Source organism: Leptosomus discolor, chromosome 1 (genome assembly GCF_034619465.1).
Source record: "Leptosomus discolor isolate bLepDis1 chromosome 1, bLepDis1.hap2, whole genome shotgun sequence".
Lineage (NCBI taxonomy): Eukaryota > Metazoa > Chordata > Aves > Leptosomiformes > Leptosomidae > Leptosomus > Leptosomus discolor.
In genome coordinates, this window is record NC_141391.1 from 196,280,002 (window position 1) to 196,424,180 (window position 144,179).

The window sequence follows — 144,179 nt, forward strand, 5'->3', positions numbered from 1 at the left end:
GCAGTCTTGCCCAAGACCTCACAACTGTCACCCACTGTGGTATGAAAGGAGCACCATACACTTGGATGTTTCATCGCTGGATGGCGTGCAGTGCAAAACTCTTGAAAGCTTCCAGTCATTAAACTTTGCTGCACAACATAAAGCTTTTTTCAAAGAATGGTACTACGCTTCAGTGAGCTGGCCACCATCCAGCCCTAATAATTACCTTCTGCCTATCTAAATTGCTCTGTTTATTTAATTGGACAAGGTCATATGTCAAAAGGTGTTGTTGGGTAGGGTTGGTGACGCTAGGACAATAGGTACTGTGTCACCCAACTCATTCAGGGTTGGGTAGAGGAATTCCTATGTGCAGATCATAGTGATTTTGTGCAAATCACTCTGAAGCTTGCAAAGGGCTTCATAAATCAAATAGCAGTTCCAGTAAGTTTAAATAAAGTGTTATTAATAAAAGTGCTGATCCCTGTCAGGCTACCTAGACCACTGTGGGAGTTGTATATGAATATTGTTATAGTACTGCAGAATGTATAAAAGAGAGGCCTGGCATGTACTGGAAATGAAGAAGTTTGTCTGTATGCATCTACCACAGGTTTATGACCATCCCATACTGATGCAGTGCTGGAGGGGATAAGAGCCATTGATTGTTCTAGGTAAAGGTGGTTGTCTTTTTTCCTGTCACACTGCTGCTTACAGACTAATACAAACCTTAGTAAAAGGTAAGATACCTGATGCACTTCCTCAAGCTCTGTTAACTGTGCTTGCTGTGCAGGATGCGGCTCTGGGATTGAGGCCCTGGTGTTTCAGGTGCCTGGTACAGTGGAATCAGCCGTCTAACATGAAGTATGGCTGGCTGCTTTGTCAGCGGTTCTTAGACTTCCTAGACTGGAAGGATATGAGAAAGACATTACAAGTTGAGGAACTTTTTCAAATAAGCAAACAACGGTCCTGCTGAGCAGAGCTATTTTTGAGGGGGAGATGTTTGTTTAATCGCCTAATGGAGCTGATGTGTTTTTTCCAGATGTACTCAGATCGTGCAGTGGCCTCTGAAATCAGTGGTGCAGTTGGCTTGTTGACTTTTTTTTTTTCTTTTGTGTGTGGAAGTAGAGATCTGTCCCCCTCCCCTAGCTCTTCCTGTGGCAGTGAGCATGCTTTACATACCGGTGAGACTGAGCAAGGTGACCTTGCTTTGCTCTTTGAATTATAACCTTCCTCAGTTTGAATGCTTGCAGTGCTTTAATATTAAACCACTGCCTGTCTTGCTGAAGGCACTGTGCAGTGGGAGTAGAGACAGTTTAAATCCATTGCCAGAAAGCAAGAGAGACTTCATTAATGTCCAGAGTATTTGAATCCCACTAGTGTTACGATCTTCAGCATCAGGGATCAATTATTTCAATGAAATAACAAATGTGCCTAACACAGGCAATTCTTATCCCCATTCCACTTCATAGGCAGCTTCCCTATCTCTGTGTCTTCTGGGTGGTTGTACTGAGGGGAGGAATGTCTCAGAGGTTGGCCAGTTTCTCAGGAGAGTTTAAAAAGTAAATTACTTCTTGTCACTATATTCTTGTTTCATTCTTTTCTGCAAGTCTTTGTGCACTATTAATGCTTTTACTTCTAAAAGGCTTGACTGAATTCCCAAGTTGGTTCAATGTTACTGAATGATTATATCAATTTAGCTGAATACTCTTATTTGACATAAGCCTAACTATGTCTAAATAAATATTTATACTCAGTCTAAACAAATCTAAATGTTAAGTATTGACTTAAAAGTATTTAAGTGCCTTATTTCAAAACCTTATTTGAAAACCTAATGAGACAAATAAGTACAGGTAAAGTTGAAACCTAAACAAGCATGCTTATCTGTGTACTTTTACAGCCGGCTAGATACCATGCCATAGGAAGAGCAGTGCAAATGTATGAATGCTGGGGCCAGAAATGTGTTGTCTTTTTTTCTAAAAGCAGTTTAGTGCTTTCACTAAAATAAGTAGGTGAGACCGTATAAGAATTTTTTGGCTTTTTTGTGACAGAGGGTGCTCTCAAACATCAAGTTAGCAGGGAGAGTAGGGTGGCTGGGGTTAGTAGAGAGAGTAGGGTGGCTGGGCATATACTGGGCAACATGGACTAATTTGCAAGATAGTTTCCCTACTGCACAACCATAGTTCTTTCTAAATGCATGGAAGTAGTGCTTTTGCTTACCATTTTTAATGACCGTGTATGGTTAGACCTGAGACCAAAAGGTTATTGTTAAAAACCCTTGTTTTGCCTACATAGGAATCCTGCCCACCATGTTACTGTGAAGCAGACGTGGTGGCGATGGAGACCGGAGTGAGCAGCAGAGTCCTGGCTCCATCATTCTCCCCATGAGGTAGCAGAGCTGGAAACACGATGGTGAACTTCAGGCCTTCCCTTAGTCACTGTGAGCAGGGACCAGCCAAAGGGCAGTGTCTGTCCTTTATAGACACTCCAGTTTGAAAAATAAGTAGAGAGACAAATTTCTATCTGAAATGCATCTGAATTTTCTGCCTGAAGATATTTACCCAAAACTTTAAGGAAAGTTGAATACTGTCACTAATTTTAGCAATGTACCAGAGCTGTCTGGGTGCTTGTTTTGGGTTTTTGAATCTTGCCATGAAATAAGTTCTCATTTTATGCAATGTTTTTCATCCATCCTTTGCAAAGGGTGTACAGCATTGAGGCTTCAACTTGCTCAGCTTTGTGGTGGAGTAGCCTCCTTGCTTGAGCCCCTTGTCAAGTGTGGTTCCATCTTTTGGCACCAACCGTTTTCTGTGCCGTCTTTGAATCAATACTAGGAGCTCACTTGCCAGTCACGTTGAGTATATCAAATTGCAGTGTACTCAGCTGGAATGAACTCCAGTCCAGAGACAAAGCTTTGGTGAGTTGCTGTTACCTGAATTCTCAGAGCAAGCAAACACGGATTTCAAAGATACTCAAAGAATGATCTTCATCATCTCAGACATCCTCACATTTCATTACTTTAATAACTGATTTTTGAATACCTCTATCAGTTACAATTCGTGCCTGCTCCTCTCCCATCAAACAAACAGAGAATAGTAAGTTTGAGTAGTTTGAGTTTCCTACTGACTTTTCTTTGTCATCATTTAAGTCCCATAGAAAGCTAGTGAGGGGAATCTGTGCTCAAGATACACATGTGCAACTCTCACTGTTTTCTGTGGGAGATGGTGCAGTTATTTGATGATAGATTGTAGTAACAAAGTCATTTACAAAGCATTATAGGATGTACAAGTCATTTATGTCTTGGAGTCAAGCTTCCTCTGATATGACTCCACAGGCTCTGTACACATGCAGCAAAAACCTGTTGGAAATTTGTCTCTTGTTGAGGACGCAGTCACACTGCAATGTCCAGCTGTTGAGATGGGATTTGTGGCCTCTGGAACTGTTTTCCAGCTTTGTTTCGAAGGGCAGACTTTTCCACAGGGGAGTTTCCAATGCTTCAAAGCCTTCCTGTGCCCAGCAGGTTCTAGCCTCGCACATTTAACAAACCTCCATGGTTATCCTACCATCATGAGCTCGATTGTAGGCACATTTAAAGCTCAGAGATAGCGTATTTCTGATTATAGTCATAAATGCACAAAATATTAGCATCTGAATGTCTTTAGAAATTCACGTTGAAAAGACCAGGCCAAGGGGTAGGAATTTTTAGTCTTGTGCTAGCACTCTGTCATGGCTACAGATTGCTGGTGCATCACATCCAGGGCATGCAGCATGAATGGGCAAATATCTCTCTACTATGATGTGACTGATAATACTTTGCAAGAATCATACACTTCCGCTAATTGGATGCTATTAGTACCTGATGCGAGGGTCATAGCTTCTAATTAATTAAGGGCCAAGAAGGTACTTAGTACTTTACAAGAGGCAGATGAAGACAGATGTCTGCTTGGGAAATTAAAATGTACCAGTTTCAGGGTTTTATATAAAACCAGATCAACTATATAAATCTGATATCTAGACAGATCCTAATAAACCTGATGAAAATTAGAGGAATTAGATCAGCTTAAAGTGAATAAAATGTGATAGAAATGTTCAAAGTTGTCTGCAAAAATGCTTTCAGGCAGAAGCATATTTTTACAAGGATTAGGGAGAACATTTTACAGGGTAAACTAGCCCATAAAATTTTTCCTTTTTACTTGAGTCTATAGAAGGACTTCTCTCATGAAATACGCAGCCTGAACGAAAACTCACAGTCTTCGGCTATTGCAATAATAGTTTGGGTTTTTTCCTTATGCACCATATGTAAAATCAGAAGTGGTCCTGAAACAACTGATCTGTGCATTGTGGTTACTTGGAAATAAGACTCACCAAATAAATGCTCCAGGATATCTATATTTAATACCATAATTGTGACTGTCCTTCAGTTTTTTGCAGGGGAATGCAGGTTCTGGTTTCAATGACGTCATGCTTTGAGGCTTATTTCCTATTATCCATATACATCAGAGCTATAAACTTTATGTCTTAGTGTACCCCTATAAATTTTCAGCTTATGTGCTTTCAAACAGTTAAAGAAAAGTGTTTATGCATGGCGATCATGTTTGAAGACTTTCCTAGATATATGTTCTCCTGTAGAAAGTGTGCAGGCTGTGTTTGAATTTAGAGTTTATCTACTGTACAAAAATTCTAAATACATTGAGCAGCCACTGTAAATTCAAATTTGAAATACATCTATATACACCGAAGTACCCCATGTACAAAGCAAACATTGTAAAATATACTTGGATTAGACCTTTCAACTGCATCAGTGGGTGCCATAAAAGAAACATTTAGCCCTAAGAGCTCAGAAGATGCATGATGAAAGCTGCCCAGCAGAAGTCTTCGGAGGCTGCCTGAACAATTAGGGTTGTGGGATGAAACTGGTTGTGCAAGGGGGAGGATTTACACTGCTCTCTATTCGCCTCGTATAATGTAGTCAGCCATTATTGGCTCTACTAACTCATGTGTCCAAATGTGCTTACCAGTAAGAAGAAAAATGTTCCTACCAGCTGCCGAGCAGTAGCCTTTCTGTCCTACTACAGAAGAAACCCGTCTTGTTAGAACAGGAATTCAACCGTGCTTTGCAGCAGCAGAGGCTACAACACTGGGGAGCAGGTGGCCTCGGTGTTGCCACTGGGACCACACCTGGCATTTTATGTCAGGTCTGTGGGAAGCCAGTAGTTTCGGTGGAGGCATCTTTTCCATTTGTTAGAATTGGCTGTTTCACAGGACATACTTTTGCATTTATTCAAACATCAAAACGAAATGGGGTCAGGAAGTGGGGCCGCCATAGGCAGGACTATGTGTGAGGCAAGTGCTGTGCCCAGCTTGTCCTGCGGCTCCTCTGGTAAGAAAATAGTAAGAGTTTGCATGGCTTTACTCGTGGGTTTGCATTTTTTGTTGTGTGTTTTTTCATAGGGATGCCTTAGCAGCACTTATTTAAGCAGTAGATTAAAGACACACTGTGCTGCCAGAAGCATGAAAAATGCCACTCCTTTATTTGAGAGTGGTTAGCCCAGCTCATCAATCAAGGTTAGAGGGAGTTTAGAGTTACCAACTCTTAGGAAGAGTCAACTCTGAGTGTTAGGAAACCGAAACCAGATGCTCTACTTAGAGCGCAAACAGTGCTTTCCTCCACCCACCCCCCCTCCTTTTTTTTTCTCTTCTTTAAAGATACATTTCTGAGTCTTGTGGTTGTTTTAGGTTAAAATACTATTTGAGAATGGTTTGATTGCGAAATCAGCAGGCAGATAAATAAATCTGCCAAACTGTGGATTGTTATGGCTAGGAGTGGAAGGGCTGATCTGTTTGTCTGTTGCTATTTACTTCCATGCATCTCAAATTGCGTCCTCTGATCTTTCAGAGCACGCCTTGTGGTGCTTGAAAGCCTTGGAGGAGGCAAGAGAAAATTGTAAATCTGGGACCAGTAATTATAGGGACAATTATAGGGACTTAGGCCTATGGATTTTTTCAGGGCAGAGAGGAAGAGACCATACATGTATGTGTACTTACTGGACAGCAGCATTTCCAAGTGAAAATTGCACCCTGCATGAGGTAGCCTTGTTCAGTACTTAACAGGGGCTTATAAGAAAGATTGAGAGAGGCTTATTAACCAAGGCCTGTAGTGACAGGACAAGGGACAACAGTTTTAAACTGAAAGAGGGTAGGTTTAGATAGGATACAAGGAAGAAATTCTTTATGATGAGGGTGGTGAGACACTGGAACAGGTTGCCCGGAGCAGCTGTGGCTGCCCCATCGCAGGAAGCTTTCAAGGTCAGGTTGGATGGGGCTTTGAGCAACCTGAAGTAGGGAAAAAAGTTCCTGTCCATGGCCGGGGGGGGGGGGGGGGGGGGCGCAGCAGTGTTTAGATTAGGTGGTCTTCAAAAGTCCGGTCCCTTGCAACCCAAACCATTCTATGATTCTCTGCAAGTTTATGCATCACCTAAATCCTGTTGGAGACCTCAGTGCAGGCTATAAGCAGTTCCTGGCCTGGTTGGGAGGTTCAGCTGGAGCAGGTCCTGAGCCCACCTATGCAAATTGGCTGGTTCTATTCATGTCTCTCCCACGTGTTTTATAGCAGCTCTGCGGAGATTGTGGCATTGTGTTCAGCGTGGCTAAAGACTTGTGATTTTAAAGGAAGGACCTCTGTTTTGGAGGGGTTAAGCAATGTATTTTCATCATGCATTGTATCATCCTCCTTTTTTGAAATAAAGTGCTTCTGGAGATTAAATCGTGTTGGACAGTTCTGAAGCTAGGAAAACACATTCATGACTGTGTTATGCATCCATAAAAAGAGGATTTTATAATGTTTTTGCTGACAGACCTTTGAATACTCATGCACAGGTAGGTGCTGCTGTCAGGTCTGTGCAAATTACTGGTTAACTGGCTATATAAATTTGGAGTGAAATATAATTAATAAAAACACAGAAGTGCACGTAGTCTCTGTCCAGGCAGATTGGATCAGTGCAAGCCAGCACTGTTCTGTTAGAGCCAGGGACACTCAACTTATTTAAATGAGCTTCACATGTTTATTAAAAAAAAAAACAAAAAAACAAACAAAACAATACAAAACAACAACAAAAAAAAAAAGCCAGGAAAAGGTGAACACAAGTCAAAATGCTGCAATTCTGTTTTGTCTTTTCTCGCCTGCAGCAGCCAAAAGCCATGATGGATAAATGAATAAGTGCAATCAAAACCGACTTGATAACACACAGCCTGTTCTGTATTCATTTGTATCTCCAATGTTTAACCCTTTATCTTGTGTATGGTATTTATTTTAGCACATTCAATTTCCTGCAAGCCCTCTTTCTTGTGGATTCTATTTCACTCATCTCTCCATTACCTTAAAAGCCTCTCCAAATATTTACCACGTGCTCTTTCGTGCTCCACTTCTCTTCTGCTTCTCCAAGCTGTTTCTGCCCTGTTGTCAGATATCTCACCATCTTCTCCCAGCTCCCTTTTCAGCTGCAGGAGTTACCTGTCTATAAGTAGAAGCAGCCCCCCCCCCCCAGTTTGTTGTTTCTGCTGTGCTGCTTCACCTGCACCATGTACTGATGTACTGCTACCTTTTCTTGGCTCCCTGCAGCAGGATGCCAGTTCGCCCAGTACTGTCCCTTCTGTGCATGCATTCCCTCCTGCTCCCCAGACTGCAGTGAACATTGAGTATGTAGAATCAGCAGGTGCCGTGAAGTTAAGCATGTCTCGCTGTATTTTTCTTTTCTCTGAAAAAGCATGAGGGAACAAAGGAGGAGGAAAAAGCAGTCAAGAAACAAAAGCGGTGTTTCCAGATAGGGTTTGAAAAGAGATAGGAAGTCAATGAGGCAATGAGTATGTCTGAGCCTCCCCACTGAGGTCTGAAAATCACCTGAGGTGCTTGTTCTTTTTTTCCCTCCTTTTTTCTTCTTCTACCTCCTGCTTTGTCATCAGGGACTTTCCACAAGAGTATTCAAGCTGTAGTAGCAGTAGCCATAGGAGAGGAAAACTTGGAGGCTGTGCCTGAGAAGAAAAGAAAAGAAGAAGGTGGGGGGAGGAGGAGCTGTAAGAAGATGTGAAAAGATGTGTAAGGGAGGAAAAATAAAAGGGCTTTTTAAAAACTGTCGTGAACATTAATTTGAAAGGCAGAGACTAAAAAAACACACTTTAATCTCAGAGCAATCAAAATGAGCAACACCACCATGGACATACAAATAGTCCAAATGAAAGTTTAAAGAATTTCAAGAAAGACACCCCAGACAAATCCCTGCGATTAATCTCCAGCAGCAGAAGCCAGGAAAATTCTCCATTCCTCAGCTATGTGTTTTTTGGCTCCCGACATTCAATAAACTTTCCATTTCAAGAATGTTCCCCATCCTCCTCTGCCTCTCTCTCTTTGTGGCTTGCATTATCAGCTGCCTAAGTGCAATATATATCGTGGTTCTCCCATTTAGTGCAGTTGACAGTGTCCCATTTTCATAGAGCTTCTGTCCGACCTCTCAGAAGTTCTGGATAAATCACTGGCACAGCCAGATAACTACAATAAAATGAAGAACACAGGAATCTGTTAAGCCCAAATGGGAAAACAAAATCAGGAAAAACAGAATACTAAGAAGACAGCATGATGATGAGAGAGGGAATCACACAGTAAACACCACCAAGTGAGAGGCAGAATTAGAGGGAAAGCATTTTGTTGCATGGGGCTTTATAAATTACTCACCGTATTTGTGTTTCATTGATTTATGGGTTAAAATTGATTTAACCCACTGATTTATGGAATAAATTTCATACAGCCTTATCATGGCAGCTTATACTTGATTCTTCTGTTAAGTCCTATAACATTATAATGTAAAAGGAAGAAAAAAATTATGGCTCTGCCTCATGCCAAAATGCTGCTCCAGCTTTGAAAGCCTGTATGCCGTCCTGTACAGCCATATCGGAGCGAGGAAATTCCTGACTGTTTCCAGCTCTCCTCTCGCTGTGCTCAAGCCAGCAAGGGGTACATGCAGGTTCGAGCGGCTGCCAAAGCAGGCTGGTGCTGCTGCAAAAGGCTGTGGCTGTGTTGGACATCCAGAGTGTGATTTGGTGCTTCTGTTCTGAGGAGGAGGGCGAGACGAATCTCCTGCCTGTGACCGCTCAAGTCCCGTTTGTGCAATTTGTAGGGAAAGTAAAGCTTCACACATGCTGGAAATGTTGTCCTTTTGTTCAGATTATTTTTTGTGCATGTGATTAATGGTAAATTACAAGGGAGAAAGGGTTCTGGCAAGGAAGGAGCCAGAATAGTTTGTGTTTGTTTCCACATAGTCATGCTCAGATTTCCACCCCCCAGTGGAAAAAAATCCGCTCCTTTCTTGTTCTTCCAGGGGAAGTCCAAAACCAGTCCTTGAAGATGACCTTAGGACTGAAAACAAGCAATTCGTTGTTGTAGTGGAGCTGGTGACACAGAGTCCTTTTACTATCAGTACAAATGCATTTTTTTCCTTGTGCCGTAATACCCTTATTAGTGCAGGGAAAGCCAGCAAATTAAAGCTATCTGCACTTCAGGCTCTCTCTCATTTTCTGCTGGTCCCTCAGATATAAGCAAACAAAAAAATTTTCCCAAGTTACAGAAGGAGTAAAATTACTCAGGGCTTGCACAGGGCTGGGTTAGCTCTGTGGTTCCCAGCTTCTGACGGGCTTCTGTGGCCACCTTGCACAGAGGTTGCTGGAGAGAGCCACCCCCCCTCAAAGCTTGAGCAGCTCAGACGCTGCAGCAGGTATTTACACTTAGGGCCAAGTTAGATTTGGCTGTTTGCAGGATCAGGGAGCATAGAAGTGTCTCTAAGTGACTTTGGGAGAGTTTGGAAGGGCCCATGATCCTGTGCCAATTGCAGACTGATGCAGCTGGGTGTTGGTCCATATGGGATCACTGGGCTTAGCGCTCAATGAGGTTGTGGGAAAAAAAAAAAACAACCTAATTTTTTGTTAGTTGGGAGACCTCGTGGTTTTAACAAAACTGTGAAGCGGGTCAAAGAGGGTATTCTGTGGGTTTAGATTCCTGCTGAGTCAGCTGCTTGCTATTAAGCACATCACTTGGCTGCTTTTCTTGCAGATCAACTGCATCTTTATAACACTGAGAAATAAGGCCTCATTAGAATGGGTGCTTCCTTTCTACTGAGAGAATGCAGAAGAGGTGGAGGGATGAACATAGAAGACCAAACTGAAAGGGAGGTGAGGTCCAGGAGGGCAGGAACACGGGCCTTCTCATGCAGCATTTCTCTTCCTGCCTGCATCAGTGGGGCTGGATTGTGTATATGCAACCCTTTCATTTGAGGTGATGATATGAACAGTTGTCTTCATAATAAAAATTACAGTAATAAAAATGAGGATTTGAAGAGACCTTTCTGGCACAAACTACCTGTGTCTCAGACTGGTTTATACTTTATAACTTCTGGTAGCTAATGCTGCGGAATGAGGTCTTTCCACAGCAGCTATTTTTATTGACTTTTTTAAGCTACTTGACACTGTGAGCTCTTGAAGATACTTTCACTTAAGAGAATTTTTGTTTTGATTTCTAAAAGCAGCAAAATCCCACCCTTGGACTATGGCAGAATCCATAGTATAAAAGATTTCCAAAATCAAAACCCTGCCAGGGCTGGCTATAATAAACCAGGGAATTCATTAGAGTTCAGCTTTGTGTAGCATGGCTCTGCTTCTAAGAGTGCATATAAATCTGGAAAACACTACTCTTCTTTTTTGTTTACCTGCTGATGTTGCAGAGACAGTATATTATTGGAAATTCTTGAGTACAATCACAAAATACATAAGTATGCATTTTCTGAGTCTCATTACCTGTTGTTAATGCTCTTTTGAGTGACTCCTAGTTGAAAAATTAAGACTCGCATTGCTCCCTCTTGCTCTGCATTTGGATCTGGATCAGAATATTAAATACTTTGGGGTTCAGGTGTGCACAGATGAAAGGTTTTGATTCAGACTACTAATAGTGTTATTAATTTAGCTTGAAGCTAATGACATAATTATTAATGTGAACTCTGAATTTGCTAGCTATTTGCCTCGCTTAAACTTTTGACTCAACCCTGCCCATTTTTCACCAAATACATGAGAGTCCTTGGCATGGAGGTGCTGGGATGCTGGTGGATGCAGGACCTCCTGTGAAAAGGAGTTGGGCTCCTCAGCTGTTAATTCAATTACAATGCCCAGAGAAACCTTTTCCGTGTTGGGAGAGGAAAAATTTTCTGTTTGGGTTGCTGGCCTGTTTGTATGTGGCAATACTGTTTTACTGTAATTGCCAGAGATGCTAGAGCTGGATGAGATCCCTGGTTTAATCCCCTCCCTACCCCCTTGGAGATTGTGAGGCACAAGGAAGGTTTGGTCATATTTGGTACAGATTCTCAAAATTAATCTTCTGCCTTTGCAGGAAGCTTGATGAGGATTACCTTGTAAGTAAAGGTCAAGAAAAGTCCTTAAAATTCTCTTTGGGTGGCCTTGCTCATGCAACACTGCTTCCTCCTTTCAAATGCATCCCTTTGCCCTTGAGCTCCCAGTTAGGCAGGCTGCGAGATGCCTCAGTGTCCACTTGGGTTAATGGGCTCTCCCAGAGGGTGAGTTATCCAAGCTCTTTTTGCTACTGATACCTCAGATCTTCTGAAAGATGACAGTCTCCAGAGTGATGTAAGGATCTTCTTGCCCATGCCCCTTTCCCAGGGGAACCATCCAGTGCATGCTCTCCTCTCCCAGCCGTCACTGGCCTCTGCTGATCCTGCAGGTGCGAGAGAGAGATTTACTGCTCTTTAGGCCCCGGAGTACAGCTCATTCTTCCCAAATGAAACCATGGTATAAGTGTATTGGGTTTGTGTGGCAAGGTTTTGGTAGCAGGGGGGCTACAGGGATGGCTTCTGTGAGAAGCTGCTAGAAGCTTCCCCTATGTCTGATAGAGCCAATGCCAGCTAGCTGCAAGGTGGACCTGCTGCTGGCCAAGGGCAAGCCCATTGTCAGCAGTGGTAGCACCTCTGGGATCACATATTTAAAAAGGGGGGAAAACTGCTGTGTGACAGCAACTGCATCCAGAGAGAGGAGTGAGAAGATTTGAGAGAAAGAACTGTGCCCAACACCAAGTTCAGTGAAGAAGGAGGGGGAGGAGGTACTCCAGGCACCCGAGCAGATTCCCCTGCAGCCCATGGCGAAGACCATGTTGAGGCAGGTTTTCCTCCTGAAGCCCATAGAGGTTAATGGTGGAGCAGATTCCTGCCTGCAGCTGCAGAGCAGGTGGATGCGTCCAAAGGAGGCTGTGGCCCTGTGGGAAGTCTGTGCTGGAGCAGGCTCCTGCCAGGACCTGTGGAGAGAGGAGCCCACGCTGGAACCGCTTTGCTGACAGGACTTGTGACCCTGTAGGGGACCCACACTGGAACAATCTGTTCCTGAAGGACTGCACCCCATGGAAGGGACCTACACTGGAGCCCGCGCTGGAGCAGGGGAAGAGTGTGAGGTGGAAGGAGTGGCAGAGACAATGTGTGATGAACTGACTGCAACCCCCATTCCCTGTCCCCCAGCGCCACTTGCGGGGAGGAGGTGGAGAATTTGAGAGTGAAGTTGAGCCCAGAAAGAATGGAGGGGTGGAGGGAAGGCATTTTAAGATTTGGGGCTTTTTCTCATTACCCTACTCTGATTTGATTTGCAATAAATTAAGTTAATTTTCCCAAGTCAAGTCTGTTTTGGCCATGCCAGTAATTGCTGAGTGATCTCCCTGTCCTTATCTGAACCCACAAGCCTTTCGCTGTATTTTTCTCTCCCCTGTCCAGCTGAGGACAGGAATGATAGAGCGGCTTTGGGGGCACCTGCTGTCCAGCCAGGGTCAACTCACCACAGCTCATTCTTGCTAGGTGAAACCATTGGTATAGGAAAACCTGGTTTTCAGTAACCTGTTTGTGGTTCCACGTTTCTTCCATTTGTTTTGCTCAGGGATTGCAGAAAAACACCCACAGAATGCATGGGGAGTAAGGATGTAACTTTCATTATTTCCTTGGCAAATCCATAATTTCCAGCCAGTCCTTGTAAAAGAAGATCCATATCAATGTAACTATTACACATAAGAAAACAAGCAGCCTTATATTATTGAAAATTACTCCAAAAAATTAAGAAAAACAACTGAGAATTTGTGAAAGCAAGCAAAACTTCGGTCATCCAAGGAGTAGAATCAGTATTACAAGTATTTGTCTATTTTTTGCCACTTTTCCAGCAGTTTGACTAGATATGTTGGCTTGTCCCAAATGAAGACACCGTATATCTTAGCAAATTGTGTTCTGAGGAGCAGTGAAAGAGAAGGAAAATTACTCCTTTTATGTTTGAGCAGTAGAGGCTATCACAGCTTCTAATGAAATGGGTATTGTTTTTTCATTCTCTGCAAAGTGACCTCCCACGGCTCACTGACCCACGGGTCCCATCTGCTAACAGCAAACTGTCACAACTAAAGGGATGGACACCCATCACGGCGATCGCTGCTCTCAGTGGTTCTCCTAAACCAATTTTGGACCTCTGCCATACTCTACAAAAGAAGTATTTCTCCTCCACAGCCTCTCCAGCATGTTGCTGTGCTCTTAGGAAATGGGTTTGAATCCCATACAGTGTTTTTCCAGGTGATTCCTTCTCTGAACCAGTGAGCTCCATTGTTCGTTGGTTTTCAAAAATTGTAACAAAAGTTGTAGCTGAGGAGGAGAGTGTTCAAGTTTACCAACAGTTCTCACAGAAGTAGAAGCTTTGAAATCCAAACTGAAAATGTGCTCATCCTCTGCCTCGCACACATTATCCAGTTTCTGTTCTGAATTCCTTTGAGCTTAAAAATGAAAAAAAAATTCTTTTTGACTTGTGAAAAACCTATCAGAAGCTAAAAGCAAAGTTACTCAAAATGAGGGAGAAGAGGAATTTCTTTTCATTCCTCTTTCCCCAAATGTCTATGCCATTTCCGTACATTCTTTGGATTTTTACCATTTTTATGTTGCAATTTTTGCAGCGTTACCAATTTTTTTCCAGTTTTAGGATCTTTTAGGTCTTTTGGGATCTCCCTGATCAGAGGAAAGTTTGCAGGGAGAACCACAGTTCTCTGCATTGCTTACTGTTAAAACTTTTCAGTATCTGCCTCTCTTGGCAGAAACATTTGTCTCTAGACCCAGAATTTCAAGTAACAAGACTTTGGATGAGATGAGGTAACAGAGTTTAATTCATTATATACGTATGGTTAGAGAGCAACTCTGCAAAAACACTACAGAAACTAAACTGGTGAGATTATTCCTTCAGTGAAGACTTTCTTGTCCATCATTTTTAAGAGTAACACTTGTTTTTGTTCTCAGTTATTCTGATTTCAAGCAAAATATGGTATTCTTTCACTTCAGCTGAAATGAATGTAAGGAATTAAGTGACATAAAACTGAAGTTGTATTGCAGGATAAAGAAAAGTGACTGCAGATGGCTGAAAAATTGAAGGTTCCCATATACAGGTACAGCAGAGGATTATGCAGTGAAGGAAGAAAACAGCTGCCACATCCGTGTCAGCATGATGCTAGTGCTAATTCTTAAGGATATTTGTAATAGTGTGAATCAATTTGAAACTCACTTTGAGCTTGTAGATTATAGATGCTCTTTTTTTTTTCTGCGTGCCTTTTGAAGAATTGACTGTTACTTAAGGTTATTGGTCTTGCTGGAGTAGAAAGACAAAGATATGGGTACTTAAATTAAAATTGATCTAGCAGCGGGGCAGAGCTCTGGTAGCTGTGTCATTCCAACACGGTGTCACTTTATGGCAGTTCCCCTGTATGAAATGTTCTCCTGGGTGCTCTGCATTTCCTGCACGTAACTTCTAGATTTTCGTATTTCTTGTAAGCAGCAAGACACCATTTTTTTAGTGGGTTTCTTTCAAAGTGGTTGCTTGCTGCCATCCTGCTTTTCTTGTCACGTGTCAAGTCTCTGAGAGACTGGGGAGGGCCTGTATGTTATCCACACTTTGTTTTTAATTAACACCACCTCTTTATAATAATATTTTTCTGCTTTGGTAGTGTGCCTATTACTACTGCCATCCTTCTAGGATACTCACTGAAATCACGTGCAGTTGTCTGTGAGGTATATGAATCAGGAGTGTGTTTTGAGATGGGGGAAGGCAATGATGAAAAAGGGAGAAGTCCAGAAAGGAAATGACTTTGCAGTTCAGGTAATCTTGATGGGAGAGTGATAAAGATGATTGTAATGATATTGTGGGGCTCAGGGAGCAAGAGGCAGGATGGAGACAAGACTTTGAGAGAGAGAATAAAATGATGTAGTCAACTCTCCCTTGTGCTCCTTTTATCCTTAGTCTGACAGGGGCTTAAAACTAAGTGCAAGCTGAGGTCAGAGGGTGTATGTCAACTCTCAGGACCAGGGCATGACTTTTGAGTAAGCCAAACAGGCCCACGTGTAATTAAAGTATGTGATTAAGCCATTGGAAATAATTTGCCATACTGAACATCTCAGGTTCCATGATCCAGACTGGGTTTCTCACTCATTTTCTCTGGTGTTTCTGTGACTTTTTTGTTTAAAACAAAAGTTTTTCACAGCAGGAAACTGTTCCTTGATACATTTCCATAGCACCTAACTCAGTAGGGCATCTGTGTTAATAGCAGCCCTGTCATACCTACCACATCAGCTGGTCATAGCAGGATTCCTCCAACTGCTACTTCCCGATTAAGTTAAGATGAGGTGAGAATGAGCTGTGGTTGTAGTGCATCTCTTTTCATTTTGTTTGCTTTTTTCTTTCCTTAAGCCTGGTATTTGAGAAGTGCATGGGAATTTAGTTCTGGATGTTGTCCGTAGCATATTTAGTTTTTGTTTACTGATTGCTTTGAAGGGGAGGCAGGGAATGAAACTAACAGGTATGGAGAATGAAGAATTGTTACCTTGCATGGAGGTCTGAGATAATCTGACAGTGTTTGGCATGAGACCAAGGTGGCAGGGAGTAAATACCAAAAAAAAAAAAAGGAAAAAGAAAAAAAGGAAGAATTAACGGAGAATGCATGTAGTCCTGAATAATTTAAGTAACAAATTTTCTAAGTAAACAAGGCAGAAAATAGTAGGGAGGAAGCATTACCCATTTTTGTACAGAGAGATTAATTACTCCTGTAAGAGTCTGATTTAGAGGTGGGAAATGTACATTTCCTTAAATCCAGGCTCTGGTATGAACCAGCAAGACTCTTCATTCTGCCCGTGGGACGAAGGCAGGTATATTGCAAGTGCAGCCTCGGTGTCCTGGGTGCCACGAGTGGACAAAACATTTTTTTAACCCACTAAAATAAATGGACATGGAGGTGAACAAAGTACAGAAATTAAGGTACAATAAATTACTTTCCATTCATTTGAGACATATTTTGTAAGTAGAGCTATTTATGGTGGGGTTTTTTTTGACTGAGAGCAGAGACTATATTAATCTAACAATAATTACCTTGTGGGAAAAACAGGAACAGATGAATCGGAATTCTTTGGCGTTTGATCCTTGTGCAATAGATAGTAGAATGATAAAACTGTTATGAAACAACATTGCAATAGTCTGTCAAGCTGGTTTTTTATTTCACTGCAGATAACTGTAAGGGAAAATATTTGAAACTAGATTACATGCATTATGACATACCGTTTAGCCACGGAGATGTAAGCTGGGATCAAAGCTTGTTTGGAAAATTGAGGTCCTTGGGAGCAGGAAGAAGAGAGGAGTTTCTGACAAATAATACCAGAATTCTGGGTTCCTTAGAGCGAGTCCAAGGTTGTTGTAGAGAGGTCCAACACTTCATTACATTGCAAGGTGTGTGTTGAAGTCCATGTGTCTGAAGAATGGTTGATAATTCTTAGCCTTTTCTTGGTCACTATCATATGAGGTCAGCCTGTCATTAGTCAGGCATGTGCTATTGGTAACACACTGTCTCTGAGCTCATTTTACAGTTAGCTACTCAGTTTGGTACATGATGAGAGCTTTAGCAGAACAAGATTGAAGGTAGCCTTTTATTTTGTCTATTATCCTGAGTTACACTTAGTACTTTTTTGGTTTTTTAGAAGTTAGAATCACTCTGCTTTTAGAAAAGGTGTTCTCGCGGTTGCACATGTGTTTTCTCTGTAGAGGAGCAAAGTGCAGTCAATACTGGAGGGCAGGAGTTGTCTTTCTGCATTGCTGATGATGCTGAGGTGGTTTGGGGAGGTGGCAGATGGCTTACGCTCACAACAAGAGTCCTTCCCTTCCTGCTCAAACTTTTGCAGCCTGGTTGTTGGTGTTTAACCTTAGTTATCCAGTATAAATGATGATTCGGGCAATTCTCTTTCACATCACACCAGTGTCTATTGCTGCTGCCAAAACAGAAGTTATAGTTGACACAGGAGCATGGTTCCTTTACTATTATTTGTATTATTTTTCTTTTATTTTTTCAGTTCCTTGTTTTGGCATTCTATGCTATTTTCCTCCTCCTACAAGGCTTTCACCTGTTAGATTACTTTGTAAAATGTTTCTCCTGTCTTTTCTGGGGTTTTATTTTTTTCTTTCTGTTCACACTTCCAGATATTTTCAGATTTAACTTGAGATTCCCTGTAAGTTTACAGGTTCTGTCCTCGTCGGACTATGGAGTCACATGGCTAACTTTGAAAATGAAAATACTGTGGATCATATTTGGTTTTCAGTGTTTCCTCCAAACAGTATTTATCTTTTCCCCCTAACATCAGTGTGTCCAAGCATGCCACCTTCTGTTTTCTGCTCTCAGAGCTAAACACTTGCAGGAAACATTGAGAAAGTGTTCTGTGTTTAGGAAGCTAGTTGGGACTTGCCTCCTCATTTAACCCTTCAGGTTAAAATTCGAACCCTTCTTACAAGTGTCAGAAGGTCTTTGTCTAATTCCAAACAGCCAGGTGATCTGCTTGGGAAGTAAAAATTCTAAAAAAACCCACCCAGTAACAGAATCTTAATCCCATAAAACTCTTAAGTGGTGTCGTTAAGACAGATTTGAAACTATTAAGTTGCAGTGCTCTAGCGAATTGAAGTGTTGGACTGTAATGCATACCAGCAGTCAAAGGGAATGTTGCGTGTTTATAAGGGCTCTTCCATCTTCCAGTTTCACATTGATGAAGGATTAGTGCAACGCCTTCTCAAAGAGCATCAGCAACCAGATCCAGACTTACTTGTAGTCAGTGGAATGGTTTTGTCCTTTCTGGGGAAAGTCCTGCAACACCGACTGTCTCAAACACTTTCATGTAAATTGTCCCCCTCACTTAAGGAGGAGCCACCCAAAACACTTGGATCCTTCAGCTTATTTCTAGAATCTCAACAATAAATTACTCGCACAATATGAAGCTGTCTTGAAAAGCACTACAACTTCTTGGCAGTCTCTGTTGTTTCAAATTGTCTGTTGTTCTCATTGTGCTTTAGCACAGGATTGATTATCTAGTTGGTTATATGATAATCATTTAGACGTATAAACTTGTTTAATCTTCCCCAACGTATTAAATTGCTAGGCAATTAGGACTTGAGGCTTTCCATAATCTTCATGATGTCTACACATGCATAAGGATAAGTGTGTTTGTGTCTGAAATCATGAAAGACGAAAACCTTCATGCTGCTGAATTTTGTGTAAATTTCATTTTTCAATATGTTTCATGTTTTTCTTTTCTTTCCCTTTTCAGGTATTACATGGAAATGGCTTTATGGATCTGGACACTGAGCATTTTGAGCTGTTTTTGCATCACCTTATGCAGAAATGAGGAACTGAAATTTTTTCAGAGTGCTACAGAGCTAAATCATCTAACAGTGGATAATGACACTGGGATAATCTATTTGGGAGTGGTAAATGCTCTGTATCAGCTCACAGAAAACCTGGATGTAATAAGATCTGTAGAAACAGGTCCAAGAAAGGACAACAAAAAGTGCACACCTCCCATTGATGAAAATCAATGTAAAGAGGCAGTACTGACTGACAATTACAACAAATTATTGTTGCTGAACAAGGTGGATAAAACAATTGTGGTGTGTGGAAGCCTTTTTAAGGGAATCTGTGCCATCAGAGATCTAGCGGACATTAGCAATGAGAAGTATTATGTAGACAGTAGCGGAGAAAAGTCCTTTGTAGCAAGCAATGATGAGAATGTATCAACTGTGGGATTGATTACTTCCTTGAATAACGACCGAGTGCTGTTTGTTGGGAAAGGGAATGGACCAAATGATAACGGGATAATAATCAGCACTCGGCAGCTCTACGAAAGGGATGGGAAAGACATTTTTGAAATGTATACAGACTCAGCAGCCGTTAAGTCAGCTTATCACTCATCAAGCACACAACAATTTGTAGCAGTCTTTGAGGATAAAAATTATGTTTATTTTATTTTTAATCAGCAAGAGAAACAGCCTGTCAATAACCGCACACTTATTGCACGTCTGTGCAAAGATGATGCCCATTATTATTCCTACTTTGAAATGGACTTGGGTTGCAAAGATGATGATGGTGCCTATGACCACTGTCATTCTGCTTACGTCACTACCCCAGGAGAAGAGCTGGCTGAGAGCATGGCTCAGCAGCAACAAACTACGGATGCTCTCTCAGATGATAAAGTTCTTCTTGCTCTCTTCAGCAAAGTAAACAAAGATGACGGCTCTCTAAAATCTGCCATGTGTGTGTTTTCCTTGCGGCACATCAATGAAAAGATGGAAAAAAACCGGAACGATTGCTACACTAAAAAGAATACCAGCTCGTTTTACAAACTTTTTGCAGCAGAAAACCCGTGTGCATCACATGGACTGGTAATATCAGTATCAGTTTTAGAATCTGTGTTAGAATTAGTGAAAAATATACAACTGCATGTTTTGGAGTGGCTTTGAGCTAAACTATAGTGAGATCAGATGACTGAAAACTCAAAAGCTGGATTCACTATAGAAATGGAATGTGGTTGGGGGTTGTGGAACAGGTCAAGCAAGAAGTGGGAAGATAGTCATAATTTTGAGTCTTTAAAAAAAAAAAAGACATCACATTCACAAATGCATTTCTTTTAAAGGTTTCCTTCTGGTATGGAAATTACTGAGTCAAATGCAGTGATTTGTTACACCCGTGATCAGCTTCTGGATGATGGCTATAGGCATTTCTGGTCTCAGCCAACATATTTATAATGTTTTTAAATGGTATTAAGAATCTTGTAGGTGATATCTGGAGTTCGGTGGTTTTTCTCACTTGGGTTTGAATTTTCAGAAAACTGGAAATATGCATCTTTCTTATATTCAGGTGGTGTTAGTACTTTGCTCTGTCTCAAAATACTTCCATAGCATGATGGCCATGTTCTTTTTATGGCTTGTCATTACTTTGGCTATAAGATTTTTGGTGGGCCCTGTTACACCCCTCCAGATACTGTTCTTCAATTTGTGACTATGTCTGAGAAGCAGTTTTCAGCATCTGTGGACTTTGCCCACACCACCCTATTCCCAGGCCCTACTTGTGCATGCCATTCGTTACTGCAGCCAACCCTAAACCAGGTTGAGGTGTTAATCACCTTAAAAATAACTCAGGCAGCTTTTAGGAGGATGTCTTAATTCCCCAACCTGAGCAAGGTACATGCTTGCATCAGCAGCTGTTTGAGCACAGCTTGAGAAGTGGTGTGCTACAGTCCAGGGGTAGGAGTGAGCACCTGAAGAGATGGGGTATGGGAATACTTTATGTTGGTGTTGACCCATAATCCTTCATCTCATGAAACCACAGCCCCCTCCCACACAATAGCTCACTAGCACTGATAAGAAGCCAAAAGAACACTTTTTGCTTCCAAACACTAGTGTTACTGCAGTATCCTGCATCTGACGTGAGCATAAAACATAGAAATCCTGCATGTGACAAGTGGAGCAGCCGTGGCTTCCGGCAAAAAGGAGGTGTGGATTTCAGATCAGAAAGATAGTCTCATTACCAAATATAGCAGGAAAAGCAAGGTGTGAATGAACTTCCTTCTGGTAGCACTCCCCAAAGCTCAGAATTAAAGCGCAGTGAAGAGGGAATGTGTTGAAGTTCACTAAACAGTTGCCAGTGGGTTGCTTTTCTATGGATAGCAGCAAATTAAGAAAAAAAACAGGATTAAAAAACAATCTTCAACACAAAATTGGTCAACCGAATTTATAGGACATGTTCATTTTAATTAAACAAACTGGTTACTTTTTAAAATGTGGTACTACTATGAAAAAGAAACAAAAAAAATTCTCTCCCCATGTCTCCTGGAAAGTGAAAGCGTTGAAGCAGTTTGCAATTAGCAGACTGTTTTCTGATTGCTGCCTGTTGGCTGGGGGAAAATGGCCAGACAATCCATTTCTCTCTTTCTACTCTTCTATGTCTGAGGGGTATTATACTGTCTGGTAATAGGGTTGCACTTCATTCTTAGCTAGGAATTAGTGATCTGAATGTTTAACGTTGCTCTGTATTGCTATTCCTTATTAGAATGCAAGCAAAAATTTCCCCTGTGGCTCCGAACACTTGCCGTACCTTTTGGGAAGTAAAAATGGTGTTATAGAGAAGCCAGTACTGCAAAAAGAAGGGATGAATCTCACGGCTGTCACTGTGGCTGTGGAGAACGGGCATACCGTGGCCTTTCTGGGAACGTCGGATGGTAAAATTCTTAAGGTAACAACCTGGACTTAAAAGACTGGAAGGTGTTTAAAAGGTCGTGAACTGTAGTGATAGCATACTTCTCCTCTAGAAGTAAATGGGATTTTTAAGATCACATACCAAGAGCAAATTCTCTTGGAGCTTGGTTTTTTTAATTTCAAAGAAAAAACGCATTATTTCTGACGTACCTCAGCTATCCAATACACAGATTGAATTAGCATCGCCTGAATGACACTTTTCCCGAAGGATTAGGTACCTACTGAGAGCCCTATATAAACAGCCTTAGGTAATCTAACAGCTGCTGTAGCCTTATCTCTATTCAAGCCCATACTAGTTTAAGAGCAACTTTTCATTTTGTAATTATTCTGATCGTTCAGTGAATAGAGATGGCAATACAAAGCCCAAGCTGTAGCTCTGCTAAATGCTGACTGTGTGGTGTGGGGCTCAAGGGTTGATGTGTTTGTGGTGTCAAAATGTCAAGACTGCAACACCAAACACATTTTGCTTGAAGGGGAGTGATGGCCATGTACCACTACGTGATTTGAGTTTTTAAGCTGAAACTGTTGGTTACCATAAAGGAAGACAACAAATTTGAACACCTTCAAATGCAAAGGCTCTGAGTTGAGAATTTTAATTTTACAGTGATAAAATAAATTAGTATTTACAAAAAAAACAAAAACAAATATTAGTTATCATGAGCAGTGAGCAATTTCTTTTCATGACTTTTATGCTTTGCTCACTGCTTTTGATGCCATATACTTCAAATTGAAATGTTTTCCCTAATGTGAATCTGTGAACTTGACTAAACACAGAATTTTCATTAATCATAGAATCATCTAGGTTGGAAAAAACCTTCAAGATCATTGAGTCCAACCATAAACCTAACAGTGCCAAGTCTCACCAAACCATGTCCCTAAGTGCTACATCAGCACCTCTTCTAAATACCTCCAGGGATGGTGACTCCACCACTTCCCTGGGCAGCCTGTTGCAATGCTTGATAACCCTTTCAAGTGAATAAATTTTTCCTAATGTCCAATCTAAACCTCCCCTGGTGCAACTTGGGGCCATTTCCTCTCATCCTATCACTTGTTTACTTGGGAAAAGAGACCAACACCCACCTCACTACAACCTGCTTTCACATGATTATAGAAAGTGATAAGGTCTCCCCTCAGCCTTCTTTTTTTCAAGGCTAAACAGCTCCAGTTCCCCCAGCCACTTCTCATAAGATTTCTTGTCTAGACTCTTCACCAGCTTCGTTGCCCTTCTCTGGACACACTCCAGCACCTCAATGCCTTTCTTGTAGTGAGAAGCCCAAAACCGCACACAGTGTTCGAGGTGCGACCTCACCAGTGCCGAGTACAGGGGCACGATCACCTCCCTACTCCTGCTGGCCACACTATTGCTGATACAGGCCAGGATGCTGTTGGCCTTCTTGGCCACCTGGGCACTCTGCTGGCTCATGTTCAACCAACATCCCCACGTCCTTTTCCACCAAGGAGCTTTCCAGCCACTCATCCGCAAGCCTGTAGCGCTGCATGAGGTTGTGGTGACCCAAGCACAGGACCCAGCACTTGGCCCTGTTAAACCTCATGTAATTGACCTTGGCCCATCAATCCCCCTGTAGAGCCTTCCTACCCTCAAGCAGATCCACACTCCTGCTCAACTTGGTGTTGCCTACAAACTGACTGAGGGTGCACTCAATCCGGTCATCCAGACAGTTGGTAAAGATACTAAACAGAACTGGCCCCAGTACTGAGCCCTGGGGAGCACCACTTGTGACTGGCCACCAACGGGATTGAACTCCATTCACCACCACTCTTTGGGCCTGGCCATCCAGCTGGTTTTTTACCCAGTGAAACATATGCCTGTCCAAGCCATGGGCAGCCAGTTTCCTCAGGAGAATGCTGTGGGAAAAGTGTCAAAGGCTTTACTAAAGTCTAGGTAGACAACATCCACAGCCTCTCCCTTGTCCACCAAGCAGGTCACCTTGCCGTAGAAGGAAGTCAGGTTAGGCAAGCAGGACATGCCTTTTGTAAACCCATGCTGACTGGGCCTGATCACCTCCTAGTCCTATGCTTGCCACATGATGGCACTCAAGATGATCTGCTCCACAACCTTCCCTGGCACTGGGGTCAGACTGACAGGCCTGTAGTCCCCTGGATCCTCCTTCTGACCCTTCTTGTAGATTTGCTAACCTCCAGTCAACTGGGACCTCCACGGTTAGCCGGGACTGCTGGTAAATGATGGAAAGTGGCTCGGTGAGCACTTCCGCCAGCTCCTTCAGTACCCTTGGATGGATCCCACCTGGCCCCATAGACTTGTGTGTGTCTAAATGGTTCACCAGCTCGCTAACCATTTCTCCTTCAATTATGGGGGCTGCATTCTGCTCCCTGTCCCTGTTTTCTAGCTCAGGGGGCTGGGTACCTTGAAAACAACTGGTGTTACTATTAAAGACTGAGGCAAAGAGGGCATTAAGTACCTCAGCCTTTTCCTCATCCTTTGTCCTTATGTTTTCCCCCACATCCAATAAAGGACGGAGAGTCTCCTTAGCCCTCCTTTTGTTCTTGATGCATTTAGAAAAACTGTTTTTATTGTCTTTTACAACAGTAGCCAGATATAATGATATTTGGAGGGAAAAAGCAACATTAACAACCTTTCTTTCTTCCATGAAATAGGTGTTCCTGTCATCCACTGCAACTGAGTACAGCTCTCTTACTATTGAACTAAACAAACCTATAAAGAATGACCTGGTCCTTGACCAGACCCAAGAAAATCTGTACGTGATGACCACACACAAGGTAACAAACATGTCTTGTTTGCATTAAGGACCAGGTTCATTTTCACTTTTTCTGCAACTTTACCTGAGATTTATACATTTCTCAGGTGTTCCTGGAATTCACCCCATTTGGTGGGGCTCCCCCCGCTGTGTGTGTATGAAGACCTTTCTCAAGTCTAAGCTTGGTTGTTGTGACTTGAGAACTTTTATATCCTTGATCCTTAGCAATTGGGAATGGGAAGTAAGTTCACCTCTAAAGCTCTCTTATGGGGTCTATGAGAAGGATGAAGCTGAGATGTTTGGCACCAGCATGCCATGGAGTCGGGCAGCCCTAGCACATGCAGCAGGAACAGTTAGACTTTGCTATGAAAGGTACAGGCAGTCTTTTCTAGGTTCCCCTTCTCTATGCTGGCAGGTGAGGCACAATGGAGGTTTGTAACAAAAGAAAGAAAAAAAAGCGAGTAGGAGGTGAGAGGGATGCCAGGTTGCTCCTTCACCTCCAGCTGTAACCCTCTTCTGACACTTCTGTTTGTGGTGGCTGGAGCTGCCATCCTCAAACGCGTGGTTCAGCAGCTCTCCAGAACAGAGTGGGTGACAGGCTGTGGCCATCTGCACTGACAGTGACACACAGAATGGGACGTGGGAAATGCTCCAGCAGCAGAATGAGGGGGGCTGTGAAAGGAGAGTGTTTGGGAAAAACAGTGCAAGAAGAATGTTCTTTCTCTGTTTTATAAATGGTCTAATATAAATTCCTGCTGCAGGAATGTTATATTCTAGCTGAAGGTTTTCAGACTAGAAGCCTCATTGGAAAAAGTGCCAGATAAGCGACTGATAAAGCATTTAGTAATATGACAGTTTGGGTTTTTTTGAGTAGTTGATGCTTCTCATTTGGCTTCTGTTCGGATTTGGAACAGAACTCCAAACTTCAACATTGTCCACAAAAGCCTAGGCAGCCTGGCACTCCATTTGACAAGCTGTCACATTGCTTAAAAGCACTGAGGTCTCCACCAGGCTATGGCGTGAGCTGCTGGGCAGTGTAAGGGATGGCAGCAACCTTGAAGGAAGACAAGTTTTCTAGTGGCAGTCTGCTTGAACTGGTAAAATTTAGGAAGGCACAGACAAATTTTTCAGAGAAAATATGCAAAAAAATTAATTCCATCACTACAAAATGTTTAAATTTAGAAAGCATCAGATTTTTGCCAAAGAAAGGATTTCAGTTTAATCTTTTCCAAGTAGCTCTCATAGACACTACATTTTCTGAATAATGTGAATAATAGTTTTCTTTTACAAAACCTGTTCAGCTTAAATATGAATAACTAAAGTTGGGAGCTCTGTAATGGCATTACATTACTGTCATCTCCAGGAGTTAATTACAATGAGCAGTCCCACCCACTTTTAGAAGCAGATAGACAGGAGGAGAATGGAAGCCTTCGGAGCTGGGAGAAATGAAGTACAGTAAGCCAGAGGAGAAGAATGAATGCTGAAATGTGCACTTGTGGGTTAAACACGGCTGGGAGTTGTGAGAACAGAGATATCAGAACCCTGCCCTGGGAGTTAAAATGGTTTACAGTTATTTAAAATGAGGTAAACAATAAAGGGCAGGCTAGCTGCGCTGATAGGTGTGCTTACTGCTAAGCTACCTGGCAGATGCAGCCTGCTCCAGCATTTGGAAACGAGTTGCTTGGGCTCTGTAAGCACTTGACCAAAGAGAAAGTGCTGATATGGTGGATGATAACTTGAAGCAGCCTATAAAAAGAAATCAGATCGAGAGAAATACAGGGAAGAACGATACAGAGGTTAAGAGCCATAGTGAGACATAAGCTCTTACTTTCCTCTTTCACTTCTCCTCCCCCTTCTCCCAGCTTCTGTGGCTGTGTCAATAGCAATGGGTGGGTTGGAGCAAATGCCTTCAAAAGGCAGCCCCCTCCTCCCTGCTCTGTTCACAGAGCTTGGGCAGAGAGCAGGAGAAACCCCTTGCAGCTTCTTGGGGGACTTGGAAAGGAATGTACCACACCTGCTGTGGTCACGCTGGTTTGTTACATCACTGGTAGAATCCCAAATTCCTTATGGTACATATCAAACTGGGAGGAAAGCAGAAGCCTGTGGCAGTCACTTACCACAATCACTTGCTTGTTTGCTTGTTTTAGCTTTTACCACTCTCTTCGATTACAAATGCCAATTAGAAAATCTCTAAAATTAGTTTCTCTGCATTTTGAAGCTGGCTGTAAACGGAGCTGCTATTTGTTTTTTTAAATCCTTTAAGTTTACATAAAACTTGCAGAGACGGCAATCTCTGGGGCTTGTTTCTGCCTGCCAGAATTATGAAATAAATACTTTGTCATAAAAAAGCCATTCACTGGATATTAAATTACTCATGGGTACCAGTTAGTGAAACAGAGTGCCAGTAACTGAGCTCCAGTTAGGTAAGAATCTGTGGAACAAGAAAATGCTGAAAGGGTAAACCTCTGTATTAACAAATGCAAGAAAACTACCCAATATTGACATTTTCCTTAAGTGAGTCAGACCGAACTCCAAATGTGAAAGAAAAAGGCCAAACTCAGACTTTCAAAGTAGCATTGGAATTGCCAGTTGTTTTAAATGAAAGGATAAGATAGAAAAAAGAAAACGCGTCTCAGAGTTACAGTTGCTAGACTTTTTGCACTCTGTGAAAGTGAAACATAGTCATTGACAGGAAGACGTATGTCCTGTTCTCCTCTTGCATCATTTCAGCAGCATAACTAAAAGGGATGGTTGTGTGCCGGCTCCTTTTTCTGTGCACCAAAGAAAGACAAAATTGTTTATTCTCAGCACCAAAGGAAATCAAAACGAGAAGCCGTATATTTACTGGGAGACTGAGACATGAGAACTGATGATGCTCTTTTTTCCTGATGCTTCCTGTCATAATTATTTCCATTTTCTTTCATGAAAGTATTGCGTGGTGGAGGGTTATGCATGGAGAAGTGCAGTAACCCGAAGTGCCCTGGCTCTCTCATGCTTGCAGACTTTCTGAAATGCCTTGTGGCTAAAAGTGCCACTGACAATCACATTTCCAAACGATTTCGTCTCCATGCCAGTGATATGGAGAGGAGAAAGCTGTGTTTAAAAAATTATCTAGCCAGTCCCAAGTTAGCCTTTTGAAAGTATCCATCCTGCAGTAGCTGTTTCTTAAATTCAGAGTTGTTGATGCAGTTTCTGTCCTGCGGTGGCTGCTGTAACGTGGATTTCCAGAAGTAATATAACTGGAGGAACTGAAAAGTGCAATTTTGTACAAGTTGCTCATGCTTCTTGATTATAACAATGATGTCCTATGTTACTTTGAAGAGACATCAGAGAATATTGGAGTGAAAAAAAGCAGGAAAAGTGTATGAATTTGGACTTTGTTAAGGTGCAAATAACCAGACTCTGGTTTTGCATGTATTTTCTTAAAATCAAGCTGAGCTCTGATCATAATAATACAAGGCCAGGTCTTCTGCCACAGGCAACAGTGCTGTACAACCCTTGTGCCTTCTTCAGATCTGTTACGGTTTGCCTTACTTTTGGTTCTCTAGGTGCATCGGCTACCTGTGCAGGACTGCAACAAATATTCAGACTGTGAGAAGTGTACTCAGGCGAGGGATCCATACTGCGGCTGGTGCGTGAGAGAGGGCAGGTGAGTGCTGCTGGTATTTTCTCCAGTGCAGGCAGTGGAATAGGTCAAATTTTGACACGTGCTGTGGGTTATTGCTCGGTGTAGCAATCCTAGCTCTTTGTACTCATCCTTACACTCCTGATAGTGATGTAATTTTATCACACAAACGTTGATATCAATCTTCCATGCACACAAATAAGTCCCCGTTGACTTCTGCAAATGTGGTTTGTTTGGGAAAAGATACACTTTTCTGCTGGTACTGAAAATCACTGTACTTCTTCTAACTGCATGCTTTATCGCTCTCTGAACTGTAAAGTCGAATGTTCTACCAGAAATTAAGAGTGCTTCCTATTTAAAATTCAGAAAATATAGCATATATTTTAAGTAGAGCAGGAAAGTATGAAAAAAGAACGTAAAAGAAAAAACTGTTCATGTCTGAAATAAAGTATATAGCTCAAATGCTGGTTTTATATAAATGTCATCTATCAAGATGTGTAGCTACACTGAACCTTCACCTAACTGTAGGAGAGCATTTGGCTGACTATCTGCAGAGGTTAACTGAATTAATATTCAAACAGATGTAAACTAGGACAGCACTGAACAGCTCTGGAATGTCTCTTTTTTGCACTCTGCATTGATTGGAGTGGGGAGAGGGAAGAGCTGTCCTGCAGCTCTCTTTTTGACTACTAAGTTAATTAACCCCTTGGCATGAGTGGTTGGGAATTCGTGATTCTAAGTACTTGGTGTTGGAACAAAGGGGCTATTTAATTATAGTATGCAGATGAATTTCAGGCTTCTAGCTTCCTGTCTGAAAATGTGAACTATCACATTAAGTTACCTATCAGCCTGATGTGTAGCGTAATATGGAGCACTGCAGAGAAACTCATGCAGTACATGTGGGTTTATGTAATATACTGTAACTCTTCCAGCCTGGGTTTCGTTTGCTGTGGATGAAACCTGGGGATTTGGAATGTACACCTCAAACTCCTCCTGGGCTGCTGGGAGTTGAAGGCCGTGTCATATATCATACAAAAGGCAATTTTCTCTAGATTTCCCTTCAGGTTTCTGATATGACCACTGACCTCAATATCTCAAAATATTAATGGTCTTTGAGAACAGGCAAACACAAATTTTTGCATTTGCTAGTATTTATTTCCAATGGGGAGAAAAAAAAGTGTTTAATTTCTAATATTTTTCTCATCTGCAGCAAGTTCTGTCTCATGGTCACGTGCAGCACTTAATAGTGTGTTTAGGGGTATATTTTATGAATGCAGACTTTGAATGTAAATGATTTATTTAAGGGTAGGGTTGACAGAACTGTGCAGCAACTGCACTGTGTTGAAGCCCCTGATGAGTTAATAATCTTCTGCTACAGCAGCCAGAGATCCTACAGCATTTTCTCCTAAACTTTGCACTGAATGGAAAGAATACGCGTGAGACTGTCCCCACACACACTTCAACAAGCTTTTGTAGCCACATATGCAGCTTCTGCACTGCAGCATCTCTTATTTCTGTCCTTCCTGTGCTTGAGCTGGGAAAATCTCCCAGTTTTTTTGTTGAGGCTGCACAACCGCTATTGTCTTCCCGTAATGGTAGCAGTGCCCTCGCAGAGAGAGGTCTTAAATAGTGGCAGGAGTTAATGAAAACATTCACTATGAAAGTAACATTTCTAGTGATACCGTTTCACAAGAGCTCTCTGCAAGCCTGTGTCCCCAGCAATACTTCTCTATTGCATTTTACTCTCATAAGTGGAGTGTTATTACTGGCAACACATAGGTGTCTGCCACCTGACCTGCAGAAAAAACAGGCTGTGCCCACTCATTCAGGACTTTGTTATATATTACCATGAGGGTTAATCTGCCTGCTTTCAGATCTTCAGGCAGTGGCTCCATTACCTGGTGGCTCTAGTGCTAAATATTACTGCCTCTGTATAGATTTGGGTTGTCTAATCCAAAGTAGTGTCCAAAATAGTATAGGTATGTTGCCCAACTTGTTTTTGAGATCTCAAACCATCGATACTTATTCCACTACTTATTCTATTAAATATTCTCTAACAGCAACCTGAATAGTTAATATTAAAGCAAATTCCCAGTCATCTTGTGTTGTAATTTCAGGTTCTAATCCTGAAATTGTTGCATAGTTCAGAGAAAGCAGAGTCCAGCTATAATTTTGCTTTACTTTGTTTTTTTTCCTGTTTGTCAGGTGCACAAAGAAGACAGACTGTGGAACAGCTGATGAGGAGAACCACTGGCTGTGGAGTCCAAGTGGCACATGCATGACTATCATTAGTGCAGATCCTCTAAATATGAGTCGCAGGGCCCCTGCTAAGGTATGTCAAGAAAATACTTTCCCTACATGTTCTTGAAGCTCGTTGATGTGTCAACCAGGAAGATAAATATCTGCATTTCTTTATGCACAGCAGAGACTAGGGATAGGATAGTGTTTTGTGTATCTCGGTTGCTGGCATTTCTCACAGTACTCTTTCTTGCCTGCTGTTTTTGCAGGTTGCAGTTCATGTTTTCTTCTGAGAAATGCTCCTTTTGACCTTCTCTGTAAACTAAAATGGTGCACTAGTATGGATGATAAAGCACTTACATTTATATGAATATTATGAAAGTGTTGCACAATGCTGTATAACCCATAAAAAGTAATTGGTAGGGGAGATTTCATGCTGCCCTTTCAGCTTATTTGAGCATAAACTTAAGCAAGCAGTGAAGCCATAAGCTGTTGCTTTAAAATCAGCAGTGGATTTGCCTACACAGCGAAGTTTGCCTGGGTACATGGAGAAGGTAAATTCAGCATGCAAAACGACTCTGTGGCAACAAAACTGAGAATTCAGAGTGTGATCAGGGTGTCATAGCTTGCTCTAACTCCAAATGGAGCATGTCAGTGCAGACTGAGGGCTTCCTAGGGGCGCTTAACAAGCAGTCAGTAAAATGACTTTTAATCCCTCTAATCAGAAAGAAAGAGACTTTCATTCAAGTCACTTTAATCTCATTCCTAAATGATGTAAACAGCATTGTGTTAAGGCCATTTCTATGTTGAATAAAAATGTTAGTAGAGTGTAACCAGTCCACTTAAAATCCACACCTTTTCTGAGTTTGGATCTTGTCAACTTATATCAGCATCTGAGGCCAAAATACCTAAAACCCAAAACAAAACCCAGCTTCAAATGAGCATTTACATGCTGCCTGTAACATCACTAATGTCACTGTCTCCTCATGATTCCCTTAATCACCAAAAAAACTTGCATCTCATAACATAGTGGGCTGGTTTCAGTGAGAAAGGGATGATTGTCAATTCTACTGGCAATACAAAATGGAAAAAGTTAAACTGAATAATTAACATACCTGAAGCATTAAATCAAGGACAGCATCCAAAATGTCATTTAATTTTTCTCCTCTTTCCTTGCTAAGTTCTCCCATTTTATTTTGCTGTTTCCAACATGTACTGTGTATTGATAATTTCCTTGGGGTGGTTAAGATCTCACCATCACTCAGAAATCCTTTTTCAGCAGCAATGATAGATCTCAGTGGGTTTCTTGCGTGTACATTGAGTCTTGAGGAAGCCACTTCTTTGTTCAGCCCTTTTGAACTCCAGCTTTTCCAGCCCAGCCACCCTTGCTTTCATTATTCACTAGTAACACCTAAGGTTAATGTAATTTTAATTTTGTCAGGCATTAACCACTCTGTTTACTGGTGCTAAACTGGATGCTGAGAACAAGAATAAAAAGCTTTGGGTGTGTCTGTACAGACATTTTTGTTCTAATGTAATGCATTGACAGGACAAGAGGTTTTTATAAAAGTGTAGTTCAACATAGTCCCAGCCTGGAAAAATTGGTAGGGGTACAAAAAAAAAAGATTAGCAAACAGGAGAAATAAAAATTGAAAAGGAGAACCATCTTCTGTGATATCACAGAATATCACTGCTAGCCAAAAAAAAAAAAAAAAAGGAGCAGTTTAAATTCTATGACCATAAATCTTACTGGGTTTGGTTCATTTCTTTCAAATATTTTACCCTTTTTACATTTTATTTCCAGGTGGAACTGACTGTAAGTCCATTGCCAACTTTAACTGAGAGTGACAAGGTTTTTTGTACATTTGGTGAAACAACCCATGATGCTCAATTAAAGGAAGGGGTTATTATCTGTGATCCGCCTGATATAATTCCTCCAACACCAAAAGGTCAAGGTAAAAGCATATTGCTTCCCTCCATGTATAACAAGAGGACAGAACACAGCCTGCTGCTTCTAGTGGGATGCTCTTATATGAGCTGCATACAAGGTTTTTTTCCTCTTCCAATCGCTTTCCCCAAATAGTCTATTGCTGAACTTTGTCTATTCCAACATTTTTAAAAAAAAAGGTTTGCTTAAACTTTTTCCATTGCTATATATACAAGCTGTAGCATTCCCAATGTTTCTACCAAGAACCTGAAACTGGAGCTTGCCAGAGGCATAGACATGGAGTTAGAAAGCTTCTATTCTGTATCCCAAACAAAAAAAACCCAGCTACTGTAATCTTACCCTAATCAGTCTGAGTTTTGGGGCCAGAAGAGCCACATAGGCATTTCAGATGTGAAGTTTTTCATCTTTGATGTCTTAGTTTTACTCTAGTCAGCTGTAGTTCAGTGGCTTGTTTTCTGTCTGTGTCACAAGGCCATCCTTTCTCTCATAAGGCCTTCTGCCTCTTCTACTATGTGCCCTTCAGCTTCTGCAATAGTAAGTCCAGTGGAAAAATCATATAATTAAAGTCTGTATCATTGTTCTGAACCACTGATTATATGCTTAAGGTCTGTTGCAAACCATAATTCGTGTGCCATTTCCTAGATAGTGCTTTATTCATGCGTTCATGTTCATATATCTTGGTGCATAGACACATGGAATAAAACTGGTTACACAGCACTGCTGGTTATGTTTCAAGTTTAAAAAACAGAAACAAACAAACAAACAAAAAAACCCAAAACCAGGTGCTCTTGCAGCTTGCAGAGGTCCCCCTGAGGATAACCCTTCAATATGTATCAGAAAAGCTGTGAACTGTCAAACTGGTACTTGGTAGCACTTTTTAAGACAGCTTTCAATTCTCTTAAGGCCGAAACAGGTCAAAATGGGAAATGGTTCAAAAGGGAAACATGGCACCCATTTTTAAAAAGGGTAGAAAGAAAGACCCTGAGAACTATTGACCTCTCAGCATCACCTCTGTGCCTGGGAAGATCATGGAACAGATCCTCCTAGAAGCTATGCTAAGGCACATGGAGGACAGGGAGGTGATTCGAGGCAGCCAGCATGACTTCACCAAGGGCAAGTCCTGCCTGATCAACCTAGTGTTCTTCTATGACTGGAAGAGCTATGGATGTCATCTCTCTGGCCTTCTGTGAGGCCTTTCACACGGTCCCCCACAACATCCTTCTCTCTAAACTGGAGAGATATGCATTTGATGAGTGGACTGTTCCATGGGTAAGGAAGTGGTTGGATGGTCGCATCCAGAGGGTAGTGGTCAACGGCTCAATGTCCAAATGGAGATCAGTAACAGGTGGTGTCCCTGAGGGGTGTGTATTGGGACCAGTGCTGTTTAATGTCTTCATCAATGACATAGACGGAGGGATCAAGAGCACCCTCAGCAATTCTACAGACAACACCAAGCTGAGTGGTGCGGCTGACACGCCTGAGGGGTGGGATGCCATCCAGAGGGACCTGGACAAGCTTGACAAGTGGGCCTGTGTGGATTTCCTGAGGTTCAACAAGGCCAAGTGCAAGGTCCTGCACCTGGGTCAGGGCAATCCCCAGTATCAGTGTAGGGTGGGGGATGCAGGGATTGAGAGCAGCCCTGCTGAGGAGGACTTGGGGGTACTGGTGGACAAAAAGGTGGACATGAGCCAGGAATGTGCACTCACAGCCCAGAAAGCCAACCTTATCCTGGGCTGCATGAAAAGAAGGGTGGCCAGTCAGTCACAGGAAGTGATTCTGCCCCTTTACTCCACTCTGGTGAGACCCCACCTGGAGTCCTGTGTCCAGCTCTGGAGTCCTCAGTACAGGAAAGATATGGACCTGTTGGAACGAGTCCCGAGGAGGGCCACAAAAATGATCAGAGGGCTGGAGTACCTCTCCTGTGAGGACAGACTAGGAGGATTGGGTTTGTTAAGCCTGGAGAAGAGAAGGCTCCGAGGAGACCTTATTGCAGCCTTCCAGTACTTAAAGGAGGCTTATAAGAGAGATGGGGACAGACTTTTTAGTAGGGCCTGTTGCAATAGGACAAGGCTTAATGGTGTTAAACTAAAAGAGGGTAGATTTAGACTAGAGATAAGGAAACATTTTTTACGATGAGGGTGGTGAAACACTGGAACAGGTTGCTCAGAGAGGTGGTAGAAGCCCCATCCCTGGAAACATTCAAGGTCAGGTTGGATGGGGCTCTGAGCAACCTGATCTAGTTGAAGATGTCTCTGTTTACTGCAGGGGGGTTGGACTAGATGTGTTAAAAGTCCCTTCCAACCCAAACTATTTCATGTTTCTATGATTTTATGCAAATCCAGGTTTAGTTGCAGGAGATGTAATGACGTTGATATCTCACTCCTAATTTTTAAACTAGCTGGGGTGTTTCATGATATCAGAGTATGCTAAGTGTAAAACAGCACTCCATTATTTAGGGCCAATTCACATTCCCTAAATATTTCGTAAAGCAGGACCCAAAGCGACCAGGCTAATAAACATGACATCTTGATGTCTTCCAGCATAAAATGTGAGACTAGAAGCCTGTCAGGCATGGCATCGGAGTAATCAAGTCATCTAGAAATAATACGCCCGAGTTGGTTGCACAGGGATCCATCTGAAAGGATGCTCAGTAGTCGTATAAAGATGCTCAGAAGCTTGGCAGACACTTCAGGAGAAAGCAGATGGTTATGAACACAGGCAGTGGTTCCTGGCAGCATGCGACAAGAAGTCCTGAGCCATCCACTTACTGTTAAGAAACCCTATTGAGTTTGGAGGAGTCTGGGTTACTTTAGTTGTGGTTGGTTCCAAAGGGAACAGGACATTTCTAGCAAGGAAAGATGCTTTTTTGCAGTCTTGTTGTTAGGAAGTCCTTTGGAATTCCTGCCAGTCTGAAATATTCAAGAAGACCCAATGCAGGCAAAAGTGACTTCCAGCCAAGGAGTTGATGGTCTTCCAAGAACCTGTTCAAGGAAAGCAGAGTTTGAAATTGCTCAATAGCTTGTGAAATAGCTTGTCACAAGGGCTTGATGATTTCTGCAAAAGGTATTTCAAATAGCTTTGCTGAGGAAAGCACCAGTTTCTGAAGATAAATTTTCCACTCTTTGTTCAGTAATAATCCAGATAAGAAGTACATTTGTGGAGAAATCATTTACGGCAAACTGAAGATCACAAGTGCCTGTGGTAACCTAGCATTGCAGGCACTGTTGGACGTTAACCATGAAGATCACTTGCTTTAATTCACATGACGATGACAGTTTTAATCCACAAATTAAAGAAACATTTTACATGCAGACATATTCATATTTAAGAAAATGTTTTATTTAAAATTACTGTTCTCCTGCCAGTTTTCATCTGTGTTCAATTACCTTCTTACTCGTTTTTTCTTGTTCTTCTAGACTCTTTAAAATTCTAGCATGATGATAGAACTGCTGAGAAACACTTCCATAAAACAAAGCTGTTCTGTAATTTTGCTTGTTCCCTTTATCCCATCTCTGCTTTTCTTCTGACAACCATGTGCTGAAAATTTTGTGAAGCTTAAAAAGACAAAACAGAGCTTGTAGATCTAAGGTGTAACAGGTCATGAGATCCAGAGTGTCAACAGTATAGTTAAATATTTGCCTATGTCCTGTAAAATAATGAAAGTATTATCATTGTAGCATTCAGCTCAAGAACTAAAGAATTCAACAACCACTTAGATTTTTTTTTCTTTTGTGATAGATCATGTTTCAGTCCCACTTCAGTTAACCTTTGGAAAGAACAAGATATTTTTTGCATCACATACTTACCCTTTTTATGACTGTGAAGAAGCAATGAATCTTTTTGAAAATCGGCCGTAAGTACTTCATCTTCTTAACTTAGGTGTTTAGATCCTCTAGCATGGTGTTTCAGGTAACTGGCTGCTGAGTTACTTAATCATTTCATAATTAAGCCTTTGGCACTCTCAAAATTTGGCAGTGTCCAAATCCTTTTTTTCTTACATTTTAATGGAATTTAAAAATGGTTGAAAGGCACCAGGTGAGCCCATAACATAAACCACATGGAATAGGAATATCCATGGCACATATAATTAAAGACCAGTTCATTGGGTTGCCATTTCTGTAGCTGCTAATGTATCTGCAGGAGAGCTCTGTGGACATCTGCTTACTTACTTGTTCCCTCAAATGATAGATTGGTGCTTTGGGTTGCGGTGCATGTAAATGGAACAGTCAAAGCTGACTCTGCCCCATCATCTGCCCTGTTCGAGATGTTGATGCCCTAGGGCAGGCGCAGCCAACCCAAACCCCACTTAGTTCATCCTTAAGTGTGAAGGTTGATCAAGGTAGTTTCCAGTCCTCTCAGAGTTGATCTCAAAGTTTGTGTGAGATGCTGTGGTTTTCTGATCCTTCCTCAAATATTTAAGGGAGAAAATAGCTTTTTGGGGTTCTTGAACTGTTCTTACTATGAAGTTTTCAGCTTAATATAGTAGGGACACTATAACAGATTGATGTACCCTCCATGAATAAAGATGGAATTTCATTTACTTTTTTTGTCAGCGGGGGAAAAAGCCTGACAGTTTGTCATGACTATCATGTTATATTTGTAGATGCTATTCCTGTGCAAGCAATAGATGGAATTGCCAGTGGAACTGGAATAGACATATCTGTGAAGAGTCCTCTTCAATACAGGAAGTGATTAAACAAAATATGGTAATGTTTAAAAATAAGATTATTAGGTTTTTATTAGAACAATATTTTCTTTGCTTTTTCTCTCATATCAGTTGGTTGAAATAGGGATTTAAAAATTATTCTGAAGTTCACTCCACAAGTGTAAGGTGGGTTTTTTTTAGTGACAGTGTGGGGGTGGGAATTTAAGGGTGTGATTGAGGAGGGGCAGCGAGACTGAATAACTCCTGAAAGGATATTTTTGTTCCTTTTACTATTTTGCTTCAATGGGAGGAACACGATTTCAAGGCTGGGAAAGATAATCACCCACAGCTTTGACATATGCTGCAGTCATTTTTAGCATGTCTAATTTGAAAGGGTGTAATCAAATCTGTCACTGTATTTTAAGCATGAAGTCCTTCAGAACAATCATTCCATTGTCCGAAGGCCATTGGAGCTTGTTGTGATAAGACTTTTTATTTGGAATAATATATAAAATGTTTCTCTCCCCAGGAAGAAGAATGCCCGCAGTTTCTAAACCCTAACCCTCCAATAATACCTATGGAGTACCAAACAACAGTGTATTTTGAGGGAAGACATCTAGATTATTATCGGGTAAGCAGATTAATTCAAAGCTAGCTGTCATTTGAATTCCACTTAAACTGCAGCCACACCTCTAAACGAAAGTATTAGTTTGTATTCCTTGGAGATTGTGCTCGTAATTGTTTTTAAAGACGAAAAAGGCCTATGCATTCAAGTTTGGTATAATATTGGTTACTGTGGTAGAGTCATCACCAAGACAGAATCAGAGCTGGACAAAATATTTTAACTACTAGATGTGGGGTTTTTTTTAAAGAGTGTTAAGTTGGACCTACTGAAACACTTGACAATTATTTTTTGTCTAATGAAATGAGAGGAGATTTAGGAATTGAGAATGTTTCATATCTTTTTTCCAATTAAATACTCGCTTTTTTTTGGTGTTTAGAATGACATCGCTCAGTATGCTTAATTCAGTTTTCACCTTTCAAACAAAAAAAAATGCACTCAGAAATTAAATATTTTCTTAGTTTGGATAAGAAAATCTTTTCCTTTTTTATTGTGTGTGTGTGTGACCATCAGACCAGAGGATAAGGTTTTTTCTCAGCTGCAGCAAAGGCTTCTCTTTCTCAGTACTTGCTTCCAGAAAGTAAATTACGGAGCTTCTAAGAAGCCAGAGTTTGGCTCCAGCTTTTAATTGTTTTATAACCTAGACAATACTTAATTATATTTTTGTTTGATAAAAACAAAGCGTAAAAAACCACTTCTTTAGGAGATATCTTGCGTATTGTTCTTAGTTTCTATTGTTTGTTTCTGTGTTGTCTTTGTGTAAATGTGAATTGATGATAAATATGCTGGAGATTGCATCAATTGCTTTAACTACCAGCCATCTGTCAAGGGAAAGGCTCTTGGTTTTTGAGGTTGTTTTTTTTTTCCTTTGCCAAATTGAAGTACTGTATAGCTTACAAAGTCCTGTCACCTCTGCTACACTGCAAAGGGATGGAAAAGGGTAAACAGGTCTGAAGAGTAAGAATGTAAGAAGTGTATTCAGAGAAGGGTAAAAAGCAACACATAAGCTCTACAATCATATGAAGACCATGCTGTGTAACACTACACTATACGTATATCAAGACCATGCTATACAAACCTAAGTTCAAAAATAACATTTTTGCTTGAAGACCTTAAAATATATGTGAACAAAGAAAAGCAATTTGGTGAATTGAGTATGTTCTCCAAGATGCAAGGACTGGTCCCTGGTAGGATATCTGACTGTGTGCAAAATGTGGCACACAACACTTCTTTTAAAGGCCACAAGCTGTCTTTGCTAAAAATAGAAAAGTATTCCAGAGAATTTACTCACATTTCTTTTGTTTAACGTTGTGAAGAACTGTTTTTTGCACAAGAGCAAAATCTTTCCCTGCTCCCTTGATGTAAGTGGAAGAGCCCATTCTCTTGAGAACAAATTCAGGGCAGATGCATAATCTAGATATGCTGAATTTGACTTCTAGAGGGTTGAGGGGTTTTGTGTGGTTTTTTCCTCCAAGGAGGAGGAACAGCAGCAGGAACCCAAAAACTCCTTCATCTAGTTTATCATATAAGCACTTTAATCTTTCTGAACTACCGGTAGAGAAAAGGGAATGAAAAAGCTTCTGACAATGGTAGTTGGTTTGTTTTTTTTCTGTGAGGTATCAATTACATTTAACAAAGGCAGAGACATATTCTGTGGGTTGAATGCTTTGTCATGGGTAGCAGTGTTTAGCAGACCAGACATTTGTTTAGCGTGAAACTGGGAAGGCTTACGTGGAATTCAAGTCTCTGTAAGAAGTAAGATGAATGCATAGGCCCTAGGCTGGAAAGATGCTGGAGAGCAATGAGTGTCAAATGGTGTCAGAATAATATTTCCTAGGTGAGAGCCATGTGGGAACGTCATCCCTGTCATGGGAGCAGCTCCATATATCCTGGTACAGAGGTGCATTTTTAACCAAAATAATAATGCCTTCAATGCCAGGACTTAAATAGGCACACACAGTGACTACAGCTGTATACACAGACCTCTAAGTATATGTGAAAACAGACAAATAAGGCATGAAATAGTTGTAATCATACAGGCACTCATGCCTGTGGGGTTGTGCTATCTGAAGCAATAACTTCGGTTACTAAAAGTTCATTTGAGTAAGGGCATAACCTACACTCAGTCTTTGGTAAACATCTCATGGAGGGCAGGGTGGCTCAGGAGAAGCCATGGATGGCTATTTTGTAGGGGTTGGCCCACAGCTCAAATGCAAAATAGCGTGTGGCTTCTCATGTGGAACGATTTTGCCACAGGGTACGCTGGGCATTACAATGTGTTTGGAGTTAGCAGTCATGCAGCTATGAGCACATTTAAGGTCTTTATTGATTAGGACATTGGTATATATCCATTTTCCTCCCATTTTCCTTGCCCAAATTCTTGCTTAAAAAAGCAAAAATGAATGTTCTATTGTTGCTTTGAACTACTAGCTCTATTAACTTGGTTTAATCTGTGCTTTTCTTAAAAGGTCAATGCACAACCTGCTTTATCGGGGGTGACTAAGTACACTAGCCAACATTCTGCATATAAGCACCTCTAGTTCTAAGTGAAGATTAGCAGTGAAGGTTCTGGCTTACTCAATGAGTAGGAGAGGTGGATGGCTTCTAAAATGCTATCGCAAAACTCACACATTTTGTATGCACCTGTTAACTTGTGAACACTAACAGTACAATGGATCAATGTCCTTGTGAGGGTTTCCACTGGAGGGAAATAGACTTAAAGAGGAGGAGCCATTGACTGTTTTTCTGCCTCTCCTTCCTCTGAAAGAATTTCAGTAGGAAGGAGAAGTAAATCCAAAGTGTTGTCATTCTGTTGGGAATAGCCTTATCCAGGACAAGCGGTTGAGAGGAAAGTTTAGTCCTGATCAGTCATATTATATGCAACTTCTGAGAGGCCTTATCCAGCTGAGTCCTTGAAGACTGGCACAGTAGAAGAGACAGGTGTACCAGCATCAAGATAACCTTATTAGCCCTTCAAAGATTTTCATTAAAAGCAGTTTCCCATTTGGATTTCTCTTTGTCATGCATGTCTGATGTGTAACCCGCTTTCCAGTGTTTGCTACATGTGTCTTCTTGCACCCAGACTGCTGAATGTGAGCTCTGTGGCCTTCTGCTCAAGAGCCTGGTATAGCAACTCCCGGTTTCAATTCACTTCAGGTAGCAGCTGTCACACATGCTCCCTGTCTCTCCCAGCACCTTCTGTTAAGCATGTGGGAAAGACTTACGCAGCAGCAGCAGAATTTGAACACTTTTGAAAAATACATGGTGTATTGAAATACCTAGAGTAGGGAAAGCAAGGCAGCATTCCTCAAATGAGAGCTTTTTGAGGTGCTTTAAAACTTGGACTATGTAGATGTTTTCTGTAAAGCAGAATGGGCTGTAAAACTTTCAGAAAAGGCTTTTCAGAGCTCAGTCAGTAGCTTATTTTCTGTATGCAGCTTCTGAGAAGGAAGAAGTAAAAGGTCTGTTTCCCTCTATAACTTAAACCTCCCAGAAACTAGAGTCAGGGCCTTTACCTGGTTAAAGCATGTGCTCCTCCTTCTCCAAACCCAAACCCAATGTGCTCTTGCATCTGCTGCCCAGCCTGTCACAGTGAAGGTGCAGTAAGAAAGGTTTCCACTGCACTAATTAGATAAACCTAGTGGCCCGTGAGTTACTAGTGATTCCAGCATTGAAGAAGTAGCTACAAATAAAAAGGAAAAGATCCTCATGTATGAGGCTTAGATGACAGCAGGAGACAACTTACTAACCAGAGTAACCATTATTTTTTTGGCATGTACTTGAAGACTCATGGTTCTGGACAAAAGCAGGGAATAGTTCTTTATATCCACAGGAGGTGTCAAAGTGAAGTTCTCATGAAGTTCAACAAGGCCACCAGCAAGGTCCTGCACCTGGGCTGGGGCAGTCGCCAATATCGATACACACTGGGGGATAGTAGGATGAGAGTAGCCCTGTGGAGAAGGACTTGGGAGTACTGGTGGATGAAAAGCTGGGCATGAGCTGGCAATGTGCACTTGCAGCCCAGAAGGCCAGCCATATCCTGGGCTACATGAAAAGAAGCATGACCAGCAGGTCGAGGGAGGTGATTCTGCCCCTTTACTCGACTCTGATGAGACCCCACCTGGAGTGCTGTGTCCGGCTCTGGAGTCCTCAGCACAAGAAAGACATGGACCTGTTGGAGCAGGTCCAGAGGAGGGCCACAAAAATGATCAGCTGCCTTATGAAGGCAGGCTGAGAGAGCTAGGCTTGTTCAGGCTGGAGAAGAGAAGGCTCCAGGGAGACCTTTTAAGCCTTTCAGTACTTAAAGGGGGCTTAGGAGAAAGACAGAGACTTTTTACCAGGACCTATTGTGACAGGACAAGGGATAACAGCTTTAAACTGAAAGAGGGTGGGTTTAAATGGGATATAAGGAAGAAATCTTTTATGGTGAGGGTGGTGAGTCACTGGAACAGGTTGCCCAGAGAAGTTGTGGGTGCCCCATCATTGGAAGTGTTCAAGATCAGGTTGGATGGGGCTCTGAGCAACCTGATCTAGTGAAAGATGTACCTGCCCATGGCGGGGGGGGGGGGGGGGGGGGAACTAGATGATCTTTGAAGGTCCCTTCCAACTCAAGGCATTCTATGATTCTATAAAGGTGAGGGTGGTCTTGTCCCCCAATGGGTTCTGATTTCATAAGTCTTTACCAACAATACTTTCTGAAAATATCCTTGCTACTTCTTTCTTTCTCTGTTTCTTCTTGCAAAGCTGTTTGCACAGCTGTTCTGTGGGCCAGAGCAAGAGAATGACCCAGCATAGAAAAAGGGTCGTGGGGTGATGTGTTTGATTTTGAGCTAGCTCAGTTCTTCGATTGGATCAGAGAACAGCCAGGCTGAGAGCTTTCCCGGTACAGCACAGGTTGATATGTGCTGCAGCCTAAAGGCAGCAATGAATGGATTTAGGGCCTACGGAGAAGAGAGGGGAAAGAAGGTGTCTAGGAGGCAGAAATACCCTTAAGCTGGTGCTGCAGTCAAAGACTATCCTGTGAAAACACAGCTGGAGTCATAGTGAGGCAGGAGAAACAAAGCCAGCAATATCTGAGAGATGTTCATTCCAGTTTCCCATGCAATTCTTGCATTCCTGCTCTGCCCAGGATCCCTACAGGGAAAACTTTAAAGGGCAGAATTCACACAGCTGTGTTGATAACACATCTGATGTGTGAAGCCATCCAGTATTCACATCTCTTGGCTTTTTCTTATTGCTCCCTAAAACAGAGTGATAAATATGTTCTTTATTTATCTGTACCGCTTGGTGCTTCCACTTTTAACAATTGTTGGAGGGGTCCAGCAAAGTAGCAGTTTACACTGGCTTGTTTCACTAGCTTTGTTTTAAAAGATTACTTTAACTGGTTAGCCCTCTCCATTTGGTCTTACAACTTCCAGTGCTGAACAGGATATTGCCTGGTAATATTTTATTGTGCTTAGTAATGCTGTGTGAATTCTAAGCTGAACTTTCTTCTTCCATAGGGTAAAAAATTTGTGGTTGGAAACAGCCAGTTTGATTTCGAAGCTCCTGTTGATGAGTCAGATGAAGGAAAATTTTCATTCATGAGTAAAGAGGTAAATGCAAAAATATGATTCACCTACCCAAATATATTCACTTCTTGTAGTCTGTTCCAATGTCCACATGTGACCAGAAATACACAGATAATATTGGTTTCTGTCAGAGAAGAAAGTCACCTCTGATGGAGAGTCTTCTTTGGCAGTAGCAGTCAAAGGCAGCAACTTTGGCTCAGAGCTCCTGGGGTCTCCTCTCAAAGCCCTCGATCTTTCTCCTTGATTTCTCTATCTATGCAATCAACCGATTCATTGAACTCTTCCTGGAGGAATTAAAGACCATTGCTCTTTTATTCTTCACTTCTTATGCAACCTGGTGAAATTATTGAGGGTAAAAAATGAGAATTGCAGAGTTCTTCCTCTCCATACTCCAGTTCTTTATCTTTCCATTTTACATCTGCAAAAATGGGAATGGTAACAGTATGTTGTTGTTTGGCTACTTACTAGCTATGCTTCATTCACTCTGTTTTATTTTACAGAGAAAGGAAATAGTATTTTTTTTAAATAGTCTGTTTTCCAGGGTCAAAGTTGGACTTACAAATGTTATGCTGACTTTAACCTTTATGTTTTATAAGCTTACTAACAGAGTAGTTGTGAGAACTAGTTAGCATTTATGCAGCATTTGAGCCTAGCACAAAGCATTTGCTTTATAAAGCCATTGTATTTTTCTTTGCTCTTTTTCCTTCCCAGTGGTTGTTACTGCTGCTGTCTTTCAACATGAGCAGAAGCTCATGTCTTGGAGCATGTGAACCTTGTGCTTTGGCTATAATGAGGGGGTTGCACTGCAAAAGATGCAAGAAATTTCCCCTCCATGTGGTGCGAGTCTGCTGTGTCCACAGAATTAATGGGGCCAGATGGTGTGGGAAGGGAGAACTCAGCAGGGTCAGCAGCTATACTTACTGAATCTGAACAGTACCTTTGCTACTTGGATACTTATAAACAAATGTAAATTAAATTAATGAAAAGCGAGTGTTCAGATATTATTGTCCCTTGGTACTTGAAAATTCTGATTGTGAAGGATTAGGTTCATTAAAGCATTTTTCTATAAATGTATTTGGCTAAGATTAAAAAAAAGACCATAAGGTCTGAGATAGTTTCTAAAATCTTCATAGCTCTGGTTATTGAGAATCATAGGAAATGCATTAAATTAAGCTTGCCAAATGAAGGTATAAATATCTCTATTGTGTCATCTTTTCCAGTTCTCCTATAGTGCAAATGAGACCCTGCAACTTAACTTATCCATAAGAACAGATAAGGTCAAGATTGACAGCAAACTGATGGGTAAGTATGAAATACAGGATTAAAGGGAGGTTAATGACAGTAAAGAGAAATCTATTCCTTCATAATTTGGAGACATGTGAATAAGAAAAACCTTTGTAGGTTTTACTGCTTTGGATGAAACAATTAAATCTGACAGATCAAAAGTTGTAATACTAAACTCATTACTTAAACATCAGTGTTGTATATATTAAAGGCTGTTTTACATATGCTATCATTATTTTGCTACCATTAAATGAGGTCAGCCTCACCTCTGTGACTGGGAAGATCATGGAACAGATCCTCCTAGAAGCTATGCTAAGGCACATGGAGGACAGGGAGGTGATTCGAGGCAGCCAGCATGACTTCACCAAGGGCAAGTCCTGCCTGACAAACCTAGTGTTCTTCTATGACTGGAAGAGCTATGGATATCATCTCTCTGGCCTTCTGTAAGGCCTTTCACACGGTCCCCCACAACATCCTTCTCTCTAAACTGGAGAGATATGCATTTGATGAGTGGACTGTTCCATGGGTAAGGAAGTGGTTAGGTGGTCGCATCCAGAGGGTAGTGGTCAATGGCTCAATGTCCAAATGGAGATCAGTAACAGGTGGTGTCCCTCAGGGGTGTGTATTGGGACCAGTGCTGTTTAATATCTTCATCAATGACATAGACGGAGGGATCAAGAGCACCCTCAGCAATTCTGCAGACAACACCAAGCCGAGTGGTGCGGCTGACACGCCTGAGGGATGGGATGCCATCCAGAGGGACCTGGACAAGCTTGACAAGTGGGCCTGTGTGGATTTCCTGAGGTTCAACAAGGCCAAGTGCAAGGTCCTGCACCTGGGTCAGGGCAATCCCCAGTATCAGTGCAGGCTGGGGGATGCAGGGATTGAGAGCAGCCCTGCTGAGGAGGACTTGGGGGTACTGGTGGATGAAAAGCTGGACATGAGCCAGTAATGTGCACTCACAGCCCAGAAAGCCAACCTTATCCTGGGCTGCATGAAAAGAAAGGTGGTCAGCAGGTCGAGGGAGGTGATTCTGCCCCTTTACTCCACTCTGGTGAGACCCCACCTGGAGTCCTGTGTCCAGCTCTGGAGTCCTCAGTACAGGAAAGACATGGACCTGTTGGAACGAGTCCCGAGGAGGACCACAAAGATGATCAGAGGGCTGGAGTACCTCTCCTGTGAGGACAGACTAGGAGGATTGGGTTTGTTAAGCCTGGAGAAGAGAAGGCTCCGAGGAGACCTTATTGTAGCCTTCCAGTACTTAAAGGGTGTACTTATAAGAAAGTCCTTATAAGAAAGATGGGGACAGACTTTTTAGTAGGGCCTGTTGCGATAGGACAAGGCTTAATGGTTTTAAACTAAAAGAGGGTAGATTTGAACTAGAGATAAGGAAGAAATTTTTTATGTTGAGAGTGGTAAAACGCTCGAACAGGTTGCTCAGAGAGGTGGTAGAAGCCCCATCCCTGGAAACATTCAAGGTCAGGTTGGACGGGGCTCTGAGCAACCTGATCTAGTTGAAGATGTCCCTGCTCACTGCAGGGGGTTTGGACTAGATGAGTTTTAAAGGTTCCTTCCAACCCATAGAAGGGGTTATTCTATGATTCTATGATTTTCAAGTCTGCTTTCGCTCTGAAGGGCAATCCTAATAGCAAAGCTTCACAGTTCGAACATACTTAAGTAGTTTGATTTTTTTTTCAATACCATTTCCCTTCTCCAATGAACTTTAGCCCTCCAGCAGCAGAAAGGGGATCATTCTCACTGCTGCTCATATGGACTTCACTTGAAACCTCAACGTTCAGCTGTGTCTCAGCTCAGACAGGTTCTGCAGTCTTTACATCTGCTGGTGATCAGCAATACACAGAAACATTCAGTGTGCTTTCAGCTCATTACTTTATTCATTTATTTCTATGGAAAAAAAAAAAAAAAGTATGTGTTTTATAGCACAAAGGCTTGATCTCTAATATAAATTCCTTTATAAATATAAATGTATTTATTTATTTCAACATACAATGATGAAACAATTATGTCTGTGAGCTTAGTCCTGAGCTGAGCTGAGGAAGCTCCATCAAAATCAGTGGAGCAGTATCTGGGATCTGGGACCTACCTTACACTCCTTTGGACTGGAGTTTAAGGCATAATATTGCAAAACTGTGAGGCAACACATTTGTTACTTGTATGATCAGTCAACATCAGGAAAACTAATACTGCCCCCAAGTAATCTGCAGATTAAATCTTCAGACCATATTTTTCTGTCTGTACGATATTTAATTTTATTCCCTTTCTTATTGGCAGCATTGAAGTATGTTTTTAGAAGATTTTCCTTGTGGCTCTGTGTGCAGTGTTGAAAGCACTTAAAAGAGGATCTGGCATGAATGTTATAGGGAGGTCATATTACAATCTCACACTGTCTTAATTTCCATTCTAAAGGCTGTGGTGTTTAAAACTGCAGAATTTTGACCAAACATTCCCAGCATCTTTTTTCCAAGTCTGGGAAAAACATCTAAAAAAAGAAGTAGCTAATTAATTAAAGAAATTTTATCATTCAAATTGAAATACAGAACCCTTGCAAGAAGGGAATTGAAAAATTATCAACAAATGTCTCTGTTTATCATAAAGGGGATTTTTAAAATCCAAATTCTCTCCTGCTTTTAAATTTCCTTGCTATATGAAATCCAGAGCATAACGTTTTTTATGCATCTTGAAAGGAATTGGCTTTGGGTATACGGTTGCTGCTGAGAAGCACCTTTGAACCTGCCAGTGAAAGAACCCTTTCTGTGTATAACACTTAGCGAATACTAAGTTACGTTAGCGTTTTTACATCTCAAGCCATCAGGGGTTCTGAACAGTGTGAAATCCAATATATCCCTTTTATCCTTTGTCCTTTTTATCAATGATTTCACAGCTGGTATCTCAAGGTGATGGATAAGAGTCTGAATCTAATGAGTGGCTTGCTGCTGGTACATTTAATGAGCTGATCAGTGAACAGGGGGAGTGTTTAATGCTTTAAGGCCATAGCTTTGTCCGTTGCATTTGTGCAACTGGATGTGAGAGACGTCAAGATGTTGCAGCGCTGACATTGTTTACTGAGGGATGGGATGAAAATACGTGTCCAGCTGATGAAGGATAACAAAGTAATTTAGTAAGTGTATTCACATGCCACACCAGGTGGCCATGTGGCAGTGTGGGTGGGAAATGCAGGGTTTGGGAAGGCAAGAGGAAGATTCGTTTAACAATATTACCTGCTTAAGTCTCTGTGCAGTAGCAACCTTTCAGAGTGCTGGATTAAGAAAGCAATCTGGTTCCTGCAAATGCAATTCACAGTATAGACGTGAGGAAACTTTTCCTTGCTGCTGCCTGCACCGTTTCTTCTGCTTATAAAAGCAAACAGCAACATACCAGGGCTGTCAGTCTGGTGCTTTTACCCAGCACTACATTCACATCCAATATGCAGAATGAAGAGTTAACATGCAAACTGTTGAAAACATTGCTTGGGTTACATTTGTTGCTCCGTGACTTCCATATTGATGTGCTCAGTATATGAAGCAAATGATGCTACTCCTGCTTTGTCCTCATCGATTCCTTGAGAATTCAAGATAGGGGTTGAATCAAATGGATGCTCTTTCTCATTGATTCATTCTTACAAATGCTGAAGTCCCTCGTCTTTGCATAGACCTCCAATGATGTCTCAACTGAGTTTCTGCTGGTAAAGCTACTTGAAATCAAGTGTATATGCTGATTAGATGTAAGAAGGGTTAAAACCAGACTTCATCATTGCCTTAACTCTTCAGTGTAAGGGAAAGAATAAAAATGTGTTAGTCTATTAAAGACTAGCTGTGAAATGGAATGCTGATGTTTTTAAATATATAGCATTTAGAGAAAAACTGCCTGTCCTGGTTTCAGCAGTTAAACCACGACACAGCCCTTATGAGGTTATATGCTGTCATGCAAGTGGCAGAGAGATGTAGCCAAGTTTGGGCATCTGTAATATTGTTCATGCCTAGCAGGGGAATAAGGGCACTGCTGAAAAATAATGGAAAACCAGCATTCTCACTTTACTTGTTCATTTCAGTAGAAATCTGGCATGGTAGCGTCTTGAAATTAGATTTTAAAAGCTACTGCTGCTGCTGTTACCTAGGAAGATATCAAGTGCATTGAAACATTAGTGACTGAAGGGTGGTTTCACCAGTGTCCTTCCTAGAGTCCTGCTCCTCTGAGAATAAAAGCCTTCTCTAAACAGATATTTTTGAAGGCCTTTACCACATGCAATCACAAAGGGATTTATCCTAGTCTCTCTTGCCCACATCTGATCACCTCTGTTTACTTCGCTTTGCTTCCTGCATCTTTAAGGATGAACCTCCTTTGAAAAAAACCTAATGTCACTAAGGGTACTGTTTCTTGAGACTTAATGAGCGCATAAACCAGTTCATCACTACTGGAAAGGGGAGATGCTGAATCTCTGTCTTGTACTCCCCGCTCCCATCTGTGAGCACATTTAACTCTTGAAAGAGCACAGGAGGAAACCTGGATAGTTTTCTGCTGTTCTGGTAAGTCACATTGATTTACAAGAAGACTCAACAAGTGCCAGAGCCTTGGTGTCAGAGGATGAGAGACTGTGTGGCCAGAAAAAAAGAGCAGCAAAGAGTGGAGAGAAGCAGGGATGAATGGAAGGAGCAGAAAAGGAGGGAGCAAGAAGCTTCCCTCTTTACAATGATCAGCTCACATTCCCAGGGAAGCACAGCACTCACACGCTGGCTATCTGTGCAACTTGCCACTTCCCCTAGAGAAACATGTGGCATCTTTTCAGTCTGTTTTCTTCTGGGCTAGCTCTCAAGTGCATCTCCAAATGTTTTCTTGCAAGCCCAGGCTTTCCATATGGTGCTGAGCCACCCAGCTATGTCTCAAGGCTTTGCATCTATTTGAGAAAATTAACTTTGTTCAGTGACTGTGCATCATGCTAGAGATTGATGGGGGCCAAAACACGCTTAGTGTCTGGGACAATTGGTGCGTGGTTCATCAGTAAGAGAGGCATGACTGTCGGATCTGATTTCTTGGATCAGAAAAACTAGAATTAAACCTCACTACAGAAGGAATAAGGCATACATCAGGACAGCAATTCAAGACAAAAGGGAAAACAAAAGCAAGAAAATAGAGAAGAATGGAGAAATGAAGAGCTATTAACTTAAACAAAGGATAACACTTCGTTAAGTATTAACTTTCTATTCGGTTCAGGCTTTAGTGATGATTTTGGAAAGGCCCAAATGTCCTGGAAGTGGCCTACAAAGCCAGCTCTCTTCCTTTAAATATGCAGCTGGCAGAAGTCCCATGCCAGCTGATGTCTGTCCCTACCGACACCCATGCAGAGTTTATACCTTTCCACATCTGACTCCCGGTACGCCAAGAGGACCTGTTTGTTTGAACTAGTCTTTGAACAGGCAGGTTGTATAGGCAGGTTCATTAAGGATAGTCAAAGAAAGGACTTTGTACTTAAACATTTTGACAATGCCTGAGTGACAGAAATGTGTTGGGGTTCTACTTGATAGTTTATTCATACTCTGCACATAGATATATTTCAGGTTTTTCCATACAGGGACAAATACAGTTTTCTCTCAACATCATTCAGGGTTTAAGTACAGAGTGTGCATATTCTTCAAACAACTCAACTGACCTTTGTACATAGGATTAATTTTCCTTCCTATAGCACACTGAATATCCTTAAAACAGAGGGAAATGTCTAAGTGCGTTTACCATTCATATTTCAGTGACTCTGTACAACTGCTCTTATGGACGAAGCGACTGCAGCTTATGCCTTGCGGCCCATCGTGACTATAACTGTGTCTGGTGTGAAGAAGATGGCAAGCCCAGCAAGTGCGTTTATGAAAAACTCTGTCATGCTCCTCCCACTGACACGTGTCCTCATCCAGAAATCACTCGCGTAAGATTGCTTTTTTCTCTCCCTACCACTGTATTATTTTTCAGGAGAAAGCATCCAAGCAAGCTCATACTGAAAGGCAGTTTTTTTCCTAGGGTGTTAAGTAAGCCTCTGAAATAGCTGCAAGGAAATAATGCCAGTAGTGATGTGTGTGAGAGATTTGTAAAGACTCAAAATAAGAGACTGAATGGAGTCTTTGAGACTCGTTGTTTTTCAAGCCTTGTCCTTGCTGTGCCAGAAGCCAGGCTAGCACTGTATGCTTAAATGTAGCACTTGATTCTTGGGAATTAACATGGATTTTTTCTCTCCTGGAGTCCTTTCTACCTGAAATAAGTCTGTAAGAGAGGTTCACTGCTCCTGGAACTACAAGCACTTAGCAGGCTCATTAACAGCCTTCAAACTAGGCTATTAAGTAGTATTTAATACAGGAGCAGGTTGTTTCTGCATCATAATGAAAACATCCCAGGTGTCAGTGATAGTTTCCAGTCCACACCGGAATCAAACCCAAGGGTGTAGAAGTTGAATGTTAGTCAGAGAGCTCAAATGTGCACCCCTGACTTACTCCGCAGTGGGAGCATTCACCCAGGGCGAGGAAAGAGTGTTGTCCACCTTGGTGGACCAGTAGCCAAAGCAAGAAGTGATAAATCCTTGTCCTTTTTGGCAACAAACCAAATGCTGTTTTTCTGGGGATAACTGTCGAGAAAAGAGTGATAGGTACTTCCACTGGGCAAATCCCAAATTACTGCAACAGTGGTACCAGTACTTGGAAACTCAGACACCCCGTTTGATGAGAACATATCCCAAGCTATCAGAAAATGCAGTAACTGTATGACAGAGATTGAGAGTCATCACAGGGATGTTTCACTCAATAGGAACTGTTTAATTCTGAAGCCTGTGGCTCAAATGGTAGAGACACTGAATCTCCTGGGACGGCACAGTTAGAGGTGCAGTGTGGGTGCAGGCAGACCAGCAGCACTCTGGGTGAGGTTGGCCGTGATGGTGTATCTCAGAAGAAATGACAGGTAGATAGTTGAAGTCTGCCAAGGAAGGCAAATACCCTGAAATCCCCCTGGAAGATTTACTAAGGCACATGGAGGACAGGGAGGTGATTTGAGACAGTCAGCACGGCTTTACTAGGGGCAAGTCCTGCCTGACCAACCTGGTGACTTTCTGCAACAGAGTAACTGCATCAGTGGACAAGGGAAGAGCTGTGGGTGTTATCTGTCTGGACTTCTGCAAGGCCTTTGACACAGTCCCCCACAACATCCTTCTCTCTAAGTCAGAGAGATATTGATTTGATGGGTGGACTGTTCAGTGGATAAGGAATTGGCTGGATGGTCATATCCAGAGAGTAGTGGTCAATGGCTCAATGTCCAGATGGAAAACAGTGACAACTGGTGTCCCTCAGGGGTCTGTACTGGGACCAGTGTTGTTTAATATCTTCATTAATGGTATTGACAGTGGCATTGAGTACACCCTCAGCAAGTTTGCTGATGACACCAGGCTGGGTGGTGCAGTCGATATGCCAGAGGGACAGGATGCCATCCAGAGGGACCTGGACAGGCTGGTGGGCCCAGGTGAACCTCATGAGGTTCGACAAGGCCGAGTGCAGGGCCCTGCACCTGGGTCGGGGCAACTGACAGTATCCATACAGGCTGGGAGAAGACAGGCTAGAGAGCAGCCCTGTGGAAAAAGACTTGGGCGTACTAGTGGATGAAAAGCTGGACGTGAGCCACCAATGAGCAATTGCAGCCCAGAAGGCCAGTCACATCCTGGGCTGCATCAACAGAAGTGTGACCAGCAGATTGAGGTGATTCTGCCCCTCTACTCTGCCCTGGTGAGACCTCACCTGGAGTACTGTGTCCAGCTCTGGAGCCCCCAACACAAGAAGGACATGGACCTGTTAGAGCATGTCCCAAGAAGGGCCACAAAAATTATCAGGGGGCTGGAGAACCTCTCCTATGAAGACAGGCTGAGAGAGTTGGGGTTGTTCAGACTGGAGAAGACTCCAGGCAGATCTTACAGCAACCTTCCAATACCTGAAAGGAGCCTGTGAGAAGGCAGGGGAAGAACGGTTCACAAGGGTTTTAGCAATTGGATGAGGGGTAATGGTTTTAAGCTAAAAAAGGGTAGATTTGGGTTGGACATCAGGAAAAATGTCTTTAATATGGGGGTGGTGGATCACTGGAACAGGACCAACTCTTACAGTTGCCCAGAGAGGCAGTGGAAGCCCCATCCCTGGAGACATTCAAGGTCAGGTTTGATGGGACTCTGAGCAATCTGACCTAGTTAGAGATGTCCCTGCTTACTGCAGGGGGGTTGGACTAGATGACCTTTAGAGGTCCCTTCCAACCCAATACATTCTATGATTCTATGAGTCTAAATCTCGACAGACAGTGTCTGTCTAAGACAGAATGCTTGTGTGATAGCTGGGCCAAGATAAAGATGACTCAAGTGGGAAGTAAAAGGAAAATTAAGATTAAAAGGTGTTTTTACCTGGGATACTGTTCGTATGTGATTATGGATTAAATTCTAAATGCTAAAATATTTTTTTTCAAAGCTTTTGTTAGCTTCAGATTTGAACAAAGTATTTGGAAACATCTACACAAACTGTTGAGTCATTTTGCAACTAGTTTATTTATGGGTTGAGTGCAAAGGGATGGCCAGCGGGCAGAAGTTTTAGGAAGTTGAACCAGTGGGAAAACAGAGCGAGTGATTCTGGAGCTGGGCTGGGCAGGAGGCTGCCGCAGCTGCCATGTTTCTGTGCTCAGACTTGCTTAAATCTAAGAAAATATGATGTTGATGGAGCAGGCATTAAAATCCAAACTTTCAGAAGCTATATTTGTTTGGCTTCCAATTACTGAATTTGAGACTGTGCAGTGTCCCTCTCCTCGACGGTAAATTTGCAGGCCTCTAAACTGAAGACCTGAAAAGGTCTTGCTGGAGGTGCTCCAAATATTGCATAGGAAAGCCCGTTAGTCTCCCAACCAATATTCATAATTCAAATGCCTGTTCAGGCCATGTTTCAACCTGAGAAGTCCACTACAACTGCAGGATTTTCTCAGTCCTCATTTTAATTGCAAATTATTTAATTAGCGTCAGCCCATGTACTGCAGCATCCTACCATTTGATGCAGTAAGGAATCAGGGGACTAGAGGAACTTTTGAAGACTCTGTGTGGGGCAGCACTGTGTGTTAGGAAGGTGCATTGTTCTGATGTGAACCTAAAGGGAGAAAATCATGTCCAAAAAATGCTGGAAAAGCTCTGTGGAATGATTGTGAGAGCAGCCCAATCCATCTCCTTTCCAAAATCACAGTGCTTTAGTGGAGGAAGCAAACTTAAAACAGAGTAAACACCAGGCGAGAGTTTTGTACGTGACCGTCTGCCGCAGGAGACACAAAATCTGCAGCTGATGAATACTGGTTCTGAGCTAACAGATGATTAATTAAATTAAAAAGTTACATAGCATCTTTTTGTGTGAGTCCTACAGGAAACAACATTTGGTTTTCAAGTGTGGGTAAATCAAAGTAGCTTTAAATAATATGGAAGAGCAACATGGTCGCTGCAGTATTTAATTTTGCCTTTTTTTGCCTTTTTTTTTTTTTTTTTGCTTTCCCTCATGCAAACACAGATTGAGCCAAAAACTGGACCACTAAATGGTGGAATTCTTTTGACCATAACGGGATCTAATTTGGGAATAAAAGCAGAAGATGTAAAAAATATAATGGTGGCAGACAAGGAATGTCTTTTCAAAGAGGAATTCTACTCTGTTTCCACAAGGTAATTCACAAGATTTTAGAAGAAAAAAGGAATTTCTGTGCATTTTCAGGAGAAGATGATCTTCCTGTGGTTATAAAAAGTTATCAATAGAAGAAAGAACTAGTGCGATATACCTGCAATATTTCACAGTAACGTCTTGAGTCTTTATTTAAAATTGTTATAATTTCTAATTTACAAAATACTACCATCCTGCTTCTGATCAGTTGAATTTTTTTTCTTTGTTTGTTTGAAAAGCTTTCATAAACTATTATTGCAGCTATCTCAATACTATTTATTTGTTTTTAAATTAAAGGCATAGTAGGTGTGCATCTAGTCACTAAAATGTTTGCTAAATCTGAACCACAGTGCAGTCAAGCATACAAGATTTATGGGAAAGTAGGCAAAGCAAAAGGAAGCTTAAATCTTTTTGGTTTAGTCCAGCCACAAACTTTTTTTCCTGGGGGTAGGGAGGGAGCCCACAGTTTTGGTTTAGCTTTAGATGACTAAGTTTCATCACAGAGCCAGCAAGTCCATGGATGCTGAATTGCCTAAGCAGGTTGGTAGATGTTTTGCGGATTGCTTGTTACACTCTTAAGCAGTGCCAAAAATTAAAACAAAGTGCCTAAATTCTTCTAGGTATCTAGGTGTTTACTACAGATTATATCAAGCATCTAATTTCAAGAGGGAAATACCCTTTTGATATTAGCTGATAAAAAGCATAGCATGAAGGTTCAGTGGTAACATTAAGAGTAATGACTTATTTTAAGCAGTGTGATTTTTCTTTCATTCACTTTTGATATTTAAAGCTGCAATTGAAATTTTAGTTTTCTTTCCCTTCAGTTAATTTAAAGTGTAATACAGTAATTTTTTGCTATTTCTGTGGCATGTTTTGAAAAGGATGTTGGAGATACCTAAGTGATTTTTTTAGCTTTTGAAAAATGTTTGGCTGTAGTCAGTTTGTGGATCAGGCACTTAGAAGCTTCACAGGCCCCTAGGACTTAACAATGTATATATGGCTGTATATCTCTTACTGCTTCCCAAATCCATTGCAACCACTTGTGCATTTACATGTGCATCACCATCCATAAAATTCCCAACTCTTACCGTCATCTTTTCCCGTTCCCTATTTTCAGTGTTTGCAAAAGCTGCACTGAATTGCAGCATAGCCTTACAAGAATTTCCCCAGCCTCTTGGCTTTTTCTAAAGCCTTTTGGTATTTTTAAATACATGGAAAGGAGCCAGAACTGAGATGACTGGTTCCTTGTATCATAGCAACATTACTGGTTTCCTAAGCTCTGCCAGTGTGGTAATGGGTGAGAACAAATGCAACTTGCATAATGTCATTTATCAACAAATTAGGGGGTTTTGAAGGATGTTCCCCATTAGGGAAGCCATGAAAAAGAAGTTACTCAAATAGGTATCTATAATTTTCTGCCTTTTTCTTCCTCTATTCTTTTGTTTTATTATTACCTTCTTTTATTTAGTTTAATTAAAAAAAAAAAAAAATTGTCTAGTCTTGCTCTCCTATCTTTCTACAGTAAAAAGCTAGTAATTTTTAGGAGACAGTTGCTTCTATGGGCAGGAGACCAGCAAGATTTAAGGCACTTAAGGCTGCTTTATGGCTCTGCGGTGATTTAATTATTGGCCTTCAAGAAGTTGTGTTCTCATTCTTCGTAGCTTTCCATTTGTAACGTGGGGGAAGGCAGGCAATGCCAATGCTGGGGAGAAGAGGGAACTTTTCTCAATTAAAATCCCTGCTAACCATACTGTGGCATTTCCCACACACACACACCCGGCCCTGGCCCCTGACTGCTTTCCCTAGCTTCACATATGGTAGAAATTCCTACAAAGGCACTGTTTCCTGTTTCTGCCTGACAAGAAGATACAACTTCCAAGAATACAGTAGAGAGATGATGAGGAACAGACTCAGGCAGCCATACACATGCCAGGACATGCAGGAATTTAGAGAATTTTGTCCATTTGCCAGTACCCAGACAGAAAAGTCTGGAGTGATCTGCAGAGGGACTTGACAATCCTTTTATTATAAGTCCCGATTTAAGTACATTATACCCAGTAATTTGGGGTTGTGGGGTTTTGTTTTCTATTTGAGGGGGTTTTTTTAAGCAGTTGTGCACAGCTTAAGGAAGAATAGCAATAATCCCAAAGGGAAAGAGTGAAGGAAATGAGCAGTGATCCTCGGGGTGTGTCCTGCTTGAAACTGTCTGCCTGCACAGGCTGCAAACATTATATACCCCCTTATCTAACTGTATTATCATCTCTCCATTAAGCATTTGTCTCAGTTTTCAAGTGTGTCAAATCCTTATTGCGTTTTCATGCTTGTATTGTGTGGGTCACCTGTTTGAAATAAAAATTTAAACATCCAAGCTATCATGCAGCAGCAGTGATAGTTAAGGCAGTGTTTTCTCAGCCAGTGTTCCTTGACCTCTGATTTTGCGTGGGTTAGCTGAGGCTTTATTTTCAGAGAACAGTAATTCTAAAAGGATTTTGATCGTAGGTGTGAAAATACAGCGGTTTAAAGCTGAAAGATAGCAGGATGCACAACAAAAGTATCAGCAGCTAAAGCATACAAAGTTAGAAGACCACTGATGGTCTGATTCTTACATTGCGGGGAGGGGAGGTCCTTTAGTTTTTTAACAACACAAGGTCCAGTGAAACGTTGCATAGGGTTGGAGAGGTTCATCTCTGACTTCTGGGCTGAATTGGAGTCTTCTGTAGAAGGCAGCTCTACTAACAGACTGCTAAAGTAGCTGCTGTGTACAGCGCTCAGGTTTCAGTTTTACATATCTTTAGACAGAAGATTAAACTATTCTTGGGTGTTTTTGCTGGGAATCTGGGGCAGCATTCAAGTACCTTTTGTAGGATAAAGCAAAGTTAGTGCGCTGGCAGGGGGTGTGGTAGCTCACAGAGATTGCACTGGTATTACAGCTGTTACTTCTAACGGATAAACTTACATTCTTTCTTGCTAGGATTGTATGTCAAGTTGGACCAATGAATGAACCAAAACAAGGTCAAATTGAAGTTAACATCAACGGAAAATTAGGTAAATCACCAAGCGAAGTGCTGTTTACATACCAGGTAAGTGCATTTTTTTCAGATACCTGTTTGATACCTTGTGCATGACTTAAGTTAGTTTACCAGTTAAGCATAGAATCACTTGTGTTTGCCTTACAAACTTTGTTTCATCAATAGCACTGTCATTCAAGAATGTTAGAAAACACTTAACATGAGCATTTCTTTACATAAAGGGCGGACCAAAAATCTGTTCTGATCAATAGATCCAGAGTCTCAAAATAGGATGATGTTGTTTGCAATTCAAGTTGAAAAGATGAAGTAGAAAAGAAACTGTAATAAACGTATTTAGTAGTGACATAATCTCTCTCAAGTGTTGCTATTGAATAAAAAAAAATCAGCACTGCAAAAAATTAGGTATTCTTTAGACACACAGTTGGCACTATATTAATCACAGTGTTTAGTCTAGCCGATGTTCTTAATTACAAGAATGGATGCAGAGCAGCTGAAGAATAAGTAATGAGGTTACATTAATTTTTTAATAATTTATTTCATTCAAAAATATGGCATGCAGAGCCACAGACAGCGTGATGTGTGTTCAGGTTACACATGTGCTTTGTTTTCAATGTCACCATGAAGGAGAATTTCGTTTGTGTCTTGATTGCTTTACCCTAAATGTGGGCCTAGGTTATAGCTGGTCTAGTCTGTAATTTTAGCAGCAAGTAGCTTTATCTGTATTTGTGAAGTCTTCAAAATTTATAAGAGCCTGTGATAGTTGAGAGGTTTAAATAATCTCTGTCCTTATGTTGATACTTAAAATTACTCCTATAAACTGTAAGTGTATAAAGCATAAAGGGTGGGTTAGGCTTTTATCTTCTCCCTTATTTAAACTTCTGTCTCATTAATTCTTGATATCTTGTGAGAAGAAAGGAAAGGAGTCAGCAGTAAGTGGTGTAGTAAGTCAAGAATGACATTCAACTAAGAGAAGGATATTCTTGTTTTTGCAAAACAGGCTAGAAGTGTTTTTTCCATAATTTCCAAGAAAATATCTCCTCTCCCTGGTGCTATTTCTGCAAAGACCATCCTTTTTGCTTGAAAATGTCCTCTGTTCCTTTGTGGAAATGTAGGTTATAATTAAGTCTTTTGTCATTGATCTCATTCATCCTAACCAGAGAACAACAACATAATCTCCCATGTTTATTTGTTTGTGGTCACTAGGACCAAGGCTATGACAGTCAACCCTGCATGAGGTAAGAGTTTGACATGAACCTATTGTATTGGGTACATTTTATACCAGTTCTCCCGTGCTTCTTCTGTGTGTAAAGATTCTCCCACGGTTTGCATGAAAACCACATGAAGGTGTTATGGAGTGTGTGGAAATGTAATCTGAAGCCCCCGCGTAGGCTTCAAAGCCTGTCTGTGAACTTGTGCTGGTGTGATTCCCTGCTCAGCACATCTGGGAGGTGAGATAAGCAGCCACCGCTTTTAGCAACTTAAGGGAAAGATTCTTGATCACCCATCAGTGAGGCACTAGGAGAAGCCGCTGTGCACAGGAGTCATCAGGTGGAGGTTTTCCTGCAAGTCCAGGACTTCCTCTGTGCCAGTCCCTGCCCGCATTGAGGTTACTGAGATATTGGATACCTAAGCTAACTGCTAATAAAGAACATTTTTATTTACTGCAAAAATCTTTGCATGGGAACTCTATTTACAAAATGCAAAGCAATGACAAGTAATACAATTCATGCCTTAAAACTGGTGAAATTGGTTTCTGATTTCATTTTTCTTTGTTCCACAAGAAAATGAAGCCAACTGTGGACTGCAGTAGAATTAAAGTTGGTACAGGGGCATTGCATTCATGCACACCTCTACAAGTGTGACATAAGCACTTTTAGCGTCAGAACAGATGATCAGAGCAGACGATCTCATCAGTTGATGTGGTCTTAAAAGCTACAATCTTGATCCACTGCTGTTTTCAGGCAGTTCTTTGGTGACTTCTTTCAGCAGACATGTGAAATCTGTGCTTTGTTTAAAACCTCTTCTATTCAGTTTATACAAAGGAAAGAAAATACTCTTCTTTCCAAGAGACTTCCTAAAATAAATTTTCTGTTACGTATTTTTCCTCTTTCTTTGGCACATTGTCTGGCTACCCTCCTGCTGGTAATTATCACTGGTTTTACTGTGTGCTCTGATCACCCGAAGCACAATAGCTTCATCTTTAGTAGTGGCCACTCTAAATGTAACTTGTGGCTGTGCAGGGCAGAAGTGCACAAGCAGTGCACAAGGAAACAATGCAGCTGCTCAATCTGATGTGTCTGTGTACACTAGAGTTGCGTCCATACTCCCCTCAGTTTCAGCCTCATACATGTGACTGGTGTCTGCCACCAAAACCACATAGTTTTCAAGTAGAATGGATAGAAAGAAGACATTTTTTATGATGGGGGTGGTGAGACACTGGAACAGGTTGCTCATAGAAGCTGTTGGATGCCCCATCATTGGAAGTGTTCAATGCCAAGTTGGATGGGGCTTTGAGCAACCCAGTCTAGTGAAAGCTGTCCTGGCCCATGGCAGAGGAGGTGGACTAGATGATCTTTGAAAGTTCCTTCCAACCCAAACCATTCTAAGATTCTATGTTAAGTACGACTACATTTGGCTGTTGTTGATACCCGCCTGAATGATGAGATGCATTTTTAAAGCTGGATTGATGAGGAACAATAGTCAGCACAACTTGGGGTTTAAACTCATGCTTCCTGCCCCATTCTGCCAGCACCGCCCATTTCTGAGCTAAGGAACGCACAAGACCTCCATTAACTGGGTCAAAAATCCAGTTAAAAGGGAAGCCATGGTTTCAATTTAAAATTATTTCTGAACTAAAGTGCCCTGGTCCACAGACATCTGTGCTATGCAGTAAACGCTTCATCTATATTTGCTGCATAACAGGGGAAGAAAGCTCTATTTCTCCCTACCCATCACAATTTCTCTGCCCAACCTCAGTGCTGGTCAAGTCCAGCCATTCCAGTGCAATTAAATTCTGGTAACCCAGTCCTCCTCCACTGACATTTCTGTTGTTTCATTATAAGCAGGATCAGGCAATAACCAGTCTCCTGCTTAGTGAAATAGAAATGAAGTGATACTGAATTTTAATATTCAGCTGAGGAGTACATCTGGAGCACTGACAGCTTGGCTGGTCTCTAAGCAGGTAGAGCAGTGGCATGGCTAAAGGCCAGTCCTGCTTTTTTGTTTAACTTTATCTGATTTGCTTGTTACTATGGCAGTGGGAAGCAGTGTCAAAGGAAGGAGTTAATCTTTTCCTAGGTATAATGCCCAGATTTGCTGATCCCATACAAGCATGATTCCTTTCTCTGAATACCTCATCTGCAGATTTCAGCCACCAGAACAAGAGCTTGCAGCCAGGTCTGGGATCTCCAGTGTCTGTTTGCAAAAGCAATTCTGTGAGTTTTAGGCTGTGCAGATTAAAAAGACTATATGGTTTCAGAAAGCTCAAATAAATGTAAGATGGTGAATTAGAGGTAGAACCTTTCAAAATTGTAATGCATTTCTGAGGTGCTGAAGGTAGTTTAGGGACTTGCTTGGAAATAATGACTTTTAGTAAATCAGGAAGTCTATTTGCCTAGATGAGAGGAATAACCAAAAAGAGGAAGAAGGGGGATAAATTAGAGTCTGACCTGAAAACAAACATGAACATGACTATTCACCATACTGGAAGTTTGAATGTGAACCTGGACAGCACAGTTACATTTAACAAGGTGCAATCTTTCACCTTAATCTACTCGCAACTTGACAGTTTCCTCTCACCTCCATCCACTGCTTAACTTTTTGATGATTAAAGCAATTGCTCTGGGAGCTTTCACCAGTGCAGTGCCTTTAGTGCCACAGGGCTGTTGTGGAGAGTTTTAGCTCACTCCTTGATTTTTCTTCCAGAGTCTCGACCTCAACATATGCATTTTACACTGTCGTTGGGAGTTGGGGGGGCGCATATTACATGCTTCTTGCCATTACCATTGATACTGACAAACCGCACATCCACAGCAGTCTCGAATTGCTTCCAGAGGATGTTATTTTATTCTTGAGTCCTGGAGCACGTCTTGTTTGTGTGTCGACCTGCATAGGGGCCAGGAGAACTCCCGGGCAGCTGAGAGTTTTAGTGAAGTTGGCCCTTCATCATGTGGATATTATTAGAATTAATTCTCTGTCATCTGAGCTATACATGTCCCACCATCCAGTGCTCATGGTTCTGCTTGAAAGCTTCCAGTGAACACTAACTGTATGATAATGCAGACTTTCTCGTCATGGATGCTTCCATTTCTCCATCAAACCTGTCAGCAAGGCTCTGTTGTCTTTTCATAAAATCATGTGGTGTCTGCCTCACGATAAAAAGATGCTGCTTGCAGTCCAAAAAATTAGCAGTTTAAAGCACCAACTCTTTGCATAAGCATCCGATCCACAGCAGACAGCACACAACGTGCACTGCCAGGCAAATGCTCTGCCTGGACACCTGGAGTGGCTGGAAGCATTTGATCAGCTCACATGGTGTGAAGTTTGGACAAAGCAGCCGCAGAAAGGCAGGACTCAGATCACTTCTCTGCTGTTGCAGAAATAACCCAGGAACTGAAGCCTGGCTTGTGTTGTGGATACTGTGACGAGGCAAGCTGGTGGGTCGGGTCAGCCACTGCGGTGAACACCAGGCTGCCAAGAGCGCGCAATGGAAATTCTCTGGTTGAATATCCTGTGAGTGGGTGGCTTGTCTGAAGAAACAAGAAGCAGGCTCCCTTGAGTCTGAGAAAAGAGGGAAGTGGAGGGGGAAGGAGCAGTTCCTAATGACTTGCGTGCCTGGTTCAGAAGCTTAATATAGTTCCTGCGGTTACCTTTATAGTCCATGAAATGACATTTTGACCTCCAAGAAGGTGGCCAGTGTCTACAGCACTTCATGGGCTATGCCTTTAATGCCTTTAATTTTTGTGTGCATTATATGCAAGGGCTGGGAGAATAATTTGGCTTTCAGTGCGGGGCCCATAATTTTGGTAACAAATTAGTTGTTTTACAGACCTGCTTCAAGAGCCAGAGCATAGTGCAGCTGGGACGGGGATGAGAAAGGGAAAGGTTATTTGTGGAGGAGAGGATGGATGAGGTAAATCCAGATCAACAACATGCTCTGTACATTTGTGAAAATCTTATCCACGTATATTTGCACTGTCACCAGGTCCTTGACACAGCATCCCTCTGTTCTGCTTGTGTGGAACCACAAGAGCCCATTCCTACTTGTGAAGATGTGCACTTGCATCAAAGGCAAACTCTCAACCAGAGGTCACTGCCTATGGGAGCTGGCAGGAGGGAGCTTAGGTGGCTTTGCCGTTTGCTGCCCATCATGTGCATTTGAACACATCCATCTGTTGCTGGCATCCTCTTGTGCTGCAGCTGGCATCTCTCACGGCATCACTGGGATATACTCTGCCACCATCCTCTTTTCCCTCCCCAGTTGTCTCTCTGCTTGTGGTCTGGCACTGTTGTGTTTTCTTCAGCATCCCCCTCTGAAGCATAGACTTCATGCCAAGGTTTGTTTGCATCTCCATTAGGCTCCCCTCCTCTGTTGCCTTCCAACTGTTCTTGAGTTTCTGGCTCCTCTTGTGATCCACCAGTAGCCTCCTTGGTGGCCAGTTGTTTCTCTTTGGTTTTCTGCATTAGTGAAGGATAATGGGTAACCACTTTTACCTCAGTGGTGTAGTTCTTGGGCTAGAAACTGCCTGCCACAGGCTAATATTATACTAGATAGTATCCCTATTTACAGAATCATGCCCAGGAATACAAAAAGTTGAGGATGTGCTCAGTGACAGATGAGTGAGAAAGTAGAGAAATAGAAGACATGCAGAATCTAGGTGATGCTTCATAGGAGTTCACTTCTCTCGTTCTTGAATACTGTGCGAGGGACCAGAAGTGAGTTGGCTGGACATGACAGTGTAAACCAGGAGAGCTGCAAAGCAAACAAACAGAGTGAAAAAGAACATGAATCAGCCTGGCAGATCAGATCCCAAATGCAAGTCAGGTCAGTGAAAAACAGGCTGGAGAATGGTTCTCTTGCACCTGCGTGTCTTTAATGGGAAAATTGCAAATAAGCTGGATAAAAAAAGAAAAGGAGAATAGAAGTAACCCCACTGTTAGCCAGGTAAAAGCAGTGCTTTGATTTGATACCACAGAGATCTAAATGCTGGGAGCTCTCTGAAAGCATTCTCAGCCTGTAAAAGGTATCTTTTACTAAAATTGTAATCAGAAACCTGAAGAAATAAGAGATCACCTTCCTAACTGTGCAAAAAGACTAACTGCAAGTCATAAAATATTAAAGATGAAAAAGTTCATTCTAGATTCATAAACAGGATGAAAATTGTAGGAGCTGTAATGCGAACACTCAGAGGGTCTGCAATAGCTGTACAAGAGCAGCAGTCATGTACATTACTAATAAGTAAGTTCGCATCTAAATGCGATTATAAGTGGAACAGACATGGAGATAATTTACCCTCTAGCACGCAGAAAGCATGGAACTACAATGAAAAATATATCAGCATTTCTGAATAGATTTGTAAGCGGGAGGCAAAGGATACAAACAGAGCAAGCAAAAGAAGGACTTCTGGCTGTGATGGGGAAAATAGGACACTGGAAAATGGCCTGAGTGTGAAGTCATATACATACCTGGGCCAGTGCAAGCTGGTTTGCCAGTATTTTTCTGTATTTTTTTTTCCTTTTTTTTTTTTTCCCAGTATCTCTGTGCTGATGAAGCACACAGAGTGCCTCAGAGGACAGACTGTTGCAAGACTGTGACATTACTGTGAGGAGAAAACAAAAAACATAATTTGCAAAGCTCAGGTTAGTCCCTGATGCAAAGATAAGGCAGTGGCACACAGGAATGCAAATGCTACGTAAGGGAATTTATTGGTATTACAAAGAGAATAAATGAATTTGCTACCAGACAAACTAGCACTATTTGAGCATTATGTACCATAAGCAATGTACAAGGACTTAGAAATTGTCATTGTCTCACTGCTTCAAATTGGAGCAGGTAACCACTGCTTTCAGGTAAACCGTATAAACGGGACGGACACCGACCACAGTCACAAAACAGAAGAGGTAACCTATTCTTAGCATTATTGTCCTCACAGCAAAGCTGCCTAATAGTTATTAAAGGGCTGGGAAAACTGCTTATCAGTTCAGGAGTACTAACCCAGCAGTCTGGTACAACATGGAAAAGTTGGGTTGCAGGTGGACTTTGAGACCTTTACCTCAACATTATTACACTTAAGTAGGATTTAAGGAAAGTTTGTATGTAAGATACATAAAATGCTTGTGTTTCCCATGACTGACCAGCTACAATCTGTTTGGACCTACAAGCAAGAAATCCTGTCGAGAGGAAGTTATTTTTTCAGGATAAATCGTGCAGTAGGGAGCAAGCTACATGTGTTGACAAGTTGGACTAGATGATCGTTGTAGGTCCTTTCCAACTGAACTACACTACTCTACTCTGTTCTGTTCTGTTCTGTTCTGTTCTATTCTAAATAGCATAGCTGTGCATGTGTATATGTTTCACCAAAACTGCAAATCCACTTCCTGCAAATACAGGGCGTGATCGTGAGAGTGTAAGGCGGTGGGGAGTCCTGGCAGTGGGAATTCCTTCTGCTGGGAGGTGGCTTACTAAACTCAGTAAGAAACCAGCCACTGAACAACTGACAGACATTGGAACAGGCTTTTTTAAACTAGACTATGAAAAAAACAACATAACAAGGTAACATGTTATTGCAGAAAATATTTGTGTTCAAACATTAAACCGCCTGGAAGACATGAACAATATTTGCCCAGTGACAAAAGGAGAAATATAGAGGACTGAAACATGAAAGAACATTCCTCCATTTCAAGCAAAATAAGAAAAAGACTGAAATATATATGAATTATGGTTTTCTACACTTTAAGGAATTATAAAACAAGGATTAAATTAGTGTTTGCAGGGTTGTTTAAATTTTACTATGTCCATGAGAAATGAAGTGTTGCCAAGCCCTCACAAGGGCTGACAATGTTTTCCAGAAGAATTATTACAAGACTGCTACAAATTCCATATAGGACACATAATCAAGTGTTCTGCTTAACATCATAATTGCACCGAGCACTGTGGTGTGATGTTATAGCGGTGCACTGCGCTGAGATGTTATAGAAAGTGTGACTTCCCCCGGGCACCTTCTGACTGAGCGAACAAAGATCCCAAGGTGCAGAGGGCTGAAAATGAAAGCGAGGTATTATGACGGCAGGCATACTTCTGATTCAGAGACTGAAATGAGAAAAGGGCAGAAACAAGGAGAGAAAAAATCCTTGAGGGGATTTTGAAAAGGTGATGTCACTGATCTCGGACTGCTTGAAGTCCTACCTTTATCAGTGCTGTTTGTAATGGTCAAACATTCAGTTTTGCTTGGAGTGGAGTCCAAATTAAAGAGGGTTGCCTCTTGGTAAAAGCAGCATCTTTATTATCCCTCAAACAAGGTTTGCGGTGAAGGATTTACCCTTTGCCCCTCGTTTTCCTCTGCAAGGAGAAGGAATCTCATGCAATGTAGAGCCGTGTGTTAAGTGCAGCTTTACTAGACTGCATAAGAGAAGACTGTGTAAGATAAGACTAGACCTGGCAGCTTCCAAATGTCTAAACCTCACTGTCCCACTGGTGAGTGCCATGTCAGTTGTGGGAAGGGTCTACCTTCTCCTTAGGTGACGTGATTCTTGTTAAAGGCTTGTACCACCACTGAGGATAGTTCTACAAATTACCTTGGCATTCAGCAAAATATTGTTCTCCTGCTGTTCCTATCTACCTAATAGCACATTTGAAAAATGCTTTCTGGTTGAGCATTTGGATGAACCAATTTTTTTTTTCCTTATTGATACTCTTAAGAAGACCGCCAGGTGGGCCAGTGTAGCTTTGCTTTTTGAGCCATCCGTGAATATTTTAGAAGAGAACTAAAACTTGCTCGTAGCCCATTGGTTTTGCAATAAAACAATTTTTAAAATTCTTGATAATTTATTTTAACTACTTATTTTTTCCTGGCAGGTCCTTAAGAGGAAGGGAAAGGGAGAAAATGTGAAACAGAAAATAGCAAGTTAAAATTAATCAAATCATTTTCCTGACAAGTTTACTGTCAAAAAACTTACTATATGATGCTTTGTTTTAGCAGTTTTGCTGAAGAATTCCTCTGCACACAGAGCACAATTCAGCTTCTCCTTATTAGATCATCTTTATGAGGCGTCCACATTATTTAGTCTCTAGAGAGCTCTTGGTATTTTCAAAATTACTTTAAATACATTAAATATGAATACTTTGGATTAAGCTGTTTTAAAATAGTCCTTTGAGGAACTGCTGCAAGATGAGGGATTAAAAAGAAAATAAGGGTTAAACCATAACTATTCCACCTCCTCCTTGGCTACTACCTGTCTTTACTCCCAGAGTGGTTCTTGGCCTCAGTTTTCCATTCAGCCTGAAGTGCAGCTGAGACATTCTGACTCCGTGGTGTGGCTGTGCCATGGATGGGGTAAGGTGCGGGTGGCATGTTCTCCCGTCTGGCATAGCTGGGCATTAACTTCCAGCAGAGTTGGAGTCTTGCTAAGAAAAAAACAATTCCAATCTGGCCTTGAACGCTTCCAGGGATGCCCTGGAAGCGTTCAAGACCAGGTTGAATGGAGCCCTGAGCAACCTGGTCTAGTGGAAGGTGTTCCTGCTGTGGCAGGGGGGTTGGAACTAGGTGAGCTTTGACATCCCTTCCAACCCAAACCGTTCTGTGATTCTATGATACGATTCCCTTTGCTGCTGTGCTATTCAGAGAAAACTTTGCTATTTGGTTATCTATATATTCTTGTTCCTACGGAGGCAAACTCACACCCACCACTGAAAGGTCCCATACAGCAAGTGGTGCTCAATGATTCTGCTTCAAGTCTGTGGCTCGCTTGATATTTACTGGTTGTTAGCAACAGAGCCAGCTGACGCTACTTATCAGATAACCCAGCAGAGCTTTAACAGGGCAATTCTTTCACTTTTTTTGCAGGAAGAAAGGAGTACAGCTGTCTAGCAGAAATTCTTCACAAGCTTCCTTTCATTTTTTTATGCTGAGGTTATGGAGAACAGTGGTGTGTGATGCTTCAGAAACCTTTTCTTGTTCCTTTCTTCCTAAGTTTCTGCTTAAAGGCTTGGCTTTAAGTGGTTTCTTGCTCCTTTCCTTCCTAAGTCTGTCCTTAGGCTTTCAGTGGAAGTACTATTTAGAGAAAAGGCTATGAGTTTTAAACAGTTTTTCTGATGTTCAGGGATAATGAATTTGTCCATACTGATTCTTTGGTGGTTCCTGGGGTATACTTCCTTCTAAAAGCGATCCCAGGCATGTTTTGTAGCTAATCATTGCTGTGAATTTTTACTGCGGATGATACAGTGCTCCAACATCCTTAACAATCTATAGCAATTAAGATTTAATTTGAATTCAATAAAAGGTGTGATTTTCTGTCTATGTGCAAAGGTTATGCTTACAGTATTTAATACATTTTTACAAGCAATTTATTTACTGTGCATTTTATATACAATTTTGATTGTAAGTTTTTCAGCAACAAGTTTGTTACAAAGAAGCACAAATGAGCCTTTCTTTGAAGCACATGTCTAGACTTGTGTTAATTTGACTTCAAGTGTGATTTTTAAAACTGACCCCCTCAAACTTTTTATTTACCCTCACATGGCTTATTTCAATTTAGCTTAAATCAGCAAGCAATTAAATCCAAAGAAGAGTATGCACAGAGAGGGTTGTATAGACCTAAGTGAACAAGTTTTAGTCAACTCTCTTCTATTGAATCAAGGCTTCTTTTTGCTTAAAAATGACTTTGAGTCACTTCCCTACATAAAATCTTGTAACCCGAGTGATGTATTAAATTAAAATGAAATCAAAGGTTAGCACGTGAGAGCAGTCATATGCTGCAGCGACGTACATCTTGAGGAGTGAAGGGTTTACAAACAGATTTCTCTCAGGGAAGAAAAGCAATTGACACCCAATTAGTGTTAAAGCGTATTCCTAAAGCTCAATGACTTGAGAGCAAATTACAGTTGTCATTGTGGATTTGTGAAGTGTGCTGAACCATGATGCATTCCTTCAGAGGGAAGTTGCTTAGACATGAAAGTATAAAACAAGCACAGCAAGTACAAGTTCTCCGTGTTTCTATAATATCTGTGCTTCAATAAAACAAATTTGTAAAGTAACCACGAGGTCAATTGGATGCATTTTTACGGATCCCTGCTGCTTGTTAAAAACCTGCTGATGGCTCACCAAGCTTTGACCCAAACTGCAGCACATCAGTCTGCCTCCTCCCTGCCATTCGTAGGTCCTCGGTTTTGTAGCTGTAAGCTGTCACAGAGATGACAGTCTGTGCCTGAGCAAAACAACATGGGGGAAAGGCTTTTGCTGCATGACTAGTAAGGTGTGGGCTTGTTGCTCTCTGTTTCTGAGCAGGGCTTTTCCTCCTTAGAGTGGGAGATCAGTGCAGTGTGATGGTGATCATGGAAACCCTCATCAGCAAGGGAAATTTTCAAACTTCTTTGCTCTTCCTTTATTAGCATGTGCTTCATATAGAATAGCCCCAAGCCCGGACTTTATTATCAGTCAACCATTTTAGTAAGATTATGCAAGAGGAGGAGGAGAGCAGATGTCATTTACAAATATACATGAGATTGGGAAATAAGCTTTTTGTTTATTTGACTTAAGAAAAGCTTGTGTTTGAATACAGATGAAGCAGCACAGTTATACATCAGTAAAGGCATTACCTATTCACAGCCTCCCTAAGCTATTGCTCTAGTATGCTTTAGCAAATGCAGGGTCCCTCGTAGCTATGCCCCAATGGCATCCTATCTGCGTGCGTGGCGCACATGGCAGCTGGCTGCATGGGACCACCTTGCTGCCTGCCCGCACAACAGCTACCACCCAGGCACGAGGGCTGCGGCACGTCTGCAGGCATGGCCAGGCCATGGAGACAGCAGGCAGTGCTCGCCTGGAGCCGGCTGGTAACCCATCTCATGCGGCTTGCACAGCTTCAGTCATCCTTTCGATTCAGCAGCTTCAGTGTTGTCCTGATTAAGGATGCTTTTCTCAACTGGAAGCAGGGACTAGTGAGCGATGAAGTAATTAAATCACACTGTTCATGAAAAGCCCTCTCTGTTAATTTACAGTATTTGTCAGAGCTCCCAGAATACAATCAAGGAAACAAAGACTGAATTGAGAACAAAAGGAGCAAACTTATTTGAGAAATTTAAATTACCAACAAATATCATAACAATTGGAAGCATGTCTGCTTGTTTCAATTGATTTTAAGAAATCCTCTCCAAGGTTCTAGGTGCATAAAGAAAAATCTAGCATTTTCAGATTTTCTTTCTTTGCAAGCTCATTGCTGAAGAAAAGGATAACAATTTTACTGCAATTAAGAGCCTTATAGTTAAAGGGAATCCTAATATTCTTTCTGTTCAGTAACAGTTTTGAAAACATTTCTCTGTCTCTCCTGCAGCTGATGCAGAATGTAGGAAGGAGTAAAGAAAGGAAAAGGCAGACTCAGCCATAAGGAAGTGAGAAATCTTAAAATAAGTATGCAAACAGGAAATTCAACAGGAAAATCTCACAAACTTAATGGCAGTTAACTCAACATTTTGTAAACAGGGAATTTAAATTCATATAAAACCTCATAAAATACAGTATGGAAAAGACATAAGTACATTCACATCATCTGTTACTTCTTCCTTCAGCATGAATAATGAAAGATTTTGTTTTCTTTTAGAAGAACTGTCTGAAATTATTTTAATTTTATTATTTTTCACATAGTAATATTAAACTTCTATTAGCTATTACACTAATTAGTACTGGTGTAAATTTTATTTTCATTTTCTTAATTAGTTTGACCATCTCCTCTTTGCAGGAACCTCATCCTTCTGGAATGAGACCTGAAAGCGGTCCACAAGCAGGTGGAACCACACTTACCATCACTGGTATAAACCTGGCCACCGGTTCCAAGAAGGATGTTCAAGTTTCAGTTGGTAGCCAGCCTTGCAATGTGTACGTACTCTTGAGTAACAATACAGAGCTGTATCCTAACAAAGCACTAACCTTTTCTGGCCTTTAGAAATTACACAAATCCATTGTTGATCTCTTTGTGACTCATCCTATGCAATGGAGCTCTGCACGTAACGTTCAGACAGAAACACTCTCAGAGGCTCCAGCTGGAAGAAGCAGCTGTAAAAACACCAAAGTGGGAGAACTCAGATATCAAAAAAATTTTCCAGTTTGGGCTTTCTCTGCTTGACTGACTGCTCCAAATCCATCCATGCTTTCACTCAGCGTCTCCTCAGAGGTTCCATATAAAATCTTAATCTTCTAGTACCCCTTGGCTTGTTCCTCTCACTTCTTCCTTTTGTTAGTTGCTGCTCTTCACTTCTCCCAAAAACAGGAATGACACAAAGAGAGCTGGCATCACATTGTTCTTGTTTGTACACTAATCCTTTTCTTATCCTGTATCTTTTTTAAAGACCCTAAGTGATCTGAAGAAAGTGTTGTCTCCTCTCATAACTACTCAGTGCCTAGCAAAAATAGAGCCCTTTTTTTGTTGCTTCTAGGGTCTTACAGTAAAGAATACAAATCACCATAATGTTAGCAACTGAAGGTGTTTCCTCTTCTTTTTCTTCTCCTATCTAGCACTGAATTTGGAGATGAGATCGTTTGCATTACCGGACGTAATAGCAAGGTTGAAGCTGTGGAAGTCACGATGGACTATGGGGGCACGACAATTCGTGTACCAGGGCAGTTTTCATACAGTGAGAATCCTACTGTCACCAAGTTCCTGCCAGTAAATAGCTTCAGCAGGTAATGAACTGTTTGTCATAACTTATTTACAGTTGGGTTAAGATATGTGTAATTTGTAATAAACCTATTATATAGATCTGTTGAAATAAAAACTCCTGTACTGTAGCCATGCACACATTTAGATATGTAGAGTTCGTGATCTTTCTTAACTGCAGCTCATGTTTGAAAGTATTGTGTTTACCTCGAAACTTTAGTCCCCACTTCAGAGGTAAATCCTGAAACCAGAAAAGGTAATGAGCTTCTATTAAATGAAAGTGTCTCAAACAAAGAGATTTGAAGTATTTCAGCATGATGTCAGACAACATCATCCTTGCGTTGCTTACAAATCCTTACCCTATAAGGATAACGTATGTAAAAGGTTTCTGATGAAAAGGTTTTTAACAGTTCTTCTGTTCAGCTTTTAATAAGTAAGCTGGAAACAGAGGATGGTTATGGCTTGTCATCTCATTGTCCCATGCGTAAAAGAGGTATCTTTTTAGGAAATCCAGATCAGGGTTCAATAAGGCTTTTAAAAGGCATGCTCTCTTCTGTGGTGGTACTCACTAACATCCCATCTGGTAGCTGTTCCTTCTGGAAAAAAATCTCACCTAGTACTAATTGTGAAACCAAAGAAATGTATGCCACTCTTGTATTTGTGGCAAAATGGGAAATCATCTGTATACCTCTGGTTTTCAAAGTCATTCTGTGACTGATACAGGGACAAACCGTGACCTTGATTCACGCTGGTGTTTGCTGTTCCCTATATTCTGCTCTTTCTGCTTAGTGAGGTACAGTTGGCAGAGAGAGATCATGATATTTCCACTTTCTTTCAGTAAAAACAAGTGTAACATCATGACCTCACAAGTAGAACATTAAAAATAAAATTGGCCGTGACTTCTCTTGGAGAAATTGGTACCTGCCTCCTTGAAAATTGAGCAGTCAGTTATGTAAAATAGGATTTGGTTTTAATATTTGCATTTGATTTTTGGTTTGGGTGGTTTTGGGGCCTGGAGGATTTTTTTGGTAGATCAATAGTGATTTACCCCAAGGAATTTAAAAGACTTCTTTTTTTCCTCTATATAAACTGAAGATTACTTTAATGGATTGCCTTGAGGATTGCTATCCTTCTAAATCCATGTTACTTCGATGGCTTAATTCCCACTGGCAACTTGCATGCATTCCTCTTCTTATGCGAATGCATTATTTTTTAAACAATGTGTTGCAAATGAAAGGGAATAGAGAAGCCAGTTCCCTACAGACCTGTGGAAAAAGCACTCTTGTCTTTGTCTCTGTGTGTGTGGTAAGTGGAGTGATTTGAACAAAAACATTGGAGAAGTCAAGCACACAAAGATAGGCATCAATGAAAAGCCACAAATCCTGACAAAGCAATTTGTACTTTTTTTATTCTACTGTTTTAGAACGAGTTTGAAGTTGACATTGCTGCCTTTAAATGCTGTGGTCATCTCTAGCTTTAACAGAAGTCCCTTGTGTAGGCTATCTAACTGTCATATAGGCATTACATAGCTGTTTTCGGTGGAGGTAGTAGCAATGCAGCATAAAGCAGTCTATAGCTGTGGTAGTTTGCCAATGACTTGTCTTCTCTTTTAATTCTCCTTTCAGTGGAGGGAGAAATATTACAGTAACTGGAACCGGTTTTGAGCTCATCCAGAGTTTCTCATTGGTGGTACATGCAGAGCGTCCAGAAGCAGGAAAAATGAATCTCAAAAGGGTAATTTTCTTTCTTTCCCCGCAAAGGCATCACACTGGAAACATAACATATAATCTGTTCAAAAAATGCATTTAAGTTTGCCCACTGGACTTCACTGGACTTGAGTGGAATGAGGTTTGAACAGATTTCTGGGTCTATTCAGGGTTACTGTGGAAGAAGAGCCTACTGCTGCCATCTTGACTTACATTCACTCGTACCTTGCAATCTTCTGCTTTAAAGTTGTTTTCACTGAATATGAATAAAGATAGAAGAATTAAACTTCAAGTGGTAAGGTGGAGGTATTTCATAATTTGAGAGTATTTATTTTTTCTTTATCTTTCTCCTTCTCCGCCTGCAAGCTTTAGAGATTTGCCTGAAACAGGACCCAAATCCAGACAATGCTGAGTACTCAGCTTTGCCCAGTCAGTACCTTTTATTTTCTCAAACCTCAATGAACCGAGTCTTCTTTTCTTTCTTGCTTCGTGGATATTGCAGCTATAGCATGTTCACAAAAAGTTGTGAAAAATTACATTAAGGAGAAAAACAAATGCTTCTTGCATCTCATGTTAAGAAGAACTGACATTACCAAGAGTCTCAATTTCCCACTCTTCTAATGAAGATCACAATTTAGTGCAATGATTGAGGACTTAAAAGTAATCTGCCAGTTAAGAATGCTGTAAGACTTTTTCTAAGGCTGGCTCTTCAATTTAAGACCCTCTTGTGATTTGTATAGAGTTGGCAATGTGCATGTTCTGTATTATATGCGTGATTCAACTTTTAGAGTATGCCAAAGCTGGCTGGATTTGGGTCCATCAGCACCCTATCTTTAAAGAATTCTAAGAGGAAAACTGCCTACATTTCTTAGGCCATAAACTGTAAGACGTAATAAACTTGATAACCTTAACTCCCAGGATAATCTTAAAGTCTATTTAGCATTCTTGACGGTGTTTATCAAGGTTTCTTACCCCGCTCCTTATGTATGCTCAGCATCTTCTCAGTCCGTTAGCTTAAGTTGGCATTACGTACAGCGCACATTTTTTGGTTAAGACCAGAAACTATTCTAATCTTTTGTTTTGCTTCCACTTATATGGCAATATCAGAAATGTGTGAGAGAAGCTATCAAATTGCATTTCTCAAAGTGAGAAACTGAGGTGGTGATAGAAAAAATGTTGAGGGTTCCTATTAGTGTTGTCGGCTGTGGTTGATGTTACTGAATGACTGAAGGAGTTTCTAGGATAAAAACATTTGTGTAATTGCAGATGGAGGACAGGTTAACCGAGTTGTTACTTTGAGTAGTTGATTGACAATGGGTAAAATTTATTATGAAATTTCACTTAGTAATTGTATTGAATTTCAGCAAGGTATTTTACAGTGTCAATAGAAAGGAATCTACCTGAGATACTTAATGGTACAGAAGATGACCTAGATTAAAGCTGCCATGTTAACCTCTTAATCTTAGAGCAATTTAGTGATATCAGCCCAGTGTGGTCCAGAGCCACAGAATTTGGAGGCAATGGAAACTGATCTGTGGCCTAAGCTTTTTCTGCAGGCACCTGCTAGAACATAGTGAATCAACAATTTATTCCCATCAACAAATTTGTTTCTTTTCAGAAAATACCTCATATTGTGTTACTTCTGCTGCATGGAGAGGATATAAATCCAGTGGTTTTATTTCTACAGTCTAAAGTTATCAATAGCTAGTACAGGAACGAGTTAAACTAAAATATGCATGTTCTTGTCTTGGTTCTTACAGTTTGATGGAAAGCTTGTTACAAGACTCAATGAAACCACAGTGGTTTTTTCTTCCCCACCAATACTGGAAGACCCAGAAAACTATAACATTACCACTATTATTCTAATGGATCATTATCAATTGGTTGTAAAAAATGAGAGCCACTCCTTTGCCTATGTTGCAGACCCAACCTTTGAGAACTTCACAGATGGCATCAAAAAACAAGTCAACAAACTTATTAATGCAAAGGTAAACTTGCCAAGAGATGGTGGTTGCTCATTTTGTCCTTGAAGCATGTATGGATTTTTTCCTTCCTTTCTCAAACCCTTAACATCTGTTTGGTACTATACCCAAAATTCTTGGTAGAGTCCCTTACCTCTGCTAGATGATGAACATTGTCAGCTCCCCTTTCCTCCCCGCTCCCCTTCTCAGAGGTAGTTGCTATCTTTTTAGCCATACTTTGGGTTTCCTGGGGATGCCCCCTCCTGCTAAGCCTGGCATCTGGAAATGTCCTCTGCCATAGAGCTCACAAGCACTGGAGGGGGCATCTCTTCTTGCACGAGGAAGGGAGAGGAATTGCTTAATTCCCAACCACTCGGCTCTTCTGTACACTGCAGTGCAAATCACATCTGCTGCTAAAAAAGAACAAATGGAAAGCTGAAACTCAGGACTTCTTGGCTCTCAAGACTTTGCGATGATGACTTAGCCTTGTATTTTCTGTCTAGGGCAGTAACCTGAACAAAGCCATGACGATAGACGAGGCCCAGGCTTTTGTGGGTGACGAGCCTTGCAACATAAAAACACTAACTGAAACGGACTTATATTGTGAGCCACCAGAAGTACAGCCTCAACCAAAGAAAAGGCAGAAGAGAGATACCATCAATAACCTTCCTGAATTCATTGTAGGTTACCTTTTCAATAGAATTTAATATCATGTGTAAGTGACACTGATACAGTGCTTCTTAACTGAAGTAATTTCTTCTCCAAAGTTGGCATAGTACCATGAAGAAACTCCTTGCAGTTCTTTCTTCCTCCAACTTCTGTCTGCTGTCTAGAAGACATCACACATAAAATGCAGTCCCAAACTGCCAAAGGCCTTCTACCTTCATTATATAGGAATGTAAAATTGTAGCTGGACAGGCTGGGGATTTCTCTTCCTCTGCTGAGCAAAATAAAATTACTTAATGGAATAATGTGCTAGTGACCTAAATTCAGTATAAAATATTCAGAAATGTTTCCTTTGGCAGTTTGAGCTAGAAATTCACTTAGTGAGAATTACTAAGAATTTAGAGGGCAACTGAAAAGTGAACTACTGCCTGTTTGCACATTTTGAGACAAGTGTCTGTGCTTATCTACTTAGGTGAAATTTGGACTCCGGGAGTGGATCCTCGGAAGGGTTGAATATGATACACGTGTGAGTGACATCCCACTGAATCTTATTTTGCCACTGGTACTGATTCCTATGATAGCAATCATCGTCACCTCTATCATCTGTTACAGGTAAGGTCCTTTAATTAGTTTTTTTCTGTCCTAAAGCTTTCAAGGTACTTTCTGATTGTTTTCAGCTCAGTCCACAGAAATTATCTTCATCTTTTTTATGAGCTACAGAGTTAAGAAAGGCCGTTACAGCTGGAAATATGTATGAGCACCAATTTATTCCTCTCACGCACACCAAATTCCTTGGTGTCAGTCAGCCCAGTCCGTCCTTTATACATAAGCACAACAATTGGTCCCAGGCTTGCCAAATGCACAATTGCAGACTGAGTTGCGCACATACATTCTTCAAATCGTGGCTAAAGTGCCTCTTGTGAAGGAGGTAGCTTATTCTGTATACATGTCCATCAGCGTTTATGCTGCCTCAGTCAGCAGTGTCAGGCTGAACTGGATGGATTTGGCTAAGGGGTCGTTTTTGCCTTTCCAGCTGAGGTAAGTGTTACCCACAGACAAATTTCATGATTAATGGTGAAATTCATGCTTCACAAAGGGCCAGAACAATGTCTGTATTTCACTTAAGACCTACTTAGCCCAATTTTAAGGTTAGTAATGAGGCCCTTATACTGCCACTCAGGAGGGGGTGGATTTCACTCTTAGTGCATGTCAGTATAGCTGAAGCAATGCTGAAGTATGTGCTGTACAGCACGGATGTTCTCATGGACCTCCTGCAACCTTCTCGGTTCAGTCCCAGACACACTCCTGGGTGGCTCAGAGCCAGTGCAGGGTATGTTGCAAGTGATCTTTGTTCAGTACATACAATTTGAGTTTCTGAAAGCATTTGCAGCTACTGCTTCTTAGGTTTTAAATTGCTGGCCCAAGTGTGCTTTGAAGCAGCAGGCCCGTGATGGTGCCAGGTTGCTTTACACAGAATGAAGACTTGGTCCACTGTTGCTGTTCTCCTCCTCCATTCTCTTTCTGCTGCCAGTGTTTAAAAAGAAATCAAAACCCAGAAGATGTCCTCCAGTCCTTTTGGCTCAGAGCTGTTGCAAATTATTTACTTTTCGCAGTTTGTAACTTTTTAAAAATCTTATCTCTATTCCATAAAGACGCAAGAGCCAACAAGCAGAACGAGAATATGAAAAAATTAAATCACAACTTGAAGGCCTGGAGGAGAGTGTCAGAGACCGGTGCAAGAAGGAATTCACAGGTATGACAGATACTTGCACTCCTGTGGTCCTCTTGAGCAATCAGAAGATGGGCTGGAGCAATGGTGCTAGCTTGCTAAAACTGACTTCTGGGAACAAGTAATTAGTAGATCTTAGTAGTCTTGATTACTGACATTGGCATACAGCAGGTATTTTGCTATTATATATGAAAACTGTTAATAAAATAAAATAGGGAGCTGAGGTTATTAAAGGAAATGGATAGTTTTAGTCTAAAGGAAACACAGAGTTAGCAACTGGGAAATAGAAACTAGTTGAGGTTGGGGTTACTTGTAGCAATTGATGTAAGTGGCCGTTGATACAGAGGTAAGTATGTTTTATAGTGACTAACTGTGCACTTAGTATTTAGCTCAATGGCTGTATGTGCCAAGTATGCACATTAAAAACTGTTTTCAGAGCTACAAAATTTATTTGCAGCAATCAGCATACAAAGGGATAATTTGGCAAGCTCACAGGAAAGAAATAGTATTTTGCCCTGTTTATTGTGGGAAAACCTTAAGCTTGATTTGAGGAGCAAGCTAATTGTTCTGTGTAAACGTAGAGGCATTATCTCAGGGAAGGCAGCAGGAGGTGTGAAGGCTCAGCATTTCTACATGTTGAACTACTCATTGCCACGCTTAAATTAGGCATCTGAGTGCAAACATTGCAAATATCGGCCTAAGTGATTACCATGAAACGTCACCTCATTATCTGAATTATACTTGCTGTTGGGTCATGTTGAAATAATCTCTACTGAAAAAAAAAAACAAAACAACCCATATGTTTTCTTTCTAAAGAGAAATAGATTATTTTATACTGACAGGGGCTAAAAAGCAGGACTGAATTAAACAGCAATTTCAGGTTGGAGTTTGAAATTAATTTAAGAAGCTCAGGGTATCTCAAAGATTTCAGTCATGCTGGAAGCCTCTCCCAGTCTTGTTTTTCTGGCATTTCTGGGACAGGATGTTCTTTTTTTGTACCAGCTTGCTTCCTCTGGAAAACCAACTCCTTCCAGGTTCTGGACACCAACCAGAAGCACATGTTTGAATCAAGAACTATTCCCAAATGGGCTTCATTTCAAACTGCATTTTGAACTGTGAGAGGATCAATCAAGGTTAACAGGCTCCCTCTTGCCGCCTCTCCCATGGAACTTCATACCCGTTTCTGAAAGGAGAAGTTGCCTTTCTCTTGCTGACACTCCTAGCAGTGGGCTACAGACTCCTGCCACATGTTGGGTTGAAGGTTTCTCCTGGGGAAGTAGAATGCACAGCCAAGGAGTAATCCAGTTCCTAAACTGCATCCACCTTGGCTGACAGTAAAATGAAACACTGAAGTCAAAGCACATTCTGGATCCATACTGTGAAACTGTAATGTCAAAGCATGAAGTGCAGGCAGTCTAAAATGCGTGTGACCAAAGATAGCCAAGGAAAGGGACGTGAGGGAGGAAGTAGAAATACCACAGAGCTGGAAACCACTAAGTGCTTTCTCCCTCAGCTTTGCTGAATTCTATAAAACAAAGAGGTAAATTAATGAATAAAAGCAATAAAATTGCTGAGACAATAGGTCACTATATTAATTAACATGGTATTCTAGTCAATTGGCAATATTGGGTAATTGGAAATTACTTCAGCTAGAATAGCTCCAGATCCTCCAAAGGATGATTCCCTAATTGTTGTCTGTTTTAAGAACTTCAGAGCTTTTGAGTCCCGCAGAAATGTTTCCATTGATTTCAATGAATCATTTAACCTTCTTCATTCCTGCCATCCCCTTCCTATCAATTAAATTAGTGTGCTTTACAATTTAAACCTTTCTTTGCTTGATTATTATGTTTTTGGTAAGAACTTTTATTACTGCCTACACTCAGAGGGAATAGAATGTGCATTAAAAAAAAAAAAAAAAAATGATATGGTGGTGTCTTTTTTTTGGTTCTGTGCTACAATCCTACATTCATATATATGAACTCATCCAAACATCCATTAAGGCCTTTTTTCAGTTAGGCAGTGAGAAAACCGTCTGTGCTAAAGGGAGTTATCCTCGTGTCACCGTAGGATTAGCTGTGGTCGTAGTTAACAGGATAATTGGTAAAAATAGCAAGAGAAAATGGGAGATGAAATAGAGGTTTTGGTGTTGAGATGCTTTACTCCATAACAAAGCACCCAAAGAGATCATGTTGCCTAAAAAAGCTGCAGGCTTTTTTTAAATGTACCTTTAAACTGTATTGCATATTCCAGATCTAATGATAGAGATGGAGGATCAGACAAATGATATAAATGAAGCTGGAATTCCAGTACTGGACTACAAAACCTACACAGACAGAGTCTTCTTCTTGCCCTCCAAAGATGGAGAGAAAGATGTGATGATTACGGGGAAGCTGGATATTCCTGAGGCCAGGCGGCAGACTGTGGAGCAGGCTTTGAACCAGTTCTCCAACCTCCTCAACAGCAAATCATTTCTCATTAATGTGAGTACCGAAGTAGATTCACCTTGCCTCTTAGCTAGGCGTACCTGTATGTGCAAGACAGTGGGTTTGCAAGCACAACTGAACCAAAATTATTAAAAATAAGTGATTTTCGTACAGTTCTGGTTCCACAGTAACAACTGCAGATATGTGGCATCACAGCCAGAGCTTCCTGGTAGGGCGAAGAGGCAAGATCATATTTCTGTGGCAGGTCACGTAGTATGGAGTTAGTCAACATTGCAGTGGCTGTAGGAAAACAGATATTACCCAATCTGGCATAAAAACTGCTGTTACAAGTTTGTTTTAGCCATTTAAGAAACGGGATTGGAGAATGCTGATTCCACTCTGGTTCATCACCGGAGTCACCTGGGGGCAGCCATCTGCTGGATCTCTGTCCCAGGGAGGCGTAGGCTCCTCAAGTGGCCTATTCATCAAGATTGATGAGCGCTTACAGCAACTCTGAAGAGATTTCTAATTGCTCACTCTCAAAAACTGAGGCTGATTGTCAGACACCTAAATATAGATTTAGGCTTCTAACTTTTTCTCCTTTTTTAAATGAGGCTCCAATGCTGAGCTAGTTAATGGTAGCATTATAGTTTATGGCAGATGAGAGCACATTCCCAGGTGTACTTAGATTAGTGTCTTTGTAATTTGATGTGAAAGGACTGGGAATTTGGGAGAGAGGGGAGTTGATGTTCTCTTAAAAAAATTTCACAGAACACCTTTTTTCATTTTATTAAAGCGTCCTTTTTAGATAAAGCTTCAGTTAAAGGATATAAGAACACTCTGTGTGTATCTAAAAACAGATTATAGGCAACATTTTCTTATAAGTAGCTTTTTCAAACTTCTGAAAACTTTTCCATTCTGTGCTTAGGAGATTACTATTAAATAATATTGCTTGCCTTCTTAGTGCAGGCAAGTGTTGAGGTTCTTCAGAAACCTGTCATCTGACTTAATTTTACATTTATTTTCTTTTTCAGTTTATTCACACGCTGGAAAACCAAAGGGAGTTCTCTGCTCGAGCTAAAGTGTACTTTGCATCTTTACTGACAGTTGCTTTACATGGAAAACTAGAATACTATACTGACATCATGAGGACGCTGTTCTTAGAACTGATGGAGCAGTATGTTGTGGCTAAAAACCCAAAGCTCATGCTAAGAAGGTTTGAATGATTGTCATGTTTTCTGTAGTTCTTTGGTTTTCTGTAAATGTATTTCTTTTGCAATGTGACTGTATTTAAATGCCAGCTATCCGTGAAAGTCAGAAATAGCCTGGCCCACGCATATTAGGAAGACAAGCTCACCAGGAACAGCTGTGGAAGGCACAGGCAGAACAGCTGGCAACAGATTTTTCTTATTCAAATACTGTAGTCTGGAATCTGCATCGAGATTACTGAAACATCTACCTTACTTCAAAATACAATGCTGAGTATTTAATTTACTTTTTAATGTAATTTTAATCCAAATGGTCTAGCATTTATACCACACATCATCTCTGTAATGAGCACACATAATCAGCTTGCTTTGAGCATTCAGTGAGGGCCTGCTCTGCTGTTTTTAACCCTGTTGTTATCCCAAATAAATTACAAAAGACCTTGCTCTGTGTATGTTGTAGCTTTGTAATCTGTAGATTATTTCCCAATAACTGCACAACTGAGTTAATTTTTTAGCTCATACAGCATAGACCCAATTTAGGATTTTGCATAAAGGATGTGTGCTTTTCAGTAATGAGCTGAAGGTACCAGGGAATGATGAGCAATACAAAGCACTTATCCTAAAGCAAGTACATGCTCTCAAGACTCTACAGGGAAATCATTGCATTAGGAGAGTGCATGCAGTCAAGCGTGTAAAAATATAATATTTCAAGCAAGCAATGTTTTTCTGTGAAACTTTGTCATTAAGTACCCTTACCATACCTGCGGTTGGTTTTGTTTTTCAGATCTGAAACAGTTGTTGAAAGAATGTTGTCTAACTGGATGTCTATTTGTTTATATCAGTACCTCAAGGTAAGAGTTGAAGTCTGTTGCCTGTGGGGGTTTTTTTATCAATAATACTTAAACATGCTGCATTGAGTATATCTTTTGGTTTTGCTTTATTTAATTTCCTTTTCTTTAAACAGGACAATGCCGGGGAGCCTCTTTATAAATTGTTCAAGGCTATCAAACACCAGGTAGAAAAAGGCCCAGTGGATGCTGTGCTAAAGAAAGCCAAGTATACATTGAATGACACAGGTTTACTGGGAGATGATGTAGAGTATACACAGCTGGTAAGTGGAGCACGATTAATATAGTATAAAATCATTTTTCCTTTAAAATTAAGTCCTGTAATGTTATGTCTCTATATACTTTTCTGGACTACTGTGATCTGCATAGAAATAATGGTCATGGGCAGGAATATCGACAGTTTGACCAAAGCACGTCTTCAAGCAGGAAAATAGAATTATAAAGTATCTTCTAAGCATTAAATCCAAGTCCTCCCACTGTGAAATCCATTTCAGTAGATCCCTTTCATAATTTTCAAAGTCTGACTGAACAGTGGTCAGGGCATTTGGCTCCCTCCCTTTTCCCATCTAAATTAACTGGCAGTTGATTTTTGCAGAATTCTTGCACTAACGTTATGCTTGAACTTTGAGTTGTCTTTCTCCTTTGTGATTGCTGCTTGTCAGCATATCAAATGTCATTTTAGAGATCATTTTATTAGTATACCAGCATGAGCTTCTCTACAGTCCTGTGAGAAGGCTCTGCAATCTCCAAACCCCTTTATGAACCTATTTCTATACTTGTTCCTGTGTGAGTCAAACTCTCCTGAACATGGGCAGCCCAACTGGCACTGAGAGGGGTTTATTTCCACCTAAGGAGATAATTCCACACAGTCGTGAGGGGAAGCTGCCTCTACAGGCAGTTCTGGAGACCCACGTTAGATGGTTCAAGTGGGATGAAGTGGACATCCCTGCCCCAGGAATTCCCCAACTGAGCTCCACCACTCCCTGAATCTGATCACCGGTGCCATGGTCCAGTTCTCTTCTATTACAAATTCTGCTTTGACTTAATTCTGTTCACTGCCACAAATTTCCCCCACTTTTTCAACCAGACTCCAGCACGTGGATTCACTGCCTTTTTAAAAAAACTGAAGCAGCCCGCTCTTTAGCTGTTTGGGGAGCATAAATTCTAGCTTTACTCTTTCTGGCAGTCTTGCTGGTTTTCTTCAGCGTACAGTGTAATGAACATCAAAGAGGCACAGACTGTCCTTCAAAGACCAACATGGGATTTTTTTTACCTCTCTGATTTCTCTTTTATTGACATGTTAGGAGCCATTTGTGTTGTCTCCAACTGAGAAAGATGCAGTGACATATCTGCAGTGTAGAACGAGAAGCTTAATAAAAAGCTTTATTAAGTCCTGGGGAAAAAAAAAAAAAAACCCACACCATTTTGTGTATTCTGAAGGGATGCTGATAGGAGGGCTGTTGTGAGGAGATTGCTGTAGGACTTTCATTCACAGAATCACTAGACTGTGACCTAGACTGCCTGGAGGAAAAGGGTGTACTGGACAAGAAGAAATATTTTAAGTTCAATTGATATTTTGGGGATTAGTTGAGTTGTCATCTTCATATCTGAGCTGAAAGAGCTACCCATAGAAACCACACTGATTGGCAATGCTGATCCTATTTTCTCCTGTGTATGGAGAACAAAATTTGCTTGCACTGTACATCGTATAAGGCTTAATGGCAATAATTCTTTATTCAGTCTGTTTCTTTTCACAAAAAAAAAAGCCAATGCCAGCAATTAAGCTAAATGAATGCAGTGTGAAAGCAGAAAATTTGTGTATGCAATCAGATGTGGGCACAACAAGCATACTAGCTAAATATTAAACATTATAACATTGTACAGTAGCAGTATTTGGTCCAGATTTAGCGATTTCATGTCAAACAAGGATTTTATGTGTGTACATCCATGGAAGTTGACGAGATATATGAGTATATGTGTATGTATGATAAAAGATTATGAAGGGGGTTACTATTGCTATAAATTATTGGGATCTTTGGCATGATGTTGACATTGTTGTGGTAAATGTGAACAGTTAGGGAGCATTTGTACACCAAGGTAGGTTAAAGCGTGAGTTAATTAGTTCACTTCTGCCTTGAAAGTAAGACATGGTGGGAAAGTATGGTATAGAGCAGTTGTCTGCTCTCTAATTGTTCTTATTTAAAAGATGAATCTGTTTTGCATCGCTGGTTACACTGACATGCTGCATACTGAACCGGCAGCAAAATCATGTCTAATTACCATAAAGCTAATAGGAAAAGGAAGGTGAAATCTCATGATTAGCTTGAGAGTTTTGTCAGGGGACAGTGCAATCATGTTTCATTTGACTGCCGTATGGCATAGCTTTTCTTCACTGTTTAAAAATACCAGCCATTCAAGTTTATTTCTGAGGTCTGAGATGATAAAATTCAGGCATTATGGTTGGCAGGACCGTATGTGTCTGAGCGCTGCGATGCTTTGAATGTGCCTGGCCTCCAAAGCTACCTGACTGGTAAAAGATCCACAAGGGCTCTGAGTTGTTGTACTGATTCAGCTAGTGAAAGAAAGAGGCTTTTCATAACATCTGTTTGGTTTTGGTGGGGTTTTTCCTTCTGGGTAGGTCTCCTAGCCATTGTTTTCTCATTTGCTTTTGTCTGTATTAAAACTGACACTTACATAGCGAAGCTACTTTTAAAAAAATCACTCTAGATTTAGCAAATTACAGGCTTTCAAGAAATTCTCTTTAACATTAAAAAAAAACCATGTCAATACTAACAAGAAAACAGTAGGTATATTTCCTGGAGCTATTAAGAGTTATTGTGACAATAGTAAGCAGTAAATGAAATCTTCAAACACCAAAGGTGATATAAATGTCTTTTATGTATCTATATATATATGTGTGTGTGTGTGTGTCTGCACATATGTCTATTTGTATATATCTAATGAACAGCTGGTCATAGGAGGTAAAGTTAGAGGAGCTGAACAAGTCACTGCTCATCAGTTGAGCCATGTTAAATCACCGTATGTACAGACCTAGTCCACTCAGCTTGTGAAGTAAAACGACAACCATGAAGACAGCGTAAAGGAAGGCAAAAAAGCACACAATATTCTAGGAGTTCAGCAAAGTGCACCTCAAATGATGATTGAGAACTTCTTAAGTTTGGGCACTGCATTACTTGTGCTTTTCTGTGTTGCAGGTTATCAGGTTATATGAGAAGCATGTAACTAGTCAGTGGTCCAGCTGCTTTGTTCTTGTGTGTCCCTCCTTAATAAATTCCCAAGACTCAATAACAGTAGCACATTAGACATGAGTAAATCTATTCTGCATCTTTTCTGTTTTGTCATAGTGGGAGGAATTAGCTGGAATTTACAATAGCTGGTTGGCTGCGTAACAGCAAAGGATCCCTCAAATTATCCATGCTCCTATTGCAAATAAGTGCTGCTGTGCAATAATCATTGCACAGTGAATTGTAGATAGTGTCTGTGTTTAAATCACTCAGAAAAACAGAGATAAAGTTAATTCACGGCTGATTTGTCTTAATAACCATACGCATTCATTTTTTTTACAGACAGTAAATGTGTATGTACAAGATGGAGGAACCGATTCCATACCTGTGAAAGTGCTGAACTGTGATACTATATCACAAGTAAAGGAAAAGATAATAGACCAAGTCTATCGAAATCTGCCATGTTCTCAGTGGCCAAAAGCTGAGAGTGTAGTTCTTGGTAGGTAGCTACTTGTGATACTGTATTAAGCAGGTGAAATATGTTGTATGACTTTATATTTTCCAAAAAAAAAGCCTATAAAAGCAATTTATTGTTTTAAAGAAAAAAGTTGAATTCATGTTCAGCTGGATGCAAAAACCTTAATATGCATTAAAAATTGATGCTTTCTTACAGAGTTCTTTTTCCTGACTCTTAGAAAGTTTTCTGTACTGTCATTAGTGTGCAAAGAGCCTGTTAATTACTGTTAGCACAAATGTATTCATGTCTGACAGAGTCAGTATCTCAGGTACTAATTAATGTGATAATGACAGCATGGACAATTAACTGATGGAGAAGTAATGATGCAATTTCAGAAACTGGTACTGATTTTTACTTTCTTTTATGATGGTTATTCAAAAGAATTATAACTTATAGGAGCAGCACTTTCAGGAGATGATGAGCCACCCAGCCTCTGAAAATCATCCTTCTTGAAGGCTTTCAAAATTGCTGTTCTCTTCTTGAGAAAAAAAAATATTGACATAACTTAAAATCTAATAATCTCATAATGAAAGCTCCAATTAATAGTTTTGCACTATCTTCATTACTGCCTTAATCTGAAAGTAGAGAATGCAATTCTTGCTCTTCAGAAAATCCTAGTAAATTAAAAAAAAATGCCTTTTCTATTCCATACAAAGTCCTGCTCTGTTTTGGACTGATAGCAGTTCTTATTGTACATATTTGTAGTATTCGATGCAAAGAAATTTAACTTTATGTAGAAAATAATTGGAAGTCATGTTATGGTTAGGAATTGTTCATGCAGACTTCAGTAATAAAGTCCAAACTATTAAGCACTAAAACAACACACATCGTAGCATGTGCCAAATTACTTCTTTTAATGTTCCACAATGGGCCAGTGGGTCTCTAAACAGAAACATTCTTGAAATAGTTATTTTTGCACATGGTTAAAAACTTTTTTCTCTCATTTTAATTGCCCCTTAGAGTGGCGCCCAGGTTCTACTGCACAGATCCTCTCAGACTTGGATTTAACATCCCAAAGAGATGGCAGATGGAAACGTATCAACACACTAATGCATTATAATGTAAGGAGGTGTTTCAGAGCGGTTGTTCGCATCTGTTAACTGTTCTCTAGTAATAAATAAAATCTTTATTTGTTTTTAGAGAAACTTCTGTGCTACATAAAGAATAAAAAAAAACCAAACCCTAGCTCTGAGTCTAGGTAGTAAAAGCCTGGGAGTGTGAAAGGCTAGGACTAGTCATTGGCTAAACATCTTACCAAAAACACATCACCTGAATGCCAGCACTATGGTTTCCTCATCATTGCAGTGTCCAAATCCGAATTCCCCTTTGAACATTCAAAAGCTCCTTTTGCGAGATCTCTTATTCATCTCTTCTTTTCTCTACCACTTCCTACCCCTGAGAATTGCCTTTGTCCTTGCTCTGCTGCTAAATAGATTTTGGGTTGGTCTGTTTTTTTCAGCAGCCCGGGCAGGAGAGCAGATGCTGATGTTTTTGTACCGTCTGTTTTAGGTTTTATACTGTGCACTCTACCAAGCACTTGCAATCCACTTATCTTCCTTTGTATGCTACTTACTGCTTTCTAACAACAGATATCCTGATTAGGAAAGATAGAAGTTAGTTAGTTTTCCCTCAGAAAACAGATAGGTCTGATTCTTCATGATAAACCCCATTTTTGTACAAAGGGCACCCACACCAGACTGAGGTACCACTTAAGTTTTGGAGGTGCTTCTAGCATTTTCAGTAATCTCAGAGGACGTGTTGATGGGATGTCTTATTAAAGGAGGGGGAGGGAGTCTGTTCTGAGTTGCAGAACCAGTTGCCCAAGAAGCCTTTGAAAGGCAGCATTAATCATAGGTCTAGATTCGCTGCAAAAGATTACAGAAACTGCAGTTTAGGTTTTAAGAAAGAGGTTCAGTAGTGCATACTTCTTTTGAATAACATCCCTGTGTTTGTATTTTCAAAGGTCCGAGATGGTGCCACACTCATCTTATCGAAAATGGGAATTTCCCAACAGCCAGAGGATAATCAGCAAGATGTCCCAGGGGAGAGTAAGTTTCTTGTGGCTTCCCTACCTCCCAAAATGACTAGAAGTCAAAATCCACACAGAGAGAGTGACATTGCTGTCTTGATCTTCTTTATCAAGCTCATCTGTGGAGCTAGATATTCCCCACCAGCCTATACAGGGCTTATTTGTTGTGTGTTACCCACTGAACACTTGCAATGGTTTTCTTTGTCCTCATTATAAAAGCCTTAAATAATGGGGCTTTAACCATGAGTGCTGTGAGTCCATACCCCGGCTTAATAGAAAGCATGCTTAGCAAACATTTCCTTGCATATTTTGTTTCTTAATCCCACTACATCTACAGTCAAACCATGTGTTTCATCTTTCCAAAGCTTTATCTCTTTTACTCCTTCCTTCTTCCTTTACTTACTTTCCTCTCTGAATTTCTTCCATTTCTTGTTAGACTGAGAATTGATTGCATTCTAGATGAACCGCGGTAGAGACCAGCTCCCATCTCTGTGACATAATGGGTCTGATGTATTTTTTAATTGCATTTTTGCAACTATATTGACTTGCAAACTCATCTCTGTACGTTCATATTCTGTGTCTCACTCGCTTTGAGTGATGTTTCATGCTATGCTAGCTTGTTTCCAGGGTTTGTTGGTTGGCTTTGTTCGTTCCATACGTGTTATCTCTTTAGATGCAGTGTTTTCCACTTTTCTTTTTGAGGTTTTCAATCCACTGTAAGTTAGTGTCAGGAATTTCCTTATAATGTTTCCTCTCTTTCACATCATTAACACAGCTGTTGCATAATTCTTGTATTGCTGTCTGCTACAGTATGCTGGACTTCTTCACACGGAAGGTAACCTGTTAGCTTGCAACCTGTCTTTTAAAGCTTTTACTTCTACATGTTAGTATTCTGTCTAGACCAATTTCCTTTATCTCAAAACCTCTTGAGACAAAATATCCATTACAGCCTAAAATACACTCAGATTTTTATGGAAATATTTACTTGTATGTGTATGTTCTTTGTCACGTGTTTCCTTTACCTTTCAGATGTTCCATTTCTCTGTCTTTTTTAATCCTTATATTCAGTTATTTTACACAAGATAGAAGTTAGATTTATGGAACAATAATTGTTGAGATCATTCTTCCTTCTATGAGCTCATTTGATATGCTTTTCTATCTATCACTGATTGCAAAAGCCATTGTTTCACCTAATAGTTTCATTCCTTTAAACAGATTTACTGATCTTAGATTTAATATGTTTCAAGGGCTGGGCAGTCAAACAGATTGGAAATAATATGCCAGAAAAGTACATTTTTCAAGAAGATGAGTCTCAGCTGATAGCTCTGACTTATATTGCTATTTAACAAAACTGCACAGACTTCCATCCCATTTGTGTTGAGTATTGGCCAGGAAATTAGGACAGGCAGAATTACTTGCCATTTACTTTTCACTCTGTCCTCCTGGATACTTTCTATTGAGACTTTTTCCAACATCTTTGAAGGGTCTGCTAATGGTCGTGGCTACACCTCTGCTGCTATCCTCTCACCTTTTTACTGCAAGTGCCTGCCATAGTGGGCCAAGTGGTGACTGGTCTTTCACAGCAGGTGCCAATCGAGCATGTTAACTTAAAAACCCATCCAGTTTAATACGGAGGGCAGCGAAGTGCAGCCAGGTGAGGAGCTGAGTCTCTGTTCAGTTTGGTTGCACTGATTGCTGAGATAACTGCTGAGGCGGCAGTCACCTGCACTCAAGAGGTGGAGCGGACCATGATTTGGTGGTGTCCTTTGCTTGCTTTGCTTTCTTAACACAGAGAGGTGTTCAGTCTCCCGTTCTGGACTTCCAGGCCCTCCCCACCTTGCTACCCTTGTGGCAGGCAGTGGAGGACCAGACCATGTGGGTTTCTTTTTTTGTTTGTTTTTTTTTTCTTTCCTCCTTCACTATGATTATATCTTTACTTATGATTCAGTATGATGAAGCTCTTTGAACATACACAATCTGTACTCCAGGATGAACTCCTTAGTTATACATGTGGCATACTAAATTGTAAAGGAAGAGCAGATTTCTGCGGACAGTGCTGCCACACAAGGGCTCTCATACATGAGAGAATAATCTGCAGAGAGAATTCAGATCCCAAAGTATGGAGTGAAGATAACTTCCACCATGTTTCTTCTCCACACCCTGTCTTGCACCACGGCAGCGTACAAACTTGGAAAGAGAGCATTTCATGCCAGGCTAGCCCATTTTCTTTAGCACTGAAGGGTCCTGGTGACAACTTATTCTTTTGGAAATCTATAAAATGTTACAAAGCTAGTGCAAAGTGAGAGCCTGCAGTGACAGTGATTTGTGAGATGCTGCGCATATAAAAGGCAGAGGAGAGGATCAGAGGCTTCCCCTCCCACACATACACATTTATATGACACAGGGATTTACAGGGTTGGAAGAAATGGAAATCCTATCCCAGCTCTATGAATGAGGCTTGTGACAAAGTGGTTTTCCTTTTATTCAGAGTCTCTCATTAACTTACACCTTTTGCATTGAGAAGTGTCAGCTGAAGCCATTGACTGTCTGCCAAAGTACTAGGCTTTGCACAGAACGAAAATGTAAAACCATGTTCAGAGATGTTGCTCTAAAACCTGGCATTGCTTCCATGCTGCTTTTGATTCACAGCTTCTAACAGGAAGACACTAGAAGCTGGAGGTTGTGACAAATTAAAGGCAGCATCTTTTGCTTCTGGAGATAATAAATGCAATTACTAATTTGCATCAAGATGGAGAATGGTTTCAATGATTTCATGCTAGTATTTCTCTACTGAGCTATAAGCCAAAAGAACACTCTTATTCTAGGGTTTTTCTCTGGGGTTTCTTTTTTGTGGTTTTTTTTTTTTTTAATTCTGAATAAAAATAGACAGCAAGTTGCAGATCGGAAATACCAATTAGCAGATCTTTGTAGGGCAGCCCTTCCTTCACCTCCATGGAGCAGTGTATTCACAGGGCAGGAGGAGACTGGAAGGAAGCTAATTTGCTGCAGGCCACGCAAGGGGAAAGGGGCTCCATTGCCTGTTGCCATTTTGCTTGCCTCCATCATGTTTGCATCATGGTTCATACCACTATAATTAGTCAGCACAGTTAATATTTGGCACTAACCTCCCTCCCAGCATTATTTTTATATTGGCCAAAGAATGCCCAAGGGCCAAGGCAAAGAGTTCATGGGGAAGCATTTGACCCAGTGGGCAAAATCTTCACTCTGCTAATGGCTTGACACATAGTGTGGTACTGCACAAAAAAAGGAGGTGTTTTCCCCTGTCCTTCATTTTCTTCACCTCCTACATTTCCATTGAGGAAAATATTATCTCCCAGAAATATTATTTTCTCTTAGCAACCATAGTGCTGACATGTTTTGTTGCCCCATGTTCTGAATTTCTCTTCCTCTTTCGTCCTGCTATATTTAGCAATGAAGTGGGATCTTTGTGTTGTAGAAGTTCATCTGGTTGAGCTGTGGTCTCTTAACCCCTACTTTCCTGTGAGATGACTATTTCACTAGTAGCCAATTCTGTTGTTGCTAAACAAACACGGGCCAAATTAAGCTGCACAAAAGGGCCAGTAATCTCAGTGGAAACTCCTTTGATTGTTTCTCTTGTCTCCAAAGTTAAACTGGGAAATACACCATCAGGAGGGCAGAAAGAGGATAAATTCCTTTGAATCAAAGGAGGAAGCAGAAGTCTACGAAGTGACTGACATAAGACTAGAAAATAGTTTCTGCTCTAACAGCATGATTTGATCTATTCATTTACAACAGTAAATAACAGGCATTGCAAAAGAAATTCCAGACTTCAGGCCCAGCAGCGGTTCTTACTGTACTGGCAGATGATTGCTGTGAATGGTATCAATTGCGAAATCGCAGCTGCTTCAAAATAAAGTGATAGCTTTTATTTCTTTCTTGCTTCATTCACATGAACTTCCAAGTCAAATTAAGGACTCTCAAAGGACAATGTGATTTACTGTGGGATTTTTTTTTTTTCCCTACCTGGTTAGAAGAAGTAAAGGCCTCAGAAGACTGCAGAGCTAATGCTTTTCATGAGGATATATAAAGTAGAATCAAGCAGAAGTGTTGGCTTGGCAAGATTACACATGAATGTTATTTTCCCCTGTGATGTAAAATATTGAACATACATGCAAGCTGGTAAATTTAATGTAGCTGTTGAGGAACTTAGTTAATAAACTACTATGGCCAAAATGTGAAAGGACAAAATTCATGCAATTAGAAACTGACATTTTAGGCTGTAACAAGATTCAGTTACTTTAGATATGTATATTAAAGCATAAAACTTAGCAGTAATGCAAAATAATTTGCGCAATAGGCTGAATCACAATTTTATGGGAAAAATAACTTTCACATTTTTAAGACGTCAATGATTTTAAATGCACTGATTCAGTAACTTCCACTGGGAAAGCGCCATCAATTGTAGGGACTATGCCAAGTAGATATAAAAATTCAGAAATTAAAGGAAGAACAAGCAAAATTAGAAACAAAGTTTGTGACACACAATCTTTTTTCAAGGGACATGAATTGCAAGTTAAAACAGTTGTATAATCTATTTTAGAACTGTTCATAACAAAAGATTCTCAAGCATAGAGTTTGTGTGAACATTCGTGTTGATCCTGAAATGCAAGACTCCCTTTATTCCACTCTGTGATCACTGAACTAAGCTCAGGGACCAGATGCACAGCCAAGCCACAGATAATAGCATAGAGAGGCACTGTAAGCAGATGAGCTGCCATTAGCACCCAGGTGCTTACTCCTGTTTCTGCTATATCGCAACCTACTTGGTGTTTTAAGCTATGAATACTGACAAACAAATTTTTAAAAATCTTATTATAATGGATTATGAATTTGCTGCAGTCATTACCTCTGTCTGCTGGAGTTCATGCCCCCTCAGCAAAGGGATGCACGTTTCCTCCTTTCAGCTACAAAGTCAAGTGGTGCTGGTCAAATGCTGATAAAGGCAGGTTTGAACTGAGGTACCATACTTTGAACTCAGCAATTAGGGTAAAAATGTAAATTGTAATGGCAATACCTAGAAAAAAGGTTGAGATCACTACCATATTCAAAAAGGTTGAATTATCACTACCATATTCAGCAGAACTGCTACAACAATATCTAGTCTTGTACCTGGAGTAGGCTACGATTGCTCTTTCAGTGGTGGCTGTTGGGTCAAATCTAGCTGAGCTTCTGTAACTTGATCATATCTCCAAGAATTCACAGAGAGGCAGAATACTTCAGTGCATGGACCTTAAAAAATACGTATACTGTGCTTACATGACCAAACAGGAGTTTCCTTATTGCGCGATTTCTTCCTCTCCCTTTGCTCTTGACAAAAGCAAGCTTTTTCAGCTTACATATTATTGAACATATAGTGCTTGAGTTGTATATGTTGGACAGGAACAGAGTAATCTAGATACTCTTGGCAAGAGGGCAGGTTTGTTAAGGATAGGGAATAGAGATCTTGCATGTACTTATGTATATGATTATTTTCTTGTTGCTGGTTTTGGGCGTGGGGTGTTTTTTGTAATTATTGCAATTACTGTTTCTAGGGCACGCACTCCTGGAAGATGAAAATAAGGTCTGGCATCTAGTCCGGCCAGTAGATGAAATAGATGAAGGTAAATCAAAGCGGGGCAGTGTGAAAGAAAAAGAGAGGACCAAAGCTATTACAGAAATCTACCTGACCAGACTTCTTTCTGTGAAGGTAGGGCTCAGATGTGCCACGATTACACCTTACTTATATAGATTTTGAGGTACAACTGAAGAAAATGATGCAAATATTAGTCATGCATTTGACTGCAACTTTGAATATGTGTCATGTACATACAAGCTGGTATTCAGGGCTTGAAGTCACTAATATGCCCTGAGGAACATTACTGGGAAAGAGACAAAGTGTAACTCCCAGTCACAGCTGAGAAACATGATTATGTGTTCGTTAAATAAGGATTTTTCTTGCAAGACAAAGATGGATATTCTCTGTGCCACCTGTTTAGGTAATATTTTGTTGTGTTGTCTTTTGAACCAAATGCTTTGTAAACTACTACAGAGCCTTATATTTCCCTGTCCTTGTGTGTGACCAATGCTGCAGTATAACCTAGAAAAATAAAAATGTTTTCGAATAATAATAGTCTTTATCTGCAAATGGATCACAAGCAAAATAACTTTGCAAAGCATTCCTCCTTGCAGAAACAATTTAGAATAATGTGTTTAAAGACCCTAAAACCAGGCTTCTCATGAAAATGAGGGTGGTCTGGCTCCAGATAAGGCCATTTGTCCAACTGTGAAAGTGGATGTGAAGGAAAGTCTGTGCATAGATGACATAGACTGATGACAGAGAGCCAGCAAGATGCTTATATCCCTCTCTTTGTTAATAACTCCTTTGCAGCCGCTGCTTTTCTGTTCCAAATAGCCGGTTTATAGATTATTACCAGTCATACAGAGCTGGTGAGGTGTTATGGCTGGCACCACAGCTACCCCTACAACCCAAGGACTGTCAATGTGTCCTTGCTGACAGCAGAGTGGCTTAGGGCTCCTTGCCTTCTCGGTCCCTGCCCTGTTCTGAGGCTGGCAGCTGGAGTGACAGTGAGAGAGAGGATGCAGCCCTTCAAATGTGTCCATAGGGCCAACCAGCTGAGCAGGGATGAACTGCATGTAGCCTCAACGGGGTCATCTCTAAAACAAAGGGACAGTCTCTGAGGCTGCAGTCCTTAAGGTCTAGGCAGATGCAGGAATCCAACCAAGCACACAGCCCTCTGGGGATGCTTCACTCCTTGGGCTTGGTTGAGTTCATGGAACTGGGCCAGACTGGGTGTCTGATGAGACCCAAGTGCTTGCCCTGAAACAAAAAGTCAAATGCTCACTGGTACTTCTTCCTCTCAGTCTTTTTCTAAAATTGCATGGTACTCTGGAGTCAGAGAAACTGGAGGTGGGAAGCTGCAAAACCATTAAAAAATGGCTAACAGTTATTTTATGTGCACAGCAACCCTGACGTGTAAATGTATTGTGTACTTAGCAACCAGTTTCTGCTGCTTCTGTCAAGCAGGAAGCACACCTCTCTGTGAAAGCCATAGAATAGCTGGTGAAGTCGCAGCCTTTCAGGCTAGAACATAAAATTGTTCTCTAGAAGATCTTTACTGTGTCAGCAGTTTGCAAGGTCACTGCACTAAGAATCTGCTTGGGTTTTGTCACCCGGTACCCTTAGCACTCAGGATGAAGGCCATCAGTGACTGCAACTGGATTCTGGGCTGTTAGAGTCAATAGGAATAAAAGATTATAGGATGGCACCAAGTTCAGCCTGTAACACCAATGTAAGAGATTTTTTTTTAATTTGCTTTCAGGGGACACTTCAGCAGTTTGTAGATAACTTCTTTCATAGTGTGCTCAACTCAAATCACGTGGTGCCACCAGCTGTGAAATACTTCTTTGACTTTCTTGATGAGCAAGCAGAAAAACATGACATCAAGGATGAAGATACCATTCACATCTGGAAAACAAACAGGTACGGTATGAACAGAGTAATACTTGCAGAGAAGTGAGAATGTAATTCCCAGGTATGTACTGGCACCCTTACCACACATTAGAGTAAATTTCATTTATAATTCTCAGAATCATTTTAATTGAGATAATATGTTTATATGACCAAAAGGATTCCCTGCAAGCCTAGAAGCTGCAAAAATGAAGCCAACCTACCTCTGGGGTTGTCATTGGCAGATTTACCACTTAGTTTTTGTCTTTTCTCAGAGAATAGGAAAGCAAGAGGCAAGTGGGACTAGATTTACCTGTCAAAGCACAAAATCTAATGAAATACTACTCTGGCGGTTTCTCTGACCATGCAGACATCTTCTCTTGCTATTTTGGGGCACTTGAGATTCATATGAGTTTTTCTGTGAGAGATGTAAAGGCTTGGTATTCAGACATGGAAACCAGACAACAAATAGCTTGTATAAATGTTGAAATACAAAATTAAGCTTCACTGTTTGTTGCATCAAAATGCAAAACCCATGCTTAATTTCATGTGATGTGCTTATTGTAGAACATTTATTGTGTAAAAAGGATTATTTATCTTTTTCCTTGCTTTGCAGCCTGCCTCTTAGATTCTGGGTAAACATACTGAAAAATCCCCATTTCATCTTTGATGTTCATGTTCACGAAGTAGTGGATGCTTCCTTGTCAGTCATTGCACAGACTTTCATGGATGCTTGCACAAGAACAGAGCACAAATTAAGCAGAGTAAGTGATTTGCATTCTACATCCTGGCTACGCTCATGCCTGACAGGACAAAGGGCATCCTCATAGACAACACGCATTCTCTGGAGAGATACAGCTTTGATAGTGTCTTTTTAGTTTTATAATGAAGTTAGCATTTCACCTCTTAACAGGTTGGTGAACATGTCAGTGTAACTCTGCAGTCTGCCAATTGATGTTTATAAAAAGGAGAAAATAGCAACGGCTTTTATAAAAAACAAGTTTAAGAACTGATTATTTGTTGTCCACCAATGATTTAGTATCATCTTGCATTGATACATTTGTAAAATTCAACCGTGATGCCGTGTGTAAACTTTGTTCTTTTAGGACAAATAATCCCACCAATGTTAATAAACATCCAAATGTTAGTATCTGCAAAGCTCAAGTGCATGTGAATATAAAGGCTTGATCATAAGTTCGTGACTTTCTTTTGCTTCCTAGAGCTGTTCATAAATCAACCAAGTTTCTCTTTTATAAATTTTCAGGATTCCCCAAGTAATAAATTACTTTATGCAAAAGAAATCTCTAACTATAAGAAAATGGTGGAAGAGTAAGTATAGACTCCTTTCATGTTTATTCAGCATTGTTAGGGCTTTAAGCCTGTGTAAGAGGAAAAGGGAATGCTGAGGTAGTCAAAGTCAACTGTCAAATGTTAAAAATTTTACACCTGAATGTTAAAGCGTTCCCTTGGTGGTGATGTTGGCAGGGTTGAAATGGAGCGCCGTTATGAGCCAGTGCATGTTCATGTCTGTGCAGACAGATGGGTAGATTTAGTCAGGAGAAAATAGGATTTTCTGCAACTGTTTTCTGCAGTGGTTGTTACTGTGTAACCAGTGCTGCACTTCCACAACACAGCAGAGATCAAATCCTGAAAACATTTTCACAAACATTTCTTCTGTTCCATCTCTGCTTTTATTCATTTACTAATTGGCAATTCTGTGAATACTATGGAAGATCTGCTGCAGGACAAAACTCTTGCTAGCTGATGACTTCAAAAGTTTGAAGACCTAAAATAGTCATCGGCTGCAGTTATAAATAGATTCCTTTCCTGTGGTATGGCCCTGCACAATCAGGTATGATTTGACTCTGTTGTGAAGGTACTAATGACTGTTGGAAGGCAGGATTACTGAAGGAATCACTGGTCTGTTGTTGTAGAGCATCTCCCGCATTATTAGGAAGCATGTTTAAAATAATTGCAAAATTGAAAAACAGTTACCAGAAAACCACAGTGTATTTCACCTAGTTGAAAGTCTGTTTTCATCTGTTGCAGTTACTACAAAGGTATTCGTCAGATGGTGCCAGTTAGTGACCAAGACATGAATACCCACCTAGCAGAGATTTCTAGGGTAAGAACGAATTCCATTTTCTTGTCCTGACATTGGAGCCAAGTATAGCACTGTTTGTCTTCTCTTTCTAACTCAACAAATGGGATTTTTGTATGTGCGAACATCCAATGAGCTATTTCATAGATCTCTGAAATACTCCTGTTTACTGTAGCTATGCCTTTTAGCCCTTTGAAATGTTGATTATTGAATGGAACCAAGAATGGTTATCATCGCTAATCTGTCTGAGCGATGTAGGTTCCAGAGCAAAGTGTTCAGATTTTTTCACATCCATTGTGGAAAAATTATAGCACTCTCAAATTGTGTTTTCTCTCCACAGCGTATAGAGGATTTTTTAGCATTGATCATACTGATAACAAGTAATGACTGAATTCAGAGTGCTACCACAGCAAAAATTAGATTCCAGAAATGAAAGAGGAGGCACGTACATGAAGTGTAGCCGGTGTTGGAGCTGTCTATATGAGGGCAATGCTTCTGCTTTACGCTGCGTGTGAGAAGCTATCCGTGTGCTCGCTCAGTGGCACTTTTTCTTTTTGCATTATAGGTTATTGGGGGTTACCTCTCAGGGAGAAGAGCAGAGGGGGGTGGTTGTTAGGTGGGGACTCTGGTTGGAGACCAGTGGAGCAAAGACACTACAAAACCTGCTTCGGTCTTGAAAGAGCCTGTCCGCTGCGCAGCTCAGCTTAGCTAGAGCAGGCTTGTGCCGTCGTAGCACTCAATTTAACTTGGAGAACCAGGAGAGGCCCTCACCAGTCTTAAAGATGTTGTTTAGCCTGAGCAAAGAGACAGTGTACTTGCTGGCTGGTTTGCTCATTTGCTTGATTTAGTTGAAGAGTTCTAGCGTCAGGAGGATGTTTGGGGAATTTTTTGTGGTTTGTTTATTTCAGTACCCTTAGGACCTAACATTTTGCAAATCTACATCCTCACGAGAGCATTTCTATTTTCAGTCATTCACTACAAAACTCATCTGGAGTGACATTTCATTTTCTAGTTCACTGTATTTATTACACAAATTGAGATGTATATAAAATTAAAATGTTTGTTGATTAAAAGTAAATTCAATAGAATGTTTGAACATCAGCAAAAGATGTTGATCCTTTCTGTTTACATTATAAATTATGATAAAAATGAATATGAAAGGAGTGATTGAACATGGCAAATTTTGTCCAGCTCTAGAAGTGACTTTTATAGAGGAAGGGAAGATGGATGTTTCTCCGCTGCTTTATGCCTTGGGTAATCATTTATGCCAGCAGCAATATTTTGCAATTCTTCATTTTCTTAACTAACTTAAAAGACTAAAGGCATAGCTAGAGATTTGAATCCTATACATTTGAATGAAAAACATCTGTTTAGACAGGTAGAGTACATTCACTAAATAAGTAAAACGTCAGGGAGGGCAGGAGGAAGAGGTAATGGAAGGGTTATTTCCTTAAATGGAAGGACTCATTTAAAGTCCTTTTTCTCTCTCTCTCTCCCCCCCCCCCCCCGCCCCATTTCCATATTCATGATTCAGATGGCTTTTTCCAAACATATATGTGCTCATGATCTTTGCTGTAGTGAGGTGTGAATAATTCCAAAGAGTTAAAAAGAGCTGGAGAAAGGATTTCAAACAGCCATGACAGTGACAGGACCAATGCTTAGTATCTCAACAGTGCGTAGATCGTACTGAGTAAATGCTTTCGTTTACATACCCATATTGTTAACAGATGTTTGAGCTGTAGTCTGTGGTTTGATGTTCAGAGGTCAAAATATTTTCCACCTCAAGCGTCAGAGTTGTGGGCAGGCTGGAAAAGCACCATCAAGAAAATCTTGGATCTAAAAATCACCAAACACAAGTTTTCACACACCTTTTTTTCTGCCCCAACTGTCATTTAACAGAAGTTGCAGGATGCATAGCTTACAAATCTTGCAATTTGCAAATCTTGTATATTGTGTCCAACAGTTGTGCATGTGTGTAACTTTCAGCTGTCTGTGATCATATCTTGACGTTTCCTGCCTGCTCGTGTTGTTTAACAGGCACATACCGATTCCTTAAATACGCTTGTGGCTCTACACCAACTCTACCAGTATACTAACAAATACTATGATGAGGTAAGTTGCGGCTTTTGTTTTCATTTTTTAATATCAATGGTAAAAAGTTATGAAGGCTAACGTCAGTCTAAAGGAACAACTTCTGGAATTCCCTGGATAATCAGGTAAAAGCAAAGCTGAACAGAAGCTCTAACTTTGCAGTTATACACCTTGCTTGGCAATTACATTGGTCAAGGATCTGTTCTTATACACGAACTTCATTATGGGCTATCTGGTTTTGGCAGTGATAGTTTAACAAGATCTGAAAGAGAGATAGATTTAAAAATCGTTTCTCTTCAGTTCTACGGTCCCTAATTCCTAAGAATTAGGGCGTAAGAATGTCACCAGGCAAAAAGTAGTCGTCAGAGCTGTATCAGGTTTCAAGCGAATGTTTTTTTTGTTGGGAACAATCCATTAAACCTGTTTTGCTTGTAGAAATGGGGCTGTGCCTTTTTTATTAGCTAAGATGCGCTTAAAACTTCCATGCATGCTACCGTCCCTGTTTTGCTGTGCCTGCCCAAGGTAAACCAAAGTAGAGTAACTGCTGAATATAGCCTGGTTCAAAAGGAGGCTCACAGATTCAGTCCAAGACATTTCTTAGGTTTTTCAAGCCCTGTAGAAAGGGGGACAAAGGATATCCCAGTGTAGCTGGGCTGTGGCTATGGCTCTCCAAACTTAATCTGAAAACAAAAAGAGAGAAGGAAACGTTTATTCAAAGGTTTCCATGGAAATGAATGCCTCCAGAAAACTCTCAGAATTAAATCAAAGCAAGTAAGAACAGATGCTGAATCAAAAAGGAGTACAGCACATGTGAGCTTTCTTCAGTTTGTCTTGCACCTCAGCACAGTTCGTGTTTTCACTTCTATTTAGCACTAAAGGCAGCGAGTCTCATCCTCAGCTTCACTGCAGCTGCTTTATACAGGAGCAGCCAGCCTGTCGCAGCTTTTAAACAGATGGAAGCTGGGAAAATCAGATCACCCTGAGAATTCTTGGGATGAGGGTCCATAGGGGAAGCGGCCAGAGGAATGCAGGCCAACCCGGTGGCATTGGTCTCTTCGCCCCTCATCCCAGCGCTAACCAAGCCGGCTTTCAACGAATGTATCCGTGGCCTAACCTCTTACAGAAACACGCAGGGATCCCGGATGACAGATGAACCGTAAAGCCCTGATTCTTCCACACCCCTGTGTCCCTGCTTCTGCTGGTGGTTTCACGTTTAGTGGCAGGCGCAGGGGGAGTCACCGGTCCGTGGGACCTCCTCAGGTGCAGGCCAGCAAACGGCAGTGCGTAGCTGCAGCTCTTCCTTTCACGTACATCACTGTATGACAACGAGGTACATCCGATGAAAAGGCTGCTAATTCAGAGTTACAAAGATAATCTGTCAAGAACCATTCAGTAAAATTAATCGAGCTTATTTATTTTCCATGAAAATGTTTTAATTTGCATAAATTGGAACATTTTGCAGCTGCCCTTGTCTTTATTACTGACGCAGTGGTTCCCAGCATGCGCTGTACCTTCTGCATCTCTGCAGGGCTTGACAATGACTAAGTGGGTACATTCTAATTGTCCACATTTATATGAAGGATATATTCACCAGCAGAGATAATAATGAATTATTTAGTCTAGATTTGAGGAGTTACAGCTAGATGTAATTGTTTAAATTAAAGGAACAATATCAAATTAAATTAGGCCCAATCTAAATACTGTAATAAGTGTTTATTAACTCTGTCTTATAAAAATGTTTTCACACTTTAAAAACAAATCCATTAAAATAATTATTTCTAAACAAATTTGCTCCAGCGTGTGAAACTCAAATGCTATCGCAGCCCTTCAGAGTGAAACTATTGGCTAGATTGATACTGACTGCTTTAATCTCCATTGTCAATGATGTGCAACAAGTAGTGAGAACCACTGGTAGTGACAGGCACACTCTATTTCTCCAGTTCTTGTATTTGCAAGTTTATGTAGTATTTAAGCAGAGCTAAAGGTTTGTGCTTGATTACAGTGTCTGACTTTTCTTCATAAAGCCTGTTCTAGAAAAGGAACAGTTTTGCCATGTAACACATTCTTCTAATGGGGAAATCTAATAGTTTGTGGAAAAGTTTCCCTAAAGGATGGTGGAAATGAAAACCTTTCAAAACCTTTGAAATTTGATCTTGAGAAGCCGTAAAAAACTCTATTTGAAGAAAAGCCTTCTCATAACAGTTGACCTTTTCTAGCTCTTGTTTTCAAATCCCTTGTGTCTTAGAGTCATACCTTCCTGTATATATATTCTGTGCAGCAGAGGCTGCATGCGGGATGCTGGGGGCTCCTCTGACAAGCTCTTTGCTTCCTGAGCTACTGGTGCTGGGCCGGAGTCACGGCATTTCTTGTCAAGAGCCAAAAGGGAGCTGCCAGCAGCTCCCTGACGCTGTGGCCAGACCGTTGTCTTCACCGTATTGCCTGTAGACACAAGAGACCTTGCGTCACCCTACCTTATGCCTGTGCGTGGACCACCCAGTAGCTTCTCATAACCAAAGCTCATGGGGATGGGGCTTGATTACCGCTGGTAAATGACCCTTAAGCCCTGTAAGGTGCACTGTAGGTAAAAGCACTGTTTCCTAGACAGACGTTTTTCCCCTGCCTGCTCCCTCTTGGAATGTAATATTTCACAAGATAAAGTACTACCGACTAATTTCCTTGGATCCCAGCATAATGGGAAACATTACAGCAACTTAGGTAAAGTAATGGAGATGATAATTTTTATTGCCCTTGAGTAAAAATAGAACATGGGCCTACTGGATGGACTTTATCTTTGGTACAGAGTGAAGACGAAAGACTCTTAACAACCAAAGCAGTGTCAAACACTTGGTCGGGAACTATGTCGTATATTTTAAGCTAAATGTTTCTAAACATTCTGTGTTTATTTCTTCCAGATTATAAATGCACTTGAAGAGGATCCAGCTGCACAAAAAATGCAGCTTGCCTTCCGTTTACAGCAAATAGCAGCTGCGTTAGAGAATAAAGTGACTGACCTTTGACTCGAAAGCCGCAATAAAGAAATCTGATCTGAAGATGTTCAAATTCATTCTTCCTGTTAAGGAAATAGTGTTCTATTTTTTAATGTATAATTACAACTTTAAATGAAAGATTTCATGTTTTTTTGATAGCAGAGGTGTAATGTAAAGAATTTTTACTGTAAATTATGCTTCTAATTAAAAGCTGTGTTGTGTGTAAATGAATCTTCTGTGGGAAAGAGAGTCCTTTGGTTGGGGGCAGGGTGGGGGGTGGAAGAAGGAAAACCTGTAGTTCATTTAATTTAGTAGAATCTGAGACATCAGCATTTAGGATTCATTATGCAAATAAATTCAGTTCTATAGCATCCTTTCTACCTTAAGCAATATTTGTACTAGGAAAACAACATACTCAGAGACACATGCAATATCCCCTTTTATTTTGATAACTAGAAATTAACTTCCATATAGCTCTAAAACTTAGTCTATGCTCATAACGAACATGGTGAACAATGTGTCTGATTTCTCTGCAAGATCTGAAAATGGGATTTGCTACCACACACGGTTCTTAATTTAATTATTTATGTCCATGATGATGCACAGTATTGCACCCACCACAGTTGGTTGCAATGGAAATAAGAGTAATGTCAATGTAGGAGGGTTCTACTGATGAAGTCTCATTCAGTTCAGAAATCACTGCAAAGAAGGAATTAGTCCTTAAAACTTTACGACTCTTTGTTATTATTGTGAGTTTTATGATATATGCTAATGTGCCTTACTTGTACTAATTATGTGAATCTGATGAATGGTTTTGTAAAAAGAAGCAGATCAGAAAAAGAAATATTTATGTGCTATTGAATGACTTTTGTGTGAAAAACATGACCAGCAGAATGCTTGTAATTAGCTGCTTGCCGAGAGTGTGCTGTTTAACATGATTTGATTATGTACAATATCTTATTTTAGAATGGTTCTGATGATTTTTTATTTGAATCTTGGAACTGTCCTAGAAATACCATCACTCGGTTTTATTGTATTTGTGATGTAAAATACTAGTATGATATTGGAAAAATCATATACCTGTCTATTGAAAACCACTCAGTCAGTTTTGAGCCTTGGAATGCTGCATTTGATTGATTGAATACACACCATAACCCATAGCAAACAAAATTGAAATAACTTGTCAGAAAGTATGTGTTTACAATATAGGTAAGCTCCATACAAATCAAAAAGTTAGGTACGTCTTCTTAAATTGCTGTATTGCACATCAGAGAACTTTATTCCTCTTTGTCTTGCGAGTTTTTGGCAGTAAAGTAGCATTTTAATGAAGCGCTGCCATCTGTACTCCTTCGTTCATTGTCCTGCCAAGCGCCCGGACTCTGCTGATTCTCAGCAAGCTAACGCAGTGTCTGCTGCCCGCTCTTCCTGCCCGGTAGGATGTCACACAGTGACTTTTACTGTTTGTTGATATTTTTTCCCCCTTTTTCAAAGTTTCCTAATATTTGTCAGTGGGCCTTTTCTTCAGTTTCCAAAAATCAAAAGCCTCACCAGAACTGGTTTCCTGCCCAGTAGGCTGGGAGGGGGTTTTTGGTTTGTTTTGTACTCGACTTTTTGCATTTGTGTATAATCATTCCTGAACCTGCCTGGGCTGTAAGTTATTTTACACTGTTTAGGACTGAGGTACATGACTTCTACATAAAGGTGCTTTGCCAGCTACTCCTTCATCAACAAAGGCATCCTAATTTCATGGCTAATCTGTTTCTTTGTCATTATTTGTAAATCCTGTTAATTGTAAATCAAATACAATGTTGTTTTTTCCACCAAGTGTCATGGGATCTTTACTGAAATGGGAGGTGGGTGTTGAAAGGGGTTGGTAATGCTTCCTCTAGGGGTGATAGAGCAGCAGCGTCCATCAGTCTGCGGTTGGTAATGGAGGAGCACAGCACATCCTGCAGATGGTATCCCTGACATCATGCCCTTTTTATGGGCATTTGCTCTGAAAAATGAGAGTTCTCTTGAGAAGAGAGGAGGTAGTGCAGCATCCCGTAGCGAGGTCTGGCCTGATGAAAATCCGCCTTGGGACCTGAAAGCCAATTAAAATACAAGCTCAGCAGCACCTCTCCAGAGACATCAGACAGCCCTGCTTGAGCAAGTAGGGCTTTCAGAGGGGACATTACCTGTCCCCAGCCATCAGTGACTTGATGCAGAGCAGCTGCAGGTGATGGTAAGCAGCCCTGGGCTGTGGCAATGCTGTAGCAGGATCTTTCTTACCTGTTAGACAAGCATATGTGTCTGCCGGCCTGTGTGTGTGTGATGGATCCATTGGTCACTCTTCGGTGCCCTTTTTTTACACCCTGGGAAATTTGCACTGCAGTGCTGTCTGCCAGGGAACACGCGGACAGATAACTGTGAGCAGCTGCAGCTACAAAGGAGACTTAATGCCAGTTCTTCAGCTTCTCTAAGTCTCCTCTCCTGAAAGTACAGAGTTGGAATTTGAATTGAAGAACTGAGCTGGTTTATTTTATTCTTTCCCCTTTTGGCAAAGCTCTCCCAGTGCTTGTTTTTCCACTCTGGTGCTCTGTTTTGTCCAGGCCTAGTTTTTGGCTTCAGTTTTCCCTGCGTTTTAGCTATCTGATTCTTAAAGGCTTCATGCTCCTCCTTTGGTTTCTGCTGCTCCTGCCATCTGGTTCATCTGCAAGATAAAAGAAAAAAGCTCACTGGGGGTCTCCCTCCTTTTCATCCCCTCTGCAGCCCCTCTAAGGGGCACTTCTTTGAGCAGAAGAACCTTCTCTCCTTGTAACAGGAGCCACTCTACTCCATAGCAGCAGCTGTGAACAAAACTCCCTTGCTTGGACATCTCCCAGCCACAGTTCTGAGGTGGGTGCGGGCTGTCAACCACCACCAGCAGGTCTGAATCCCATTGCTGACTTCAGCCTCTCCAAAGGGTTTGCCTGTCTCCTTGCCAGCAAACAAGCAAGGAGAGATCTCAGATGATGGGACAAGGTGCCTGCCCCCACTTGCCTAATGCCAAGTAAGTCACGCAACTGAACAGGATTTTGGTTTTTGTCTCTGGCCGGGAATTTACTCTCTATTCCTTAGTGCCAGGTTTCCCTCTGACACCTTCCTAGACCTTTTTGCTGCTCTCTCCATGTCATAGATTTATAAGCAAGTGGTTAAGAGTGGAGAAGACCTCGGCTAGCTTGCATATGTAAGGCATAGTGCTTCCTCAAGATGGTTTCTCTCATCAGTCTGTTACAGCCATACTCGAGCTTCCCCCTTCTGCAGGCTGCTGTGTTGGACACATGTTTCTCAGCCTGCTCAGTCTGAGTGGTGTTTAAATGCACTCTAAAGCTGGCCTTTCTGGGAACCTTTTGAAGACCAGCAGAGCCATCACTATAAACAAAAACATACAGGGAATTCAGAAACTCAAAACTGGAATTCATAAATTCCCAAATTCCCAAACTGTCATATACGGGAGGATTTTTAGCCAGCTTCATAAAGACTTGAAATGGCTCTGGGCTTGAAATTCAGCTGTCCTGGACTTATCAGCACTGATGAGATTTTGACCAGTACTTTACTGTTCCAGGTCCTCAAGCCTTGTTAGTAATGCAACCATTTTCAACCATAGTATGCCCTGGTAGTATGTGCCTGCGCAGCCTAAAAATAAATCTCTGAATGTGATCAGGAAACCCCTCTTTCACATGCTTGCTATGTGTGCAACACCTCAATTTACCCTGATAAACTAAGATTCTGATCAGGGTTCCCATTTGTACCTAAGCATGTGATGTAATGGTTCTCTGAGGACTTCCTCTCTAAAGAATTTGATCTTAAGCAAAGATTGCCTTCTCTTCAGACTTTTTTGGAGTCTGTTTTCTTCTCTTAGAAAACACTTATGGGGGAAGTTGTTTGGTTGGGTTTTTTTCTTCTGTCTAGAAAGAACCTGTCAGAACAATGAGACAGTCAATTTCAGAAGTTTAAAGGAGGATGTCTGGCTGCCACTTTTCTACCAACTGCTGGCTTGAGTCCTGTGCTATTCTGCTTTATGCTCAGAGGGGTTGAAATTTGGCACTTTGAGTCACTAGAGTTGCTGCACTGGAAATCTCTGCACTGTGGTCCTTGTGACTTGTTTTCATCCCTCATTTGCAGCTCAATGCAGTCAAGCTCAGTGCCTGAAGCTTTCCAGGTTCTCTGTTACACAAGTTCCTCTCTTCTTAGAGGTCTGCTTTGCCAGATCTGCCTGGAGCATGGGATTCCCTGGAGCTGAATGACAGCAGCCTACAAGCTAAAATGATCAGTAATTCTGTTTTCTCAGGTTCTGGGCTTACCTAGGCTGTCTTTCTGTCTTTTTTATTTTAAGAAACCCTCCTTCAGTTGATGCATGATGAGTTTGAAAGATAGAATTGCCACAGTTGGTCTTTCAGCCTTCCTCTTTTGTTAGCCTTTGCCTTGATTGGGCCTAAAAATGATGGTGGAAGTCTTGGTGTTTGAAAATCCATGCAGAAGAGAAGGAAAAGAGACTTTCCAGTCCTGCAGTTATCAGGAAGTTTTTAAGGGCTTTGTTTGCTTCAAATCGTGTCCCCTTATGGCTCAGTGGCAAGGAGTATTTTTCCATCCATTAGAGAAGAAAGTGGCTTCTCCTGTGCAGGCTTGTAATAACCATCCACGCTATGTAAGATCACTGTCATCATACCTGTCTTTCAGGGCTGACTTTTGTCTTGCCGGTGCATACTGCTTGCTGCTGCTTGTCGTTCCCAAAGAGGACAAATCCTACTATCATTCATAGCCAGGCAATCAAAAGCTATTTCATTTACTCATGTATTCCCGTTCCTTTGCTGCTTTTCAGATAATTGCCATTTGAACCAGAAGAGAGTTTGCATGCTTTCCTTCTTTTTTTTAAGCTTTTAAAGCACCTATGTGTCTTAACAGATTGAACACTTCAGAAAGAAACTATTCCTTCAGTGGGACAGAGGACAATAGCTCTCGTACAGCTGTATGTGGCTCATCTTAAAAGGAAATAAAAATCCCACCATGAACCACACACTGTGTTTTGAAATCCTTTCTTCAGTGCTCTAATTCTGAACAATGTTTTTGGCTTATTTAATTCTCCTCAAAATTGAATGTTGAACAAAACTCTTTTTTTTTTTCTTTTAATCTACTGTAATAAGAAAGGAGTGAAATGAAAAATGTATTCCTTTGATACCCTTAATCTTTCCTCTCCTGTGGCTATGCTCCTATTCAGTAAGAGATCATACTTGCTAGTTGCAGAGCCTGGATGCCAATCCATGGAATATAAAACAAACCAAAATCCATGTTTCCTGCAGCTACATCTGGGTCCATGGCAATGCTCACAATTGTAAAACTGCGTCCAAGATTTTATTTGGAATTTTATTATTGTGGGTCTGGCTGGTTTCCTTTTCCTCCTTCATGTGATCGTTCTTCGTGTGGGTTTTCACCTTGTGTTTTGGTGGCACTTGCTGGACCACAACACTACATTCCTCTGAAAGCCCAAGGAAGGAAACAAGCGCTGTCTGGATTAGTTGTGCACTTTTCATCCCCAAAGAGCCCCATGGGCACTCAGGCCCTCCCAGGCTCAGCTCACTGGAAAATCGTAGAAGTGGATTTTTTATGCTAGAGCCGACAGCCTTACTGAAATATAAAACATTTCCATCTGTCTAAACTAAATTGTGTTTGTTTTGTTAATAAAAACCCACTGGTTACGTACAGTACCATTCATATCTGATGTACGAATGGCCCTTCTGAGTTGATCTAGCTCCACCTAAAGTCTGCAGCACCCTTTACCCTAGACTGGTGGCTGCACTATGCTAGCCCCAAACTAAGAATCAATGCAGAGGTTAATATCATCTAGCCTTTAGATGTGGGTAAATACCCACATCTCATTTGCTTGATGTGGGTGTTTAGCCTTATTGCTGCTTTTAGCGGACTAAAGTTTGTCTTGTGAGGCTGCTATACAGTTATGGTACCCAGAAGTCCCATAATGAGGCCTTAATGTCCAGCTAAGGGAACAGAAAGACCACCATCAGTTTCAGCAGCAGCAGGTTTAACATCCTTCATTCTGCTCAGCCATCAATATATATTCCACCCTTTATTTTACCATGGTCTTATTTTGCTGTCCTTGTACGCTTGAAGCATTTGCAATCCTCTGTTTGTATTCTGGCACATTACTGCTTGAGATGAGATCATCCATCTGAGTTTTGTGCTGTTTGGAAGCCACAGGTCTGGTATTTAATAGGGTCGTACCCTGGTGCACTTACTCATCTTACAATAATATTCGATAGAGAGCTGTGTCGAGTTATGTTTTTGCTCGCTGTGTGTGAAGATTCATATGCTGATTGCTTTGACCTGGCTGTCTATAGTAAGAGCCTGTAACTGCCCAAGTGCTATTATAGTTTTTGATTTAGGTTATGGTTGAGATTTTGTCCTTCTTTCCAGTGAAAGGAAGATTAGAAACGCTTTGTTTGCCATTTAACTGGAAAATGTTAATAGTTTAGCTGCATCTCTGAGAGAAAAGAGGGGAAAGGAGAGGTGGCGTCCTTTCCCTGTGAGGTGGTTTTGGACTATTCTTCTCTGAAGTTAACGAAGACAGTGACGACAAAGACCACTTCAGCACTGCTGTAACTCACAGACTTAAGTTTCTTTGTGGTTAATCATTCATGTGAATTAGCAGGGCAAGCTTTTTAATACAGAGCTTGAATTTAATTTCAATCTGTGCTGTCCATCATTGTCTCTCTTTATCGGGTTTCTGAGATGACAGCATACACAATGTATCTAAGATTAGATTCTGGCTTTAAATATTTAGAATCTGAATCACATCTATTTGTACTTCATTTCAAGGTTGAAGTAATGTGGCAGGACACACATTCTGCAGTAGTTAAAACTCACAAATCAAAGGAGTGCTGAATTATTCATTTTAAACTTTTAAGCAATTTCTCTTTGTGGGCCTGCACCCATGGGCTGCCTGGGGTAAGCTGCAGGATTGCCAGCTGGGCTGCGGGGCTCTGCCCTGCACACAGTCCCCTTGTGCTGGTCTGCCAGCCGTGGCCATTGCCCCACTTGCTGGGCCAGCTAAGGTTTGTGGGTTGTTTGTGCTAATGGCCGGTGTGATTTTCTGGGGAATTGATTTAGCCTAATAAATTCCAGGCTGGGCTTTAGTTAGCTCCTATTTAACTCAAACTGCTCTCCAACAGGTGATTTCAGAGTCTCATCAGAGGACTTGCTCCACTACTGATGACCAGCTGGTGTGTCCGCAGCCAAAACCTTTCTGTTAACTGTCCACTGGGAAAGGATGCTAGTGTTAGCCTCTCTCCAGCAAGTGACAAACCCAAGGACAGATGAGTTCACTGCAAGGTCTGAGCCACAGGGCCAGGGAACGAGTCAGATTGCTGAGCCTTGCCAAGCTTTGAGGGAGGCATAGGCATGTAGCCCTCAAGACCAGAAGGAGCTGCTCTGAGCAATGGCTGCTGCAAGCGTAACCCCCAAGACTGCTCTCCCCACTTGGGACCACTACGAATGCACAATTTTCTGCCTTACTGACATGCAGGAAGCCAAAAGGCAGGCTAACTCTCAGGTGGGACAGTCATCAGAAGGCAAACTGGGAACGTGTCTCCCAAGATGTCCATCTTTTTCCGTTGCCAAGGATCTGAGCTTGACAGGAACTGCACCAGGGCATGGTGCAGGCAGCGTTGCTCAGCCCAGTCTGCTCCAGCACTGAAACAGCAAAACTGCATCTGTATGGCCAGCCATGCACATGGCACAATAAGCAGACCTTGGTCAAGCATGATCCAGCCATCTATAGCCAATGCTGCAGCAGCACAGCTGGCAGCAAGAGTCACTGCCATGTCCAGGCACCCCTCATGGTGCTCTCAGCTCCTGGGTATGGGTCTAGAGACAAGAGTGGCTTACAGGGATAATTGTTAGGAGCACCTAAATTAAACGTATCTTGTTGAAATCCTAATTTGGAGTACAGAAAGTCAGGACAATGCTAAGAGGCATAAAGAACCCTCAAAGGTCAAAATTAACTCTGAGCTCTAGAGGTATAAAGAGAACCTAATCTAAAAAGCATAGAAACATAACCCAGTTCACATCTACTCTTTGCCAATACCAGCAGCTCTCAGAAACACTATTCTGTATGTCAATAGCTGTGTTAGAATGTTTGTGGCACATAAACGGATCATCTGTGAAGTTTGTGCACTTTTATAGCTCTCACCATTGTGGTGCTCCTGCAGAAATGTTAAACAGACACATGTTAAAATTTTAAGGAAATATGTTTCCTGCTCCTTTTTTATTTTTCCTTAGAGCTATGAGACCTTTTTAGCTTCATTGGTGCATGGCTGCACCACAGAGGTAGGTCACATTCACAGCCATATTATGTTCCATAAGAGCTGAATTTCATAGTTATTTTTTCCAAAACTTCACAACTAGGACTCTCATTCTCTGTTTACAAGTTTCTCCACAGAGGTTGATGTAGATAGATCTGTTATTCTAGCAGTGTATAGTTGGGTTCTGTTATGGGCTATCTATATGCACCAAAAAATTACATATGCAGTGCTTGATAACAAACCCAGATACTTTAAATTCTCAGTGGCTCTTCTCCCTGATTCTTTTTGTTTGGGTTTTTTGTTTGTTTGTTTTAATGAGGAACTTTTTTTACTAAAGGAAATGCCTTTACTAAGGAAATTTTTAGCCTTATAAGCCTGCATATTTTCTTTTTGCAAATGGGTTTGAATTCTGTTCTCATTAGAACTAGTGGGTGTTTTGCTTGGATCTAAGATTCAAGAATGTGATACAATGCCATTTTAGACACTATTCATTAGGCTAAAAAACGATTTGATTTGGTGGTAAAACAGGCTTTTGTTTTTGGAGTTCACTTAAAACATTTCACATAACTAGCTACACAGTATTTTTCACCTCCATTTATTGTTCAAAACAAGGAAGAAGCCAAATTCTATTTTGTGAGTGTGGACATCATGATACTCAAGAATGATCTGGCTTGTATCTGTCTGTCAGCAATATCACCCATGCCTGTAACAGGAAAATAAATGGGCTCAAATTGCTAAGCAATAAAGAAGCTGACAAATGGATCAGATCAGGTCCATCTGCATTCCATTATCTTTTCAACATGGTCTCTTATGTATTAACGGAGTTGGAGCACTGATCTGGCTATTACTACCCTGCAAATGTTGCCCCTGCTCACTCTGGATCCACCAAAGTGTATGGGAGGTCCCTAGTGATTTAAATGGACTCTGGATCTCTCCTGCGACCTCCAGGTGATTTACTCTAAAATCAATTATATTTGCTCTAAAATCAATACAATTAGTGCTTTAACATGATCAGCACAAGAGAGGAAATGGGAGGTTGATGCAGGTGGCTAAGGCAGGGAGAGAAGGGAATCAAGGAGATCATACGTCAGGTTGACACCATTGTCCTAGTGCCTGCTCTGCAAATGGAGGGCTGGCATGCCCTGGGCCTGACCATTAGACGTGATTACCATGCGGAATCATTCATGCCTTCATCCAAAAATCTTGAAATGTTTTGCAAACATTAATTAAGCCCTGTGAGGTGGCATCCTGTTTCTGTTGACGCAAGAAAAATAACCCCAAGACCCACTCACCTAAGGTTGGAGTACAAGTTAATGGCACAGTTGGGAATAAAACTTAAGATTCCAGATCCTTGGCCTCCAGCTCTAACCTGCTGGCAGCACGCCACGTACAGAAAAATGAAAACTGATCCAGCTAAATTTCCACCTCCAAGCTGACAATTTTCCATGGCTTTGTAGAGAAAAAAATTCAGACACAAGGTCAGGACAAGAAACATCGGCCTGGCAAAGGCGATCTGTGTTCAAAATCTATCATTCAAAGAAAAACTCCTGCCTGTGCTTAAATATATACAGTTATTTTTTGGAAAGAAATTTGCCCACATTGCAGTCTGCAGACTATGGACATTCAGCATCTATGAAGGAGATACATGAGGCTGGGTTTTTAGTGTTTCTCAGCATGTAGTCTGACCTATCCTATAAACATGGGCAGAATATAACTCTGCCAGCCTGTAACAAGTTTGAGAGTGTAAATTTGGCCCTAACTACAATTGCCAACAATGCCCTCATAGACATGGACGTACACGTGCAGGTGGTGCATGTAGTCCCAGGGGACAACCAGCTGGGCATGGCCACCAGTGGCACAGAGCTCAATGCCTCCTGAGGACAAGGGCAGCTAGTCTCTGACCGCATCCACAGCCCCACTGCAGTCCCTAGGGACTGCTGCCCTGTTCTTCTCACTAAGGTGATGTTTAACCACACTGGGCACCCCTGCCTGAACTGCGGGAGTCACGCCTCTAATTCTAGGAGCAAGGCTGGCTTTACCTACCTTACTAAGTGCACAGTGCTGCATAAACGGGCCCTTACAAGCATGGGTCCTGCCTATGTCCCAGCATTGAGCAAAACCTTGCAGGACACATGGTGCCATCCCAGGAAGAAGGCAAAGGGCTGCACTGTGTCATGTCCCCCCCTCCTAGAACCACTTACAGGGCTCAGGCATACCAGGCTGGTGTCAGCTCCAGCTTGCACTGCCCTGACAAAACTGATCGCTGCACACCACAGTCAGGCCTGAGCACTGCCGTGCTCCAGGACATCATGGAAGGTGAACCTGTGCCCCCTCTCCCACATGGTCCCTGTCCCACAAGCCACTTGAGTGCACCGGGCCAGAGATGCCCAGGCAGCAAGGACAGCCTTACCCTGGCTCACAGCACCACCAAACTGACCTTTTCAAGCTTGGCTACATATTTCTATGGTGCAAAGCTGGTTATGGTCAGACAAATGTTTCCACACAGATATGATGACAGGAATGAGTTGTCCCAGTGAAGCTGACTGGTCCTTTTGGGTTTGGCTTTGGGGACTTTTTGGAAGGAGAAAGAAATTGGTTGAGCCGAATGAAATACAAGATGTTAAAAAAAAAGCAATACAACTAATACAAAGAATTATATCGTATTTCAAAGATTTTTTTCCCTTTTTAAATAATCTAAAATGCTATTTAACACGGGCCAGGAAATTTGATTTTACAGATACATAAATATATATGTAACTATATATGAGCAGCGAGTGTTGTATAACTATATTTAACATGGAATGTCTTTAATAAAACTTTCCTGTGGAAAACTCTAAGGGATTTTTAATCCAAGCAGCTAACCATAAAGTTTTCCCCATAACAGTAAATTATGACAATTTTGCTCAAGGCTTTAACAGCCCCGAGTTTTGCTCTCTGCTTTGAATTAGATCGTGATGATCAATATTAATAGTCCCTGATCAGATATGGTCACTGCAAAATCAAGATGAAACCCTCTTTACTTCTGAATTTTACTGCAAATGCGAACATTTATCAACACTTACTCAAGACATAAATGAGAAAGAGAGCAGCTATATCATGAAAGAGCTTAGTTAAAATTTAACCTCCACACCATGCAGCTAGAATATTTTACAGAAGCAAATGTAGACTTAGTGTTATTGCAGGAAAGATGGTAAAATCTGTGAATATTTGTGATCAACATCAATCCTGTCCATTTCTAACTGTTCTGGAGAGTAAGAAAGGATAATCTTTTCTTTGTGTGATCATGGTTTTTTTACATTAGCTCTCAGACATACTTGCATGACAGCCTTTCCGTCTCCAGCAGTTGTTGTTTAGAACATAAACAGCTCCTAAGCATCTATTTACAAGTAACAACAATGTACCCTAAAACAGCGAAAATACCCAGCCCCTTCAGTGCCATCAGCTGTACTGTATCAGCACACCTTTTGTTTGGCTGGTCGGTTTGGCTGCACACCCAGCATGAAGAGGCAGCCGTGCTGCGTGCAGGCTCACCCAGGACAGGTCACTCTCTGTACACCCGGGCTTTCACTTCCTGGCCAGACTTTCATGTTGAACTAAAGTTTGCCTCCACCATTTTGACAAGAATTATCTCAAAACCTCTGCTTTGATGGGACACATAAATGTACCTGCGAGGCAAGGCAGAAAAGGCATTTGCCCAAAAGAGGCCAGAGGGAATCTTTCAACAAAACATTGGTTAAAAGCAGTAGTTTAGCTCTTTGAATATAAAGTGGTCTTGGAGAGAGATGGGTCACTTTTCAAACAGCACAACAGCGCTACTGAGGGCAAGAGGAAAAAGGAAACATGAATTTTTAAGGCAGATTTTGTATGACTCGAGTCAAACATGTTCATCATTTGAATCAGTACAGGGAGCTTGCTGCACTAACGACCCTTCAGAGCTGGGGCACAGCGCATTTCTCATCTTCTTCCCTCAGGCATGATTTACTACAAGAGGATAATTTTGTCCAGTCGCATACCCACCAAGCCAGTGGTTCTGTGGGGCATCTCAGCTGCCCCATCCCTGTTTCTCAGTACACCTCACACACCCACTGCTTTGTACCATCTTTGTAGGCCACCATGTTGGCACATGCAGCCAGTGACATGAGAAGAAAGACCACCTGTGGTAAGAAACAGCTCCAAATCCAGTAGATATTTCCTCCAGTACTATGCCAAGGCTGTGATGAAAGCAAAAAACTACTCCTCCTCCTTCTCTTTCTCCAGCATAGAGGCCCTGAAGACCAGACAGGAGATGGGCACCTGTGGGCTGGACTGCCACTGCTCCCCAACCTCCTCCAGCACCCACCTCCTCCACCATCTGCCTGAGCACAAATGTGTGTCCACAGCTCCTCACTGTCAGCAAGTAAAAAGAGAGCCTAAAACCCAGACATGGTATCTCCTATGTTCGCTGCAGGTTCACCCAAACAGTGTATTCAACTATTAGTGTCCCTGGAGGTAGAGATGCTGTTATGGTAGCCAGTTTGACCAAATACTCCTGGGACTAGGGGAAAAAAAGGGAAGAGAAAAGTGTGAAATAGAGGTTGGCAGTATTTACTCTCTAGGCCCTAAACCTTGCAATGTCCTTGATTTTTTCTAAAAACTGTGTTCTCCAAAACTGTAAGGGCTCAATTCTCAGTTCTAGCAACTGGAGCTTTAAGAAAACACAAAAGATCCTGAGGCTTAGGATGTTGTTTAATGAGGTGGTGACAAGCCTGGTCTCCAACTCAGAGGAGCAGAAGTTTCACCTGTTGCCTTCCCCTTTGCTCTCTCACGTTCCCTTCTCAGCCAGGAGAAGAGGGAGAGCTTTTGCCATGGACTGCAATGCTAAAGCATGCCCAGAAACCAAGGAACCTGCAGACACTCTTATATCCCTTTCTTCCTCTCAGTGTTTGTATTTGAAAGCAATACTAATAGAAGAGACCTCAAGTGAGCACAAGTTCCTGCACTATCTAATACCCTAAAATCATGAGGCTCTGTTTCAGGAATTTATTCTGAGGTCAATCACTTCATCAGCTCCATTTGCAGAAGATTACCATGATTTCTAGCAAAACCTTGGACCCTTCTACTGAACTTTTGGAGGTGAGGTTTTTCTATCATTATTTATCATGACTTCTCCCTTGTTGCCTCAACAGCTTCTCTCCTATAACACCCCTCATCTTTTCGTCCCCCTCAACCCAATGATCCTACACGGTTCACCTACTCTCCCACAAAGTCTATTTATCCCCTGCACCCATATTACCTAATGTCTCTGAGACCTACTAGCCACCACCCATTTCATACGATCATGGATAATTCAGATTGGAAAGGACTTCAGGAAGGGATTATCCTTCTCTACTTAGAAGTTGTTTGAGTTCATCTAGAGTACAGTGCCTGATCTGTCTGTCCCAATCAGTACAAGAAAGATATCTGTTCTTTACTGTGAGGGTGATGAGGCACTGGAACAGATTGCCTAGAGAGGCTGTGGATGCCCCACCCCTGGAAATATTCAAGGCCAGGTTGGATGGGGCTTTGAGCAACCTGGTCTAGTGGAAGGTGTCCCTGCCCATGGCAGGGGGGGGTTGGAACTAGATATTCTTTAAGGTCCCTTCCAACCCAAACCAGTCTATGATTCCATCATTCTAGGATCTATCACCTGGAACATGTTCAGTGTAGGTCCACGGCAATGGTTGGGTGCTGGAGCACAGGCCCTGGGAGGGGAGGCTGAGGGGGATGAGCTTGTCCAGACTGGCTTCAGGTAGACCCAACAGCAGCCACCCCACTGCCTAATGGGAGGTCATCAGGAACGCAGAGCCAGGCTTTTCATAGTGGGGCATGGGAGGAAGACAACAGGCAACAGGCATGGGCAAAACCCCATTTCATTAACTCCCAGGATGAGCTTGTGGCCAGAGCACATGCCATTTTGTTTGGATGGCACTCCCTGGCCTGTACTGTTTAAAAAAAACCCAAAATATTTCTTCCTGAGTCTACAAATCTATATGTATTAATGTAAAAATATCTGTTACTAACATGTTATATCGGTAAGCCAAAATCCCCCCCCCCACCTCCAGCAACAGTATCAAAGACTTTATTTCTGCTATTATTACGTATATTGTTTACAAAAGCACAGAAGACCACAGAGAAAGTTAAAAAGATATTTGCCATCTCTCATTAGCAATGTCAACATTGTGTCTTGGGTAAAAGAATCTTTGGATAAAAGGGTAAAATCTTCCATCTGGAAGGTTTGAAAGCCTCTCTGAATTTTTGTTCCTTAAAGTCTCTGGTGTCTGATTCTTATGTTGGGGAGGGGGGTTGCCTGTACATCAGTTTCTCTTACTGGAGGCAGGATCTGTTTTGTGAGTTCTCTGTTTTCCTTTCTTTTGCAAAGGGGCAGTTACAAGTCATTCACTCTGTGTTGTTTATAATTTTCTGTTCTTTCAGAATAATTTTCAAAACACTTTGATTTTCTTTTCAGCTGTGAAAGAATAATCCAAGACCAAACATGTTATTCTTTGAAATTAACTCACTCACTAAAGCTGGTTTCCCTATAAATTTTACTGAAGTGGATGATTAAGAACTCCTCTACAAATAATGTTTCATGCAATACAGCTGTAATGAGACTACAGTCTGATTATTTAAATGGATGAACATTTTTATTAACTGCAAAATCACTTCTGGCGCGCTCTATATTTAATATTTAGTGAGACTTTGAAATCACAATAGTGGTTTCACACGTGGTTAGGGAGATTAACTCCAAAGGCTGGTTACTTCAGTCCTCAGAGTTGACTCTGGCCTTCATGTTCCTCTAGGGCACCACTTAAACCTAAAGGACAAGCTTCACCAAGAACCTGAACTTGGAGTTAGATTACATGTACTCCCTATTTTCATGCCCTGCACAGAGCAGATGCAGGGTTACCCGGCCCTAGTAGATTTCTGATGTCCTTTAAAGAGCAAAAAGCCCACCTTGAATGGCAGTCATCCACACACAGCTGCAAGTGGATGAGAAAAAAAAAAAAAAGAAATATAATAAATAAAGAAATAAAATGAAGACTGTAATGAAATAGTAAATACATAAAATCGAGCGTTTCACTTTTGTTATATGTTCTGTATACAAAAGTCCATGAAAATGAGGTTCTAAAAAGTCTTCTTCCCCAGCCCGCATGAGGCAAGAGCACAGCATTCCTGAGAAGCTCCTAACCCATAAAGTTACTCTCCAGCACTGGGCAAGCTTCAGCCAGGAGAAACAGGTTAGAGGGATCCAGAATGACACCCTCAGGGAACCCAATGAAGAACAGCGTGCTTGGGAAATATACATGTGTAACAGTGCAGCTGTGGGATTCAGGTTCCTCCATGGCTTTTGAAGCTCAGGAGGTTTTAGACATAGCCAGTGATAAGTTCCCCGAAGAGACACTTTGCTTCTATATTTCTCTAGCAGAAATTTGAATTGAAGACGTGTGGTTGGTGCTGGGTCTTCTCCAACAGACTGATATTCTTAAGTTATGCTGCAACTATTTATGACGTCTCCTTTCTCTGAGGCCTGGTAAAACAGTTCTTCAATTATCTACTACTCCGAATTGTTGCAAAGGACCCCTAAGATGAGCACCTGTGTGGTCCAGGATCTGAAGATAAGTTACTCACCTGAGCACAGCCAGATGTCCCTACAGAGCTGACTCATTAGGTGGCACTAGTTTGAACGTGCAAACAGCATGGCACCATGCCCAACTACCCCATCCTACTTCTAAGCACCACTTACTCTCTCTCGTTACTCTGAGCTAGTTATGCTGCTTTCAGTGCTGGGCTTGCTAAGGCAATAGACTGTAAAACAGAGTCTAGCCAAAGCCATGTGTGCTACTGTACAAAGTGGATATGCCCAGAAGCACTCTCATTGTTTGCCTCTAGACTGTGGTACCTTAGAGGTTGGCAGGCACTTGTGGTTTGAATGTTTTACGTTGGAGAATAGTCAAAGAGGAAGAAAATTGCCTGACAGTACAAGAAAGCTGGATCAAGAACCAGATTTTTGCTGTGTGTTCATGTAATGATATCAGTGAACCATGATACCCGTGAATCATAATGATACCCATCAAGGAGCTGTGTGATGATCCCTATTGATCCCCATGGGTGGGTCTTACAGTGGTGGTGTCTGCTGTCCTCCTTTAGAGAGGGATGCGACCAGACTGGAGTGGAGAAGGAGAGGCCTTCCTAGAGGATCATTTTAAGCCTTGCTGATTGATTGGAGACGTGTGAAGTCTTTAGACTGGCACCTTTTCCTTGACTTTGACCTTACACACCTGAGGGGTCCATCAGAAATATCCCACTCAGAGAGGAACTTTCTCACATTTCCATGCTTTTTTACTTTGTTTTGCTCAGATATCTTTTTCTCCTCCCAAATTGTCCAGCCTAGTGCACATGAGAGGGAAAAGGTGATCTGGCCCTGAGAGAGCTGCACTCTACAACAGTTAGCTGAAGGGCTAACTGTGATATTTGGAAGGCCAAAATGTCCTACATGACACAGATCTGTTGTGAAGGAGAAGAGAACTTACTGAACTTCTGAACAAAACTAATTTTTTATAGTAAGTGTGGTGAGACACTGGAACAGGTTGCCCAGAGAGGTTGCAGGTGCCCCACCACTGGAAGTGTTCAAAGTTAGGTTAGATGGGGCTTTGAGCAACCTGGTCTAGTGGAAGGTGTCCCTGTCCATGGCGGGGGGGTTGGACTAGGTGATCTTTGAAGGTTCTTTACAATCCAAACCACGCTATGATTCTGTGATTTATGAAAAAGTATTTCAGCCTCCCAGTCAACAAATGAGAGGGCTCTCAATAAAAATAAGCCATATTAATTTCCTGAGTATTAACTGGCCTAGAGTACAAAGGTACTGAATGAACCTGTCTCTGTATAGAGATAAACAAATTGATGATGTTTGAAGTTTGAAGTGCAGAGATTTCATGAGGACTTTTTTTCTACGGCAGAATAGCACCATTAAAACTTTTAAACTAAAGATAAAAAAAAGAAAACCAAAGACGACCACCAGTTCAGCACTTTAATGCATCAACAGAGGCTTTCATTTGAGAATTATCCCTTATACCCTTTCTTTTAACTTCAGAAAAATTATATAAAGGACCAACTCCTTCTCCATTTGGCAACACTTGAGATGGTGCTAAAGATAAGAGCCATTGTCAGGAGATGGGGGAGAGAGTGGAGAAGGGGAAAGGGAAGGGGAAAGGGGAGAAAAACTTAAGAGACGAGCTGGGAGGCATTTTGCTTCTTTCCTGCTGGAGTCTGATATGCCTTTCCTGCACACAACTGAGAGAATGTCCCATAAAAGCAAGAGATAACAAATACAGCCTCTGTTTTTGGTGTAACTCTGCTGAAGAATGACAGATGCATGCATAGCCTTATCAGTCACAGATATATACAAGCGTCAGGTTGTTTAAAGTTTTTCTTTTAGTTGCCTTTTTGGCCATAGGCTTAGAATAACATTGCAAAGTCAGCTGAACCAGACTTCCATTAAAGAGAAGGCATAAACAACCAGAGAAGAAAAGAGAAGAAAGAAGACAAAGAAGTTGAAAAAAGGCGATATTCAGGAAACATAGTGGATGTGATCCAGCCAGGTTCTGGCTGTCTTGAGCAGGTGACACCTCTGGGCTTCTGAAGGTGCAGGCTTGTCACCTTGGGTCCCACAACCCTAAAGGTGGGAACGGGGCAGTAAAGCTTGCTCTTTCCAGTCCATCTGCTCTCCTGTCATTGATATTTAGAGCCCCACAAATGTGGATAGGCCCAGCCGCCCATGCTTTCATTATTACCCCCAGCAAGCAGCACATAAAATTCTGTTCATTAATTCCCAATTTCGCATTTGCCTTATTTATCAAACACAGCCTTTGGGGGATAGCAAAGAGAATCTTGGTTTTTCTAATCTCATCTTTTTCTCTTTAACCCTTTCTTTACTTGTATGAACGATTTTAGATAGTGGCTTGACTCTGCTTTTTTTTTTTTATTTTGGAGACTTGGAATAGAAACCTCTCATGACTATGCTCTCACCTTCTTCAAGTGATCTGGAGACTTAAGTCCTTCTTGCAGGTAGCAAAAAGGACCAGAATAGTGGTTGCTAAAGAAGTGCTGCTGTGTTTCCCTATACTAAACCATCAGTCTCATCTTGCCCTCATTCCTGTACTGTGAGCATCCACTTACCTCCTTCTGTGAACTTCTTTCTTTTACCTTCCTTCTGGAATCCGTAAATATCATTTTTCATTGGTTCAACTTTAAAAAGATTTAGAGGATGGGAATGTAATAAACCCTCGTCAACATAGTTTTAGGGAAATAGCTCTTGTCAAATAAACTTGAATTACTACTAAAATGATATTATAACTTTGATTAAGTGTGTCCTAGTTCCACAGTTATCTTTGACTTTTATAGATCTGTTGAATTAATACAACATTATACTGCTCTAAAAATTGGCGCTATATAACATAAATGCAGTAAGGTAGAAAGTTAACTCTATTTGTGGAAAACACCATTGCCAATAGACTACCGTCAGTGACTGTGGGAAAGTTTCACTACTTGGGACCTTGTTTTCACAAGCGATCAAGGAGTAAATTGTAATTCTAGGGACAAAGATTGAAAAAGTGGTAAACAGTAATGGAGAACAGAGAAAAAACATCCTCTGACTGCATGGTAATCTGAGACAAATCAAAGAAAATGGAACAGTCAAAGGATATTCGTCCTTTTTAGAAAGATGAAGGGAAGGCTAGACTTAGGGGAAAGGATGCAAGGAAAAACTGAGAATACAGTAGAGCAAAACTATAGCAACAAAAGACAGGTTAATACAGTAGCTAGGGGAAGGCTGAAGAGGATTAGTAAACTGATTAAGTGCTATAGGTATTGACGAGTGAAGACTGAAATACCGTGTCTGGTTTGGGGCCCATTTTTAAAAAGAATGTTGACAAACTGGGGAAGATAAAGCAATTGAATTTTTGGAGAGCTGGAGTGACAAAGATAACAAGCCCAGTCTCTTTTAGCTTAGTGGTTAAGTAAGCACTTTCAAAGGAAGTAGTGACACAGGTTTTAATCCCAGTAGTGAAAAAAACCTATGAAGAAACAGTGGTCAAAGAAAGAAAAGTAAGAAAGGGAAAGAGAGGGAGAAAGCAGAGGGATGAAGGGAGGAAGGATGAAGGGAAGGAGGGACGAAGGGAGGGAGGCAGGCAGGGAGGTGGATCAACCGTAGAACTATGTTTGAAAAAGCAGGTGATTAAACATTGAAGCAAACTACCAAATGAAAAGTTTTACTCCATCATTCAGTGTTTCCACATTAAGTCTACATGCTTTCTCAAACATGGCTTTTAGTGGAAAACAAAATATATGTTCATAAAGAAACTATTTTCACGTCAATATAGGGTATCCTTAATTGTCTGTGACACATGGGAAGCCACATCATATGATCTAAGGACCTCTCCTGTCCCATGAGGTATTTGTAAATAGTTGTTGGTAGTTTTGAGAACAATGGTTAAGTTAAATTTGCACAAAACCTTGTATAAGGCACTATTTCCTCCTAATGAAAATTTTGCCATAAATAAGTTGAAAAAAACCACATGAACTGAGTATGTGCTTCATGGTCCCTTTCTTTACAATCGCTTCATACATGGCAAAAATGGTTTGGTGTTTTCTTTGAGCTGACATGCTGAGGAAGCCTGTTGCCTTTACGGTCTAGAGCAGGAGTCTGAGATACGGCACAGGAAAACCATCTTCTGCTGGCCACAAATCATCTATGTTTGACTAAACTGTAGGCTTCTGAGAATCACTATTTGCGTATTGTTAACATGGCAGGCAGGAAAAGCCATTTCCAATAGAAAAGGCAAATTTAATCCTACTAATGATCCCTTTGTTTTCTCAGTTTCATCTCATGGACTGTTAAGCACAACCTCACCAGGCGTGTTCAGAGCTTGGACAGTATGCTTCAGACCCAGCTTCTCTGCCATTGCCCTTCCAGGACACCGTGTTGGGTGTCCATGGCAGAGGGGGATGCTGCAGGGGCGGCCTCTGTTGAGAAGAGGCCAGGGCCTGCCCCATGCCAGGCACAGTGTGTTCCACCACAAACAGGCCCACTGCAGGGCATGGCTGAGCCCCTCGGCCAACCTGCTGGCCCCTCTGTATTTAAGAAAGGGGAGGCAATGCCAGACAGGCAGAGGAGAAGGAGGGAACAAAAAGTGTGAGTAATAGCTGAGGGAACACCAAATGTCTTTATCTCAACTCATGAGCTTACTCACTCCTGTTATCCCTATTTTCCCCACAGCCTGTCCTGCTGAGGGTGGGGGCAGAGCAGCTGGGTGGGAGTTTGGCTGCTGGCCAGGGCCAGCCCATCACACACATTTTGACCATTGTGGTACTAAGCATCAGAAGGGAGCCTGAGGGGCAACTCTGCATGTTTGGAGGGAACCAGGCCAAGGTCAAGTCTCATCCTTTACCTCCTTGTTCTTTCCTAAGCAGTGCAGCAGAACGTACAGTGTACTGTCTTTTTCTCAGCTGAGGGGACACGGGCGAGGTCAACACTCAACACTAAATCCTCAGACCAGTACTGGCACACTGCTGGCCAGGGCTGAGAAATATTCTGCCGCATAATTCTTGGCCATAATTCAGGTATCAGCATAGCAATCCCAAGAGGCAAACCGTATGAGTTGACCTGGTTGGGCAGATAAGAAAGTTCAATGGCATGGACATGGCCTCTTTCATACCATTTGATCTCAGTGTCAGAGCCCAACCCTGAGCACACTGAGTTTGCTATCAATGACACACCCACATCATCCTCAGGAGTCAGTCCAGGTGTACAAACACGTATTTGCATTTATAGGGTTAATAAAGTTAGCTACACCCTCACCTGGCATTAACCAACGTATTTAACAGAAGGCAATGGAGCAAAATTGATTTATACCAGTTTATTTTGTGTTCTTGTGGAAATACTGTAGCCCTTTTTAAGCTCCAGCCCCACAAATCAGTGCCAATGGTCAAGCACTAATCATTAAGTCTAAAATTCCTTTAATAAAAGGAAAACCCTCATGTTTTCTTTTTAGATATGTATCATAACTTCAGCACGTTTCCTCCTTTTTTCAGTCTTGACCAAATTATTGAAGTGCCCACCTGGAACGCCCTAAGAACCTAAATTTCAGTGCTGTGCTTCAGAAGTTTCTGTCACTCTGTAAAAGCTCTTTCAGAAGGTTTTTTACCCTGCCACAAGGTAGCATTGAAAGGACAATCATTAAACCCCAGTCAGATAAGGCACAGATATTCCTCAGAACTAACCCTGTCTTTTAAATTTTAATGTTCTTGAGCAAAAAATATTTTCAATTTTTTTAAGCACTGCATACTGTTCTTGTCACTCTCAGTCAGTCATTTAATTATCAACTTAAAATCTGTTTATTTTCAGAGTAAAAATTGTATTTATTGTAATTATACTAAGTGAGAATTAATGCAGGTAGTTATGGTATATGATTTTGAATGTTGTAATGCCTTGGGACCTTGAGAAAGACCACATTTGCTTGCTTAAAAGGGCACTTCTGCCAATTTAAACAAACTGTACGCAAATAAGTAGTTACAAGTAATCAAAAGAGAGTTCTCTACTAATAACAGCTAATATTTATTATTGTTCCTAGCACCATTCCTGGAGCCAGAAGTCGCAAAACTAGATTTCCTAATTTGACTTATTCATTAAGAAGTAATAAGTACCCAAGCCTCCTTTTTATTTCTTTTTTTTTTCAAAATGAATGAAGTCAAGTTTGTTCCCATCTTCCATATTTCTTCTCTCAACTGAGCAGCTTATTGTACTATCAATGGAATGCAACAGATTGTGAAGGAGTCAAGGAGATGTTTGAAAATAGATTTGTTCAGCCATACACTGCAAACAGCACATCTGTTATTGACAGAGTGAAAATAGAGCCTGCAAGGAGTTAGCGCTAAATATAACCCAGGCTCGGGAACAGCATTCTCGCCCAGATTTTACTTTCTTATTTTGCTTAGGTAAAATTGTCTCCACTTCAATACAACTGCCATAAGCAGACACAGAGGGCCTGTTTTAAAGGTTCCCTAGGCAATGAAAGACACCACTCAAACCCATATATTACAAGCTCATTCCATGTGATGCTTGTGACACCTTCACAAACGTGAAAAATCTTTGTTAAAAGAACAGAGAGATTGCAGTGAGAACAGCTCAGACTGTTGGGTCATTGAGGTTATCAAGTCTCGGTGGACATGCCTTATTTTTTCACCTGGATATGCGACATTAGAAGAAATTGAGCATTTTAGCGCTTCTCTGATCTCTAGAGAGTCCAGCTTCCTCTGCAGCCTGTGTGTAAATTATTTTAATGCAATCTGGGTATTGATGGACCCCTTCCATATGCATCCAAGAAATCTCTTGAAAGAGCTACAGCAATCTTGGGAAACATCAGAATTCAAGCTATACATAACAGCATTAATTTGACTCCTGGGATGTAGTCCTAATTCGTATAACCTCATATCACTTGAGCTATCTAAAAGTTTCTCTCCAGCCTTATCTAAACTTCTGCAGTCCCTCTACAACTTGGGGAGGACAGGCATGTCTAGATGGAGTGACAGAGACCCACAGTGGGATGATAAGGAATTAAATTATACTAGACCCCAGTTTCTGTACGGCTCAAGTTAGGTAAAAAGATTTGCAGCTTTTGTACACAGCCATTCTACACTCTTGACATTCACATTCCACATATTTTACATTTGCATTTTTTCCACAGACCCTCCTGCTTCCAGAAGCATCGCCTTCCCTGAACAGGCACCTGCTCAACATATTTCCCTAATCCACTCAGAAGACGCATTTCTTGCCCAGGCTTCCTTGGCTGCACACCATCCAAACCCACACTGAGCTGGGTCATTCATGGTCTCATTACTGGGACTGTCGGCGTTTTTGAGGGGAGAAGCCAATAACTTGTGTGTCAGGTGTTCAGCAACCTGCTAACGGACAGCAGAGCTCCCATCTCCAACCTACAGCAGCCATCCGTTTGTCACCAGCTGATGGCAGGATGCTGTTCCCCACCACCCAGTTCCAAGCATCCAGTCGAAAGCAGCACTTCAACAAACGCCCCTGAGAGAAGACAGAACCCAGGCTAGCAGCTGGGAATGTTTTGTCCTCCCACAAAACCATGCCTGGCTGGGTGGGTGGCTGCACCTGCAGCAGGTTGCTCTGATTCTGTGGATCGGACAGAGGGCTTAAATGGCCTGTTTGGCTCTTTTGAGGAGCATCACATTTGTCCACAATTTTCAGCCCAGCACTGGCCTAGCAGAAAGCTCCAGACCTGCTAGGACCTGGAGAAGGCTTTTTTTATTATTAAAAAATTAGATTTCTTTAGAATGTAAATGAATTGAAGCCCCAGCCAGCCTTCAAAGAGAAAGCAGGGTAATTGCATTGCTACAAGGCAGTAGTTGAATTACTGGTGTAAAGGAGTACTTGTCCATGTAACTATCCCAAAGGTAATGTTATTATCAGGCTATATGTGATACAGATGCTATTGCTTCCCAGGCTTACTGCATTCCCCTTTAATATAAATAGTCTTCCTGTCTTCCTGTTTCCACTGACCTATTTACATCAGGATTTTTAGTCACTTCAGAAATGAATCACCTGCAAGGCTAAACACAAGTCCCAGAGTGAAGGGATGGAGAAAGAGGCTTTTCAGAGCACAGCTGCCCCTGATCTTGTGATCCAGAACACTTCTTCCCTCCCCATAACTAAATTTTATTTAAAACTAGCAGTTAATTGGGATTACTGATATTGTGAGGTCTTTCCTAACTTTAAGTATCATTTTCTTCAGTGCACAAACTGAAAGTTTCACAGTAACAATGTTCCTGCTATCTCTCTAGTGTAGCATTTCCAGTCTTGGATGCACTACTGTCAGATAAACAAGTATCACCTACTTTCTTCTATAATGTGTTCACAGTAGCTGATAATTCTTTCTTCTACTATTTATCATAAATTTTTTTTTTTTTAGGATTATGTCTATGGGAAAAGTAGCCTTGATAAAAACAAAATAACATTGACCAGGAATTATTAGGGAAAAAAGGGAGGGGATATCAGGTTTTCTCCATCTGGTAAGCTTTTGTCATTCATGCATTTTGTCAATCATGCATTGCAATCTCCTGAGTTTCTCCAAACTGCTGTATTTTATTTTCTGAATGGAAAAATTCACAAAAAAAAAAAATATTGGAAAAGAGCTGTCGTATCTGCCTAGATAAAACAAAATGCGGAGTAAGATACTCTCAGTGGAAATTTTAAACTTTTTCTACTACACTTTTTAATGTCCTCTGTAGTTTGACTTTTGGGATCGATAAAAATCATTCTGCTCTCTATTCTGTTTCTCAGGGGGGAAGAAAAATATCTCATGTAAGTGTTTATCATGAGCTCAAACAGACAAAAAGTACAGACATCTCAGGTAGGGTCCTTGTGGGGATGGTTTCATCATATGAACAACCTGAATCAAAGGCTCATCACTGTTGAACAGTGGAAAGCTTTTTTTTCACTCCACTTGCCATGTTCCTTCCCTTCTGCTTTGTTCCCTCCCCCTCTTCTCTACCTCCCTCCTTGCTCCAGCTCTGGGGTTCATCTGAGTGCCAGGTTTTCATGGCTTGTCTCCATGTCACTGTATCAACTGGGAGATAAGCTATTATCGCGAGAATAATTTTATTCCACACTGGGCAATACTGTATCACTTACTTTGTTACACAGCGCTCAATGCTGGCACCTTAGGTAGGCAAATCAATCTGTCATCTTAAAACAGTTACTGTTTTATTTCCTTTCCTTTCTGTTTAAATGTCACATTGCTGTGGGTGCTCTCAGTGCATGCTTCAGTGCTTGCTTCAGTGCAGGGCTCACTGCAGCAGCAGGACTATGACCACTTCATCAGGGCAACCAAATCGGGAACATGGCTTCCTTTGCTAAAAACATAATCAACAGAGGGAAAACCAGGCATATTCCAAGAGTCATTTAACCCACGTACTATCCGACTTGTCCTGCAAATATTGCTCTTTCTGTTTTGTCACAGCAGGAACCGACACCAGCTGTACTCCTACGAGACATCTACATCAGGCTCCACAGTTCACCAGGATGAATCTAAGCATGTACCTGCAATGAGAGGAAATACTTTCGGAGGCTGAAACAACAGCACACGGTAGCTGGCAACCTGCTTTTGCCATGGCTATGCCTGGGCTATCAATCTTATCCCTGAAGTGCTCTTGTTTCAGTTTCTTAACGACTTTTGAAACAGATTAGGAGGGAAGGAATATGTTTTAAATGTCTGGATCAGCGGAGATTGGGCTTTTACTAATATTGGAAAAGGATATAGGAAGCAATTGTCATAAGCTCAGCGTACTGCCTTTCAGATGTTTCTACAGAGCACTGACTGCAGACCAGCTCACACTGCTCACCTATACACCATCCAGATCCTTACATTTTGCCAAGGATTTTCTTAGGAGTGGAAAAGAGGAACATGCACCTTGCAACACTGTTTAGATTCATCTGCCAAGTTAGGGATGACAGAGCAGATGCAGAGATATAAATCACTACGTCCAGAGGGTATGTGTCAGGGTGATGTGCAAACCTCAGTTAGCTCCTCTTGCACTGCTGATGAACCCTGAGTCACATACTGGTCAAATGTTTTGTCCTCAACCAACCTGCAACATCGTGCTGGTGGTTGGGCTTGCAGACAAGGTTGCACTTCTAAATACAAATGCAAACCTTTTCCTGAAGCAGAAAGGCAACTGCCAACAAGTTATTTTTTCTCCCATTTTTCATGCTGCTAATACTGATTTGTTTGTTTTTGTTTTTAAAGACCATTGTGAGGACAAGTAGAACAGGAACTGGAACTGGAAGATCTAGCATCTCCCATGCTGGCTAGAGTGACCAGAGATCATCCAGGCATGCTAGTACAGAAACAGCTCCTTGTTAATGAGCTGAACGGCGATCAAGCACATGCATTTTGTGAAAACCTCCAGGCCTTGCTTTCTGGCCACTTTTAGGTGTTGCTGCTGAATACCTCCAGGGCAGGAAGAGCCATGTGGAAGAGGTACTGGCCACAGTGAGAGCAGCCTACCAATCCCCACCTAATTAAGCCTAACGGAAGCCAACGCTGTCTCTAATTACACCTACCTAAAAGGCTTGTACAGTCAAAATAGGCCACATGCCCTTTTTTTTGTCTTGGCAATATTAAAAGCTGTTTTTTCTTCTTTGTTGTAAGGGACCTCTGTGGCTATGTTTCCAAAAGCCTGGAGGGAGTGGGCCAAGAGCGGGGAGAGGGAAGGGGAGGGCTTGGCACTGAGGCCAGAGATACCACAGAAGCCATGTGTCGCTTGGACCAGAAGCTGCTGGACTCCACCCTCAGCAGAAATTATATCTTTATTTTCAAGCTGAAGAGAAAGTTCCAAGTTGTCAGGCTTGCTGCTGCCTAAATGTTGTCTAAGAAACATCTGTCCTTTCTTTGAGCAATGAAAGCACCTTTGCTGGTAGAAGTGTATGGGCAGCTGGGCTGAGCTCCGGCAATGCCTCCTCAACTTTCAAGGAAATTTTTCTGAGTAGTCAAATCAAGGCCAGTGCCACCACTGTTTTACCACAAAGATATGCTGTTCCTGAGCAGCTGCTTCTAGCACAGCTTAGGCGGGTGTAGTACCAGCTCAGTAATTAGCAACTACACCTTCAGCAACTCCAGTTGTTTTGTAAAACAGCCCTGAATCAGTAGGATTCTGAACTCCTGGGTCCTGGAGGACATCAGCCCAAACTTATTCAAGGAAATAACTGGTAGCTATTACAGACATTTGATAGCTCACTGTTCATAGCAAAGGTGTGCAAAGAAGAGCATGAGCAAGGAACTATTTCCCCAACCAAGTACTCAAGGCACATGCCTGGGAAGTGAAGTGGTTGGGGTTCAGTCCCTACTCCAGCGGCTTTCAAAGAGCTCTGAGCAAAACCAGAGCAGCCAAAACAAGAGAGACTTCACCTAGCCTGCAGCTCAGGCACTAGTTCAGTTCCCTTCTCAAAGGTAGGCAGAAAGGATCTGAACTCAGATGTCATTTCTTTCATGACTTATGCCCTCATGTCATGCCATCATGACAACTAAGATTCTATAAGGAGCATCACTACCACATCTCCCACTTTGTGACTCAACCCCTTTGATTTTATCAGACCTGTTCAGAAATAAATCAAAACAAGGTTATAATCTATTGTCATGTTTCACTTTGGCAAAAGGCTGCCCATGCTGGATAAGCCTTTGCATGCAGTCTGGTCCTTTCACCTCAGGGAGGGTAAAGTTGAAAAGCAGAGATGAAGGCAGTGAGGAGGGTCCCAGGCAGCGAACAGTTTCTGTATAACAGAATACCAAATGGTTGAGCAGTCTTCAGCTTACAAAAAGACAAATGAGGAAGGCTACAAACAATGAATGGTGCCGAAGAGGTGACGAGGTAATGATTATTCACTGTGTCGCACCACCCAAAAACTAGAGGGCACCCATTGAAATTATCAGGTGTCAAATTAGGAGGAGAGAGAGCAGGTATTTCTTTGCATAGCACATAATTATATTGTCACAGACTGCTGTGCAGGCCAGAAGTGTAGATAAAGTCAAAAAGTCATTACAGATATTCAGGGAGGGCTCGTCCACAGGTAAAAATTGATTTTAAAAAAATAATAAAATAGTAGTCTTAATTCAACCTCTGACTCAGGAAAGCAGGGCAGGATGGATCACTGTTCATGTACTCTCTTTTGTGCTTTCTCTGGGCATTAATGCTGAAGTGCCATAATCACTGTGACAGCCAGGCCACTGGGCTAAGTTGTCTGTCCAGTGATGTGGAGGTTCTTAGTCCAAAGTTAATTTTGTTTTATTTTTTGGCTGAGCAAATCAGGTATTCACACAACTCACAGCACAGACATAGGATAGACAGACATACAGGACACAGAAACCATCACAACTTTCTGGTATCGTTGCTGGGTAAACTCACTAGTTCCAATGTTTTGAATACACATGCCCTAAAACTATACCTACACATGCAAAAGCATTATATGAAAAGCACTAATTAAATTCTATCTCTAAAGTTACCATGATACAGGTATTTATAGCTGAAAAATGAATACACCAAGACAATTACCATATCTCAAACAGAACAACAGTACTCCACGCTTTCTCCCGCTAGCCTAGATTTAGCTTTCTACCATTGCGCTACTTTTTCTGTGCCGTTTCCTATATTGTCCCCGATACATCCTTGTTTGAGAGTTCAGGCTCACAGAAAGGTAAAACAGCTGTTTCTGACACATTAAGGAGCAAATTAAAAAGCTTGTTTATTCAAAGATAAACACTGCCGTTCCTTTCCATAACATCCTTGTCTGTCTTGGGATGAAATTTGGTCCATCGCCTAGCACTATACAATACTTTACAACCCAGCCTGGGCTTCTGCCAGAAAACTAATGTTTAAAGCCACCTAAGGGAACATCTCAAACTTGTTTGACATTTCTACTAATGAAGAAATCATAGTCTGGTGTAGGTAATGTGGGGACCTGGACTAGTTCTTGTGGGAATTCTTCTTCTTCTTCATGAAGGACCATTCGTTAGTCAGTGCTCAAAATGCCTCGTTTTACTCTCCCAGACATTCCACCTCCTCAGGCTGTCTACTGTTGAACCTGTTGCTGAATGCCCATGCCTGAACGTAGCAACCCCTGCTCCTCTGAGCCCACAGTGATGCTGAGGCAGCATGGAAATTTTTACAGAAGGGAGATCCAGTACAGTGACACGCCAAAAGAAATCTTTTCCTGTTATAAGAGTTTGACATCTGATAGCACAAGTTAGGAGGAAATAAAGTACATTTCAGTTAACTTTGGAGCTTCTTGTACAATTCTCCCTAACCTAATGAACTGTGGGAGGTTTTGTGCTCTCTCTACACTAAGCTCAGGCCTCCTCCTATGGAAAACACACTGAATTTTGCTCCCAAAACAAAGGCTCCTCAAAGAGGCCTGCCTTTTTTTCCTGAGGAATCAGCTATATGGGCCTCTAAAATTCTGGCCTATTCAGCATATCTCAATCAGATATCTAAACTGACACAAAAAGACACTTCAGAAGAATTAAGCCAGCTGGAGTTTTAATGAAAACCATTTCTGATACATGAAAAAATCATAGTAGACTGGGGATTCACTTTGGATGCTTGTGATACTTCTGTCCAGCTATGCTGAGGAAAGAGTAACAAAGGAATGAAAAAAATAACACATATCAGTTTAATTAGATTGACTAATTGTCTCAGTTCAACATAAGCATTAAGCAGGGGACAGCATATGCAATTTCCTTTAAAAATTACTGAGAAAAACAGATACTCGTTTGTCATCACTGCCTGCTGGAAAGGAAGCTGGGAGAGTCATGGGAAAGCTTGTTTGATGCTCTTGCGAACATTAGGTCTCATTAGGTGCCTGAGGAAAGTGGCAAAGCTTAGCTTTCCCACAGGCTCTTTTGTTTTATCGTTTTCTCTTTTCACAAAGCTGTTCACATGATGTCTGTCGGTGGCCTAATATAAAAATGGCCTGAACTATGGGAGAATAAAAACCAAGGACGAGCGGGAAGCACGCACTCGCTCTCTGCAGGGGAACACACACAGCTGGCTGCTTTCCCCAGGAGCGGGTGGGGGGCTCCTGGCGGACTCCCTCACCTGAAGATGGAGGCATGATCCGCAGGAGGAGTGAGGTGGTAACTTGTTGCTGAGTGAAGCATCAAACTGCAACGCAAATTAAGATCTTGTGAGCCTACATGCCCCGAGGGGTAGCAGTTTCCTACCTCCCAGACCCAAGTGAGTGACCTTTCACCAGGCAGGATGCTATTTCCCTGCCTGTCCACAAAACACATCTGATTATTTGGGGAATGTGACACCACCTCTGCATTGGATTAATTCAGAGGATGGTATGAATTTATTCACTTACCAGTCCTGACCAATTCTGGGTTTAAAATCTGAAAATAAGGTCAGCCGCAACACAGTGTTACATTTCACATCTGGAATGTGTGTTGCAGCTGCACTCCAGTCTCAAGGCAATTATTTTGATCCCAAACCCGGTTGCTGTAAATAAATCTAATTAATTAGAATGTTTTTCCTTTGCCTTCACAGAAAAAACTCAGTATTTCAGCAGAACCATAACCACCAGAAGTAGGTCCTTGCTGTTGTTCCGTTCAGTTGTCCTAATTTATGAGAAATGTTCTTCGGTTAAACCTCCATCTATTTCCCTCCCACACAAACTCAGTTTTATCTCAGATTTCTGACACTAAATCACTTCTATCAGAAAGGCTGCATCGGTTCCCTGAAGCATTAGCTTAATGCTAGGAAAATTAAAACTACTACATTCTGGAATATTTCCACACTGTTGTTTTCCTTCAGTTTCTCCTTTTTGACCTTGGTCACAAAAACAAGCTGGTGCTGTTTTCTCTGCTACTGCTTTCATTCCAACTGCTTTAGGGTTCATTTTGGTTTTGCTGTTCTCTCTAATGAGTAGCACACAGCTTGCAGAAGTATTACAAACACTAAAATAAACTGAGCACGCACTTCCCAAACTCCCTGGCTAGAATTCCCCTCCGGACGAGACAGCAAAAACGCTGCAAGCTGTTAAATATTACCAGCGGACACCCTCATAAACCGGTAGACTGAGTCGCTTCTTGCATTCCTAGGAAATTCCTCTCTCTTGGCAAACTGGAAATAAGACTCGACTAAGACTGTACTGCTTAAGTGTGGAAAAAAAAATCCCCAACTATTTCAAGATTTCCGTAGCGTCTAAAATTTAGCTTAAAGTAGGTTAAAAAACGCTTTTGTATCATTGTGCTTTACCACCTTTTGTGCTGTAACAGTATTTAAAAATACAGTTCGGCGGTGTTGAGAGACTCCAGGTCAATCGCACGGCGTGGTTTTCTTGTAGCTGCCTGATGACTTAAACTCACCCGCGCCGGCTCGGCGCAGCTGGGGCAGACAGGGCCGAGCGCGGACGGAGGCGGGTTTGTCCAAAGCGGGGCTCGGGTCCCGCCGCCGGCCTCGCGGCGGGGGGGGGGTGGGGTGTGTGACGCGGGTGCCGGCGCCGTGCCGCTCTCCCCGCCGGAAAACCTCCGGGCGCTCACCTGCATTTGTGCAAAGCCTAAATACCTGTTTAACAAATAAACAGAGACCCCCCCTTCGAGCAAGTTTAAAGCGGCGACCAGGGCGCGCCGCGGCCCCGCTCCCCCTCCCGCCAGCCCGGCGCCCTCAGGGCGGCGGCGGCGGCAGCGGCGGCGGCGGCGGCGGCGGCGGCGGCGGCTCCGGCTGGCGGCGGGCGCCATCTAGCGTCTCGGCTCCTTTCGCCTGCCCCCGCGCCGCCGCCGCGCCCGCGGGAGGCCCCTGCCGGCTGCGGGACCGCGCACGGCCGGACCCGGGGCGGCGGCGACCGGGCCCTGCCCGAGGGCTCAGGAGGAGAACGGAGGACAAGATTTCCCGGCGCTCGCCCTCAGGGAGAGCGCCCTGACTGGCACCGTCTGACCGCAAATCAGACGGCTGGGGAGCAACAGCAAAACGTTTATTTTTAGCGCAATTTAAAGGCCAGAGTTTCCCGTTCCCACGAGGCCTCTAATGAGCCGGAGCCCTTCAGAGAAGGCTGCTTCGACCTCTCGCGTTCCCCGTTTCTCCAGCGCTTCCAGAGGGAGCGCCTCAGTTCGCCTGGGCGCCCAGCAGCCAGCCAGCCCGGGGGGGCTGCGGCGCGGGGCAACCCCCTGGAGAGGGAAGGCTCGGGCGCCATTTAACGAGGCCCTGGCGTCAGTGAGGGTCTCTGGCGACGCTCCCCACAGGCCCTCTCGTTAGGAACGGCGGGCCAGCCTCCCCACACGGCTCTGCCGCCTTGGGGGCCGAGTGCCGCTCGGGGGTTAGTGCCAGCCCTGGGACTATAAATCAGATCTTGAAGACGTTAGTACGCGGGGGTTTTCACTCTATTAAAAAAAAAAAAAAAAAAAAAAAAAAAAAAAAAAGGGGGAGGTTTCTCTTACCCATTATTTCATGAAACTGCGTGTACCTCGGTATACATCCATGCTGCCAGCAACCTCCAGTCTGACCACAGCCATTGAGCTGAGACCACGAGGCCACGTTATCTGTTTCTCTGTGTGACAGGTTAATTCTACAATCCATTATTTTCATGGGCAATAAATTTCACAAGGAAGCTCGTTTCTTGGTAACACGGTGAAATATTTCTGCTTGCTTTTGCCTTCACCTAAATGATATGGCTGTTGTGCGTCAAGTGCTGATAAAACCCTGTCCTTACCCAGGGCTGTACCAGGGCTTATAAACATTTCTGGCAACATTTTTCAAACACAACTGCAACCTCAGTGTCGTGGCCTATTTTCAGAAGGCAAGGCTTCCCTAGAAGCTATTTTACAGCACTATTAAGAGCTATATTCTGAATAACAGCCCTGAGCAGTTGTGAACATTTTACTGAAACAGCGTACATAGTGCTGTAGAGCTGGGTAACAATTGGGATGTATAAACACAGTGTGGCAAAGGAGTGACAAAATGAAGATGGTGTTAATATCTTGGCAATCCCACCTTACTCAGCAACCCATGTAGAAAGAGTATTTTGTCTGTATGATTTTTAAGGTGAGAATAGGTATCTGGCAAAACCATTCAACTTATTCAGGTAGAACATACATCATCTAGAGGTTGATTACGATCTTAAAGTTACTCTGTGTAGAGGCATTTAATTCACAGTTTAAATTTCAGTAGCCTTAGGAGACGTTAAATATTACGAGAAATGATTTTCCTAGGTTAAAATTCAGTTCGATGTGTTGAAGACGTGAGCTGTCAAGACCTTACTTTTGAAGTCCCGTATCTTTGTGTTATTTATTAACCCGTTGCTTCCCAAGTCATTAATTAAAACAGACTGGCTTGGACGCTTTGTTGCTTGGTAACTATGAGAAAAGTCAGCAAGCTTTGTATGGATGGTGATGTACTAAAGATCTCCAGCCAGGTCTCCTTCATGTTCTTGAATGCAATGTAATGTGGCCAAGTACAGCTTGGTGTCCCTTCTTGGGCACTTTTCGAGTGAAGCAAATGCCTATAGTAATCAGCTAAACCATTTGCCCAAACTAAAAAGAAAAAAACCAGCAAGGTTCACATAGGTGATTCAAAGTGATAATTAGGTAACTGAAATAGTACTATTGACATAATAACAGTACTTCTAAAACAAATATAATTACTCTGTCTCTTGCAGCATTAACTGAAAATCACAGAGTTGTGCAAACAGCAATCCAGCATGTGAATTACAGGAGGAAAGAGCATTTCCTAGAAAAACATGCAAATCAGAGAACAAAGTGATTCGTCTAATTACTTTGTCCACCTCTTTAGTAGTACAGACTGATCCCTTTGTATTCTGTATATTTGATTTCTAATTCTATATCGTGCACAGTGCTGTTCCACTTCAAAACTGAGCACTTAAAGGGATTAGTGTTTGCTGATTGCTTTCATGAGATAATATAGCCTTGTTCTCCTCTATGCTATTTACCCATAATCTTTTATTTCCAAGGAGAAAATTCTGATTAGCCTTACGCTTTGAATAGCTGAATTATTTCCTAGAGTGTGACAATTGTGCAATCATTCAAATACGCCAGTAAACAAGCCAGGACAAATTTATCCCCGGCATAACAATTCTGATTCAATTGAAATAAAACCAGTCATAAATTCAATCCACGATAACAGAGTAAAATGCCCTTGGGGGTTCAGTAAGTGAAACCTTTCAGGCCGGAAATACCTATTCTGGTTTCTTAACCAGATTAACGCATCAGCCTTGCAGAATATGCTGTGTGTTAAAATACAGCGACATGGACAGAGACCAATGAAGCCAGTTTCCAAACAAGCTGAAATTGCTTTAGTGAAAGCAAAGCAGAAGTAACATCATAGCTAATATAGGCATCTGGGCAGGGAAATAAATTACGAAAAGCAGATTTCTAACAACTTTTTTGTTCAGAAATGAACGGAACCTTTAACTCTTTTTAATTAAAATAGAAAAGATGCATGTGGGCTTTCAGAGAGACATGGGGAGGCTTCTAAAGCACTAAAGTCTGAACAAGCAGTGATAATACAATTTCTGTTGCTCGGTGGTTTATGCAACGACAAAGTCACAGCCAGAATGGCTTTAATTTAATGCATGGCTAGAAAACCAAGAATGCACAGCACGCCCCGGAGCACTCCTGCACCACAGTTGAGATGAAGACTCAGTGGCCATACCTGGAATCCTGCCCAGCATTAACTGCTACTTTCTTTGAAGAACCCTAAAAAATGTGAAAGGACGTCCAAAATTACTTAGATGAATGATTTGAAGCCCCTCTTTTTGTTGAAGAGAAAGCTCAGAGTTGATTCAATCAGAGTTTAGGAGAAGATTTCTAATAGTCAAAGCTGAAGGAAAGGAAGATTCTTTAGCTGGAAGCTAAGTCAAATAAAACCAGAACAGAACTAAGGACCACATTTTTCACGGTGAGCATAATTAACTCCTGGAATGATCTACTCAGAGAGCAGGTGTTTTCTCCATCATTCTAAGTCTATCTGGGGCAGGTATAAGCTTTGCACATTAGTGTTTGGAAAGAGACATACTGAGACCTGCTGAAAAACATTACTGCAGCTTGTCCAAACATTGAAACTGCCAGCTTGCCCAGATGCAACGAGAAAAGCTCGTGATTCAGTAGTCACTGCCTGCTGCTGCCTACCAACACGCACACCAGTAAGCTGTGTAGAAGCTGTTACAAATCTTCCCATGGTTGACACACCATCAGGGAGCTGAGAGGAGGAAGAAGGCAACAAGTCTCTTAGATCTAAAGGTCCCAGTGCTCTGCCACAGGACCAAGCAGGGTCCTGGGTGGTCTAACAGCCAACCTCAGCAGCCCCTTTTACTCCCTGACCCCCACCACAGGGGTTCAGCCTCCTCAACCGGCACAACCCGGATGCCAGGCACATGACATGAATGTTCTTCAGGAACTGCACTTCAGTTGCCTGCATGCCTTGCCTGGCCCAGGAGTCACTCTCTGATCAGCCCTCTTAGCATTAGCCTAAAGCAAAACCTCCTCCATGTTACTCAGACGAGGAGAGGATGTCCTGTCAACATCTGGTGGGACAAAGAGGCGACGTGTGGAAAGGGGGCATGGGGAAGAGGGTTGCCTTGAATACGTGGTGGCGTTACGCTTGAGAGGTATTGCTGTCAGGAGTTCTGTAATGAGGTGGAGAACATCTGTAACTGCAGTAGTGGATAGATGTGTTAACACTGTCTGCCCTCACCTGAGTGACCATCACACGAAGCATTGGCACTGGGGTGCAAAGGCAAGAACCTGGAGAGAAGAGAGCAGGAGGTCAGAAGACTTTCTGAAGGACCATCCTGATAGGTGTAAGAGACATGAAAGGCTGCTTAAATATCTCTCCTGAGCTCAGAAATCATAGAGGGTGCTTAAAACACTCTGGTGAGGCTGCGAGTAGTTCTGGGCGTTACACAGGTTCACCCAGAGCTGAACAACAGTGTCAGCAGAGCTGCAGGACTTGGCTGGACCAGCTCACAGCCCCAGGACAGTGCCCATCTGGAAAACCAGCACAGCTCCATGACAGAGCAAGGCACAACTGTAAGAAATAAGTCAGTTGTGTTGTATAAAATTTTCTGATTAAGATTTCAGTGCAAGGCGGATATTCAACAAGAAAACTTCAACAAAGCCATTAACCATAACCACCAAAAACATTTGGTGAGACTATAAATATGATGGAGTGTATGAGACCATATTAACAAATAATAGGCTGTACTGCTTGTATATTCTACATTAAATAATCTCATTTATGCGGGGGGGGGGTGGAGCGATGACTTAAATTCTTGTTAACAAAATGTTAGAATGGAATCAAGTATTAGAAGCTTCCAAAAAAAAGAGCACTGCATTTACAATTGCCCTGTGTAAATTCAATGACTGTTCACCTCTCCTGCCCTGTAGTTTTGATCCATGATAAATGCAGTCTTTGACGTCTCTTATTTTTAAAACTTCAACTTTTAAGATCTTCTTGTCTTTTAGATAGTGATAATTATTCACTGTAGCTAAAATTCCAGTGCATGTGATAAAAAATGTCTTCCATATTTTATATTGCCAGAAGTGTCCATTAGTAGGAGACCTGAATCATATTTCCCATTTCATTTTTCTGAGGAAAAAAAATGTCCTGAGCTCATTTCTCATTATAATTGTTAGGTTAATTGTTTTCTTAGGAAAATCTTCTTCCTCGGAAAACAGACTGGATTAGTTCCCCTTTCAGCATCCACAGGATGCACAGACCAATGTCCCAAAATGGCAAAATCATTATGTCAGGCAGCAGTGGACTTTCCTAAACTCAATCAATCTATTTCTCTATTTATCTAACTTCATTAAAAACTTTCATATATTATGTTCAGTGCTCTGAGTCAAGCTTGCTTGATGCTATCAAACCATTAGGAAGGAGGCTCTTGCCATGCCAAATGGACTGCCTGGCATGGATGCATGGGAGACAGCTGAGAATAGGCTGGGTGATCTTCAGGTGGGTCCAGTGTCTCAAAACCAAGATATCTTAGCACAGAGAGCACAAGCCTGGGTGGGATGCCGTGGGCTGGTTTCACCAGAAGTCAGCCCTCAGCCCCTGCGTGAAGTCTACACCCACCTGTAAGGTAAAGCAGCTTAAGTACTTGGAGGTGTTCAAGGCCAGGCTGGATGGGGCTTTGAGCAAGCTTCTCTAGTGAAAGATGTCCCTGTTCGTGGAAGGGGGGTTGGACTAGATGATCTTCACAGGTCCCTTCCAACCCAAAGCATTCTATGATACTGTTGCTTATTACAGGGAAGGGTCGGTTTTATTCTGCCTGGGTTTTGTAGATGTTCTTTTATAATTCTGTGTGTCTGTCTGTCTGTCTGTTTTTACATACAATACAATTTTACCGCTTCATGAAGATTCCCACTGTGATTTTTTCCTTGGCATAAGCCTCCAAACTGGACTCAGAAAATAAGTTAAAATATATTTTTATTTTATATTCTATTTAATATGTTCAACTTAAAATCAAAGACCTAAATATTCCCAACAGAAGCACTAAAGACACTCAAAAGGGCTCTGCAAATTCCGGTCTGGCCGAGGTCAGTGGCAGTGGCCTTGATCTTTGCCTGAGTTAGCCCAGCTCCTGACTCTGTGCTTTGAGTTCTGCCTTGGGCACGCCACGCTCTGGACAAGCTGCCTCTCTGTGCCTGTGCCCCCAGCAGCCTCCCCACCCTGTGGGACCCTCTGAGCAGCCAGACATCTGTGGGTGGTCACCTGCAGTCACTGACCAGGAGGGTTATCATGAGAGAAGGTCACAGCCAGATGTCTGGAGGGGTTTTGTGTGCGTGGGAGGCAGGCTGGAGGCTCACTGCCATCACATCACCCAGATGTGCCTTTCCTCATCCTGACTGTGCCAGATGTGCAGCTCCCCATGTGAACAAGTAGGGTTTCACACCTCAGTGCAAAGGGGAGGGTCTGTTAATCACCTGCTTTCATGTCTTACAAGATGTCTAATAAGCTTGCTTGGACAATTTAAAGAAATGGGTTTCCAAATTCCCAGCTAATCAGTCTGAGACAGGGACCAAGAGCTAAAATGTTGAGGCCTGCATAAATCACTTCTGTTTAACACAAATATTTGATAAGCTGTCAGTTTAAAATTGTCAATTTCAGCCAGGTCATTATGAAAATAACTACAAGGAAATTTCTTTGGAGGGCAGCTACTTTTTCTAATAAGGGAACATTTGCCTGCGTTTTATTTTTCTGAATGTACAAAATTTCCAGGCTGGGCAAACTGAGCCAAGAAGCGAAAATCCAAGGACAGGCTAAGTCCATTAGGAACACCAGCTTAAAAACATGCTACTGAAATGAACTCAGAGAAATCTCTTCCTACTGGAGAATATAAGTGTTTCATAAAGTGCTCTTAAATCTCATGTGCTTTTAGGACAACTTTTTAGTTTATTGGAAACAAACCCCATTGCATTCTGCTGAAGAGCACATAAATAAGTAAATAAATAAAAATTATTGGATAATTAAATCATCCTCTCTTTGCAGTGCTACATTATCCTGCTGTTATCAGATTAAGACTGTTTTTTCTCCTAACTAATCAGATGGAGGGATTAAAACCTGCATACGCCAGTGAAACACAAAACAGCCAGAGGGAGAAAAGCCAATTTGATAGGACAGATGGGCTGGGGGACGGTGACATGCAGTGCCTTACCATGGCTGGGAAGAAGAATGGCAAATTTGTCATGAAAATGGATTGGCACAAATATATCAGCAATGGCACTTTGACAGGCCGCAGGATCTGCTCTTCTTGCCTCCAGCTTTCCAGGACACAGGTTTTCCAGGAGGTTTTGTATGAGGGCGGACACAGGTGACACAGACAGACAATGAACTTCATGGTGAACTGTCACAACCGGGGGTAGTTATGATACATTCTGTCTATGAGAGTGCTCCCAAACATGACCATATGTGTTAGCGACTGCTGCACCAACTTAATGAATGCCTTCCCCAGTTCCTAACAATTTAAAGCATCACTGTGATAGGCACCTATTTAAATGCACTTGCTAAAACCATTGCCTCTATTCAGCTCCCCCATCAGAGTAAGGCTCAGTGGTACTTTTTCTCTTCTGCATGGCTTGTGGTGCTTAGCGCAGTTCTGTGCCCTTAGAAGACGAACAGCAGCTGTGCAAGTGGCATATGGATTCAAAGACGCTGCTACAGGCAGTTTCTGAATCACAGAGGATCAATATTAATTACATTTCATCATTTTGACTGTACTGAGGGGAAAAGAAGCTAAAGTTAGCTCTATTTTCCGTTTACATTCTTCATCCTTCATTCCATTTCTTTTCTTCAGACTCCAGTTGTATATGTGGGACTAGCTGAGAGGTGTCCCAAACCTTGTTAGAAAGAAAAATGGCTTTATGTGGCTTTCAGAAGTCTTTGATCCTCGTCCAATCTGAGCAGGATTTTGACCTCCCCACAGCCCTACAGCAGGGTGAGGACACCCAGGAATATATAGCTGCCTCACTACCAGCTATATATCTGAACTGTGTTTTCTTCCATCATGCTCTTCATCCCTTTCCCCTCTGACAAGCTTCTTTTTCATGCATCCTTTCTTACATAACTTTGCAGAGCTGCTTTTTTCCTTTGTCCTTTCAGTATTTTTTTTTCCTTCTTTACTTCTTCAGTTTGACCTTCTTTCTCTCATTCAGGATTCTTTCTGTTATACACACATGGTCATTCACTGCTAATCGCAGAAATCTGATGTTTAGCACTAGAAATCTTTCACCCATTTCTCTGAGGTTTCTCATGCATTCAGTCTGAAGAACTGCTTTCAGAATCATAAAGAAATGCTTTGGATGATAACTTTTTACTTTTCGCATTTCTTCTGAACTTTTCTCCATGCATAGTTCCTTTATCCTGTGCGTCTACAATCTAACCTTTAAAAACAGCTTCTTTTTGAGCTCTCAGACTTTTTAATGAGGTGGGCTGCATTTTAAGTTAGTACTTTTCACGTTTTGATTTCCAAATCCTGATTCACACTACTTCCTTACACAGTAAAGTATTGTCAGAGAGATAGCCTACCGTTTTCATGACTCTTGCATAAGAAGTCATTTTTTTAAAAACTGTTACTCATACCCTGTCTTCTTTGTCTTCATCTTCCTCCTCGCTGATCTGTTCCTTATTCTTCCTTTGGGTTGTTATTTAATCCTTATTTGCACTGTGTCCAGCTACTGGCTCCTTTTCTTCCAGCCATTTCATTTCTGCTGGAGGAAGCTATTTCTGCTGTAGCTATCCCTGAAAGTAGCCCTCCTCCTAAATTAGAAGTAGCAGTCTCTTTTAATGGCTTAATTAAAGTGGAACATTTCTGCCAACAGCACTTAAGGTTTCTGCAAGGGGACATCTTGCATCGCATGCAAGCAATAACTTGCTAGAAAAGCTTAATTAAAAAAAAGATAAACCGAACCTCCGGTATGACTCTCCTCTCCTTCCTACTTCAGAAACATGAATTTCAATTGAATTATTCTCAGTTTGCCTGAGGAAAAGAGAGGAGAAAATGGTCCTCAGTGTGCAAGTAGAGCCTATAGATCACCTGCACTCACACCGGGACTCATTTCTTGACTACCACAGTGGGAAGTAGTTTGAATTTCCAAAGAACTAAGAAAACTCTACATCTCTATTCCCCTCCTTCCTCTTTCATATTAGGACTTGCTAACAAAGGCATCCAGTCACAAGTGGCTGCCCAGCCCTTCCACTAACATGGTGGTCACACTCAGCCATAAGGAAGGCGTCAGCAATCAGGAGTTACAGTTTGTGTCAGAAGTATTTCCTTGATTTTACAGAGCAGATATTTTGCCTGAGGTGAATTTTCATCATCAGTTTTCATTTAATTTGTTTTAGAGCAGAAAAATGAATTTTGATAAAAGGCAACATCCTGGACAGTGTGGTATGACTTGTCATAAGCAAACCAGTTTGCAACCAGATTGGGTCGCGGTAGCAGCAGGGATTTTTGTAGTCAGCAAACCGACTACACTAAATTCGGTGAAAGCTGGGAGTAACAATTTGACATTGGACATCAGCTACAGTGCAAGGAGGCAAAGGAAGTCATGGGCTACAGCTGTAGAACCGACTAACAGACTGTCATTCCCCTCTCACCGTGAGCTGGCATACCTGAGTGGCTGCCACTGCCGTCACTGTTTGCCTCCCACATACGTGGGAGAGCAGTAGGTCTGATTCTGTGTCTGACAGCAAAGTTGGTTTCTACTCCATGTGCTTATGGTTCTTCACATAAGCATATCAATATCTGCATGAATGCCATCACAACTTGAGATCCATTAAAGTCTAAAGCATGTACAAGAGTAAGAACTATAGCACTTGAAAAGAATAAAGATATCTTCTGAGTTAGGGCCAGAGGCCAGAAATATATTACGTATAACAACCTAGCAAGGTTGTTGAATGAGTACATCTTTGGATATCACCCCTCGAAATTTTATGAAAGTATCAGGCAAGCTGACACTTGAGGTATAGAAATGTAAGTCCTTTAAAAATGTGCAGAACTGCCTTTATTCCTAAATTGTTCTAATTCTTGTTTTTCATACTACATTTTAACTACATTGTTGTTTATTCAATCTTACTGCTTTTACTATATAAAAACATGGCGTATTTTGGACAGAACAGCAGACAACTACAATGGATGTGTAAAATGTAAATCACAGTGTTCAACACCAATAGTTCAAGGAACAAACCTAAACCAAAGTTAATTTTAAGGCTGCATCTTTAAACTTACATATTTCTTAAAACTGAGTTCATTATTCTTCACTCTGCTAAAAATAACTGATGACATGGCAAGTCTCCATATTTTGTGATTTGTATTTCAGAATATTCTCCAGATAGCAACTTTGGCCTGGCCATGAGTCAAACCTCTTTGTGTTTCCTTTCTTTCATTCAGCCTTTTAAAAATGCTTTGCTTTTAAGTTTTTAGCCTGGAGCTGTAAAAGGGCAACTTGATACAATACAGATCTCAGGATATGATGTGATTCATAGGAGATACACCAAATTTTAAAAGCACTGTTCAGTCTGGAGCTTTAACGGCTTCAATTAAAAACTGTGTTTGAGCCCAAATAAATGGCTCATCCTCAAAGATGACTGAGCTCTAAAGCTGGAGAAGCAACTTTTTAAAGAGCACATACCAAGCTGTATTTTCTTTCTCAATTTAGAGGTTAAGAGCAGCTCTGGTAGAAGTTCAGTGGGAGCTGAGGGATGCTGCCTCACAGAGAGGCAAGACGATACCAATAAACAAATTGTGAGTACCTTGCCTCTGAAGGTAGTGTGCTCTAAATTCAAAGGATTCCACAGAATTCAGAAGGAACGGGAAACTTTTGCCTTCTATAGAT

General features: G+C 41.5%; 1 protein-coding gene across 1 annotated transcript; it reads left to right on the forward strand.

The window, feature by feature from the left end:
* Positions 1–18,663: 18,663 nt before the first annotated feature.
* PLXNB2 (plexin B2) lies at positions 18,664–101,932 on the forward strand. Its single transcript, XM_086473542.1, has 35 exons — positions 18,664–19,761; positions 21,428–21,610; positions 24,271–24,393; positions 27,920–28,020; positions 30,202–30,328; positions 32,039–32,189; positions 35,921–36,035; positions 36,786–36,888; positions 37,357–37,458; positions 42,951–43,043; positions 44,240–44,321; positions 50,063–50,235; positions 53,864–54,012; positions 56,979–57,087; positions 69,988–70,124; positions 70,761–70,928; positions 72,528–72,636; positions 74,369–74,596; positions 75,073–75,249; positions 75,708–75,847; positions 76,888–76,988; positions 79,215–79,444; positions 80,422–80,603; positions 81,380–81,446; positions 81,560–81,706; positions 85,031–85,187; positions 86,166–86,266; positions 87,169–87,253; positions 92,808–92,962; positions 94,596–94,756; positions 95,340–95,487; positions 95,988–96,052; positions 96,773–96,848; positions 98,862–98,936; positions 101,828–101,932. The coding sequence occupies exons 1-35, from the start codon at positions 18,664–18,666 to the stop codon at positions 101,930–101,932; spliced, it is 5,523 nt and encodes a 1,840-aa protein (XP_086329668.1).
* Positions 101,933–144,179: the final 42,247 nt, after the last annotated feature.

What these genes read in the sequence shown, in the direction of transcription:
- PLXNB2 (XM_086473542.1), top strand. Translation starts at nt 18,664, where the DNA reads ATGGCTTTATGGATCTGGACACTGAGCATTTTGAGCTGTTTTTGCATC. An exon ending in CGTGTGCATCACATGGACTG is followed by an intron (nt 19,762 to 21,427) that starts GTAATATCAGTA and finishes ATTCCTTATTAG; the next exon opens with AATGCAAGCAAAAATTTCCC. An exon ending in ACACACTAATGCATTATAAT is followed by an intron (nt 86,267 to 87,168) that starts GTAAGGAGGTGT and finishes GTATTTTCAAAG; the next exon opens with GTCCGAGATGGTGCCACACT.